Genomic DNA, 144,179 nt, shown 5'->3' on the forward strand with positions numbered 1-144,179 from the left:
ACAAGATAAGTCAGCTCATTTTGAGCACAAGGGAACGCTATCATTTGACAAAATAACTTTAGTAAATCCATCTAGCTCATTAGACACCAAGTATGGTCTCTTCCCAAAAAAGGTTTAGATAAGTGGCCTCAATCCCATGATGAAGAGCCTAGTGCCTATATATCAGTGGCTACATCTATATCTATATATCTATATCTAAATCTATGTCTATATCTACCATATAGTTCCAGTGGCATATTCACAGAATTTTTCCCACCTTCTCATCACCTTTCATTATTGCTTTCTTTTTCTTTTTGTATATTCAGTTGGTAAGGGGTTAACACAGCTAACAATGAAATCATGTGGATTTGTGCAAACAGAATAAAAGATTAAGCTGATCACCGTTCCATATATTTCTCTGTGTGTGCCCTATCAAAGATGGATTTTCTGGGGGAAGGAGAAATGTGGAGGTCACATAGAACAACCTCATAGTGCTACGCAGAGGAGGGTGACATTCAGCAGTGTGTGGGTATGTATATGTTTGCTCACTGATGTATTTTTTTCTTAAATTTAACTTATTGGAATTGAATTACAGTGACCTTTCTCTAAGTCCTTTCTGACTCTCCTCCATGTGTAATATATGTGTGTGTGTGTGTATATATACACACAGACAGATAAATATTTCAGTTCTAATAACTAGGAGAACAGAATCATAGCCACTTACACAATTCCATTCCATCCCTGTCATTTCAGAAATACAAACTGTATGTGTCTTTTTTTATTTTTCCTTTCTTTTTTTTTTTTTTTGGAATATGAAATGAGACAGAGGAAACACATTTCCACACTGCCATCCACTGATAAACTCACTAGGACTGTTATTAGCCAGATTCCATTTGCAGCCTGTGTGGCGTGCTGCTGGGAGAGCTGACAGCCAGAGGAGGAATGATGGCTTGGGGTCAAATTCTGCTCTGCTACCCAGGAGGAACCTTCCAAGTAAGTCTGGTGACTTTGAAACAACAGAGTATGTGTCTTGCCACAAAACCCCTGTGTGCATCAGGACACAATGTAATCACTGAGCAGAGCATCTCCCTTCAGTGGATATCAAATTAATGTTTTCTGAGAGTATTTTAGAAAACACTCTCATTTTCAACCATGTTAGGCCAGTTAAAGTGACTGCTAAACCCACTAGAGTTCTAAAAGAAGCCAGCCTGAACTCTCACTGGCATCAGTTATATCCTTATGTAGAAGGCTTTCAAATGTTTCTTTCCTTGTTTCACAGATGTCAGTCTGATTTTCCATTCCCAGTTTTACTATGAAAGCTGAAATAGGAACAAAATTATTGTATAGTTGAATTGAAAGAAAAAGCAACACTGCTCTTAGGTCTGATCTGTCTTGAAGTTCTTCTGTTCACTCATTTTTGGCACCATTTCAAACATAAGGAAATAAATGTGAAAGTTCTCTCTCTAGTAAAAATCTCATTTATGGCGTAACCATGTACATGTTTGTTTCTCTACATTTTCTCTTCTATAATTCTTATTTATTCAGCCTAACACTCTCTGTTTAAATACATTTGTTTCAAACAGCAGCAAAACCAGCCCACTACATTATCTTGCATTTCTAGTAGAGTTTTTTCTTTTTCATTTATAGCTTGTTTTCTTTCCATGCCAAGATTTATCTATAGTGCTGCTTCCAATCATTATTATGTGCAAACATCAACATCCCTGTGGGGCACTGTTGTAATGAGGATCAGGAAATTCCACTTAAAAATATTGGAAGGGGAGGAAATGGAAGGTATTAGCACCACATTTTACTTTTAAAGATACTCCTCTGCCAGTCAAAGGAAATCAACCAATGTTACTTTTTGTTTCCAAAAATGCATAAAAATTAACTGTTAGTAAAGCTCTTTTTTTAAAAAGGAATACCCAACAGATTTAATTATGAGAGAAGGCTGTGACACTCATGGAATAAATATGTCACTATATTCAAACCTTTAATGCATCCTTCCTACACTAGAGATTGCTGAGCTGGCCCCACCACCACAGAAGAGTCAGAAATTTTATTCTTAATGTCATAATCACAGCAATTAGCACATAGTGTCTGGATTTTGACAGTTCAAGCAGAGACAGAAGAGTCTCTTAAGTATGATCTACTGAGATAGGGGGGAAAAAAGTAAAACAAAATAATCCACACACAAAACCTCACTCAAAACAGAAGAAAACTCAATCATAATCAGAGCAATCCTATAGAGCTTATTGTACATATGCAGAGGGATTGGTTCCTCCAAGTGGCTCATCTTCATGACCTGTAGTGTAATCAGTAAACCCTGGCTGCCAAACCTAGGCTTAGTAATTTTTTTCAGAAAGAGTTGTTTAAATACTGAGTTAATTTTCATCATCAAATCGAAATACATGCTTGGGTGACAAGCTGAAAATTGCTTGTGGTGTTTCTTGTGGGAGAACAGAAATACAGCCAGGGGCCACTGAGAACTTTTCCTTTGCACCTGAGCTGGTAACAGGGAGTAAGTGTTGTGTTACTCTTTCTTTGGTTTACTCTTCATTTCACCTGACAAGGTCAAATTTTTAAGGGAAAAGGAAACTGCATTACTAAATATAAAATCTGTTATAGGTTAAAAAAAATATCCCTTATTATCTGAATGAGGTAACAATTCCTAATGTAGTATGGTATATCACGAGTGTCATCAGCCATTCCTACTCTGTGTTGATATTCTGAAGAAAAGAACCTGTACAAAAGCAAGTCTGTACTAATGCACTTTAAAGTGTTTTAGTTTATGGGAAATTGAAAGAGATGTGAATATAAAGGACCATATTGTCTGTTCTATTCCATCCATTTTATCTGCATCAGGCAGAAATATGGCTATACATCCATTTCTTACTTAACCTTTCTGTAAGTTACCTTCTTTCTGTGGACAGCTGTTGGAAGGCTGCAATGCGGATGCAAATTCTTACTGGTTAAGAAACTTTTAAGGTCTGTTATCAGCTAGTCCAGATCATTTCAGGTCCAAGGTTAAAGTATGCTATGCAAAGTCTGCTACAGAGCAGGGAGAGAACATGGAATCTTTTAGCCTTCCTTTTTTATCTCCATCTGGGTACAATGGGGAGAACGGACCAAAAGACCTGATACAAAATAATGTGTCATAAGCCAAGATTTCTTCTCAGTTTTCATCTTCTGTTGCAAAGTACTGCCACTCTTCCAGCTTCTGCTGCCCACTGGGAAAGGACTGAGTATAATTTGGCATCATTTAGGGTATATTTTAAAAGGGTTTTTTTCCTATGGTGGCAAATCTGGATAATCAAATGGGTTTTGTGGCTAAAACAAACCTATTGCCTGCTTTGAAGTTCATGGGTTTCTTTACCTGACCAGAGAAATGGGAACATGCTACCCAGCATGTTATAGTGCACAAGCTCTGCATCTCTTCATCATTCAGCAGTTTCAGTTTACGGCAGCTGCAGACTCTACTTTCTGTTTAACACAGGACAAAATTTCATTTTCAGTGGTCAATACACACATATTCATGAAATAAATTAAATTAGAGGTTGTGGTGAATAAATTTCTGGTGAACAAACATCTCAGGACAATATATTCAAACTAATTCCGGAAGCAGAGTTAAAAAAATTAAAATTTCATCCTCTCCTTTATGTGTGTTTTGTTCACCTAGAAGTAGGATTTATGTCACTTAACTGTGTGCCTAGTTTGGACTTGTCATTGTGCTTTAACCTGTGGAGAGAAATGAGCACACCCAGAGGGAATTAATCCCATTCTGTATTAGAAATCTATTTCTGGCTATAATGGCCCACACCGAAAATATCTTCACTGCCTAAAGAGCTCTCTATATAATCACCTTAGGCTGAACATGTAATTTGCACACAACTAAAGTTAGCTGAGACATAGCCTATTAAAGTGGCAATGAAGTTATGTTCATACAATTTTCTGGGCTAAAACAAAATGGCTATCCACAAAATTCATATGTAGATTTCTGTGTTATCAACAAATAACTTGTTTTTAATTAAAGGTTTCACTAGCTGTCAAGGAAGTATCAAGCCACCTATTTTCAGGCTCTCCTCCACTTTGGATGTGTGTAGCCCTCCACCAACAATACCCATTGTTCTGTGACTAGAGTAAATTTATAAAGATTACTGCTCTGGATTCTTAAAATGTAACCTATACACTGAGGAATCACAATAAACAAGATCTGGACTCTTGAAGAATGGCAGGTAACATAATTTTTTTTGTTAAAGGTGGACCTTAATTACCTTCCTGTACTTCCTTTTGTATAGTTGTTATGGACAAAGTCTATAATTCTTGCTTCTAGAAATATAAGCCAGGCAAAATTAAACTCTTAATTTCCCCTTTAGTTCATTCCAGCATCTGTAGAAGTACAAAGTAGAATACAAATCTATTGGCTGTTTATTTTTTAAAAACGTATTCTGCCACTAAATCCTCTAAATAACATGGAGTAATTTCTAGCTGTTAAGAAAATCCAGAGCTATATTTTTCAAGTGTTATGCACTTCTGTATGCAAGCAGTGTATGATGGTAGTTCAAGGTACTTTTTTCTTATTGCCAAACACAAAACAAGCTTCTTTCATTTCCTCTAATCTAGTCCTATATAGAATATCCTCTTAAATGGGACTAACACTATCTGAGATATATTTACATTTTTACCAGAAGATTAAAAATGTGATTTGTAAGTCAAAAGATTTTTTTTAAATTATCTCAGACAGTGTTTTCCAAAGCCATCCCAGAGAGATCATGATTCTATTTTTACGCCAGGTCCTCTGTCAAATCATTTACACAGTCACTGTAAGATTTTGTGCTGAAAAGGAAGGCAGCAGTCCTATTTTGTGTGTGACAGCCACACCAAAAACCTGCTATTTTTGCTAAAAAATGTGAAATGTTTGTCATGTTATTGGCATGAATGCACCAGTCACCACAGCTCTGCAGAGATAATAACCCAAGATATGAACAGTTCCTTTTTCTGTTATGTTTTTGTGTTACCCCCAGGTAATGTATGAGAGGCAATGATTCCTGTGTCTGATCTAAATGGTATTTAGAGCTGCTGCAGCAGACATTTAGGATCAAATTGTAATGATTTGTGTTCACATGGCTGGAAATACCCAGTTTGATTTTTAGTGCATGAGAGAGCCATGGATATGGCAATAAAGAGAAGGAGAGGACCAAAAACTGAGGCTTTGAGATTCCTGAAATTAAGTATGGCAGAGAAAGAGTGCTTTTTAATGTTTAAAACTGCAAAAAAAAAGCCCCAAACATGATTAGATTGTTATTGTTCCCTTCTGTGCCTACTTGCACACTATGTGTAAAAGACTTACTGCAGTGAGAGACTACACCAAGGGCTGAATATCTTCCCTTACTCTTTTAACCTGATGTATCTGCTAAAATACTTACTATGTTAATTCCAGAAGACTGAAAACTCTCAGAAGAATGCTCATGCATATTTCAAGCCTTCTTCTGTCAAGAGGTGCATCCTATCTTCTAAAATTATGTGCCCTGAGCTACAAAAATGCAATTTCCATTTACTTTGTCTGAGGTGAGACAAAGGGGTATAATACTCTACAGTGCAGAATGGGCATGCACTGTATTTCATATATTCTTGCCCTTTCATAGAAAAGAGGCACACAGTAAATGTTTTCTGTCGACTCAGGATAGTGAGAGCAAACTAGATGGCATAAAAAGAGACAACAGTGTGGATGCACGCTGCTGAAGCTTGAAGAAACTGATTCAATCAATTCTTTCCTTTTTCCTTTTTTTCCTGCTCATTATGTAAGAAGCAGACATACCACACAGATGAACACAGTGTGAATGCTTGTATTAATAGGTTTTCCTCAAAGTATGTTTCCAAAAATATTAATTTTGCTCAAATTATATAGTGAGTAGGGTAAATCACTTTAACAAACTAAAATCCTACAGAGTCTGACTCAAAATCCTATCATAGGTCATATTCACAAGTTTTAAAAGGCACACAACTGGCATGAGTAAAGCAATATCACTTACACCTGCTGAGCAATAATATGATCTCAAGGGATAAGGCATACCTTTGTGTTATCAAATATGAACAGAAAGACACCTCAGTAGAAATCCCTCAGTGGCCAGAGGAGGCTGAGCACACTTGCAAAGTGTTTTTAATGGCTAAAGAACCTTGCAGTTAGAACAATGCCACCATTTTTTAAGTGCTTAAGCAGAGGAGACTATACCAAGTATAATGTTGTGTCACTAGTGTTTTCCACAAAATTCATTGTTTATTTGTAGCCATGTGATGCAGGCATCACTGAGTTTAATTCAGATAAGAATTTAATTACTACGTTGGCGTTTACATGCTGTGTGAGTTTTAGTTCATAGACATGAGAAGCATCTGAATGTGAAAGAGTTTTGTCACTGTGTCAGATCAAGAACATTTGAAATGTGCACTCCAGTCTTTTGCACCAAATAGAGAAACTGATCATTCTATCAGAGCCTCAGGGAAAGGTAAAGCTATGATCTTTGGAAACAGGAACATTTTCATTGAGTGCCTTAATGTTAAAGCATAGAAATATATGAAAAAATAGCTTTTCTATTAGAATTTAATATATTCCAGTAAGCTTCATCTACCTTTCAGATTTTTTTCTTTATTTGAAGAATATCCTATAATATTTTAAAAGATACAAAGGCAGATGTGGATGTAAAATATTACTAATATTTCTAATTATTTCATTATTCATGTTAATTTGGACATTCCTTAAAGATATGAAATCTTAAATCAAATGACTTACAGCGAGAAAAAGAACCTGGTCTTTCTTTCCTGGGGCCATAAATAAAATCTTCTCCATTTCCAGGTGATTTTTTGGTCACAGCTGACAGTATCAATGACTTGTTTCAGTTTGAAGATTATGGATTGCAGGTAGAGACCATGACTTGAAAGCTGAGAACATGTAAGAAGCTTCTTGCATTTCACCACAGCTGATGGTCAATTCAAAAATCCTAAATGAGTGTTACAATAATCTAGAGAAAAAAAAATAAAAAGGTTTAAAAAAAAATCACTCAATAGGTACAAGAACTAAAAGGATTTAGTATCTGAGATCTGTAGATGGAAAGAAATCTGAAGAGATCAGCAAGAATGCTGACATTTGGCAGAAGCATATCTATGTGAGTGAAACTTCATAGCTAGCAATATTTTTTCAGTATATCGTTGTAATATTTCTAAAGTTACCTATTGCTCACCATGATTGGGAATATGCATTGTAGCTGGAAGGGCTGAAGAGAAAGGAAACTGCCAGAGGTGTCCTGACTGTCCTTTACCCCACAGTAGGGACTGCCAGTATCCCCCAGACAGGGTGCATGGAAGTTCACACAGACCTGCACAAAATGCTTGCAGGAGTGAAGGCCAAAGCTTTTTCTAGAGGAGTAAGGACAGGATAACGCAAATGAAAACGTGCTTCAATCATGGGAAAAGCTGGAGACATCTTACCACTGGGAGAATTTAGTTAAGGATTAATTCTCTCAACTGTCGAAATCTATGTAAGTAGCTGAGAAAATACTCAGAAAAGACAAATTCAAATTTCAATTACTAAATTGCTGAAGAAAATTGTAAAAAAGTCATGTGGTGTCCATGCATTATTTCACTACAAAAGGAAAAGAAAATCAGGCAATCAAAGACACAGGCAATAGATGGGCTGCAAGAGGAGAAACATTGTAAGATTTATAGGCTAAAAGGTGCTAGGAATACAATCTTTGATAGACTGAAATCTAATATACTTGAAAAATTTGGTGAAGTCAGTAAAAAGCTAAGAAAACTTGTGCACTCTTGCAAGGAACAAAACAGAAGAATCTGAATTACTGCCATAGAACATATCAAAATACTTTACAAGCGGCAGACAGATAAGAATAATAAATCATAGCTTCTGAAAGATATCTATTATTAAAGAGGTAGAAATAAAAGTGCTGAAATACATTAAGTAAATAATGTTGCAGAGAAAAGGGATTGAGCAGATGAAACTATGACAAGCATTGGAAAAGCACATAAAAAAAATTTGATCCAAGGTCTAAAATTAACTTTAAATACTGCTGCTGTCTCAATTCCTATGACAATTCATTTACATTATGCAGAAGATTAAAATAGTCCTGAGAACACAGGGTGGAACACAGATTTCCTGTAGTGCACTACAGCATTCAATACTTTCTTGTTCACTTTTTTGTGCGTGTGGTGTGCTCTGAAGATCTCTGACCATTGGTTAGTCCAGGCACTCTGGTTGTGGAATAGGCACAGTTTTCTCAGACACTGAACTGCTTCTGTGCATAAGAAGGTGTCATAGAAGTTCAGTCGCAGAAGTTCTGAGGAACTCTGAAGTTCAAAATGTTGATGCCATAAGTGACAAGTTTTGGGGCATAAGGTTTTTTAATTGCTGTGTTGCATGGTCCAGCAACATGTCCTCATTTTACCAAAAATTTATCCTAGATGCCAGAGAAAACTCTCTGAATGTTATCTGGACTCAGCAAGATTTTGAAAAGTTTGTGAGACTTTCAGTTTCACAAATCTCTTGATCACAACAGAGATATTTTATATGGGCTTTTATGTTTCTCATGGGTTCAGACCATCTTCTCTTACTGGTAAGTATGAGGAAAGCCAGAATACATTACACTTCTGTGTATGACTTCTGCCCTGACTGAATTAACATAGCTTGTGCAGCGGAAGAGTTAGAGAGGGACAGAAGACAAAACAAATCAAATTATTAACAGCACATCTTATTAGACAGGTTAAGGAAATGGGTCCTGCTCCTCAAATATCCTACCTTTCTACTCCTGGCCGATTGCTAATGGAACACCTTGACAATTTATTTTTTAAAATAGAGCTAAGAATGGTATATATTCATGAATGTGGTGCTCCTTTCTAAATTCATTTACAAGTGTGTATATACAAATTTGAAGATATGTAAACAACTACATGTTTACCTCAGGTGAAGCTAATAAATATTTAATGTATTTTAGAGCAAAATAACTTTTTCAAGCCAGTGCCACAGCTGAATCTAATCCTTGCTGACAGACTGTATTTTCACAATTATTTTTAAAGGTCTGTTTCTCTTCATTTTATTAGCACTAAATAAAGTCAAGCCCTAAGGCATCCAATTTCTGAGTTAAATGATGAAATATAGTAGTTTCTGAAGAGGACTAAATTAAAAAGATAGAAATTATGTTGGGAAAGGAAGCCTCCAAACAGTGATTTTTTTGGAGACTTGGGCTATTTCAAGGAGTATGTAATGACACTAAGGTGACAGTATTTTATTGACAGCCCATATGTTTTAGTTCCATTTCTATGCCTTTCAGTTGTACTAGTTATTGCAAAATGTGGGATAGAAAATGACCCCATCTGACGTGCTGTTTACAGTCAGGTAAGAGACTTGGTAGGAAACCTACTGAGAGAGGCAACAAGCTGGCAAACCAGCAGCACTCTGCCAAGGGTGAGAGGATGCACCCTATCAATCAAAACCTCTTCATGCTGGAGTTGCAACAACAGGGACAGAAATCTGAACAGAAAACTCTCCGTAATTTTGAAATATATCTTTCTGTCTAATAAAAAAAAAATGAAATAAGTAATTGTCCCAGTTATAGAGGTAGGAGTTTAGCACTATTCCACATCATCTATGTCACCTTTGATGGGCTATCTCCCCAAGCACAGGAGGAAGCAGAAGTGTGGCTGCTCTTCACTTGCCTGGAGCTCAGGGACAGGTAGCCTTTGTGCAGCACTGTCCTGTCATCACTGCAGGTTTGCTGGTCATCATTTTTCCAGCTGGGTGGAACCCAGGCCTGGAAAAGGCAGCTGCTGTGTGGGACATTGCCATGGGGGTAGCCCCAGGAGCCAGTGCAGTCACTGTCCCAGCCCAGGAGCCACCAGGAGAGACCCTGCTCCCTGCAGACCTCACCGGGCCAGCACAACAGCAGTGCAGGCTCCTGTTCCAGAGGGTGCCATTTTCCCAGGGTTCTTTTTGCTTTGTCTCTGTCTCCCCATCATTTGTCCGGTGGGGGGAGTACATTGTCTCACAGAAATTAATTTACCACACTGTCTTCTTTGTTCTCTTGATCCGTGTAGGCTAATCCAGGAGCATCCCTGCCCTCCACCATACTCTCAGTCTCCTTGGGGCTGTGTGGTGTGGGAACAGCAGCTGTCTTAGCTTTGTCCCACTGGTAAATGCCTCACTGTGGGTAGGGCACCTTTTTTGTGTACTTTTGCTATGTGTGTTGTCATTATAATGTGTGACTTTAGTAAACTGTTCCTTTTAATTTATAGTCTCTCAGTATTATCCCCTTTTCAAGGGGAGTGGTGGATTGGGGAGCCACTGAGGGTACACCACTAGTGACTTTTATCTGAATGGGCTTTATGCCACTGATCACAACCCTCTGGTCCTGGCTGTTCAGTGAGCTTTTAATCCTTTCTCACTCTGTTTATGTAACCCAGATTTTGTCATCTAATCTGTAACAATGTCATGGAAGACTCCATCAAAAACCCTACTAAAGTCAAAGTAAGCACCCATTTTTCTCCCTCCACCTACCAACCTGCTCATCTCACTGTACAAGGCTATCTGGTTTGCTAAGCAGGATTTCCCTTTCATAAACATGCTGACTATTGCTGATCATCTTCTTATGCTTTACTGTCTTGTGCTTCTACGTGACTCAGCATTTGTGGCTGCAACCACTCAGGCTGCATGGATTTCTGTATGTTCATCTGAGTTCTCCTTAAATAGTCCTCCTCTGTCAAGGGTTATTCTTCCTTGTTCCAGACTTTTCTCTGTGATTCCCAAAGGCTAGTCTTGCCAGTTAAGAGTGAAGAAAAGAAGACACTAAGTACCTTGTTTTGTTCCACGCCCTTTGTCTGCAGCTCCTTTTCCCTATGCAGCACTGGGGCCAGCTTTTCCTTAGTATCCTTCCCTTTGCTGTTTATGTACTCACATTATCCTTTCTTTTTATCCCTCTTATCCCTTTGCCAGATTCAGTTCCAGGTCAGCCTTGGCTTTCCTAACCCCATCCCTGCGTGATCAGACAACCTGTGCAGAGCAGCCCCTCCATGCCAGTCCCTGGCACAGTGCTGACTTCCAAGGCTGGAGCAGGCTGCTCAAGGGCTTGTGGGGCTCGGATTCTGCAGCCTGTCTGTGCTACCAGCTCCTGAGCTGAGCTGCTCTCACTGTGAAGACATTTCATCACCTCCAAAGAGAGTCTAGCTCCATTGTCTCTAACTCCATCTCAGGAGATAAAGACCTCCTTAAGCCTAAGCAAATTCAGCTTCACAGCCCCTCTTCCCACTCTATATTCCTCAGGCCTCCAACACCTTAATGGCCCTCCTCTATATTCTTTCCAGTTTCCTGATATTTCTCTTCTACTGAAGTACCCAAACTGGACAACTGTAACAGGTTAATAACAAAAGACTTGTCAAGGGATGACCATAATTTTATTTATGGTCACCTTCAAAATTTTCACCTTCTGAGTAATTTTCATCTTCAGAGTAATTCCTTTAATTAAGAAAAAAACCTTCTGACATTACTAAAGGAAAAACTCTGCTGACATACAAGAGTTAAAAAATATTTCATCTTTCTAGCCAGCCATCTTCATCTGAGATGACATAGCTCGTGATATTTGAGAAACAATTTAATCTGGCAACTGAAGCAGCAGTTTCAAAAAACTGAAACTTGTTAATTGAATTAGGGTAAAGGTGAAACCTTCCTGTTCAAACACCTTTTCTGCTGCCTCAGACTGTGAAATTCTTTTACATCTGTTTTGCTTATCCTTTCCAACAGCCAAGAAAAAAGGAATTGACTGCAGTGATTTGATCATTTTAGATACTGTCAGCCAACACTGCAGGTTTCAGAGTCAGAGTTTTTATTTCAGAAGAAAAAAAAATCCAATAATTTAACAAAGCTTTCTTTTAACACGATTCCTTGGAAAGTTTGGACTTAGAATTTCAGGCTGATTGCTGAAACGCAGGGGAAACAATCAAGAACAAAATAAAGGAAAAAACCCCAAACCTGTGTGATTTGCTTACATAAAAAAAGACTAATAGCATTATTGTAATGCTCTATATATAGCAAAAAATGAAATTAATTCATAAAAATATATCTTTAAATATCATTTAATGCTTTAGCTAGACCTTGTAAGCCAGATGATGCAAGCCTTAACATATTTTCTTCCTACATGTTACTACTGCATTTCTTCACAGGAGCTGCAATATTTTACAGTATAATAGGCAGAGATTATAATAAAAAAGTTAAAGAACAGAGTTTAAAATGCTAATTTCATATTCTCATGCTTTGTGGGAAGTGAGGACCTATGTATGATATGCTTATGATGAGAGCATCCTGACAGCAAGAAAGATTTGTCTATTTTTTTCAGAGGTAATTAAGAAACAGAGCAATAAATTGAACAACATTAGTACTATGCAACGTTTCCAGGCCCTGGTCTGAGGAGAGCTACTTCTTCCAAAATATAATTATTATTTATTATTATTCATTTATAATCTTTTTCCCATAGAGCATAGCTAGGATCATTGATTCACTTTAGAACTTATCAGTTAATCTCTCAAAGTAAGACATTTAAGCCAAAAGCAAATAGGAATGATGCTGAGATGGAAATGATGTAGAAGAATTTAAACTAGAACAAAACAAAACAATACAATCAAAGGAAAAAGGAGAGTGTGCAGAATTTACCTGTTTGTTCTCATCTTCCAACAAATAAAAATGTTATATAACACTGGTCTTAAGGCTGCTTGCTCTTTCCTTGAGATTGGCCTGTTTGGTTTTATCTTTTAAAAACTGGTCTATTGTCACTGTCATATTTTCTGGAAAAATCCCCTTGCCCAGGATTTCCTCCTGGGAAGCTGAGATGCCTCAGCTTCTCGTGTTTTGCTGCTTTGAAATGTGATTTGGAGATCGTTTTTCCAACATGTGAATTGCTTTGACTTAATGACCAATCACCGTCCAGCTGTGTTGGGACTGTGGAAGCAGTCACAAGATTTTATTATTCATTCTTGTTAAACCTTCTGTCTGTATCCTTCTCTTTCTTTAATATAGTTTTAGTATCGCATTCTTTTAATATAATATAGTATCATAAAATAATAAATCAGCCTTCTGAGAACACAGAGTCAGATTCCTCATCTCTCAGCTTGTCCTGGGGACCTCACGAACACAACAGTCTATTGATTCTATGCTTAGATTTTATTCTGAGGAAATTTTTTCATTTGTCATGCTACAGAACTGATTGCAAATAGTCTGGTTAAAGAATACACATTCACATTCCCCCTTGTACTCATACAAACTGAGGTTCTTCCAGTAGGATAGGGAAGAGAACTGGAAAAATGAGAACTCATGGGTTGAAATAACATTTTAACAGGGAACACAAAAGTCACAGGCACAAGCAAAGCAAAACAAGGAATGTTCAGCCATGTCCAGGAAAGCAGGGTTCCATCACACAACTGGGGAAGACAGATGTCACCACTCCAAAATTCGCACCCTTCCTTCCCCTCTCTTTACATGCTGAGCACTTTGGCACACAATCTGGAATGCTCCTTGGGTGGGTTTGGGTCAGAAATCCTGGCTGTATCTCCTCCCATCATTTTGTGCACCCCCAGGCTCCTCGCTGGTGGGGTGGTACACGTAGCAGAAAGCCCCCTGACACTGTGCAAGCACTGCTCAGCAAGAACAAAAACATCTCTGTATTGTCAACACTGTTTTTAGCACAAATACAATCCACAGCCCCATACCAGCTGCTGTGAAGAAAATTAACTCTACCCCAGTCAAAACAACCACAGGTAAATAATTTTTTAATAATGAAATGAAATGAAATGAGAGAATTGGCATTTGGGACATGTTATCCTGATCACTCAGCTGAACAGTTCTCTGGGAGTCCAGATGTTCTAAGGGTATGAGCAGATTTTTGGGGTGCTCTAGGCCACACAATGTGTTGAATTTAGCTTAGCAAAACTGGAAATAGCCACTGAACTGACAAAGGTCTCCAAAGCTAAGCCCCATCCCCTGACAAAGCTGCTGCTGAGCAGCAAGTCAGGCTGTTGCACAGGGAGGCAAAGCTCAGCTGAGGCCATGCCCAGCACAGCATCGCTGCATCCCCACCAGCAGACCCAGACCCACAGTATCTGAGCAGGGTGAGCACAGCAGGGATGCCCACACCAATGGGTTCCACCCACCATCCAGAGAAAGCTGAGGTCATGACTCAGCCTAATATCAGTCCAGGAAATCTGATCAACAGGTGGGGAATGATGGGGACAGGGCTGGAGACAGGCAGATGAGATGAGATACGTGGCCCAGGCTTGAGCTGGAATGGGACTTCTGGCCATGGCATGAGTGTAGAAGAGTAGGGGTCCTATGCTAGGCTTGACAGGGCACTAGAAATATCTCATAATGGGACTCAGGAGGCCCAGAGGAAGGGGGTTTTACTATTAGCAAGAGGAAAATGCTTTCAGCAGGGTCTCTAAGCTGTCCTCCAACGTCTGTAGCAAAACATCCCAGTGTCATTAGAGTTAGAATTACCTTGGGTAACCGACTGTGAAGGAAAAGTAAATGACTGTAGACAGACCCATAAAAACAAAGAAATAATTAAATAGGTCCTTGTGGATGAGGAGCTTTTCAGAAAACAGAGCAATGGTTGAGGCTATTTATCATTTGGTAGATGGTGCTCTGACTTTACGGGAAGAATTAAAGCTGCTTATTACCTCTCCCATTTTCAGTATTGATCCTGCTGCTGTAAAAAATAGTGCTTGGATTATGATGCCAACTGGTTCCTGGGAAAGTAGACAGTACACAAACCATAAATTTCACATTTCCTTCCCGATGCAACAGCATTGCCCATCTTGCCTATTTTACTCACTATTAGTGTTAGCTAAATTTAAAACTATTAAAACCCTGGAAATAAAGATTAAAAGAGACCATTCTGCTCTCTGATTCTAGATCCCTTGGTTTCTGTTCCATAATGTAATTAATAAATTGCTTAGTTTAGTGTTTGAAGTAATTGGTGGTTTTGCTATCACTGTTTTTTCAAAGGCTATTCCAAGGTATTTTTTTTGCATAGCCTGTAGTCAGGATGTGAAACTGTCAATACTATTAACTCCTACAATGAAATGTTCCTGATATATTTTTTAAGTAAATGGCTAATTTTATGACTGGTAATATAATGTTATTTATTTTATAAACAAAATGTGATCAATATTTGAATCTGCAACAAGGAAAGACCATTAAACAAGTGATAACAAGGTCCCATCCTGTCAGGAAGGGATGGATGATCATCACCATGTCCTCAGAAGCAGCACTAAGCTTCTTTCAAAAGTGTTTATTAAGCAAGGTGAAATAATAGTCTGATCAAAATTAACACCTTCCCTTGACATCCACATAGCATTGAAGTGCTGTAAGTAAATATGGTAGAGGGAATCTCCACCTGACAGAAATTCAAGAATAGTGAGTTTTCTGCCTATAAGCTTTGCATCATTCTCCATTCCTTTGCCCAACTTTTATCCAGTCTGTGGCAGAGATATGCTAATACTTGTCCAATAATGGAAAAATATTTGAAAGGATCCTGTTTCCTCCAGCTCTGCATTTTTCAAGTAACTGGGCCATTGCCACTCTCTACTTATTTTATATTTCATTTATCTTTATGTTATTTTGGCTACAACAGTACTCCCAACAGTGAAAGAAGGTCACTAGGACAGCTTAGTACTGGCACTAGGGCTCTTCTGTGACAGCTGGTTGTAAGACCCAGGAGTACTCTCAGTATGTGAGTGCCCTAGTGATGGAATTGCTGTGTAAATTTGGATAACCTCAAGCTACTCTTATTCATAAGAAAGATGAAAAACTAGCTCTTGGCTTGCCAGTATTATAGAAACAGAAATCTTGGACCATTGTTCACCAGAACTCAAGGGAAGCTGTTTAGTTAGTTGCTTATTGGTCTTTTATTGTCCAAGTATTAGTTAATACAACTACACTGCGTTTTTGAAAAGTAAAAATCCCACAGAGAAAGGATAGATTCATGTACTTCAACTGACAGCTTTAACTTTGGATGTTGTGAACTGGATCCATATCTCTCCGAACACCTGCAATTACTTTTCTGTCAGGAAATCTCATATAGTAAGAAAACCCAAGAAGAAATCACTAGGTTACTCAGAAGAGTTTGTAATAACTTAGCTCTGGTCCTCAATAAATTCCTGTTGTTTCCTCTGAGTGAAATCACAATTTTACATCATGAGAAGCTGTAAATTACATTTTAAAAACCTGAGGTGAAATTCTGAGGAGATAGTTTTTCTTTTCTTATATGAACTTTCACTAAAAGAGAGATGCCAAAATCAGTATCTTCATTTAAGAGATCTGACTCATTGGGTTTTGTTTTTATTTTGTGGTCATGAAAATTTCTGATTTTTTTACTAAGTCTGCCCCATCTTACTATAAAATTTGGAAAAAAATAATCTTCCTTTCCCTATATGTGGTGCTGCTGCAATTTCCAATGCTTGTCCTTTATATCAGCTATTGTGAGATTTCCTACTGATTTCACAAGGATTAGTTATGTCAGTAATATTAAATGACTGCATCTGTAACTATAGAGAATTTAAAAGGATGTGATACATTGATTACTGTATGCTTTTAAGCACTTTTGCAGTTAACTTTATGTGCTTCTTGCATTTTATGATATTTTGTTGCATATTTAATTTACAGCAAAGTCTATTGACAATATTTTTTCAAAGCTTCAGTGTATGGATTTGGCTGATTCATGAGGGGCAAAACGACTAAATTACTAGACCTAGGTGGTTACAGAGAAAAGTTGGAGCCTCTGAGATACAACACTTATGGTAACTTGAAGCAATAAAAACAACTTCAATTTATTTCCTGAATTAACCCTTCAACCAGTTTCCTAACTAGGAAAGACCCAACTTATTTTTTGGAATGCAGTCTCAGTATTGAATGCAGGCTCAGAAATTCTAGATTGCAAGAGATTAGACAGAATTTTATTGAGATCAAGTTAAAATTAAGAGAAAAACAAACTGAGACACCTGACAATTATGCTAGTAAATTAAATTTACTGAGAGTATTCCTTGGTCTTGAAACCAGGTTGTACAGACAATCTTGTTTCTAAACTAGTAACCACTGTTATCCTGGGAAATTAGAGGGTTGCATGCAATCTATTGGCAGTCCTCATTGGAACCTTTCAATTCCAGCATCATGCCCAGGAATTCTTTGAGTGAGTTACTCATGGCACATTAAAAAAATCCTGCTAAACACATTAGCTGAAAAGATAAAAGCATACTAGCATTACCAGTTGTGTTCCAACACTCAGAAGCATCATTACCTACTGCATAAAGAGCTAGAAATTTTTGTCAAGTATTAAGATTGCATGAAATATGAACATATAAAATTTTAGATGTACATAAACTAAACATATAAAATAAATGCTGTAACAGCCATATAATGTGGCAACAACTCCTGTGACTTCCTATGCACATTGCAGTCTCAAACACTATGTTTATTAATTCTGATTCAATTTTACATAACCACCTTATATTGGGTTGATCTAATGCTGTTTACATATTTGCTATTGATCTCACACCACTCTTCTGCTCCAAGTTACAGCTGAGGAGCCCCCTGGCAAGGGAACCTGCAGCATTTTCACTGGAGCAAACCTACAGAGCACACACAAAACAGAGGCAAAGCACAACAACATTCACACATTCCTTTTTCACATATGCTCTGATGGTGTTTATGGCCATTCTTCAAGAAAATCCTCTAACCATATTAGATCACAGAGTACTCTCAAGCTAGTTCATCATTCAGCAGAACAGCACCTTACCTGGACAAAACTGGAGAATGTGGAGCTGAAGACCAGTAGCTATTATCAGGTTTCAAGTTGAATCTGGAATAACACAAAACAAAGGGGAACCTCTCCTGTCTAGATAAACTCTGTTGGTGTCATGTCAGCAAATACTTGCATGCATGGAGCCCAGCTGAACTAGACAAATAAAACTGTTTCCATGCAGCTCCACAAAAATCCAAACTGTCTGGCTACTTGCAGCTCATCTGTTCTATTATGTCTACCTTTGCAAGGTATTTTGAGTGCACAGATCATGACTTAATGCAGAGGAAACTTATTGCAGGAAACTACCAAACACTTCTTGGTAATAGAAAATAGAAAGAACACTATGGCTCTTGTTGGCCAAACCCACCATGATCATCTCCTGTAGCTGCTTCCAGTTGATTAACAGACTGAACACTTTCTCAAGGAACAAGGGATTGTTGAAGACTTTGTGAACAAAGTATTGCACAAGTTATAGGCTGGGATAAATGTCATGAACCTCAAAGACTGAAAAACCATCCTCACATTTTGAAGCATTTTTCATCTTGAGGACAGAACATCATGTCTGAGGAATTTATAAACTGCCAGCTGAAACAGACAAATTGATTTCCAGAAAAGTGTTTTGAGCAAGAGCAGTTTGATTTGTCAAATTTGGTATTTCTCTATGCTGACAGAGAAAATGTCAGGTGTACTAGCACAAATCAAAGTTTCTCAAGTAATGTTTGCATGCATGTCTCAAGAACAAAAGAATTTTGTTGTTACCCTGGGCTCTCTGACATATAACTGCACAGCAGGGCCAAGCGTGGCCAAGCGTGCAGGTTACTGCTAAGAATGTGAGTCAGAAGCAATTGCATAAAAGATTGTAAGGAATTTCTTGCCTTGCTTGTGCCATAAATTGTCCAAAGACTTTTATGATTGTGTGAATATCAATTACACATCTCTGCCCACACACTCAAGTAATCTCAAGCTCATACTCCTGTCACTGCTTTGGCCAGCACTAAAAGATTATTTCTCGTCCTCTGAAGCATTGCCATATATATGTTGTTCTGCTAAGCAACAAATCTGCTTTGTCTTCATTCAGAGCCTGCTATCATTTTTCAGAAAAACCTAATGCAGTTTTCAAAAAGCTGAACTGATCCCTCCACACTGCATGCAGAGATTCAATCAGTACAGAAAACAGTCAAATAATCCCATCCCACAATATTTCTACGTCACGTCATGATGTGCTACAGTAAACAGGCTATATCATTTCATAAAGTACAGTGATGTGAACAAAACCTAATTCCAGTTTAGAATTCCACACAATCCCAATTGGTTTATATATTTGTATTCTTATTCACCTTCTTTTTCCTTATGTCATGGTTTCAATCCCAGCTGGGGATGCAGCGATGCTGTGCTGGGCATGGCCTCAGCTGAGCTTTGCCCTCCCTGTGCCACAGCCTGACTTGCTGCTCAGCAGCAGCTTTGTCAAGGGATGGGGCTTAGCTTTGGGGGCCGTTGTCAGTTCAGTGGCTATTTCCAGTTTTGCTAAGGTTGTGTGGCCTAGAGCACCCCAAAGATCTGCTCATACCCTTAGAGCATCCAAGGGCACAATTCAGCCACATCATGAGGACTCAAGGATTGGGGTGGGAACATGTCCCAAAATCCAATTATCTCTTTTCATTTTAGGAGTAAAATACAATAATAATGATAATGATGACAATAAAAAGGGAAAGAAAATAACAAAAAAAAATATTTTGCACAATACAATTGCTCCACCCACTGACTGATGCAAGACCCCATTCCTGAACCTAGATCAACCCCACTTCCAGGTAACTCCCCCAGTTTATATATTGAACATGACCTTCTATGGTATGGAGTATCTCTTCAGCCAGTATTATCCACAGCATTCTCATTCCAAGTTTGAACTACAGCACTGTATCAACTACTGAGGAGAAATTTACCCTAGCTGAAACCAGGACATTCTAGTAGTTGACACAGTTTTGCTTCTTTGAACTTGTGTCATCTAGTAAAATATGGTAAAAATCAAAGCATGGTAAGAATCATGTGTGAAAGGGAATGAGAGAAAACTGTAAATATCCATCTTTTCCTTTAACTGACATACATATTGTAACAGCCCTGCTCTTCTCTGCAGTACACAGAAAATAGAAAAAAACTTAAGTGGAAAACTTCCTTACTAACACAACTTTAAAGCATGACAATATTTCAGGAATGCAGTACTCAAGTTGTTTACCCAGACAGCAAAAGAAGTGGGAGTTTTTTTCTCAACCAAGTGCCTAAAGGTTCTACTTCATCGTTTTTATAACTCACACTCTAATAGCTTATGAATCTGCACCAAATACCTTCTCAAGGGGAGCCTTGAGTTTCTCCAGACCAGTGAGAATTTCAAACATAAATCTTTGCTGCACAGGAAACTCTCAGATGTTGTTAATTAGCTTTTAATGAAGACCTCCTGCTACCTTCCAAGCCTCATTCTCTTGTTGAGATTTAAAAGTATATTGCACTATTTCTAAATTAGTCACACTTGAAGCAATCTCCAGGGGTTTCCTTGCCAGTCTCTCAGGTTGCATCACAGAAATTTTGACTTTATGAACTGTGAATGGATTGGAGAAACTGACAAATTTGTCAAGCCTGAATTGGAATGTAAAGACAGCTTGTTTGATGCAGTAAATCATGTGAAAACTATTTCCAAGGAGCCTCTTGACAAGCTGTCAGGACATTGGTTGGACAAGCACCAGGTAGCATTACTCAGGACTGGAACAGCAACCACAGAGAGGAAACATGTCATTTCAGCTCTGTATTCCACTTCTTGAGAACTGGCTGTCATATGATAGAAAATATCCTTTCTGTCAGATTTATTTTATATACTAGGGCTCTACAAACTGGCTGCTTTAAAAGGTGCACATTCCCTGAGTGTAACTTCAGGCACAAAAGCCTAAACTAGGCAGGTCCCCTTTTCTCAGCAGTGGGGAGAGAGACAAGCTTTTCCAGAGACTCCTTCAGAGATCACAGTGAGGTTCCTTCCAGGAGTTCCCTCTAAAATGGCTCATCTCTGGGCTTCTTCTCAGCCCACTTCTCTACCCAGCTGAGGTCTTCCTCAAGAGTAGGCAGCACAGCCATCAGCTGTTCCTCCCAGGGAGCTGTCCCTCCTCCATCATATTCAGACTTGCTGAGGGTGCACTCTATCCCCTGGTCCAGGCCATTTACAAAAATGTTTTGGGCAAAAATATATCAGCTGATGGTTCATTCCACTAACAAGTGTCCTCCTGCAGGACTTTGCCCTGATGACCACAGTTGGAGCAGCCAACAGATGAATGTGTTTTCTATTCTCTCAGACCAATTTTTGGTTTTCTGGACTGTTTTCCTGTTCTTCTAGTTAAAAAAGACAATGGCGGTTACTTATTCTTATGTTCTGAGGATGTTTCTCTTCTCTGTGAAAAATTGTGAACAATTTTCAGTAGTATTTTTTAAAAGTGCAATTAATACTGCACTGGTTTAAAGGAAGAGCATTGTGTGAGATTCATGGCCCCACCTGATAAGCTCTGATGTTTCACAAAACCTACTGACATCCTTTGTTTTTCATAAGAGCCTTATAAAATTTTAAAATCTACTGTAGGAATATTCCTCTTTAGTTATCAATAAACTTAAATGGTTAATTGTTTGCCTCTATTTTGTTTCAGAGCTCCTAATCATCTTAGCTTATTCCCTAGGTGAGATTGTATAGCTTTACAGCAAGTTATAGATGTCTGGTCAGATAGTAAAATGTTAATTGCATCTTTTATTGGTTTTATAGCCTTTTTTCTTGTCCTGTTTCTTTGTTACCTTTTTTTCCATTTCAGTTCTTCACAACAACTTTCTCTGATGTAGAAATGCCTATGACAGTTAAATAATTCATATAAGGATTGTTCCTGAGTTTCCATAAATATCCATCAATTCTCAGATCACTACACGGAACATCTGTTGATACCAGAGGGAGATGTGCTCTGTTATGCATTATCATTTGAGGTGGTACTGGTACAACTTCCATTTTATCTGTACCACCCAACAAACATTTCCAGAACAATCTGATTCCTGAAATGAATATAAGAAAAGAATATTTTTAATATTCTGAGTAGTGTATTGCTTTATTTTGCAAGCACATCATGTGGGAAATCACTCTATATTTCAGTGGTTACTAAGTTTAGAGTAAGATTATGGTAACAAATAGACTACCTATTAATCAATATCTTGCTATTATCTTGCCTGAGAACTTCATGATTGCCATCTCTGAATCTTTTTATCTGTGAGATGTGCCAAACTTCACTGCCCTAAGAAAATTCTGTAGATAGTCCTTTCATAGAAGCCAGAGACCCTGGCTGATCTTTTCTTCTTCTGATCCCAAGAATTTCATGAAACTGCTATGAAGAATGATGGATGATAAAAAAGGCAGAATTTAGTAGTGATGGCATTTTCAAGAGTTTAAGAGATATACAAAGTAATCATCCTCAATCAGTACTGCAATAATTTTTGCCTTTTTTATTTCTGTTTGTGATTTCTAACATCATTTAATAAAATACACTAGTTGGGAGATATTTGAATCATCTGAAATTGCAGCTGGCTATTTTTCCAATGAAGGTAATATTGTACACTCTTTATTATAATCCTTTTTTTACACCTTGTTCATGACAACTCATGCCTTTGGACTTTTTCTCCCTCTTGACTTCTCACAAGTGGACACTGGCTTCTGTCAGGCCAACAAGAAAATGGACAGATGACTCACTAAGAAATTGGACTGCAGCTGGGGCAAAGCTTAATTTGCTGATGTCTTAAAACTACTTCTCATCCAACTGACCTTATTACATTGCTGGCCTTCTCTTGTGCCAGTTGAAAGCACTTACTGTCAGTGGCTGGTGTTCTCCTCAGGACAATGCCGCGTAAGTTCCTGATAGATCTCCTACTTGCTAGAGTAACAAAACTAATAAATAAGAATAAAATTTGCCTGTCCTGAAAGAAATTTTGAATTGGACGTCAATACAAATGAAGTTGGCATTGTCAACGCATAGCAATATCTATTGAATACTCCAAAAGTCAGACTAATAGCTAAAAAATACATCTTTATATATTATTTGTTTAAATTAAAATCTGTGAGGCAGGCTGAGAAGAAAGGAGTTATTAAAGCTGATGAGAGCAAGTAGAACTTCAGAATTCTGATGAATTTATTCAGTTCTTAAAGAGTGACAAGGGGATATGGATTTTCTATTTGAAAGTGCAATGTGGATAAAACCTTTTGTGTTGGTGGGGCAAAGTTTTGGGGATGAGTAGTTGCAGAGGTGGCCTTTGTGGAAGAAGGTCAGAGATTGTCCTGCACTGGACACAGTCATTTCCAGATAGCTCCCCACCCATCACAAGCCAAAGATGATCCCATCACTGAATTTGATGTTGCCTCCGCAAAAATCTTTTTATGAAAGAATGGAAACTCTTGAAAGAGGAGAGAGAACAGGGAGACAATGAGGGAACAGAGATTGGTGGAGGGAACCTCCAAGAGAATACCGAGGTCAGAGAGGCAGGAGTTGTTCCACAATTCCCAAAGGCACAGAGCCTGTGGAAGGCCCATGCCAAAGCAGAGCTAAAAAGCAAAGAAGGAGCCCCAAAAGGAGCCCTGATTTGCAAACAGTGCCACCACTGGATCCCTTGCCTCATTGAAAGTACAACCTGGGACTGTAACAAACTGGAACGTGAGAGGGGCCTGATGCAAAGCTTGGAAAAAGAAGTGGTGCATTTTCTTAAATGTTTTAATGGTTATTTCTTGTTTTGCTTTTGTTTCTCAATACCTGAAAGAATAATTAAGTATTTATATTAATTTGCAATAAATAATTTGCCCAGTTCGAGTCTACTCTGCCTGTCACAGCAATTGTGAGCTCCTTGTCTTTATCCTGAAACACAAGCTATCTTCTGTTCTGTTCTGCTCTTCAGCCATGCTGAAAGTGAGAAGAGTGAGAAGGAGCTGTGTGCTTGCCTACCAGCCAGGACCAGTCCACCACAGACCTTTTTTGGTAATTATCTTTTTCATCATATTGCTGACCTCCTCAGTAGTCCCCCTTCTTACACAGAAATGAACCTTGTTTACAGTAATCCATCTAAGTCACAGAGAAGCTAAAACTGCCACCCTCACTGCTGTAGATGCTTCAGAGACAGCTTCACATTCGAGATAATATATGCAGATGTGCAGTGTTTGATCAATTGCAATGTTCTGCAAACTGAATAACACAAAAGATTTGCATGAAAATAGCAAAGAAATACTCATATTCACCAAGGTTGAGACAAACGTGATCTACCTGACTCTTCCTAATCTCTCCCTGGAAGAGTGTCCTGTTTTTCTATCTTGTACATCAGTTATAAACAATAACATTAATTAATATATGCAAATCATTTGGCCACCTAATTTAAGAAAACATTACTTCTATTAGCAGAAGCTGCAAGATCCAAATTTGGTGTACTATTGTGTTCCTTCATGCTTGAATCTTTCTTAAAGATGCAGAAGTCAGTATCAGGAAGCTTTGTCTCTATTCAATGTCACAATGCAACATCCAACTGCAATTTTTCAAAATAATTAGATGCTTGGTTGAGCACCTAGTCAGAGTCAATTCAGTTGAATACAATGACTATGATATATCAGAAAACGCTGTTTACAATGCTTATAACTCTTTGCTACTAATCAAATGAAATGTTAAAATCTATTTTTGAAACTTCTTACCACTTTGTAGATTTTTATGTTATCTAAAAACAATTAAACAAACAACATTAAAACACACAAACCACAAAACTGAATGACATTGTCAATATACAAAAAAGAACAAAGAACAAATGTAGCATGAAAGTGGGGCAATGAACAATCAAGCACAATTGTTTAAAATAAAACTAAATGGCAGCTCTTAAGCTCATATTAATCACATCCAATCAAACACAATGAATATATGCTAAGTCACAAAAAAGCAACAAATTATAAATATTTCACAGTCTGCATACGAACAAATTTCCATCCTTGTCTAGTGATTACTTTGAGTTCACATAAAGAGCTGAGAATAATACAGCTTTAAGAAATGAATAAATTTAAAATAAGCAAAGGTTTCAAACCAAATCTGAAAAAATCCTAGAAGAATAGAGTTAAAATGACCTTCAGAAAGTTTCTTACCTGTCTATCCATCTACTCTGAGACAAATCATCTAGCTAAACTAAATATTTTATCAACCTGGCCCAAAAAAATCCATTCAGTAATGCAGATCTCCGAAAAATTATTCCATGCCTCAGCATTAATTTTTTTTTGGTCAGAAGGTCTGTCCTATAGTCAAATAAAAATAATTCACTACAGAATTTAAGGTTATTACTTCTCCTCCTCTGTACCATGGACACACACACACAAAAATACTCTTTTTTCAAAAACATATGTCTCTTTTTACACATACATGACTCCATGTTAGAAAAATTTTAGGCTCAATAACCCCAACTCTTTCCATCCATCTCTGGTGGTCATATTTCCTAAGCTTTTCCTCATTCACACTGATGTCCTTCAGAATGCCTCCAATGGATTGATGGTTTTATTTTCTTCAAGCTTTATGACAGAAACATGATGCATTATTTCAGCTTATCAGAACTCCTGAACAGGAAGGTTATTTTATGCACCTTACAGGTTATTTGTGCAATTTGTTAATTTTTCTTTTTTTTAGAACAGAATGACATGTTTGACTCACATGTGATTCATTCCTTTCTTCTCTAAAGATCTGCCACCCAGCCCATTGCTTATCCTTGTGTGTTTACACTGTGATAATTTTGTTTTAGTATCTTTTGCTTGTCTCTTTTGACTGCATCTTATTTTCTAATCATTTCCTTTAAGTCAACAAAGTACTTTTGTAGGACAATGATGAGTCAACATTATCAGTATCTGCTATTATTAAGAATCTTCAATTTACCATACTTCCTTGGTGTATGTATTTTACAGAGCATGACAACAAGACCATTGCCAAGGTTGTAAGAATATACCAGCATATTCTCATAACTCTGCAGGGCCTGAACATCTGCCCTGAGATTTCTGTGGAAATTGAGCTCATGTAGTACCTCTCAAGAGCTCAGCAGTCTGTTACATAAGGTCTTGACATAGCTGAACAATCCTGATTTCTACAAGATTCCATGTGGCTCTAAGTGCCATTGAAGTCCAGAAGAATACGAAACATCAAGTACAACACAGCTGCACTTTAAAAAATGTGTTGAGTAGTGGATGAAATCACAAGCACTCTTGAGTTATGCTGTTCTGGTTCTGGCCAGGACTTGGTTAATTTTTTGCAGTAGCTGAGAGGGAGCATGGCTGGGACATATGGTGGTGTATATGCTGCACCACCTCATGTCATTGCTGGGACAAGGGAAAGGGACACTCTTCTAGTTACTGCTAGTCAAAATAACGTGGCATTTTCTGTCATGGGGCTTTTTGCCATGTGAATGGTTCCTTTTGTTGTACTTTCTTTCATTAGTATCATTGCTGTTACTGTTCATTTTCTTGTTCAATTGCTGTTTCCAGTAAATTGTTCTTATCACAACTTGTGACCTTTGCCTTTTGTGTCTCCAATTCTCTTCTCCATCCCCCTGCAGAACAGGAAAAAGGGAAAATGGGGAGTGAGAGAGAGTGGAGCACGGTTTGAGAGTCTTGCTGGGGGCACTGACCTGGGGAGCACCATTACTAAGCCATGACATAAACAAATTCTAGAAGTAAAGATGAGTGCAAACTCATCACTCAACTGTTAGATACTAACACAGAGGTCAGTCCTTCTTGTGCTTCCCTCTTATTCAGCTGCTGAGGGAGACTTTCTGTCATGAAATGAAAAAACAAATGGCATATTTTGCCTGACTTTGAATAGTTTGGCTGCTTCCAGGTGTAAAAACAGGTTTATGTTTACCATGTTTTGGAAAATGCTTTTTCTGTTTTTCCCTGACAAAGAAGCTTTAAAAAGTAATCATCTAGACCAGGAAAATAGACAGACAAAAATGTCTGGAAGACTGAAGACAAGCATCTTCCAAGTTATAAACATTTTTAAATAAGGTGGTCTGTTATTCCTGGTGGAGCAACTTCTGTTCATAGAAACTTTAAGCTGAAAAGGTAAAGAGGATTGGACACCCAATGCTTTAGCTTCAGGGCACTGAAAAGCACTTAAGATCTTTTGAGTTAAAACCTGAATTAAGGATCTCTTAGAAAATATTCAGAATATCTCAGGATAGGAGGTGAACATGTGACTAGGTGAACTAGAGTGACTAGATAAAGTAATTCTGTTCAAGCCACAGGCTTTTTTCATCTTTATTTTAATTTTAATTTCAATTTCATTTTCATTCTAACTTTATTTTACTGAAAGCCAAAAGAAGTGCATAATTAAAAAGTTACTTTGATGCAAAAATGAATTCAGAATTAAATGTGAACTGGACAAAAAACAGGGGGAAAAATATTTGGAAAAATCCACCACAGTCAATAAAGACAGAATTATCAGAATTGAGCCCTAAATAGCTAAAAGACTTTCAATAAGTGAATAAATGGGATTTGTGCTTTTGGGGTATTTTATATATCCCAAAAGGTCCGTATTTTAATAAATTATAATTCATTTTATGTATAGAAGTTTTCTCCAGGCTGGAGAACTCAATGATGTCTGGAACTGGCACCATCACACACATGAAAGCTACATAACTTAATAGGAATAAGCTTCCAGCTTATATTTCTTTCCAAGTCTCTTTCAGCTTCTTGACATATTTTTTTATTTCAAAGTAGCTCACTACATATTAAATTAACTCCAATTCTAAGTTTCAAAGTAAGTAGTTCACTACATATTAAATTAACTCAAATTCTCATTTTCTCAGTGTATTTTGACTACAAACCTGGTGAGGTGAAGACAGGCTCTTTTGTTCCCCACTACATTGTTAAACACAATTATTTCAGTTCATGATGGCATCTATGGATTTTCACAGTGAAGAAAGTGATGCCTGTGATAATAACCATAGTTAGACTTTCATTCTTGAAATGGAAGAACTTGAATTTTCCAGGTAAATTGGTTCATAAAGAATTCTATTTAAAGCATATTTTCTAAAGAAAAAAAAAACTCAGGTTTTAGTACATGTCATAGAAAATAAATTGCATCAGTTATTGAAAATAACAAAAGAAGAAACACTTTAATATTTTACAAATAATACATAAATAGCTTTTATACAAATAGTTCTGTTTATCTGCCCTCACACAATTGTACCCTTTAATAAGCTCTTTCAATGAGTTTTATGAAAATGTATTCCTGAATTCCTGTCCACTGTTGTCTGCAACTGATGCACATGTAACAAAAATTCACATGCAATAAATGGATATACAAACAAATGCTCCAACATTAAAAGATTAAACACTCCAGTGATGCCACTTTTTTTTTTAATTACCTTGTAGTTATAAATGTTCTGCTTTTCTCACAAAATATCTGAATTCCTCCCTGGTTTTATTTCTGTGTTTTCAACAAAATAAAAGATCCAGTGCTTCTGAAGTGTAGGGGTTTCTTTTTGTTATCTTACTCCTGGGATATGCATCACACTGACACATCAACTCTTTGGGCAATTATATAAATCAGATTTTTTTTTCAGAAGCCTTCTTAGTGCAAGCTTATAACCATCAAGGAAAGAAACCTCTATAGCTAGTCAGACAGCTGAGGCTTTAGAATAAAGAACAGTATTTCACCATTCTTAGAGTGAGTGAGTATTTCAACTGAAATACAGAAGAACTTCTATGCAAAGAGATAATGAATTTCCATCATTGATTTCTACAGAGGGCTGTTGGGTAAAGTAAATTATTATAAAATAAAATCCCTTTGCTAAGAAAATAAGCTAAGAACACAACCACCGAGCAAACATATTTAATGAGTGTATTAGATTTAGAAAAGAAAAATATCTCATTTTAAACAAAGAAGCATACTTAATACCTGCAAACAGAAATCTAATCTGCAGTATCTGTGATGATTCAATAAATAGGAAACCTTTGGAGCCAATGAAATAACTAACAGTGAATTCAAACAACATTGTATCAGCTTCCAAAATTTACACTAACTGTAATAACTGAATATTAATATATAATTAATATATTAATATTCTCTTAGCATTTATCTTAATAATGCTCAAAGCCCCAGTAAGTTTTGAAGGCTCCAGCTGGCACAAGAATCCTTTGCAAGAGACTCCATGTATCACCCTCTTTTAGTAGCAAACTTGGAGATTCTCAGATACACTTTAGAGCTGCTGAACTACAGAATTGCTGCAAGCAGATATGTCTCCAGGATCACATTAGTGGATACTTTCTTCATTTTCTTGCCTACATTTATCCTTTCCCATTTATTTTTCCTTATCGCCTAGATACAGAAGAAAATTGTCTCCTGCTCAAAAGGAGTGTTTCTTCACCCAATAGTCCATTAGTGAGTTATTTAAAGCTGGCTTCTTCTGATCAGGGAGCCAGCCATGAATCTGCTCAGTGATTGAGAAACTGAAATATCAGTAATAGTCTCTGAAAGTATTCTGTGCTATCATATAACTTATACAAATCATAACCTATACAATTTGGTCTAATAAAAGATTTATCCTCTTCTGCAATTCTTGCTTCTTAAATTATATTATATACCCATTAAATACTTATAAACATATGCTCTATTTATTTTTACACCCACAGAAGATAAACCCATGTAAGCGAGCTTCAATCACACAGAACACTAATATAAGACAAATAGCAAAGAATTGATTATTTTAGTACTTCATATATACTTATTTCAAACTACTCTAATTCTGGTCTCTGCATTTCAGATTTCCCAGCAGTTACAAAAAGTCAAGAATCTGACTGTTCTTTACAGAAGGAAAATCCTTTAAGTGCAGTACTTTGTAATGAGAAGCACGCTATAATAATATGATTTCTTACTGAGTGACTACACATTATTTCAATACAGATGCAATTAATCAAAATGAATTCCTGGAAATCACCTACAAATTCTTAAGCATTTATACTGTAATAATAATTTCTGTGATTTTAATAAATATGGATTTTTGACTTCTCTTAGCATATCAGTTCTAGCAAGAAACACATAATTTCAGATGTATTGCAAATGACCTCTGGCTGAATTTGGCCGGTATCCATAAAAGTTAAAGTAAAAATCAAGTGCTATCATCAAAGCAAAGCAAAGTTAAAGGACTAGAAAGGGCTGCATTTAGGCTGTGAAATGTCTCATGATGAGCTTGGAAAATATTGTACCCAGGCAGCTGCTAATGAAAATAGCCTGTGTTCTTATAGAACAATTCTTTTGCAACTGTTTAACAAGATATATGAGGAAAATAAGATTGAAGAGATAGAATTTTCAATACTGCTTAAGGACCTGACTGACACTGCAATATGTGTTTGAAAAGACTTAACTGAAAAACTTGCCCAGTTTTGGGGGTTTTTTATTGGTTTTTAGGGGTTTTGGGGTTGGGTGGTTTGGTTTTTTTTTTTTTTTTTGGGGGGGGAGGGGGTTTTTTGTTTTGTTTTGTTTTGTTTTTTTGGTTTTTTTTTAACCCATTAACTCAAGTCTAGTTTCCAAAATCCTTATCTAGTTCTTGCCTTATTAAGAGAACAGTCTTCAGAAGCACCTGTGACTAGGTATTGATTTAATGTATAAGGCTCCTATTCCTGAAAGCTTTGATTTAATGTCTTATGTTACAGGCAATTTTGATGCACAGGGGACCTCTTGGTTTCCCTCAAATGAACGGAAAGCTTTTATTATTTTCAGTGAGATCAGAACTTCAGTTGCATTTGGGGATTTCCAAGGATACCTAAACTGGTTAAGAGCATGTGTAACTTCCATGTGGATCCCACTCCAAATAACGCCACCCTCTTATTTATTTTGGACATTGGTTTTGTAGAGTAAGGGGCTTATTAAAAGCCACAAAGCAAACCAACATTAGGATCAGAATCATGGCTTTGGTTTTTTTCATCTGCTGAGGTACTACTTTTTATAATGATACATATAAATTGCAGAACATTTCAAGATTACTGCAAGTAGTATGAGAATACACACACTTACTGGAACATTAAAAATCACCTTCTGATGTAATTCATAAAATTTCCTGAATTAAAACTACTAACTGAAGAAGAAGAAGGTACCACAAAAAGCAAGGTTAAAATTAAAGAAGATCAGACTTCTGGCTAAGTTTTTGGCAGACCCAATTGTTTTGTTGACTCATAAAACTAAGGTATTCTTTTATCAAACTAAAGTTTTTGCTTATATACAGCTTTTTCTCAGTTTTTCTCTTTTTATTGTATACAGAACATAAAAGAAGTTTAAGATTACTTACAGAATGAATTAAATAGTAAATTTAGAAAAAGTAACTGGAAATAGAAGTAGCAAAAGAGGAGAGAAGTAAAACCAGAAGATCAAGTAACCATTTAAATTACTCTGGAGTGTAATTTGATGTTTCCAAATGATTTTCATTCATTTCACCGATAATGTATAAGCTTTCCATGATTTCACTTCACCATAATTTTAATTGCTAAAAAGATCTTTTACAGACATGAGAAAAAGAAATCTAAAAGAAAAGCAAAATTCATCAGTGTCTTAGAGCACAATTTCCTCACCATATTCTTTCAAATTATCCAATTTTTTACTGAATGACACAAGGCTCTAAAAATGTTTAATTCCTGAATGCATCCTTTACCACTTGATCAACTTGGTTTTGGCTGTTGAATTTTTCTTATTGTTTTCTATATTGAAAACTGTTGTTTTCAAAATGTAGATTTAAAAATAGAGGTCATAAAAGAAGACAGACAATATTCCACCAGAAATGCTCGCTTGACAGAACCTAATAGCCTAAAGATAAGTTTGATCTCTCAAAATCTTTTGATGGAAACAAAGGATGTGGGCAAGCCACACTAATCTTCTCAGCCTATCTGTTGTGGTTGGCTCTTCAAATAGGAGATCATTAGTCCTCCATGCAGCCAGCTGCGCTTAAATTCCCAGCTCTGACTTAGCTCTCACTGTGGGCTGCTTTTATCATGCCCGTATAACAAGGTCTTAATAATATTTTTGTTCATAATCAAGCATGGTACATCAATACCCAATGGAAGGTACAGGATTAAAATTTATTGAGAACTGGGATGATCAAAGAAAAGAAGCCTGTTTTAGAAAAGGTTCTCAATGGTGAAAATGAGTACAAAGCATAGATGTCCCTCCAGAGGCTGCCTGAACATGGATTGATCCAAGTTCCATTTTTTGAATTGGATTTGAATTCTAAGTGTAACTACAAAACACTCCAGAGACATAACTAAAAGAGTTCCAAAAATAGGAGAAGGGTTGTGAAGGAAATGATTTGAAGGTAGAGAAAGGAGAAAATAGTTTCCAGTGGGACTTTTTAAAATCACTAAGTGATGAGAAACAAGAAAAAGAAAGCTGTCCCAGATATTCAGGACTGCAGAGATGGGAAAGAGTGAGAGCATAGACTGGCAGCAGAGGTACCTCTGAGGTACCAGAGACAGAAAGCTGAAGTCTCTAAAGGAAGAAGCGTCACTGTTGCAATGCTGAGCCACGATTGCTGTAATTTTGAATTGGCAAGCACTGCAAATGGGATCTTGGCATGTGTCACTGGGATCTTGGCATGTGTCAACTTGCAGCATCCAAACACCCGCAAACCTCAGGGAGCCGTGTCGCTGTCAGTGATGAATGCTGCTTTCCAAAGCCGTTTAAACAACAGACACCAGCAACCAGCAGGGTGTTCTTATCTCCCGGGTTTTTTTTTCTTTTTTAACATTCTGCAAGTGGCAGCTTTAAGTTCGCATGAGCACGTCCATGGCATCCAGGTTATACAGGCTAGCCCGAACCTCCCGTTCCCAGGGGCTTGGAACTGGCACTTCCCCAAGGCAGAGAATGGGGAGCGGCTGGGGGGCTGGCACAGCTCCTGCAGGAGGGGTGTGGGAATCCTTAAAATCAGAGGGTTTTGGGAAAGCTGCAAAAGGCAGGCCTCAGAGACAGCAGAACTGTGATTGGAGCTAAGCCATAGCCATGAGATAGGTCAGCAGAAAAATTATGTAAAATGTAGAAAAGTAAGGACAAATAGAACAATGGTCTGTGTATTAATGCTTGTCTAGAATAACTCTCTAAGCTGCAGAAAAGTATATTTTTATATATATAGATGTATGATATATATATTATATATATCATATATCATATGATCTATATATATCATATATCTATCATATATATACATATATCATATATATTGAGATATTAGAAAGTTTTAAGCTTAATAACGGAGCTCTGTGCACTGTGTTTTAAGGCTTACAAGCAGGTATTGTATTTGAAATAAAGAACCATTGTTTTAATTGAAGGTACGTGCGCTTATAGTGGTTGGATAGAACTACTGTCAATATGCTTTTGCCTTGTGTGATTGGGCAAAAAACTGTTAAAGTAAGTTGTAACATTAAGTTCTCGGTCTGCTGTCTGGGATGTGAGCTGATGGCATCTTCCCATTGTCATAACCATGTAATGAGACTGGTGCTGGAAAATAGAACAGCTCAAGGCAAGTTCCTAGCAGTCCTGTCCCGTTTGTGATCTGTAGACAGCCCTCGGCCAGCGACAGAGGGGCTACAGAGGCCCGGGGACACCGGGACACGGGGACAGCCCGGCCCCGGACAACCCGGCCAAGGATAGCCCGGCTCCGGACAGCCGGGACACGGGGACACCGGGACAGAGGGACAGCCCGGCTCCGGACAGCCAGGACACAGGGACACCAGGACAGAGGGACAACCCGGCTCCGGACAGCCCGGCCCCGGATAGCCCGGCCCTGGACAGCCGGGCCACAGGGAGACCGGGACAGCCCGGCCCCGGACAGCCAGGCCAAGGGTAGCCCGGCTGCGGACAGCCGGGACACGGGGACACCGGGACAGAGGGACAGCCCGGCTCCGGACAGCCCGGCCCTGGATAGCCCGGCCCTGGATAGCCCGGCCAAGGACAGCCCGGCCCCGGACAGTCGCGCTTTGCCGTCAGCGCTGTTCCCTCATCCGTGCCATCCTCCTGGATAGGGATAGGACTACCGTTCAAAAACAGTATGAAAAATTAAAGAAAAACAGGCTTCAGGCTAGATTTCTGTGATACCCAATTGTTTTGTTGACACGTAAAACTGGAGTACTCTTTTATCAAAATTCTGCACTTTTTGTTCCTCTTTTGATTACATACAGGACAGGGCATAAGAACTTCCAATTCTTCCAGGTTTAAAATTACTTTATAGAAAGAATCTAATAGTAAATTTCATTAAAAAGTAACTGGAAAAAGAAACAGCAAAAAAAGGAGAGAAGTCAAGAGGAGAAGGTCAAGTAACCATTTAAATTAATTTGCAGTGCAAATTGATGATCCCAAATTATTTTAATTTAATTCACCTATGATGTATAAGCTTTCCACGATTTCACTTCACCGGAGTGTTTTAATTGCTAAACAGATCTTTTACACACATGAAATGAAAAAACAAAACTAAAAGAGAAAACAGAAGACCATCAGTGGGTTCAAGCCCGTCCCTGTTCCCATGCCCAGCGCTGTTCCTGTCCCCCCTGTCCCCCCGTCCCCTCAGGACGGGTGTGCCCGGCGCCGCCGCTGCGCGTGCGCGCGCCGCCTGGGCATGCGCGATGCGCGGCCGGAGCGCGGGGAGGGCGGAAGTGGCGCAGGAGGCGGCGAGGCGGGATAGGGACCGGGACCGGGACAGGGACAGGAGCAAGGACCGGGACAGGGCCTGGGATAAGGGCTGGGACAAACAGGGTTGGCGGCACACGGACACCAGCGGGTTTGCGGGCCCGGCTTTGCTTCCCTCCGGCCCGCAGCTGCCCTGCACACCGGCTCTGCTCCGGGAACGCAGTCCCCGCACAGTGCTCCGCGGCTTTGGAAGTTTCTTTCCAGGCACTGAGTAAACACTGTTGATAATTGTGTTGGTGGGCTTGGTTCTGAAGGTCTCTCTGCTTGTAGCTGGTGCATTGACTTTCTGAAGCGATTGCTTCATATGGCGTGGAGTGTGGGATCTGCAGAGTAGCGCTCTCCTCCCTTTGCAGTGGATTCAGTGCTGCTTTCTAGAGCTGAAGTACTGTTGAGATAATAATGGCTGTGTAAGAATCACTTCCCGCAGGTAATGTTTGATTGTAGTCTCTTTTGCACAATGTCAGATAAGTAAATTTTAATCTGAAATAAAGGAGCTTTTGTTTGCTTAAGAAACCTAGTTGTATTCTAAGGAAACTAAGTATCACCTTGTTCTTGAGAGTAAGAACAGCCAAGGACATACTTCCCATAAAAAATAAGTGCACTTCAGTAAGAGCAAGCTGAAGCTTTGCAGCTAAGGAAATAGGATGTGTCATGCTACTGACTTGATTTCTCCTTCTTTTAGTTAATGACATGATGTTTTCACCTCTTGAGAATTCTCAAGGATCTAATATAAAATCAGAGTTTTGAAAAAATTGTAGACAGACTACACACTTTGTTCGCTGATGGTCTTGGTGATTTCATTAAGACTGCTGTATGACAAAAGCTTTGTCTGGTGATGGCACATTGGGTTTGTGGTAGTTCTGTACTGCCTATTCTGTTCAAGCCACAAATGTTCATTTTTATGACAAAGTGTTGTGTAAAATATAGTAGGAATGTATGGCTGGTCTACACAGGTGTGTGCTTTTGTAATGAAGCATGTCTTCATAATCATTTTAACTTTGGACAATTAGCCTGAATATTGCACTGACTAGTATTTGTGTTTACAGGGGCTTCAGGTATCTACCACTGTGACTGACCACATCAATAAGATGCTGATGCTCTTGGCTATTCCTTCATTCTTCATCAGACTTTGGTGAGATTTCCTTCAGAAGTCCACACAGTCATATGTTTTATTCTCTTCTGTTTCACAAAATGACATTATTCAAGTAATTTTTATGTATGACTGAAGTATTTCTTGGTAGTAGAGAAAGGACTAAACTTTCTAGTTAGTAAGCAGAATGTCAAGATAGGGCAGAGCAGCACATAAGAGTTAAGACCATAGCTGTTCTCAGTGTTACATTTCACTTGAGTGGTGCATATTGCATTCTCTCTGGGGTGTTAAATTGTGAGTTACATCCTCTATGCAGTATATAGTCTACTTTAAACAGTCTACATCCTTTCATATAATTCTTTGTTAAAGTTGTGAAGGTCTTTGCTTGCTCACTCTCCAAATTTTTGTCACTTTAATTACTGGAAGGCAAAAGGTATTTGTAGTTCACAGTCTTCTCTCTGCTCTGTGTATGTGCTGTGTCTCACTCCTCTTCAAGGAGTGTCACATGCTGCTGTCTGCCTTTCTTGCAGTCTTTGTTGGTTTTTCTGGGGGATGTTTTCAATATCCATTCTTATGTACAGCTCTGTTTACACCATTTGCAGGCTTTTTAGGCTCAAGTTGGAATTATTCCTGTCAGGCTTTTGAGAGCAGCAAAGGTATTTGACAGACTTACTTGCACTGAGTTGCTCTCCAGAAGAGCGGGGAACACCAAGGACAGCACTAACAATATCTTCATGTGGATTTTGAAAGCCAACACTCTATCAGTTTGTTTTGGAAGATTTACTTTCATAACTCTTAGAACTGGATACTCATATCTTTGCTTCTTAATTGCTGGGAACAAGAATCTGAAAGCTTCAGAGATTAGCAGTTAGAACACATGACCTTAGTTTTATGTATATAGGAGTTTAGGAGCTGTAAAAACATTCCACTTGTTTTCTACTGGAATGTTATTTACAATGCTGTGCGTTGTTAAGACATCTTCATGGCAAAAAAAAAACAACAGAAAAATCTATTTTTAATTGCTCAAGTGGTAACAGAGAGAAGCAGGATAAAAAAATGGTTAGTCTGTTATGTTGTATATCTCCCTGGCTCATTATACTGTTGCTGGGTGAAGATCAATATTGCTGATTAACTTTGAAGTTGGCTCTTTGTAGGTGGAATAGATCAGCTTCTCAGTCTGCTAGAATAAAGTGGGAAGTAGATACTTTGAACTGAAAAGCTGTGTAAATCTTCCAGTTGCTCATTTCACTTGAGACTTGAAATCCTGGTAAGCTAATGACAATGCTGTCATGGTGTGTGTTTGAAAACATACAGATAAAGGCATTGTTTTTAGCTTCATTTAGTAACATCTTACAGAAGTTCTAACTTCTAATACCTCACTAGTCAAAGCAGGAACAGCATCTGCACCATTGTAACAGGATTTTACTTCTGCTTCAGCTCAAGCAGAAATTGAAACCTGTCTGGTGCTGTGCCTCCCAGCTCTGTGCTGTCACAGGTTGACCCTGGCTGGAAGCCAGACACCTGCCAAAGCTGCTCTTATCATTCCCCTCAGGAGGACCGGGAGGAAAAAATACAACTAAAAATTTGCAGGTTGAGACAGGGAGATCACTCAAACAAAGAGACTCAAACAAAGTAATTTAACTTACCAGTCATCAAACCAAAGTAGGATAATGACAAATAAGAACAAATCTAAAGATCTTTACCCACCTCTCCCATTTTCTGAGCTTAGCTCCACTCCAATTTCTCTACCTGTTTCTACCCCTGAGCAGTGCAGGGGACAGAGAATAGGGATTGTGGTCAGTTCATAATGCTTCATTTCTGCCTCCTTGCTCCTCATGTCAATTGGAAACTAGGAAAAAACAAAAGCTAGTCACCCTATATGTGCCATTACAACTGAGACACCCTCAAACCAAAGTATTTTATTGACATGTCATGAGTGACTCTTACTTCTTGCTTATATCTGTTAGACAAGAATAACAGCAGTGGGGAGTTTGCTGTAAATGGGGAAGGAGAAAGAAGGGTCGCTCACAACAAAAGAAATAGTCAGAAGTTACTAGTGAGGGCTGATATCTTTGGGTACTGGAGTAACAATAAGGTGCGTTTTTCATTTTTCTGAAGAATAAGGTACTTTTTAAAAGAATGTATATAATTTTGCTCTCTGCACCTGTATATCTTGACTTATGTTTGTAACTTATGATACACTGGTCTTTTAATTTTGCAATGGTTTCCCAGTTCCATTTAATTATAACTGAATATTTTGTAAGAATTCAGTCTGCATAGCACTGCAAAAGCTCTTTTGAACTGTAATTGAAATGTAGTTTAAGCTTTTACTGGTTAGATTACCCAGTTTTTGTGTCCATTCAAAACTGCAGGAAATACTCTCTTTCCTGTTCTTTACTGTCGTATAAAAATTGCTAAAACTGTTGGAAATTAGGGCTGTGGCTATAATACTGCAATCTCGATTTTCAGACAACAGAAATTGTTTTTTGCTTAGTTTAATGAAACTTACTGCAAACAGAGGATTAATAAGGTTGCAGCTTTTTTTAGATACTTGAAATAAAAATTATACCGAAAAGACAAAGATACCCCCAGAAGAAATGAGATGACAATGTAATAAGAAAATACAGCAATAGCTACTTATTGCTAGATCACTTTTTGCTATTTTTCTTATGTGTAACTTCATTGCAATAAACTACTCTTCCTCTCCCCATTCTCAGCATTATAGCACTGTCACTAGTAATTTATGTCACTGACTTTTGTTACAGTGAGGGCAGACCAGAGATGACACAGTCATACATTTCTTACCTTGTTCCAAGTCCCTTCCATGCTTAGCATCTTAGATACCATTCTTATTATCTTTATTATTTTTTCTTTACTTGATTCATTGATGATTTTTTTTTAATCTGTACCTAAGCAGATCTGTTGTTCATTTTAAGTTAAAATGAAAAATGTTTTAATTTCTTGCAGTGAAACTTTCTTATAGGGGGAAAAAACTGAATATGGGCTGTTTGTCCATGACCTTGTGCTGGGGAAGGAGTCATTCAAAGTCTTTGCATGATTTTTATCTGTATTTCTGTACATAAAATATTATACCTGTACATAAAATATTAACACTGTTTACATTTCCCTTTGCATTTATATGTATTTCTATTTCTTTGTATGTAAAATAATATTTTATTGCCATTTATGGTGTTTTGGAATGTTTGAAAAATTGAGTAATTTGGATGGTTGTCTATTGCCAAGGAAATCTTACTTTCTTCTTGCTGTGTATGGTACTAAGAAATGAGGCTAATCCCTCTGAAAATTTAGTTTTACATAATTAAACTCTCTTGTTATGAATCAGGTAAATGTTCCCCTTCTGAATAAGATGCAACTTCTAGTAACTCTTAATTTGAACAAAATGAGGAGCTTCAGGACTCTTTTCATTGTTTTTGTTTAGATAAAGCAGCTATGCCTGTTCAATTGCTGAAGATCATTGAAGGACAATCTGAGACTCCACTACCAAGCCATTTGCACAAGGAGAATTTAAAACATTTGCAAGAAGGGTGTGATTATACCAACAAATACATTCAGGTAAACTCACCAGTAAAAAAAACTTTGCCTTGCTTTGAAATAGCTCCTGTTACATTAGCAAGGTGCTTTGGTATTCCCTCTCACTTGGTGACTTTCTGCAGCTGTGTGTCCTTGTGTTCATCTGGTGCATATCTTTAAGCAGTGAAAAATTATGACCTTCTGGAACTTCATTGCATGTTGCTACTACCTTCATTGATTCACAGTCCTGTCCCTTTCTCTTATGTTATCAGACTAAAATTTTGTAGGAGTTTCTCTTTTCAGAGTTTATAAGCTGTGGACCAATTTAAAAATACATTAATATGCAGAATGTTTTTGCTGCAAATGGAGGGACTGGGGGAGGTTAAGTGGTATTTTGTTTAAAAGAAATAGTAATAAGCACCCCAATCCTGTTAAAGATCAGATTTCAGAGTAACTAAAAAGCTTTCTAAAGTAGTTCTCCTTTTGTATGAAATTATGCAATATCCAGTTTTATGAAAAGTGTTGTTTGTAGCAACTACCAGCATCAAAACACAATTAGTCTTTTTTATCATTACCAAGTGTGCACTTATATTTGACAGTAATCCCAAATGTATTTCAGATTGGAAGTACAATCCTGCTATACTAATGAAATGTAGAAATAACTTTTTTTCATGCCTAAAGCAAGTATTCTCTGTAAAATGCAGCATCAATTTTTGAGTGTGGTCTTTTTCTATCCTGTTTAACTTTTTTTTTGTCTGTGGCTCTGAGAATCCTTTTAGATGCCTCTGATGTTTATGTATCAGGCATTAACCCAGGTTTTCTTTCAATCTATTAATTAAAAAAGTGGGGGGGAAATTAAGGAAATTTGGTTCTGTGGAAAACATAAGTTGTCTTGAATCCTTCAAAAAATGGCACAAACATTTTAAAAATATGAGCTGAACTGATCTGTTTTTCTGTATCCGAAAGAAACATTTTTACTACCACAGCTGTATATTCTCAGCTCCAAATCTAGTGCTTATGTGACCCTGTGATTGAGTCCGTTTATGAGAAGGAAACTGGCAGAAGACCATCCATATTGCTGGAGAGAGGATAATTTTCTGCTGCTGTCACTGTGCACTGGATCATTGTGGTGTCAGATTGATGCCAGGAGTGGTGCACTCCGGTGCACTGAAGGAGCAGAACTGCCCTGTTTGGAAGCAGGCAGCAGTTGAGTGGTGTAGGAGGTGATTTGATTGAGAATGATTCAGCCTCCCTCAGGTCCTGTAAAGGAACAAATGGAAATGTCAATAGCCACTGCTGCTAGCAAACAGGGTTTATTCCTCAGGGGGTAGTTTCCTGCCCCTGTTCACCTGCACAATACATAGACCTTCCTGCTTTGAAGAACTGTGTCTGCAAGCAGCCCTGACATGGAAGAACAGGGATTATTGTTTGGAAGAAAGTGGTGAAGGAAACAAAAATGCATTATAAATTAGAAAATGTTTCTGCCAAAATATATGTTTCCATTTGGAGAGCAGGGCAATTACTACCAGACTATGATTTAAAGCATATATGCAGTGCTGTAGTTGATTCTGAAAGGGAAAGTGTGTAGAATGTCTTTCTCAGACTTCTGCCTTATGTTAAGAGAACTTCATGCTGCTGCTGACATGGATTAGTAGGTGGCTAAAACAGCTTGGCATAAACAGCACAACTGGAGAGCTGATAAAGCTGGTGCTAATGCACCATTAAATATGAAGGAAAATCCAGTTCTGCAGGCTGAGCTTGAAGTGAACCTTAGAATGCACTGATGTTAGGTTATCTTAGTGGTGGCACACTGTCACTCCAGACCTGCCAAAATAGGGATCAGGTCCTGCTTTGACAAGGAGGGAAGGGCAGAAGAGGTTTTTTATGAACTGTGTTCTGGTAAAAGCCACAAAAAACATTTAGGATGCTTCTGTCTGACTTGCGTGCCTCAGTCCTTTAATCCTTCTGCTTTTCTGTCTTCCTGATACCTCTTTGTAAACTGCAAGTTTCAAATTTGTGGAAAAACGGCACAAGCAATGTTTGTACCTCCTCAGTCTGTTAACTAAACATGATGCCTTCTCCTGTTAGCTCATAATTCTCTGTGTTTTGCTGTGGCAAATCTGAACCCAACCTTAAAATCAGCTGCCAAATCAGCTATAGAATCAAACTGAGGGAGCGAGGCATTATAAGGAAGGAGACACATACAGCAGAAGAATTGTACGGGGTGGGTTTGAGAGTCTGTCTAGTGGCTTGTGGAATGTCAAGGGTTTTGGAAAAACCCTTTTGGAAAAAGTATGCCTCTGAGCTCAATAAGCAGTGCAGAATTTGTGAGAGAAGAGCCAATTTGGGCAAGTTTTACTAAGGTGGGTTTTTTGGAAGTTTGGAGCTCAAGAATTTCAGGCATGGGGAGAAGGAAGTGGGGCAGTATGAGGAAATGGGTCATAGCTGGGGAACAGAACTGTACTAACACCTACTAAAGGGCAGGTGTTAGGGATACAAAGGGAAGTGGAGGGGCCAAAACATTATAGCAAAGAATGTGGTCCCAGAATTTGAAAACTCTTTGGAAGATACTGGGATGTAAAAGGAAAAATAAAAAATAAAGATGGTTAAAAAGCAGCCACTATCACATTAATAAGTTTCACTTTTAAATAGTGTGCTGATGCAATGGAAATTTCTTACTAAGAAAAAGGTACGTATGTAAATGTTGAGTGTTCCTGAGATGACTGTTTCATTGCAAAGACTTTATTACAAGAAAAATTCTGTAGTCTTTTATTTACCTGTGAATATAATTCAAGACAATCTCAGCAAGAGCAATTATGTATATATGTGTGTGTGTGTACATATGCATGTGTGTATATATATAGTGATATTTTAAACAAAGCTGTAATTTTGAAAACAAGTGAGAAACCTTTTTGGTTTTAACAGGTAGGTTCCTGTTTTTCACAGAGAAGACTAATGAGTTTTGTTGAGGAGATGAAATTATCAAATTATTTTAGAAGTCAGCATTTGTAAATAATGTTGAGGTTTTGTGGAATGATGTTATTTCTTTATAAAACAGATAGTAAAATCTTGTTGAATTTGATTTGGATTACTCCTCAGGTAGCACATTGTAGGACAAATTTTACTCTGGAAGGCCTCTGGAGTAACAATTCCCTGCTGCATATTTTACCTTGATTTGGTTTAAGAAGCATTTGCTAGCATTTAAGTCAAGTTTCCCACTAAATATGTGTACTGTAAAATCACTGTGATTTACCTGACCGTCCTTTTAATGTTGCATTTATATCCATATTATCATACTTTCTTTTAACAAAAAACCTTTTAGTCTATTTTTGTGCTGTTTTTGTCATTTTTAAAGCATTTTGCAGAGTCTGTTTTCAATAATTTTATTTTTCTTTATTGAACTTCCTTTTTTTTAGGTTTTATCGTTGAGAAGGTTACAGTGCTTTATCTGCAATTTTGTGAAAGAATACGCTTGACTGACATTTTTGGTACTGTTGATGATGCCCTCTTTCTAACTAGATGTGTAGGTCCCAAAGAGGTGTTAATATCACTGAAGTTGCTGATTTTTGCTTCATTATAAGTCCAGCATTACAATAAAAAACAGTGTTTTGAATTAATTGTTAAATCATAGGATCTTTTAGAGCATTTGTATGATTGCCAAAGAATTAGGACATGACAGTTTCAAAACTTTCTAATGCTCTTCACACAGCTGTATTTTTTCCACAGAAGGTTTTTTATCTTCATATGTGTCTATTATATCTTGACTGAGATTTTGTTCTGATATTTATGTTGTAATCCTTTGCCAATATTTTTGGAGAAATTGCTGTATCTCTTAAGATTTTGATCCCTAACTCTTTAGATGCCTTTCTGTCGCTTTCAGTGTTTCTCTTTGCTGATTTATGTCCTGCTGATTTATGACCAGAGATAGCTCAGGGATGCCACTTGCTCGGTTTCTCGGCTGTTTAGGCTTGTAAGTTTTCTGTTTCTGCTGTTTAGGTGTTCTGGAAAGGCCCAGGGATGGCCTTGAAGAGCCCGGCGCTTCAAAGGACGAGGAGAGACTTCTGATCTTGTCTCGGTCTCGGTGTTTATTAATTGTTTATCTAAAAGATTTTCTTTCAGCCCGACAGAGGTCTGCACAGCAAGTCAGCCATGGGCACACTCTGCAAGCCCCCGGGGCAGTCACTTATCTTTATACCCGAAGTTACGTGTACAATATTTATCATTTTTCCCCAATACCTTCTACCCTTATTAACCGGTGCACTTTTAGTAATGACCAATCCCAAAGTGCCACCATCACCACAGAAGATGGAGGCCAAGAAGAAGAAGAAGAAGGACAGGACACGCCCCAATTCCTCCATCTTACTTCTTTAGACCCCCCTGTACCAAAATCCTGAATCCTGTGTTTTACACTCTAATTAACTTATCCCTTCACCATACACCCAGTGAATTCCTCCCAGTCCTCATACAGGCGTCGTCTCCTGTGTCGGATCAAAGTCCTGCCACCAGACACTTCTGGCAACATTCCAGGACTCCTGAGCCCCCCAAGGGTGGTCTCGGCCACTCTGCACCTCCATCCTGAGGTGCTGAGATCCCACATCTCCCCCTTCTGTTTGCACCAGGAAGACCTCTTTTGCTATCCGATTCATAGCGTGTTTCAAACATGCAAATATGCATGGGACGACAAGTATGAGGACTAGGAGAACTATTAAAACATAGAACCCTACTCTTAAAATTCCTCTCCAAATGGGAGAGATGTCAAAGAAGTCTACCCTTAAAATTCCTCTCCAAATGGGAGAGATGTCAAAGAATTTTACCATACATTTTGCTTTGGCTGACTAATAGGTAAATTACCCCCATTGCTTATTGCAATGAATGAAAGAATGATGCATATAAGCATCATAAAATTCATGACTCCGCTTCTGCGTGAAATCATTATTCTGTTTTACATTCAAGACCCTAGAGAAGATTCCCCCAAAGTCTTTAGCTTCTCTTTATTTTTCTTCTGAATCGTTCTGTGCAGTCTGAGTCTCGACTTCTGTTTGAGTGCTTGTCTCTTTGTTTTTTGGATCTTTGTTTCTGGGATCCGCGTTTTCATGTTCTCGCACTCGAAATGGTTTCACGTGTCGTGCCGACACCCACGTCTCGATCTGTGGAGATACAAGCGAAAGCCTTGCCCCCCACTAGGTGGCGCTGTCACCGGCCTCCCCAGCTCGGATGACAGCATGAGCTCGACTGCCCCTCGTCCTGTCGACTGCCGTGTTCGTGATCTCGTTTGAGACCGTGTCTGCCTGGCTTTTAATTCAGCTGAAAATGGAGCTCGAACACCAGAGCGTCTCCCTTGAAGGAGAGGGACTGGAACTCTGAGGGTTGCCAGAGACGTCACAGGGGATCGGGCCCGCCACCGCCCGCGCTCTATTCTCCGCGCACGCGTGCTTTCCGAGCCGCTCCCTGTCTTCCCGAGCTGACGTCACTCTCTCCCCCTCGTTTCACCTCCGAGGTCTCCTCCCCTCGGTCTGTCCCTGACTCTGTCTCCTCCCCGTCTGACGTTGTGTCCCTGGCTCCCGCCGGTGTGCGCGGCCCGCCCCCTGCCGGCACCCGGGCCCGCCCCGCAATTCGAGCCGACTTTGCTCCCGGGTTGTTGCGAGTTTTGCCCGCCGCGCGCGTCTCCGCTAGTCTGCCGGCCAGGGCGGCCGCCACCCCCGGTTCTGCGCTGACAAAAGCCGCACTGGAATTCGTGTCTCCCTTTATCTCCTCTCCCGCGCTCCCCGCCGGCTCCGCCGCTGTCGCGCCGTGCCCCCCGCTAGGAAGCGCCCCCCCCATCCCTTCTCTCCCCCCTTCACCCCCCCTTCCGATCCTGACTCCCCTGTAGTCTCCAGAGTTTCAGGACACTTTAGGAGCTTCCTGGGGTTTCTGGGTTTTGGGACCGGGGGCTTTAATATTATTTCCTGCTCTCTTTTCTCGAGAGCCCTTTCTTCCTGGCTTCTTGAGGCCAGAGCTAATTTTTTCCCAGAGCTTTGCTCCCCCCCTTTCCGAGGGTGCTGCAACTTTTCGTTGCTCCTCCAGTCTTTTCGACTGCTCCAATATGCCTTCCAGCATTATCCTTGCTGGCGAGAGCAGCTTTAACGCTGTCTCGTCCTTTTTTGTTGCTAAGAAATATAAGTGCCTATTGATTTCCTGACAAAACCCCACTTCGAATAGCAGGCATGTTTCGGCCAGTGGGTAATTAAGCCTTGCCCACAACAATAGCTGTTTTAATTCTTTCTTTGGGATCCCTTCTGTATATGCTTGAGCCACGCCTTGTAAGGCGGACAAAATTTCCCGTTGTTTTTGGGAGAGTGTGCAATTATGTTCTTATTTTTGACCTTCTCACCGAATCTGTCGTCAGAGCTGTCCGAAAGCTCCCTGTCTCTGTCCAGCAGGTCACAGGAGAAGGAATCCAGAGGCGCCTTCTGGTTCCGATCCGGACTGCTCTGCTACGAACTGTCTTCGGCAGAAGCTGAGAGATGTAATTCTCAGTGACTGCTGTTTTTTGCAGACTCTTCTGGCCGTTTTTTTTTTCTTCTTTCTTCTTTTCCTTTTTTCTTCAGGCTTCTCTCCTCAGGAGCTGTCAGTGCTCTCCTGGGAACTCATCCTAGATCGGAGCTGCTCTCTCGGCTCTTCAGCTCTTCAGCTCTTCAGGGCTGATCCCCCCCCCGAAAGGGTTGGTGGGGAGTAGCCCACGCAGCGAACGCCACTTGTAGATTTTCAGTGTTTCTCATTGCTGATTTATGTCCTGGTGATTTATGACCGGAGATAGCTCAGGGATGCCACTTGCTCGGTTTCTCGGCTGTTTAGGCTTGTAAGTTTTCTGTTTCTGCTGTTTAGGTGTTCTGGAAAGGCCCAGGGATGGCCTTGAAGAGCCCGGCGCTTCAAAGGACGAGGAGAGACTTCTGATCTTGTCTCGGTCTCGGTGTTTATTAATTGTTTATCTAAAAGATTTTCTTTCAGCCCGACAGAGGTCTGCACAGCAAGTCAGCCATGGGCACACTCTGCAAGCCCCCGGGGCGGTCACTTATCTTTATACCCGAAGTTACGTGTACAATATTTATCATTTTTCCCCAATACCTTCTACCCTTATTAACCGGTGCACTTTTAGTAATGACCAATCCCAAAGTGCCACCATCACCACAGAAGATGGAGGCCAAGAAGAAGAAGAAGAAGAAGGACAGGACACGCCCCAATTCCTCCATCTTACTTCTTTAGAACCCCCTGTACCAAAATCCTAAATCCTGTGTTTTACACTCTAATTAACTTATCCCTTCACCATACACCCAGTGAATTCCTCCCAGTCCTCATACAGGTGTCGTCTCCCGTGCAGGATCAAAGCCCTGCCACCAGACACTTCTGGCAACATTCCAGGACTCCCGAGCCCCCCAAGGGTGGTCTCGGCCACTCTGCACCTCCATCCTGAGGTGCTGAGATCCCACACCTTTCCACTTTTGTGCTAAAACTCTAGTCTTTTTGCTGTTTTTGTAACTAATAAAAGTTACATGTATAGTTCCACAGCTACTGTTTTATTGTTTAAGTTTATCATCTAGTCAGTGGCATCTAAATAGTATTGACATGTAATACTTGCTTTGTTGTATTTCTAGAATGTTGTTTTTGATCAGTGTTTATAGCAGTTGGTTTTTAGCTTTTTGTTAAGAATGTTAATGGCAATTTATGCTTGTTCCATAAATTCTGCCTTTTTTATCTTACAGATGTTTCAGCTGTTATCAGTATTGCAGTAACTTAGTGGCATAGGATCTTAGTTCACAACATCTTATTTTTTTTTTTTTTGCTTTGTAGGGAATAGTTACTCTTTCCTACCCATTAACAAAACTCAGAGATGGAACAGACTTTTTCAAGATTGTTGTTCAAGGTACTACATTTAAGTACACATTTTAAATTTATGGTACTACATCAGTAGTTCCTGCTTTTGTGTTCAGTAGAATGTTAGATTTAAAATAATCTCTAAAACTGTTCATTTTCTTAAGAAGAAAGTTTAAGATAAACTTAGGCCAGGTATGTTAATAGAACCAATGCAGTCTTTATATATCTTTATATATCTATATATCTTTATATTCTCTACAAGAAGTAGACTTCTTGTTGCATAACTTTTTAAAAGACTGTCCTGGGAATGTATTAGCTATATGTATAGCTTTAATGGTGTATTTTCAAACTGCTTATCATAAAAAGGACCAAGAAAATTGCACACATAATAGTTACCACATAATATAAATAGCATATACTTTGTACCTTCAATATAGGTCAGTATTTTGAACAGCAGCAAAATATTTGTGTTTCATTCCATTTTAATTTAAGCATTTAAGAAAAGGAAATTTCACCTGACTACTCAAGTATTTAAATACCAGTAACTAGATTAGCACTTTGAGAGACCTGAATTGTTCATCATGATATGAAATGATATCAAAAATTAGTATGTTCCTTTTAAGTCTTGAGTTTGTCATCCCCTCCAGTCAGGAGGGTGGAGGAGGTCATTTGTCAGGGGTCTGTTGGATTCAAGGAACTTTCCATTCCCTTTCATTTCATTCTCAGCTTATTCCTTACAGTGGCTGGGAATCATCATGTGCTCCCTCTGAGCCTCCTGACTCCTGGTGCTGCTGCCTGTGCCTGGTGTTGGCAGAGGTGAATGGAATTGTTGGGGCCTCAGTCAGTCTCCCTGCTGGCTCCAGGTTTCTCAAAGGGATGCTTAACCTCCCCGAGTCTTGCTGATTTCGGTGACTGTTCAGGAGAGGAGAGTTCATGCACATTCTCCATAGAAACATAAGTTTGCACATCTAAATCATTGAAACAGTAAAAAGTAGAAAACTCTAAAAAAAAATAACATTATTTCTGCTGCAGTCTTCCTGGAAGGCTATTAATTAATATTTCTATGACCTAGAATATCTTCAGTTTATAACAGATTCTACAGTAGGGTCTGTTGTTAATCTAAGACTATACATTGAATTATCCAAGTGGAAATCTTTTTCATTTCTGTTTAATTGTACACTGGTGTACAACAGACTCATTTTAATCCTCTTATGAAGAATATACTGAGCAATATACCTGCAGTTAGCACATTTCCTGTTTGTACATTAATTGAAAAATTTTAGACTGTAGATCAAGTTGTTTTGTAAACCTCTTTCCACTGCTGTTATGTTTTGGAGAAGGTATAGTGATTGGAATCACTTTTGCTTTTTTTCCCTCCAGATTCGGATAACTTGTGTTCCCAGATCAGCAGCATCAATGTTTTCATTTATGGAAAAATGGCAGAGGATTGTGCAAAACTTATACGCCATGGGGTAAAAAAACACCAAAACATATATAGATATAAATTCCTGGTTTAGGAATTGTTTTTCACAGATGTATGTCAACTTCTTGTCTTGTCTTGGTCTAGCTATCCCTAAAATTAGAAATAGTCTGTTCAGTCCCTTCAAATCTATGATACTTGCTTATGGAAATTCTTTCTCACGCTAATATTGAAAAAAAGAAATTATTTTTATCAGTGCTGTTTACCTAGCAAGCAAAGGATCATGAATATGGATAATAGAGAAGACACTGTTTTATATTCATATTTTGAATGTTCTTCCATTTGATAAGATATATTTTATAATTAAATTCATTTAAAAGGCAGTTACACTAAAATATTTTAAAAAATAAATTCAAAACTGTGCATACAGGGTTTTTTTTAATTGACTTGGTGCTGGTGTCTTGCTTTGTCAGAGATAATAGTTTAGTTTGATTAGCTCCAGGTAAAAGACTTAGACAGGTCAGCCTGTGAGTTTGTTTACCACTAAAGAAGGAAAAGAAGATAAAAAAAATTACCTCCGTCTTTTTATAAGACTGCCTATCAGTTTACTGACATTTCAGTATTCGACAAATGTGAAATTAAAATTAGAATGTGAAATATTACAAGCTCATGTTAGTGCTTTTTCATTTGTGGTATGAATTCACACTAAATCATAGAATAGTTTGGGCTGGAAGGCACCTTTAAAGATCAGCCAGTTAAAACCCTCCTGTCGTAGGGAGGGAGATATGGGCAGGGACATATTTCACCTGATTAGATTGCTCCAAAGCCCCATCCCAGCTTACTTTGAACACCTCCAGTGATGGGGCATCCACAACTTCTCTGGGCAAATCAGTCTTTATACAGATTTCTCAATTCCATGTAATTTTCAATTTTGATGGGGAAGCCAGGGTGTAAAGTTCCTGAACTAATTTGCTAAATATGTAAGCTGCAGAATCTTTTTAAATTCAATGAACAAATTCGTTTTGTCCTGATAAAAATACAGATGTTGAACAGGGCACTGAGCAGCAATTATAAGATAAAAAGATCATTACTAAACAGCTGAATAAGAAGCTACAACCCACAGGCAACAACCCTTAGACAGCCAAGGTGTGCTAGAACTTCAGTTTGTTCTTCCCCAGTGAACTGAACCATCATGGTGCTTCCCTCGTGTCTCAAATTAGATTTTAATTTTGGAAGAATATGAATATAAAGAAACTATGATTTCAGAAGCTAGCAGAGTTTGGAAAAAAACTCCAGTTTTTAGCCATTAAAGAATTGCTTCAGTAAGGTGCATAAGGTAGTGTTTATTTGCTGCATACCATTTCAGATTTTAGTATTTTTTAATTTCCATATCATATCTTCCTAAAGTTTAATGCTGTAAGAACTTTAGCTAAAGTAGCCAGGGGGAGCAGCTGGCGATTTCTAAAAAATGTGAGTGACCATGTTGTCTCCTGACAGTCTTCTTGATCTGTAACAGAATAACCATCAGGAAAAATACTGTATTTCCTGTATTTCACACTTTGAGGGAAATAGAATTTCTTTTTGCCATTTAAAAATGTTGTTTGAATCTCATAATTTATTTATGCAATATACTTCTGTTGACATCAAAATCCACCAATTTAAGTAAATAGCTTTGATTCCCAAGGCAATTACAAGATCTTCTTAGCTAAATATTAAATGGAAACGATCTATTTCAAAAACTAATATAGCATTAAATTTCAAAGCAGCATACAAATATTAGGATTTTTTTTTATCATGTTTAGAAACTGCAAGTCACAACCTGTCAAAGTTGACAGTGAATTTGTAAAAAAATCTGAGAAGGTGTCTGTTCTTTCTGCCTGTAGAACTAGATTTTGAGGTTAGTGCTGTCTTTTTCTCATGGAAATTGCACAGTCCTTTCACAGTGTGAGAGGAGGTTTGTTTTTGTTTTTTTCTAATGTGGTGCTTGATATGGCATATATATTACATGACAGTAATCACTAATTACCTAATACTACTCAAGAAAATTTTACTTCTTATCAGCTTGTTAAAAGGCTGAGTCTCTGTAATTCTGAAATTCATTCTGACACAGCAAGAGCAAGACAAGAGCTACCTGTACAGATCTCCAGTCCTGTCTCAGCAGCCATATCCCAGAATCTTGTGCAGTCTACATTCTAATAAAATGCTGAAATGGAAATAATGTATAAGACATAGCTTTTTACATAAAGGGCGATTTTACTGTTGAAGGGACGTTCTGAGTAGCACCACCAAACAGTGAAAGGAAAGACACATATTAACACCTGATTTTGGCAAAAGTAATGGAGTTTGCTGAAGTTTATATTTGTATATTTCTGTATTTGGAAAGAATGAGACAACTTTCATATGTGTTAGTAGGACAGCGTGTTAGAAGTGCAGAGAATACTGAGTGTTCTAATTGTTTTGACATGTTTTAATTTAGCTTTGAGTATGGCTTACTTCTAGGTTTATATATTGCTTTTTTAGTCAAAGTGTGCATTGTGACACTACCTGAAAATCATCTAAGTAGTTTCATTGTGAATTAAACTGTCTGATTAAATTTATGTTTTCTGCAGAAATTTTCCCCAATGTTTTAATAACTACATATATCACTGTCACTTAATCTAGAGGCCTTTCTTTTTCTTGCACAAAACATTAAGGTTTTGGATCTTAAATCATTTAGCATAGCATTGTCAGATTGCTGAAATAGCAAAAAAAGTGCTGTCATAGTGCAATATTTGCTCAAACTGTCAACTTCAATCAGAAAACGCTTTTATTTGTTGTAATCAAATAAATACATGAAGAAAAATTATTCAGTAAAAGTTTATAGAAGTGCATTTGGTAGAAGCTTGAATAGAAAGAGTTCCAAGTCTAACATGTTTATTGGAATGGAGCACATTGGCACAGCCCTGCTAAGCAGTTCTGATAGCAAGGGAGCTGACTATAAAGGAGCTTTACATTGTATCAGATAGCTTTTTAAATCACCTCTGGTTACCTAAAGATATTTAATGTATTCACTATCTTCTCCACCTTTTTAATTGTTACTTTTTTTTTTCTTTTTGATTTGGTGAGGTTGCTGCTAAAAACATGAGCTGCTGCTGGGACTTGAATAATGTACCCTTTAAATCCTCTTTTTCTTTTCTTTTTGTGGTGTCTGAGGAACTTTGTACCAAAGTGAAAATAGAGTTATAATTTCTTTCTGTGCCAGAATCTCAGGAGTGATGCCAGAGATGTTTTTAAGATCTCTTTTGCTACCAGAAACTTACCTGTTGATTGACCTACCTATTTAACCCTTAAGGAAGCTGTTGGTCCAGCCAAAACAGTCTATAGGAGAGTTTCTTAAATGTACAGCTGTAATTCATTGGGAAAGAAGCTCTGAGAAAAAATATTTTATCACTGCTGGTCTGACATGTGATTTCTTTTTACTTTAGTTAAGCTAAACAGAAAGCAGTCAGTCCTTATTGTATTTAAAGAAGAATGATTCTTTTGCTTTATTCAGTGTGAACCTTCCTCCCTAGGCTGTGTCAAAAATAGCACTGTGTTACAGTAACGTCATGAGTGTGAAAATTTCAGCAGAATTAAAATGAAAAGCTTCCTGGCATTTGTTGTAAATATAAATTCCATGGGGAGAAGAACTAAATTGGGAAACTCAAAGATTTTAAAATTTGTTCAGGATTTTTGTTTCTTCAATGTCTTGAGACTTTAGGGTGAAATTTCACATGATATAGTCTTAAAATAGAGCATGTGTTAGAATCTCTATAATTTTCTGTTATTGCTCTGTCCCCATAGGAAACCTTCATAGCTGCAGGATTCAAGGTGATAAAATTGCTTACAGACAGAGAGGATGATAGAAATGATTGTCACCTGGAAGTGTCTGAAGAAGCTGGATCAACCATTTATGTACGTGTTGTCCAACTTTTTTTTTTTCTTTTTTTTCAATTTCCAAAATGCATTTATTTTGCTTTATAATAGGAAAAAAACCAATAAAATCTATGTGAAACTTAAATGGTACAGATTATTTACCATGTTCATCAGGAAACAAGACATGTTTCCTCTGTGTGTGTGTGTGCACATGTAATTTTATAATAGCCCTAACCAAATTATTTTCCAGATAAATTTCTTCTTGTTGAGTGGAAGAATTTGACTATGGTTGACTTTAGATACATTCCTAGGGCTGTTTAAACTACTGTTTTGCATAACACATTTCAATAATGCTGACAAGGTAGAGGGTGCAAGAGTGATTTCAGGTCTAAAATTTTTAGTTTTCTCTGGTCTGTGAGATTGTGCTGTTTTAACTCGCATCATTAGTTGTTGCCTTTCAAACATATGGACTGCTATAATCTAAATTTTATACAGAGAATTGTACTCTTTTGTCCTGAGTAAAATATTTGTTCTTTTGTACTATTACATCAATTCTGTTTAGTTTTATCTGTACAGTTATCGTCTAATTAAATCCTAAATTTAAGAAAAAAATTTTTTTTTTAAATTTCAGAAAGGCACTTCTGTTCTGCAATTGACCTCTATAGGTAACTAAAACTTGCCACACAGCTCAGTGAGAAACAAGATTGTTTAAAATGCTAGTGCAGACTGTTTCATGACATTCATTATCTGTTGATGATGATGATATATAGGTAGAAAGAATATTTTTCATTGAAGATCATGGATAGCAAAACTGCCCTGAGTCTGAATAGGTGCATGTAAGCTAAAAGTGTCTATATTTTAGAAACTACTCCAGGCCTTCAATTGAGTATTGGCAAGACCTTATTACATACAGTCTAATCCCAAAGACACTGCAGCTCCCTGAATGCCTGGGTTGTGCTGAAATGTTTATCTCATCACTGACCACAGAATGGAGCTTGTGGCACTTGGTTTGGTGACACACATATTGGATGCTTAACATTGATACAAATGAGCAGACTTTGTGTGGGCTTCACTTCCCCAGTCATAACTTTTCACTTGGCTGTTTAAAAGTAAAATCAGCTTCAGGAGTGCAGCTGAGGTGGGGAGCAGAAGCAGATCCCTGGCAGGAGTGGGCAGTGCTGAGGCAGGACACAGCTGTGACAGGGGCTCTGTGACCAGCAGCCAGGCTGGGCTGTGGCTCTGGGGTGGTGGCTGAGCCCTGTGTTCCTCACAGAGAGTGGGGAGTGTTCGCTTTTCATCAAATCTCCACGATTAGTTCTTTAAAAGACATTACATTGAAGGTAAGTCTGGCTTATAAATAAGGCTCAAAAAGCTTAGGAACTATCTTTAAGTAAAATTTATCCCATTCTGGTGAGCTTTTTCCCCCAGAGGAAAGTAACAAGTCACTGAAAATAGATGTGCTCCAAGCATTGACATGTACATACATCTTTATGTGCAAAACCTTAAACCCATTTAAGGTCTATGTTAAGCAAGTGTAGTTCTAAATTTGTGGCCTCCAGCTTTCAAATGCTACTCTCTTAATGTGACCTAACATATTCAACTGGGTGACTTTAGAAAATGTGTGTATTTTTTTGAATTAATGAATACATGGTATTTACTGCACTCACACTCATACATACCTTTTGTATGAGTGTGAGTGCAGCAAATACTGCTTTCTTTTCTTCTGTAGCTAAAATTTTACTAGATTCAGATATGGCAAAAATGTCCGTAGGGCTGGTTTGTATTTCTGTATAGTGTTGTATTTGCTTTAAAGTTATCAAATGTTGTTATATTTTCAGTACCTTCAATTTTGTAGTCAGGAAGTTTGTTATTTTTTCTCCACAGATCTACACTAAACCAGGAACAAGTGCTGCTTCAGAAACTGCATCTGTGGTGAGTTTGTATTTGGGATAGTTTTAAATCACATGAAATTAACTACATGTTAATAGGAAGGCGTGGAATTCATTTTTGTTCCAGTTTAATTTATTTCCATATGCTTATCCCAGCAGTCATTTAGCTTTTACTTTTACGAATAGTATACCTGGAACACAAAATAAAATGTGAAAGAAGTAGTACATTTTCTATCCTTGTAGTACAGTTCCCATCTCAATCTCCAAATGGATTTCATGTTGGTTTAGGAAATTGGAATTAGAGAGGTAATTGTTGGTCTAAGCAAGATTGTATGCTTGTGTTGTAAAAAGAAAAAATGAAATACAAAACTTCCTTTGATTTAAAATCAGACTTCCAATACTGGTTTTAACATTTATTTTGATTTCTGTTTGGAACAAGCCCTTATGTGTCTGACTTAAATTCTACAAGAAATAGTATTTTAAAAGCAGAGGAACCAGTTTATGAAATTTTAGTGTTCTTTATCATGATGTTAAAGATTCAGTACCAGTGGTGCTAGAGTTTGTTTTCAAATTTATTTACAGTTTCATTTTTTCAGTATAGTACTTGAAAACCTAAGTTTTCAATCAGTTTGAGAGAACTCTTATTCTTTAAAAGAGTCTAATCAGCAACCTTAAGATGAGAGAATAGTCCTTAAACTGTAGAAATTAGCCCTTAATTTCTTTAATCCTCCAGCAGCTGTGGAATTTTAATCAGGAGATGTGCACAGTGGCTGTGAGAGGTAACCCCTGCCCCCCACCACCAGCCCAAGACACGGATTCTGTGCAGCGATACTGCCAAGCAGAAGTACAAAGCTATTTATAAATGTGCTTTAAAAAGTCCTCTGGATGGACATGTCAAAATGAAGCAGTAAAAAATTGTCTTTCATTATTCTTTATTGTAATGGCTTTTACTCACCTGGTTCATGTGTTGAAACTCACTTCAATTAACTGATTGGCTTATTGTAAGAGAGGTGCAATCACAGAAAGAGAAGTCCTTTCTGAGTCTCAAGTGAATAAGATACAAAGAAATAGATAATCTCTATTTCTTTTTTTAAGATTAAATAAATATGTCTGAGGATTAATGATGTTAAAAGACAAAATTCTGTGTGAATGTTTGACTAATTTTTTCTTCTGTTCCCTTATTGTATCATGCCTTTTCAGTCTGTTGCTCCAAAATATGTGTATACTCCCCTGAATCATCTCAAAGATGGAACTGTAGTGAACTTGTATGGAGTTGTGAAATTTTTCAAGCCTCCATATATTAGCAAAGGAACTGGTATGTACAATATTCAAGAGATTTGAAATGTCCTCCAGCCAGAACTGTTCTTACTATGTTTTTTCAAAATCAACTAGAAAAACAAATTCACATGATCCTTTGACCATAGCTTTGACCAGCTAATACAAAAAAACAAATAGATAAGAGATATCAGCCAGTTCAGGCAGACTGGTGGAGATAGCAAATGAAGAAAATTCTTAAAGGGGATTTATTATTTGTCCAGCTACTTTAACAAGACTTCAGGGAATTGAGGACTTGGAACATCTTTATTAGACAAGCACTGATTGCTGGAAATCATTAGGGCAGCCATTCTTTCCAGATATGTAAAAATGTGAAGTTAATTGCACCAACTTACGAAGCAGCGTGTCTCTGAAGCAGCTAGGAGAGATTTTTTTCAGCTGAGTTACTTGTCAAGTTAATCACTTCCATTTCATTATTAGAAATTTAATAGGGAAAATAAATATTTGTTTAGCAACTAGTCCTTTCCAAAATGTCATAAATAACTTCCTGATATGTCTTCCCTGTATATTTTCAGTTGACATTATTAAAATAAACCCAACAGTATCACTGGAGAACAGGGGCATAATCTGATATTTCTTATTTATGAAGATAGTTGTAAATTCACTTACTACTCTATAATGAAAATCTCTAATGCAGTTCTAATTAGTCTTGGCTTTTGAGTAAAAATATTCACTAACGCATCAAATATTTCAATGTTGGTTTTTAATTTTTTGCACAATCCAGAGTGATGTATGTTTGCTTGAGAGGGTACAAAATGGTCAGTGATTGTTCTGCATTGTCAGAACATGAAGCATGAAGTGGCTCTTGTCAGAAAAGTCTGTAGTTGCTTTAGATCTGAGCCAATCCTGCACCAATACGTTCTCTGTCTGACACTGTAATAACAGAATCATGTAGCTTCAAGCTGATGCCCCCTGGAAGCATGGAAAGTGGGGCCACTCTGCTTTATCCACATGGGTCTTTATTCACTAAATATGCCCTGAGGTATATGATGCTGCTCCTTCTTACACACATGAAGGCCTAGGGCTGAGATTTTCCACTGTGTTCCCACTGAAGGTGGATACCACTGGACAGGTACCTAATTTAGTCTTGTTGATTTATGTAATCTATAATTAAAGTTCATCATTTTCATTGCCATTATTGGATTAAGTGAGTGTTAAAACACTGATCAATTAAATGAGTTTTCAGTATGTTCATAAATAATTTATTACACAGAAAGTTGTTTTAGCTAAGCACGCTTTTGCTCAGGGCATATAGTTTGACACCTCAGTATATAAGAACTTCATGAGTTTTTAAAATTGTCCAAGAAAGTGCTTTGGGTCTTGCTTCATATAAGAGAAAAATGGGATTTTGTCTGATAGAAGATCTGCTGGAAGTGTTCAGAACTATATTCTAACTTTCCTTCCCCAATAGTTTAAGATATTTTAAATTTTTAACAAAGATGATATTCTCTTCTATCCCTCTCTTAATCTTAAGGATATCTCATGTACTTAACCTTGAGATTTAAAAGAGAAGTAAATAGAAGAAAAAAGACCTCTGCAGTGTCCAATTACAGAGATTATATGCTTGACCATGAAAGTTTTAGGACATTACAAAGTGACACCTACTGCTTCCCCAACCCTTCTTTTTGTGTAGATACTGGTCAGTATTTTCCATAAAGCAGGGAAGAATGAAGAATCCTTGCTGCTGGTTAACAATGTCATAGAATTAATGTCCTATTTTTCTGGGGAAACCTTCATCTAGCATTCTATCATAGATACATGCAGTGTATTTTTATGTCACATGTTCAGTTAAAATCTCATTTTATCCTACTTAGACATTTATTTAGATTGTAACTATTTTATTATTACGAAATATTTCTTAGAATCAAAATTAATAAAGGATGACAGTTTTGGAAAAGACACTTCTAAGAAGCTTGACCACTTCCAGGTCAACAGTTCTACATGCCCAAAATGCAGATTGAGAATCAAATCAGATTATTAAAGAATTTTTGAAGCATGGAGTTTTATTTTTGTTTTCAATTGTTTTTTGATCTTGAGCCAAGTTCATCAAACAACCAAGAGTTTGTTTAAATTATGTAGCTGAAAAATGAGCTCTAATTTCAATGATACCATTTGGTTGACTTGAATTGCAACAGTCAATTTTTAGCAAGTAATAGCAAACTGACTTTACAGTGCAAAGCAAACCCATCACAGAATGTTGTGGTGTCCTTTTGTGAGGAAGCAGACTCAGTTATATCTGCAGTAGTTTTTCCTTCAAAGTATTGTGTTCCATTTTGGGGTTCTTTTATGAATCAAAATGTTGAGGATTTATATAAGTTTTGCAGAACAGAATAAAAACTGTTGCAGAGGTAAAGACAGCAATTTCATTTCTAGACCCCTAGGGATTAGAATACTGTTTTCCTTTCTGTTCACTGTGGTTTATATGCATTTTTTTTTTAATAATCACTCTTTATTATCTTAAAATATAGAAGATAAATAAAAGATTAAAAAAATATCTGAAGGTATTAATAATAATAATAAATAGTTAATAGAAATCTTAAGACAATTACTTTGATCTAGAGATTTCAAATGATGGCATTGAAACATCTGTTTAGACAGATGCTTCTGGTAGTTACCAAATTGTATCTCTAAAGTGTATCACTATTATGTTAGAAATAACAAGCTCTAGTAAAACAGTATGATTCTTCAGAGATTTTATTTTAGCCTTCTGGAGCATATGTTTTTATGTGCATATATATACACACATAGGACTGTGTGCACATGTATATTATTTTTTCCTGTCTTGTTGAAATATAAATGGTAAGTTAGCTGGGTCAGCTGTTGGGTGTTAGTGCAGACACTTGTGTATTGAATGGCCTCAGTAATTCTTGAAAACAGTATTAAATGTTTCATTTAGTTTTGAAGAGAGAATAATTTGCTACAGTAATCTGTCTTTTTTGTGTGTATTGAAATAAAAGAAACAGAAGGCAATCTTTAATTAGAGTCCCTGACTGCTAACAACATTGCCCAAAACCTTTTTTATCTCTTGGAAGGGAGAAGTTATTGGTTCAGGGTAGAGGGTTTTCCACTAAATGTTATTGAAGAATAAATATGTGATTGCCCAGAGGGGGATGTGTAATTAGATAGATGCTTTCCACCTTAACAATTTATACAAGGATATTTGTCAGGAACTGCTGAAGTCCTCAGTAGAACTACAATAAATTTTTAATCAGTAAATACTAAGCAACTTGTTGGTTCTACAATATCAATAACTACTAATCTGGAAAGCTTTTTTAGCAATTTTTGTTTTCTTAGGATGACTGAGAAATGAGTTTGTATGTGAAGCTGTGGGGTGTGGGGTTTTTGTGTTTTTTTTTATCTATCTGAACACATTGTGGAGAAATGCTGGCTTTCTGCTCATGCATAGCCAGCATAACAGAGATTTCTGTGAAAAGAGTGGAAATGTTGTGGCATTATGAAGGAGAAGTTGTAACCTGAAGAAGAAACCTGGACTATCATAGTGGATTTTAGATTTTCAGTAACTTTTACAGAGCTGCAAGAGATTCCTATTTCAAACTAAAGGACCTAGATAGCTTGACATTCAGCATTCTCCATGCAGGGAGTGCAACCTTCTACTGATTACCAGATAGTTGTGGAATTTTTTATGAAATGAAATAAAGAACTTGTTATCAAGTTGTAGCCGTTGTATTTTTAAAGAACAATAAGGATTTAGCTGAAAGAGTATAAGAAGTGTATAAGATGCATGCAGATCATCACTCTCTATTTTCATTTAAATTAAACATGAGTTATGTCTCCTTGTTTTTGTAACACAAATTCTGGGGGGTTACCAGCATAGGTAGCTGTCCATGGCAGGTGCTTCCTCACATGATGTTAAGCTTAAATGCGAATACCTCGTAATAATAATTAAATATATTAAAAAAAGGTAGGTTCACTTTGAAGTTCTGTGTAGCACTATGAAGCACTGAAATTCAGTGCTTTTACTGAGACAATCTATTATGAAAGTAGAAAGCTTTCTTCTGTAGCATATAAATTTGCTGAACTGTGCATCCCTTGTGTCATATTTTTAAGACAGGTTATTGCAAGTAAAATCTACCAGTGGTAAAAATTCTCTTTTAAAGAAAATCAGTGGATTTTTTTAATAAATTGAGTTAATTTCTCTAGTAAGGAAAAATTTACTCCAATATGTAAACTTCCATTATTTATTTATTTATTTATTTATTAGCTTGGTAATGAAGGAATTTTGCTTTTTTGGGTAGTATATTGAGAAAAATCACAAGTGTGAACAGGGACGTTATATTGTTTTGTTTGTTTAACTCTAGGACATTATGTAAATTCAGCAATTTTGTGTAGAGTTTGACTCACTGTTTTTTCAGAAAAGTGAATTCATTCAATGATCTATAATGCTACTGTGGAAAACAGGAAACAGTTTCCACATTTCAACTAGAAAAGATAAGTGGCTTTTTATTTTTAACCTTCATAAAGGACTTTGAATGAAGATTTCATTTTAAAAATGAGTATTTATACTTTGTTCTCAGAGACCTCTATTGTACTTAGGTTTGTAGAAGGGATGTTTTGAGGTGATAGTAAGGCATAGAAGACTGAAGTTACAGAAGACTTAATGGAAGACTGAACCTCTGTTATGTAGAAAGTGTTCCCTGGCTATGAAAAGCAAGTGTAATATTTTATACTGCTTTGACTAGGATGATTATCTGCCTTATATGATTATGCTAATTACACAGAAAATTGAGGTAGTGTGTTTAACTTCTGCCATTAAACAGGCAGCTGCACATGTATGAAGCTGACTAGGTTGCATAATCACAGCATCAAAGAGTAACCACAATTTCAATGGGGAATGTTTTTGCTACTTCCTCTTGATTGTGATGTTGGGTTATATCAGTGCAGTGTAGCATGTTATTCTGCATCCCCAAAGGATTGTAAATCTATGAACCATATGGGCTTTTCTTCTTAATTGCTCATTTTGTTCATATTTGCAAGAGATCTTTTAAGTTAACCTCTAGAATTCATACCCAAAGAAATGCATCAGTCTTTGGATTACAATAGTAAATACTTGCAGTTTTGTCAACCAGTGACTGGAGTTTATTCTTGACATTCCTAGCATAAAATGTTAAAATAGACTGTATGGGGACCTTGTGCCTTTGGTGGGAGTGGAAAAGAGTGATCTCAGCAACTTCTGAATGCAAAATGATTTGTCATTATTGAATCTGTATAAAAACTTGGGAAGGAAGAAGAATACTAGTTTTATAGAAATACAGAAGGTTTTTGTATCTGTAGGAAAAGTTTTATTTCTTGGTAAGCCTTCACTGGATTTCTTTCATCACTGCATTCCTTTAAATCATTAAGGAATTTAAACTTTTAAGTTTAAATGATAGCAAAATTTAAGGGTATATGTGATGGAAATGGAAGAATATTTCTTTTGAAGCATGTATTTTAATCCAATCTTACATACCTGCCCTCATGTTTAGGGAGTCTATTCAGAGAGTTTGCATATAACAATCATCTTTTTATGACTCCCTTCCTGTAGCTTTTTTATACAAGGCAAATCTGTCAGTTTTACTAGCCTGACAGCATTCTCTTTCAAAGCTGTCTAGCAGCAATTTATGTGTCTGCATCTTTATAATGTGCATGATGGGGACTTCATTGACTTTGTTTTAGACCTACAACACCTTTGTTCAGTTCCCAGCTGTATATACTGGTGTAGTGTCATTATCACCAGGTACCTCATAGAATTCCAGCTAAGGGAAGTTGGGGTTTTTGATAATTAAGATTTTTTTTTTCTCTTCTGTTTGGGTTTTTCTTTTTAAGAGATGAGAAAGTGTCCGTCAGGGCAAAACAGATTTGATTTGGGGAATTGAATTCATTGCCAGTTAACATAAACATCTAATAACTTATTCACGTATTGAGAAACAAATATTTGAACGCTTAGGGGGACACTGTTCCTCCAGCTTTCCCAGGTTCAGCTTCACTCCAGGCACCCCTTTCCTCCTTCCTAGTCTCTGTTCCTCTGGCTATGGTTACAGGTGTCTCTTGTAAGGACAGTAGGGGGTTCAGGAGATCAGGGCCTTTCTTTCTACTGCTACTTGGTTTCTCAGGTAGGTTACCAGCTGCCATGTTGCAAAAGAGCAAATGTGCTTTTACTCTGTTTATAAGGTATCAGAGCACACGTGTTCTGTAAGCTGAAATGGAAAATACAGGATTCATTTATGTCATCCACAGATACTGCTCTGTTCTTGGCTGATCGGCATTGTATCTTGTGTCTTTGTATCTTGTTTTGATTTTACTTTTTAGATCATTGTTAGAAGTGAAATTCTATGAAGTTTAACTTCAGAAAGGCATATTTCATATTTTTACTCTACTTTCTGGCTACCACTGTGTGACTCTGTTCTTGTGGTATATATATCTATCTTGCATATTTTGTTGAAATCGAGGATATGTAATTTATGCTTTAATTTGCTTGTAGAACTTGTAGAACTTATTACCTTTTCAGAAAGCTGGGTAAAATAAATCTTAGAAAATTATTTTATTAAATTGTAGATATGTGCCTCATTTTGTAGAAGTAATTGAAATGTGAAAGAATAGCATGCCTGTTGTAGACAGAAGAAAAAGGTTTGTATGTTCTTGCACACAGCGCTGTGCTTAATCACACATTTCATTTTCAGTTATTTGGGCTAATTATCAAAAAGATGGGTCACATTTCAGTTATTATGGTACTGTAAAAAATTAAATTAAAAAAAGTTGCACAAATCATAGCAAAAAAAAATGGCCATAGGGATGTTCCTCCCAAATTTAGTATCTGTGTATTAATAATTCCATAATGCCTGTTACTCATCCAGACACTTTTATATTTTACAGATTTTTGCTCAATTGTAACACTTGTGGACCAATCAAATGTGAAGTTAACGTGCAGTCTTTTTAGTGGAAACCTAGATTTTCTACCAAAAATTTACAAAGTTGGAGATATTGTTCGATTTCATAGAATAAAGGTATGTACTAGGATGTGGGGGGTTTATATGCTTGCTTTTCTGCACTGAGAGGACCATAGGAATAATTTAGTTCTATATGTACAGAAATTAATTCTTGGAGACATTGGATAAAGCAGCTGGTTGTTAAAACAGCTGTGGTTATGGTATGCACCAAAACTGAAAGTAAACTATTACATTTTTCAACAACAACAACAACAATATTTATTAAACTACTTGACAAAAGATCATGTGGTACTTCTAGATGGATAGAATTTAACTGACATAAATCAGCACAATTTATTCCTCTTCAGACTAAGACTGAGGAGTTTCTTTAGGTCTTCTGTTTCAGTAGGGCATCTGGAGCAGTTTAGGTCAGCTGGAGAATGACTCCAGTAGAGGGAATCTCTCTGGGCTTGTTAGTGTGCAGTGTGCTCCTGCTGCCGCTCCAGTGTTACCCTGCATTACTCCCTATTTATCTGTATCAAAGGGCTGCAGGAAACTGTTTATAGCTTTGATACTGCTTCTTGGATGTTTTTCTTATGCCTGCTGCAACTGTATAGGGAAGAGGAACCACCCTTCAGGGAATGAATAGAAATCTTGTAATGCTGGACCATGGTTAAAGAGGTGTATAATAGGACCAAAGATGTGATTTATTAGTTTGCAACATACCCATACATATTTATTTTTTACATGAAATAATTATCGGAGAAATTGAATGTAATGAAAGAGACCAGTAAAAAAAAACAAACAACAAAACACCAAGAATAAAACAACAACAAAAAAAACCCAGTTTGCATGTCTGAACACGCTCAAGAGTGTCCTAGGAAACTTAAGAGATCTAAGAAAGTTAGAATTTTACAAAAGGATGATAAAAGGGATAAATATCTGTAGTACTAAGTATGTACATTTTGATATCTCCTGTAGCAGGACAACAAAGAAGAAAACCCCATGACAATAAATGTAAAAAGTGGTAAGATTTATCCCGTATTTGAGTTTCATACTACTGAGATTGTTAAGAAAGGACTTGTTAACATTCAGAAACAGAAATTAGCTAACCTCTTCTGGGTTAGTATAAGGTTAGTCTAAGGTAATCTATATATGTAATAAGAGTGGAATTAAATTGTGTTTACATTTTGAAGCTTGTGTGCTGATCAGTACTTGAGGTGTGTTATCAGTCTTGGAAATTCATGGATTTGACTTCAGATAGGAAAGTCTTATGCTAAATTTTAATATTTTCTCTGAATCCATCAGGGTAGACGTTGTACAGATACATTAATTTCAGAAATTCAGTGGAGATAACTTGTTTATTCTTCTGAAAATGGAGTACATATTTTATATATGTGAAGAAGGAGAAAGCAGAAAAGAACTGGTCAAAATAATAGAATTGAAAAGTGAAAAGTTGTATGGTTGTGGTAGGTCAGTATTGGATTTCTGAGTACACATTAAGAAAATAAACAAGACCATTGTCAGGAAATTTATGTGTGCACCCTCTTTTATGCAAACATAGTATTGTCTAATTTCTACTATTTATTATTATCACAAACTTACTAAGGAAACCTACTGATATACCACAGGTGAGGGACCTCACTGTTCTGATTTGGCATCACTTTTTTGAGGAGATCTAGATTTCTAGAATCCTTGTCAGTTGGTACTTTATCATTCTCCAAGATGATGTTCTAGTATTTAAAGAGAGGGTCTATCAATTCACTTCTCATATATCCCTTTTTTTCATCACAGTTGAGCTGTTCTAAGTGGTTTCCAGTCGTAACAGACCTTGAGCTGCTCACAGTCTCTGTCTCTTCAGATGCCTGAGCTGAGAGCTTGTTTAATTACTTCCTAAGGGAAAATGATCTAGAGTGACTAAGATGTCTTTTTTCTGGATGGTAATATTCTGAGTACCCCAGACTAAGTAACAGGTACCTCAGAAGTTTTCATATCTGATCTGAGCAGGTAGAAGTCTGACACAAAAGCCTGGTGCCAGCTTCTGGGAATGAACTGGGAAGACTTCTTTTTCTTTCAGCCACAAGCAGCATAGTAGGTATGACTTCTAATTACACTTTGTGCAATTCCTCCTTCACTCTTTCCTGCTTTTGTCTTCAAGCTTTAGTCACCTTTTCTTAGCTTGCTGAATGGAAAGCAAGCCAGGGTGGCAGAGGCCACAGTCTGTCAAAGCTGTGCTTACCAGTGAGGAGAGATAGATATACACAGCCCTTACGGTGTATCCTCGTGTTCTGTCTGCCCCAGATATGCTTTCAAGGGACTTCTAGGAAGTTGACATTGATAGCAAACACATTTTAGAAATCACTGCTCCCACTTACACTTTTGGGTTCTAATGGATAAATCCTCCTCATAGTAACAGAGGTGTTGGGAAGATCCGATGGTCAGAGCTAATAAGAATTTAATGAAGAGGACTCTTTTGGAATTACTTTGGATAGAGAGTAATTTGATTTGCTTAATATTTGTTGCAGAGAAGGAAAATTGTGTCTTAGTAATAGAACTGGAAAATTACCTCGTTTTATTACATTTCTGTTAATATTTCTTAAAGTGCATCTTTATGCATGTCATCTTATGATGATTTCTCATGAATTACAGAATTTAGTGATTTACTGTACTGTACCTGGGCTTTCAGCTATAATCAGTGCTCTGCAGAGATTGTGGAAGGTGAGCCCCCCATCTCCCAATATGAAAGCCAGGCCTGTGATCTATTTGTCTGGTCTTCTCCTACTATCTTTGTGGCAAATAAAGAGTTTTCGTAGGTGGATTTTTCTTGAACCTTCTTTTTATTGTTCACTCTGAATGCTCTTAATATCTTAGAAATAATGCCTCATTGCACACTGTTAAAGAGTGGGAAGGGGCAATCCGCTGGTACTGGCTAAGCCTGCAATATTTTATAGTCCCTTGACTTAGGAGTTTTGGCTGGTATTCTGCCTTTCTTAAAATGCCTCAAACCCTGCCATGGTGATAGAATGGTTAATTTCCTCATTGGCTTTTCTCTGGTATTCTTTATTACCTCTGAGTGATTCACAAACAATAACTTATTTCCTCACTTCCAGTGAAGAGAATTGGTATTTGATTTCCATTTTAATGTTTGAGGATTGGAAAAAGTGAAGCACATTCTTATTTTGGTGTTCATCTTGTTCAGTGTACTCTAATTGTTTAATGCAGTCAGGATGTCCAGGATGTGTTCTGGTGGATCTTTTTGGTCTTTTTCCTGCGTGCACAGCACTGCAGAGCAATGCATTGCATTGCAGAGCTATGTGATTCATGTGCAACACTTGGACAATGAAGACCAAGACACTGACCTCTGATTATAAACTTCACTTGTATGGCTTCCTTGGCATGATGCAAACTCTGTAGCAATTACAAAGCCTTAATTCTCTATCTTTTTGTCATAGTAATCCTGATGCTGTTCTCTTTTCTTACTGTCATTAACCTTAACTTCTGTACATAGGGGCCAGTTGCTGTAACAAATGAAATAGGAATTGTAAAGTGGTCACCCTTTTTCTTAGACAGTATTATTGCATCACCACTGCACTTCTGAAGTCATGCACCGTGTCAGAAAATATTCTTTAGAAAAATAGAGTCCTGGGGGTTATGGAACATGGCATCATAACATAAATGCATCATGAGCTGAACTGAGTTTGCACAGACATCAGTAACTGTCATCTACTAACCTTGGGATAACCATGGATTGTAATCCTCTTGTTTTCATTTTGTGGTCAGATCACAGAATCAGAGAATCATTAAGATTGGAAGTTACCTTCACGATCATCAAATCCAACCCTTGACCAAATACCACCACGCCCAATGCAGCATCCTAGATCTCTAGAATAAAAAAAATAGATAAAAACACCAGGAAAATCAGATTCCTTGAATGCTACTAGTTGCACATTCATCTGATTCAGACTCTTTAGATTTACAATGTAAACACATCGTCTCTTTGAGCAAAAGGATTTAATAGCCACAATAGCAACAGTTATTCCTTTCATAGATCACTAGATTGACCAGTGTAAGATGTAGGTTTTGCTAGTGAATTTCTAAGGTATTTGTCCACAGAGGAGGGGGAATCTGAATGTCAAATATATGGAGCATGGCTTCATAACAAGAAAGAAGTATCACACTCCCTTTTTTGTTATCCTTACTAGTTCTGTTCTGTCTCTCTTCTTGTGCATCACTCTCCTAAATCTAGTAATATTTAAAATAGCATTCGTTCCACTGTGTTGCTTACTTTGATCTTTAAACAATCTGCTGTTATTTCCAGGAGCAATCTTACTTTTGCCTTTAGCTAACCGTTTCCTTGTCTCTTTATGCTCTCCTTTAGTTTAATCCAGTTTGTCCAATGAAAGTTGATTTCTTTCCTTCTTTCTACTTGATGCAATATGGAAGGTACTGGGAGAAAGACACAGCAGAAATATCTGCTTACTTCTTATTCCTGGGCCGCTCTAGCTATAGCTGTCAGGTTGATAAGGATGAGGGGGAAAGTCTGGAGCTTGGATATCTAGCATGCTGCCTGAACATTAAACTTTGGCAGAATAGAGCTCCCGGACTCCTAGTGTATTCTGACAAAATGTGGTCCAAATATATAAACTTGGCCAAAATTGCGTTTGAGACTTTACTAAAAAAGATGTTGAAGAGCGTGTTTTCTGTTGCACTGCTACCCAGTTTTCAAATTGTTTTTCTGAAGAGTGGAAGGAATTAATTTTTTTTAGTAAGCAGTTAGGAGTTTTTTTTTTTAAGACAGAAAAAAACAACTCTTCCCTGCCCCCCCCCCCCATAAATGTCAGTATTAATATTGCTTGCGGTTCCCCTTCAAAAATTCTGTAAGGCATACAACTCATTTTGAATGGAATTTAAATTAAAAACAAGTGTTTATCCTATAGTAAATAATGCCAAGAAATAATGACTGTAGGCAGTGATAGAGTATCTATGTAATTTCAAGTCTTATCAATTTGCAAATATGATTTTCATATCAGTATTTTTGGTCAAGTTACTGATCAGGTTTTTAATATGTAGAAAATACTCCAAAATAGTAATTTACTCTATTAGAATTTCTAAAGCAGTATCACAGTGCCTGCTGGCTTTTTAAATTACTAAACCAGAAATTATTTCAACTGGCTTAAGTGTATAAACTTCTTGCATACAAATTTTTCCACAAAATACTTACATATTCAGGTGAATTGAATTGGTAAATAAAGTACATTGTTTTACTCATTTTCTTCTTTAATTTGTGTTTCTTTTGCTACAGATGTTTCAAACAATTTTATTTTGCAGGCAGCAATTCAGGAATGCTGGAGAATAAGCTATCAATTATGGTCCTAATGTCTAAACGTGTTTATCATGTCTTCAAAAAAAAAAAATCATTTTACTTCCATGTGACTATCTTGGTTAGTTTTCTTTTAGGAGGTGCCTCCACGTAGTTTGTATAGTTCAGTTTTCTTCTTGTGATATTTGAACATATTCAAAATAGTTTCATTTATACTTCAAATGACTTCTCTGTTTCATTAGTAGCTCTCTGTTCATACAGCTGGCAGTACAAGTGAACCAGAGTTACATTATTAAAATATAAGAAAATGTAATCAGCACCCTGTATTATCCAAATTTGTTTAGACTATTTACTTAAGATGAGAAAACATTTACAAAATATAATGAAATATACCAGATGCATTCTAGTGGGTTTTTTTCTGACAGGATACTTTCCTTCATACAAATATCATCAGCGACAATCATAAAAAAATGAGATCTTCTTTCTTAGTATAAAAACATACATTAGTTTGGTATATGTTGTTTCCCTAGGCATTTTTTTATATTCTAAGATGATCTGTGCCTGCAGTGGTTTCATAATAGTCCTTTGCTTCTACAATTTAACAAGCAGTTTTGATGGAAAGCTACCGTGGAGATGCTATTATTCCAGCTTTATACACTACTTACTATCACACTTTTCCATTTAGTGAAATGAATAACACCATATTCAGAAAAAAAAAATATGTATTTTACTTTGCTGTAAATCTATTTATAAATATTTCAAGATTAGCTTCTTTTCAATAACCATATTCAGTATAGGGTTGTACCCCATAGAAATCACTAGAGTTTATTGTCCATGTAGTTTATTAAGGTGACATTTCACCTATTGTTCTTTAGTTTACAGAAACTATGCCAAAGATTCCTGCAATATGTATTGGAATTTACTTGCTTAGAACAAGCTAAATGCATTTTATATGCTCCATTTTTTGTCCCAGAGGATATTTTTATTTAGCAACCATTATTTATTGAAATTATTTAAAATTCTCAGGGAGTTTTTAAAGAGATAGCAGTCTGCCTTGTTTCCCTGTTAACCCCCTGCTTCACCCTCCCCCACCATTTTTTTTTAAATAGGTCCACATCCTCTAGAAATTATACAAAATCTACTGAAGGGGAAATCATTGTCATATGCAAAAGTCCCAGAATGGCTCTTCTATAAATTTAATTCAAATTCAAAATCATTTGGAAAATACAACATGTTTACTTTATCAGTGCTTAACTTGATCTGAGATCTGCATGAGTGCCATAGAGAAACAACATTGTCCCATAGATTTTGTTCATTTTACCCTCCAGTGATCGCTCTTGACTTTAGCAATTTTTTTTTTTACAGGACAAGCCCAGAGAATTTCTGTTGGCCATCATCTTTTTTGTGGGTCCAACACAAGTAATTTTCCATCTGTGAAATACTTTGTTCTGTAACCCATTCTATGTTTTCTTCTCCTGTTTCTTCTGTTCACTAAATAATATTGTTGAATTCTGTTTACATTTGAGAGGAGCCAGTGGCTTCTCCACCTGCCTATGCCTGAGGACATCTGGTTTTGCTAAAGATCATTGCCAATTTTCTCATCATGACAGTTGAGATTTGCCTTCTTACATATTTTATTTCTATTTTTAGTTATTATTTTATAATTGCCTCTTCCAACATTAAGGCTGATTTCAAATTCACTAAATGAGGGTACTGGGAGATGTCAAAAGTACAGTATGTCAGCCTCCTGAATTCTCAAAGCATGACATAAAGGATTTGGGAAAAGAGGAAAATAAGTGATGGTGGAAGCCCAGGGAGACAAAGTACTTTCCTTCTGGTTTTGTGAAAAGCTTAGAGCCTTCACAGAGGACTAGGACAGAATTTTTTACTAAGAAAAAAATCAAGATATTTTTATGATGATTTTAAAGAACTTATGACAACATAAATGAATAGATAAATTAGAAATTAAAACACTTCAAGAAACATTTGACATGTCAGACAAGATATGAAAAATAGTCTTGAAGTATATTTTGATACAGGATGAATAGGTAAAAGTGATGAGAGTTTTCATCCCCTCTGGATGTTACCTGTTTAGAGAAGCTATGGAATATAATGCCAGTGATAGCAACTAAAGTAAATCTGTGTGTTTATATTACATCTTACAGGGGAACATGTTTTTCCAGATTGTAGATAATTGGGGAAATTGGTTATGAAACCATGTATTTTCCTTATTTGTCCTTTGGCTTTTCTTGTATTTTCGATATTTAAATGTGAGGTTAAAAGAGCAAAGCTTTTCAGTGTTTCACTGAAAAAAAACTTCATCCTGAATTGATGTGTTCCATTGTTCAGTTTTGAAGAATGCTTAAGTAAATTAAGGTTTATCTTAGAGATGACCCTTCATGCATTTATGCATTATGTCAGAGTAGTAGGGATTAAAGGAGTTCCTGTCACCAAATTGAACTGCTTTGCATATGAATTTCCAAGGTCAATGAATGCCTGATTTGTTTGCTTTCTAAATTTCACCATGTTTATAAAATATAGGCCTAAATCATTGGCAGTGTTTTTGCTGTTTAGAACTTCTGACACACATTGCATGTTCTGCACTTGCAGATCAGTGGGATTTTTGACCATTTGGAAGTTGAGCACTGGGAATCCCATACTAGACTGTCTCACAAATGCCATGTTCATGCGTGTTACTGCTTACTTGGTGACCCCACATTAATTAGAAGAGGATGGAGCAAAAACACACTGTTTCAGATTTCTGGACAATGAGTCATGCAGTGCTTTGATATAGATAAATCTATAATTGCAGGGTGTGGTAAGACTAGACTAGGCCCTTGAAGGAATCCTTCAGACTTTAAATACTGTGTTTCATATGGCAGCAGATGCACAGCAAAATCAGCAGGATTCAGGAGACCTGCCTGAGCAGGGCAATAGACATTGGATAGTTGTGATAGCTGTACTCATAATTCAAGGAATGAGAGCTCATCACTGCTTGCTTTATGGAAAACAAATATCTCCTTGAACTGATATATTTTTTTCAGTTTAATAATATTGGGTAATCGCTGTTGGGAGGGGCCAAAACCAGGAATCCATAACTTTGCCATTACTCTGCTGTGTAAACCCTAAAAATTAATTTCTCTTGTGCTTTAGTTTCCCCATTTAGAAGAGCAATCCTGATACTTTCCCCACGCAAATATTTTGATGTGTGCAAATAAAACACTCTGTAAAGATGCTGTAGGTGGAACTGTTACAGGTAACTATTAGTCTGCCTCTTCAGACATTTTTGTACAAGATGATATTTCTGCTTATACATTTTGTTTTCTTATTAATATTAATTTTACCTTTTTGCTTTCTTTTTGATTTGACTCTGTTGTCCCAATAGAACCAGGGACAGTAATGATCCGTGGTACATTTTCCATGCAGATGATAAAGCAGAAATATATTTGTTTATCCATGCAGTACAAACTGTTTTTTTTTTTCTCATTTATGTTTCATTACAGATCAGAGAATACAATGGACAGATGCAGGGAATTACTAGTGGGGGATTTGCATCCTTAACATTTGATGGAACTGTAGGAGCTCCAGTAGTTCCTCGAACTTCTAGCAGAGTGTACACGTTCATGGACGAAGAACACAAAACAGTAGAAGAATTACGTATTTGGGCAGCCAGTAACATTTCCATCTCTGGACCAGCAACCAAATTGTCTGGTGTTCAGCCAATGCTGTTCTTTGATCTCACTTGCCAGCTGGTTGGAAAAGCAAAAGTGGATGGATCTTCTTTTCTTCTAAAGGTAGACTTCCTTTTTAAAAATAATTATTTTAGGTTTATTAAGACATTGTGATACATTTTTCAATAAAACAGACATACTAATTTAAATAATACTGTGTAGATAAATGTTTTAGTGTAAACAAATCTGTGATCCTTAGCTGTTTTGTTTTCATGAAAACAAAATAAAAAGCCTGGTTGTCTTTGAAGTTGATCACCTGAATTGTTTTTTTACAGGGGTTTGTTAAGATGGCATTATACAGATCATAATTTCACAAAGATTTGTAGATAAATATCACAAGATTTTTTAACCTTGAAAAATGTTGTTAGTTTTAAACTGTATCCTTGTTTTTTATGAGCAGCATTTACTGTTTGTTTTTCTAGATTTGATGGATATGATTAGTGCAGTAAGTAGCACTGCCTAAAAAGAATGAATGGATTATGGTGTCGTGATGGATTTCAGGTAGCTTCTTTTAGTTACACATAAGCACTCTGGGCATCAGTGCTTACTGAAAATACAGAATGCAAAATGCCACAGAACAGGAGAGCAGATTCTCTAAAGGGGATCCTTAACATTAACTAAATGAAAAGGAGATCTCCACGACATTCCCAGTTTTAGTTCAGATGTATCGGTCTGGTGTTATTCCAAGACCCTTCTGTATTTATTTTTGTACTTGATTGTTAAAACATAAGTAATGATCAAGCTTTTATTTTCCATTTTGTGACTTCATAAAATTATTTATTGGTTCTACTGTGTTAAACTGCATTGTTACAATATTTTTAGAATTAGCACTTGGTATTACTCCTTCATTGAAGAGATTTTTCTCATACAGAACAATGCATTACTACAGAAAAACAAACCTTAAGTGCATGCTATAACATATTCTGCAACTGCTACAAACATTTCCATTTAATTATGCCTTGTGAAATAGATGGCAAATGAGACCCAGTAAATTTTCATGACTTTGTAGACTGTAATTAAGTTGTTCATTAATAAGTGTATATTCAGCATTGGAGGACCTTTTGCGAGGACAGAGACAATTGCTTTCTTAAATTGCTATTTCTTTACACACTTTTCTGTGTTGTAAGACCTGAAGTTGATTTTGTCACTTTTGTATAGTAAAGGTGATGACTTGGGGAAATTTTAGGGTAGACTTAGGAAGGTAAAAGTCTGAGGTCAAATAATGGTTGATTAATTATTTAGTATAGAATATTAAATACTTAAATATGTATTACAATACATTGGACAAGCTTAAAAATGCTACATTAATATTCTGTTGCTAAATTCCTCCATTTTTCAACAATAGCAAAATCCATTTCTGATGTTAAATACTGGTTGTGATAGAAAAGAAACCTTTCTAAAAACTTATCAACGGATTTCTGATTTTTTTCTTGATTTGCTAAATAAAAAAACCCAAACAAAACAGCCAATTCAGTACCAGCTCAAATTGAGTGATCATTAAATATTATTTTATTGTATTATTTTGATTATCCATTTTATAATAATGTTTTACATTTATTTTTTCCAAGTATAACTGTTAAATTAATTGATTGTACTATGAAAAATTATTATTATTATTATAAGCATTGATCTCATGTACCTAGTGGAGACTGCTTCAAAGACAACTAAAATGAATTTCAGCAATTTTGTACATCACCTGTAGCATAGCTTTTGAATAACACTTGATAAATTAATACCTGTTTGCACAGCAGCAGAGTTGGGCATGGCATAAAGATGGTATCTCTCAGCTGTTAGTGTTTTCCATTTTCAGAGAATTTTGTTAGTCATATTGGAGGAGACTATTGATGGAGATGTATTCATCTCCATATTGATGGAGATGTATTTCTAGAATACACACTAGAAATTATTCTGTCATTTATGCCTTTCATAAGAGTTTTATTATTAATCTTTTCATCCTTTCTGTCTGTCAGTTAAATTATGTATATTAAGGTAAGTCATACAAGGAGCATATTCTGCTGAAGATAGAAACAGGTGTTTTGTCTCTCCCGTTTCAGTGTTTTCCAGACGTGGTGATCAAATGTTATCACTAACTTTTCTTTAGCTCATATCTATTCATGACTAGTAATAGAACAATTTGTTGTTTCTTACTCAGAATTAAATTAACCAGTTTTGGGTTTTATTCCAGTATTTGTTTTTGAAAGCAGGAAAGTTTGAAACCAGGATGTTTTCATGTTTAGTGTAAAGTAGATCTTCCAAGCTCCTGAGGTAGAGAGCTTTATCTGTTTTTGTATTTGTGCAAGAAAAAACCCAATCCCAACTACTTTTGAAAGATTTTTTTTTTGAGAAGTTTCACTAGCTTTAGAAGTTGCTCTAAAAGGTGCCCTGGTGCCAGCCCAGTTAGTTCCTCTGGCAAAGGACATTTTAGAACTGAGTTACCATCCTTTTTATCTGAGCAGGGAGCATGCTGGTTATTTTAATCCATTTGTCAGATCTTCTCTCCAGTGTAGAATTACCAAAGTGTACCAAGTAAAGCCAGTTGAAAAATAATGACAAATTTGACAAATTCAAGATTCTTTACTCTGTCAGTGACTAAATTTGTAGTATACATTCACTAAATCTGTTTTCAAGCTGAGTTCTGGAAAAGATGTGATAATTCAAGCAATAGACAACCTCTCTTTCAAAGGTGGTTTTAAGTATTTCATGGTGCAGGATCAGAAGATAACAGGCTTTTTTTTTAATCTGTGGCAGCATATACCACCTCATTATCTGAGTCCTTCAGAATATACTCTTATTTGGCAACATAATTTGATGTCATGGGTCATTTTCGCTGTGAACAGTTTTCCCTTTTATCTCTTGATTCTGGATGCATATTCCATCAGTTATTCCTGGTGCATTTATACATGGCTCTGCTGATTCTTAGATCTTTTCCTGTGGGTCTGTTGATCCAAAGCAGTTAAGTATAAGAGGCAGCAATCCTTTAAAAATTAGGCTTTAGTGTCCTTTTCTTCTTGCCCTCTGCAGTGCCTAATTCATGGGACAAAGCACCTTGGAATCACAAACTGAAATTGGAAAATAGGTTCTCCTGCTGAACCTATATGTATGAAATTCTACGAAAAGCAGCATTTCAGAATTGCAAATGCTTCTAGATTTTTGTTTTACTGTGCCAGTAAATCAAACCATTATTTTTGAGTCTTTGAGAAGAGTGTATCTTCAGAAACTCAGGAGACCATAGTTTACAGAATAACGTTTGGGTTAAGAAGTAAGATTTTGAGTTCAGGGTGTTAAGCCTGTAAACTTACCTTTTCACAACACTTTGATAGCTGAAAAATAACTATTGATATTTCAGTACTTGGAGTGTATCAAGGATTTAGCTTTAGGCAAACAAGTTTTAAAGTCCTTGTTAATAAATATAGGTTAACTATTGATGCTTTTTTAATATGTTCTGGGTAACTAGCAGTGTATACTGCTATAGGAGATCATCAGTAATTAAGTCTATGTGCTCTATATGCATATGCAGTATATGTATATGCACTCAGTATTCACATACTGTAGCTGGAGTGGTTAAAAAACCCTTATAGCAGGATTAAAATATTAAGTACAGACAGTTCTGCATATGATGAATTCTGATAGTTGTGACAGCTGACCCTGAGATTGTCTCAGCTGGTCACAGCATGGTGCTGAGAGCACCAAGGTTCAGGGTTCAGTCCCCATTGGACCATTCACTTAAGAGTTAGACTTGATGATCTTTGTGGGTCCCTTTCAGCTCAGAATATTGTGCCATTCTGTGCTGGATAAGCAGCTGAGCTTTTGCTAGAGCTGTTCTTTTTCTTTTTAATTTAAATATTAACAAATTCTAGGTCTTAGCCCTTGATTATGCTCTCTGTAGAGGTTATTTTATGCTCTGTAAGGAGTAATAATTTACAAAATCCTGTAAGGTCTAATTCAAGTATTTTAAGGACTTTTAGATTGAGACTACAACTAAGATCTCTTACTGTTAATAATTTTTAATTTAAAGAAATGTAAAAATTTATTTAAAGTCTGAATCTAAAGTATTCTGAGCACATTGAAATAGTTCATTTGCATTGCAGGTTTGGGACGGCACTGAATGTCCCTATCCCACATGGAAGGTGCCTGTGGAAGCAAAAGACCTGGAAGGAGAAAAAGTTCTTCTTCATCAGCTGAAAAATCTAGCAGTGGACATTCTGGTCTATGATAATCATGTACAACTGGCAGAATCACTTAAGGTAATGCACAGTTTGGTATTTCACACTCTTTTTGTGGCCTGTTTTCTGATTAGAAATCACTTCAGAGAATGCATCAATTCAGTTCTGCTGTAATTAGTTTCATGTGCCTCTTTATCTTTCACTGTGTTTCCCATACCTTTTATTTGAATGCAAAACTTCTTCAACATGTGTTAAACAGGCTCATTACCCAAAAATTGCCATGAAAAATTCTTCAAATTAAGCACTTTCCAGACACTGCAGTATAATAGATAATACAGTGAAAATAATGCTCTCAGAAAATGTATTCTGTGCTTTAGAATTATTTTTAAATTACACAATCCAGTGTTAAACCTGTAGTCCTGTTAAGGACCTGTAATTCTTAAATCAATAGAAGATTTTCTGTTCTATAAGTTGCAGTTTGCAGTGCAATCTTCATTTAGTAGGTCAGTAATGTTGATTATGCTTCGGTAGAGAAAACAACAACATAATTAAACATCAGATCTTCAGCAATACTGCCATCTTGCTTCTGAATACTGGAAGTTGGCAAAGAATGCATCTTTCATTTCATGCCTTGCCTGCTATACTCAAGATCATTTTTAAGAAAACATTTTACCAGAAAATAAAGTGATAACCCTTTTTTATGCTGGGTCTATCAGCAGACATAAAATCATTTTGATAAATTAACACCCATTCGTAAGCAAATTACAGATAGCAAAATAAGTGTAAGAATTTGTGTAAGAATTCATAACAAAATCGACAGAAGTATTTCATTACTTTCAAGTTCTCTTCCAGAATTTTTCTCTTGCTAACTGGTGTAAAAAAAACTATGTTCTAGGGAAATGATATGTTTTGAATCTGAAGAAAAAAGTATTTTATTATTAATAAAACATATTTTCTTGATTAGCTGATAATACTCCCTTTATTATTCTCCCCCATTTACATTCAGGAATTGAATCACAATATATATTGAGTATGTGATACATGGGATGTCTTCATACTCGCTCTCAGTTTTTTACTTCCTACCCACTTGCTCTTTCACATTTCTGGAGCATTTTTATCTTTGCTGGATACTGCACTGTGTAGTAGAAGGTTTAATAATTTCAAAGGAAATTGTTAGGAAACCCCCCTTGACCTCTTGTGGGTGTTTTTCTCCCTCTGGCTATATCCAAAGTTGCAGTAGTTTCAGTCATAGAAGTTGTACAAGTTTCAAATGAGGTAATTTTTGTACATCACTTTCTAGTTGCTTGTCTTAGTGGAGTTATCAATGAAAAAGGGCTGATATGCTGACAAATACATTTCGGAAATATTTACTAATTTCAGATTGCAACATGTGGAATTAATTGTATTTCAGAGAATAATTTTTATCTCCATATATATACACACATATATATTATAAAACTTGGCAGGAACTTTCCCTAAAATAGAGGGGTTTCTTTAAAGGCTATTAAATACTAGTGGAAGTTATGTCATATCATGAAAAAGTATAATCCAAACATGTATGATATTTTATTGAGTTCAGGATCTTGTTATGCAAAGTTTTTTTTAAATTCATTTTTGTAGTAGTGTAGAACTTGCAGATGATTAGTGTATTCACATGCACCTTCCAAAGTGTGATTAGATATTTTGCCAGTTTGTGGTTTCAGAGACAATAAAAAGTGCACTATTTTTCAATCTTCTTTTTTATACTTTGCACTAGCTTAGAGTGGCCTTTTTTAATGTAAGTTGTTACAGAATTGTTAGGTTACAGTCTTGCCTGTTGTGTACCATTTGCAATGACAGTTACAGCTTGGAAATTATTTTTTATGTAGGAGCAATCTGTTTTATGCAACCTTGATAACAAGAAGGGCAGATTTATAAAACCTTGAAATGCATGTTCTTATTTTAAAATCTTATCTGTAGGCACATGTTCAGACAAGTAATTAAGTACTACACACCAGAGAAAGTGGGTAATATATTACAGGGATTTTTTGTCAGATCCTGGAGCACATTGTCAAGGAAATTGCTGGAAGAGTTTTTTAAAAGCTTTAGATCATCTGTACAGAGAATACTGAAGATATGAGCACTTTATCTCATTTTTTAAGATAAACAATACTTAAAATGTTCAATGGAGAGAACTTTAGTTAAAGGAATGTTGAAGGTATGCTGCAGTTAATACTGTAAGTAGACTCTTCCCTCTACATTTACTGGCCTTCCTTTCCTGCTGGGCAAGACTATGGCTTTTCAGCAGCACAAAAAGAATTTTCAGAAATCTCATCTCTGAAGCAGATTGTTATTGCCTGGTGCATAAGGACATGGCAAGACCTACAGCTAAGCAAAGAAAATGGTGTTCACCTCTTTTTCTTGAATTTCCCTCTTCCTCTGGCAATGTACCTGGAGTAGATGAGGCTTTCTCATAACTATAGGAGCCCCAGCCTACAACTGACTGGAATACAGTTGCTCCACATTCCTTAGCCTTATGCCAATTTTCCAGAACATCTCAGGGCTCAGTGTCTTTGCCATGCAGTTTGGGAGTAGGTCTGTGACATGAGCTTTTCCATTTGGGGCATTTTGCTCAGGTGGTAAGCATCAAGGTGAGTGAGTGGTCAGCACAGCAGGGATCCAGCTGCCCACAGTTGGTCAGAGATTTCCTTATTTCTGTCTTTCACTGAATATGTGATCCAGTGCATTCCTCTTCTGGCTTGATGCCGCCAATTCTGTGTTGCCATCCCTTTTATGGATAGTGCAATTGAAACAATTCACCTTGAGCATACATACGAGTCCATAGTTCCACAGTATTTGCTCTGTGTTACATATCTTCAGATGTAGAATTTGTATATTTTCACCTGTTTCTCCCACCATATCATGCCATGTCTTTCATGATGGTAGTTTGGACTAAGAAATTTGCTTTCCTAGTGCCAGAGTCACATTTTCAAAATACAACTCAAATGAGTTAACTGCATGACCACAATATCTAGCTTCATATTTTTCAGACCTAGTTAACATTTCTGACATGTGAGTTGTATTCTCCCCACTTCTGTCTTTTTACTCATTGAAAAGGAAAAAAAAAAAACAAAAGAAAAAACCCAAGACCCACTCTTGAGTCCTTAAAACTCTTAGATGGATTTAAGATGGTATTTCTTACTGCCCAAGATGGTGCCCAAATGCCATGTATATGCTTTGTCTCATTTGCAGAAAGATGAGCACTATTTACTCAGTAAAATTAGACAGTTGATGCAATAAAAAGGATGACAAAGAAATACCATTGAATATAATCAACCACAAATATAGGCCAAAAAAAAGTACAGGTGAATTTGTTAGGTGATTCCTGCAGATACAGACAGCCTCTTGTGTGCCTTTTTGTACAAACATGAATATTTATCTGCAATGACACGTGCTGTTATGAATTCAGTGAATTCCAGAGTGATTGTGAACACACTATATGTTTTGAAATAATCATGAGAATTTCCTGTGCTAGAAGTTGTTCTAGTTAACTGGTTACAGGGAACTGCATATATAACTTCTGCATTTCAATTCTCTCTAACCTTAATATTCTTTATTTATTTATTATTATTCTTTAAATAGTAATATTTCAATTAGACTGAAAATAGGGTACTAGTGTATTTTATATTACTACAAGAAATGTTTTTGTTCACTTTAATTTCACTTTTAAATGAACTTCCTCTAAACGAGGTAGGTCATAAACAGAACTGCTGCAAAGTCAAGTAAGGAGCTGGGTTTGTAGATTTTAGTGATGGCTCTGTGAATCATGGTGTTTACTTTAATGTAGATCATAATTTCTTCTGAGTCAGAATACAAAGAGGTGTGTATGTGTAAAAAGAGCTCAGTCTGCAGGCGTTCTGTAAACATAAATGCAGTAACATTTTTATCCACAGCAGCCACATTTGCTCTGTGCTTTTAACAGTAAGCAAGGCTGCCTCCCAAAGGAATCCAGGGAAACAGCATGCTGTCCACCCAGGCGTCTCTGCACTGATATTCAGAACCTTACAGACCTTTTCAGTATTTGGCAATGCTGATTATTATGCATCTCTTTTTTTGTAGTTCAAAGTGATATTAGAAATAAAATTTAACATGTTATATAAAATATAAAATTTTCAGAAAATGATCCAATAAATATTTAGAAGATTATTTTTTAGTGATAAATCTTGCAAAGTGAATGTTGTACTAAAACTTGTAGTTCAGTTGACTTTTGTGTGAATTTCAGCACACAAGTTTAGGAAGCAGACACAGCTTTTTATATTCTTGGCTTCTAAACTTTCCTCTCCCACATTTAATTTTTTGTGTTTATACATAAAGAAAATACTATTTTTTTATGTACTATCTTTGAAAAAAAAATTTGTCAATTAAAATAAACTTTTTCCTGCTTATATGCAAATTATAAGCAAATTTCTTGGCAGTAGGGAAGTAGTTTGTCACTGTTACATAAGGTTACATAAGCAGAACTTTGGTAAGAACTTTTTAAGAAACTTTCTCCAAAAGTATTTGTCATAGTCATTAGGCTATTCTTATGATGTGAGTGTCCTTTGCTATTTTGGATATTCATAATTAAGTGAAATCAGCATCTGCAAAGGAAAAATAGAATGTCTTTGGATAAGCCTCTTAACTGCCATCTAAATGCACAAACTGTCCTGGTGGTGCTTTGAATGAACAAAATGAGCAGCTTACTAACAGGGCAGATGAATTAAAAGTCTGATAAGAGCTCCATGCCAGAAGGAAAATAGGTGCAGGCTGAAGTGCACTTTTTATGTCCCTGCTGCCTTAATTGGAAAATATGCTGCCTTTTTCATGTGTGATTATTGTTCAAAAGAGCAGTTTGATACCAGCATTATGTAGTCATAGTTTGTTCCTTGATAAAGAGGAGGATTCTAGACACAGGTTGCTGCTCCATCTGCTTTTATGCATATATACATGTGTTTAAAAGTGCTGTAGTATGGCATGACCAATCCAATCAAATAGGAATACTTTTTCAGTTTCCACTGGTTAAAGTTGGATTTCAAGCTGAAATATGACTTAATAAATTGACTGCTGTAATATTAATTTTAACTGAAGTAAATTTAAAATAATTTGTCATTTCTATCAGGCTGTTTAAACGATGTTTAGGATTAATATAAAACCAGGTTGTTGAGCATGTGTAGCTTTCCAGCTATTATCTGGATCTCAGATTATATTAAAAAATATTTGGTAACTGTGTAATTGAGTTTCCATTTTATCTGCCTTTAGAATACTGGGCTTGGTTTTGGTTGTTTAGTTGAGTGTTTGAGTTTTCTTTGGGGGATAATGGGAGTGGTATTTTGAGATAAAACCAAACTTATAAAGATGTGTTCAGTGTTCACCACTCCATAACTTTCTTTTTAATAGGTGCTTGTATAAGTTAGCCTAAGTCCATTTGTGTAATTTGACAAAGCTCTTTCAGAAAACACAAAATCATTGTAAGCAAAACAAGAAGCATATTCTCCATGAGCCTGAGGAGATCTAACAGAGATAGGAAAAATTCCAAGATCTTTCATTTTCTAACACATATTGTCTTTTTTCCTGGTGCTATATTATCTGTAATGTAAGATATGATGGAGAAATCTGATAAGCAGATATGTTTGTATGTACATGTAAACATAGTAAGCCATGCACAATGATGAGCAGGAGGTCAATTGCTAAATGTCATCATTCCCAGCACAAATCACAGGATGTCAGTCTCTGCCAAGCTGTGTTGGGAATATAGAAGGCAAATTGTGCCCTTGGGAAAGAAATGTATTCACTCGTTTGGTCTGTCTTCTGAAGTGTGTTTGAGAATTAGATTTATTAGGAAGGCTTATTCTGGTTCTGAATCACTCTTTGCTGCCAGTAATGTTTCCTGATAAAGCAAAACAAACAGATCTGCTTTGTGCACAAGAGTTGAACAAGGTAATCACCAGAGGTCGCTGCCAGCTTCAGCTCTTCTGTGGTTCAGTTAAAACAAGGAAGAAGCTTCATGAGCACTAGAATTTTCCATGTAAATAACTAACTTTGTGTTATCAAAGTGGGTTTTTCTTTTCCTTTCAGATTGGAAGTTTTCTGAGAATTTACAGTATTCATGCAAAAGAAGCAAGCTCTGACAATGAAGATGTCTCACGTATGGAATTTCATCTTCATGGTGGCACCTGTTATGGTCGAGGAATAGGGGTCTTGCCAGAAAGTAACCCAGATGTTAAGGAACTAAAAGAGTAAGTAGTATGTGTAGATGTTTGGTTTTCTCTAGATCATTCTTGAAAACTCTAGGCTAATGTAACAGCTGTACAGTTTAGAATTGTAAATGTTTCTAAGAATCAGAAACTCAAAACTCAGAATATGTCTTTAGCACCATTAAGATGAGAAGTATTTGGAGGGATAGAAAATAAACACAGTTTTTTCAAATTAAAATATAGTCAAGATCAAGATTTCAGTTTTAATTAGTCTAATTCTAATTATGCACATTTTAACCTGTGCATATGTGCTACTTGAAAATGGTGAGACTTAAAGAGATGTTCACAATGAAGCAGATAGTTTACATTCTTTACTAAACTGTCTTATAAGGAATCAGAATCATTTAGGCTGAAAAACATCTTTAAGATCATCAAGTCCAAATGTAAGCCTTGTCCAAGTGCCCCACTTGTACATGTCTCTTAACCATGTCTCTTAACCATGTCTCTTACGTGCCACATCTGCATGACTTTAAAACACCTTCAGGGATGATGACTCTTGCCTGAGCTGCTTTTTCCAGTGCTTAACAGCACTTTCTGTGAAGAAATTTTTCTTGATATTTAATGTAAGCCTCCCCAGGCACAACTTGAAGCCATTTGCTCTCCTTCTGTCACCTGGGATAAGAGGCTGACCCTACCTCAACACAACTTCCTGTCCCCTTGTTGTAGAGATCAGTGTTAAGGTCCCCCCTGAGCTTCCTCTCCTCCAAGCTAAACCATCCCAGCTCCCTCAGCTGCTCCTCACAGGACTTTTACTCCAACCCCTTCACCATGTCCTTTTTGGCTGAGCCTCTTTGCAGCCACTCTGTCCCAGCCTGTAGCTCTGCCTGGGGTTGTTGTGACCCAAGTGTATTTCACTTTGTTCAACCTCATACACTTGGCTTTGGCCATCAGTCCAGCCTGTCCAGAGTGCTCTGCAGAGCTTACCCACAGTCCAACAGATCTACTTCTGCTCGACTTGGGGTCACCTGCAAACTCACTGACAGTGCTGTGCCCTCAGTCACCTTGTCCTCATCATTGCTATAGATACTAATCAGAGCTTGCACTGGTACTGAGGCCTGGGGAACACCATTTGTGAGTTGCCACCAGCTGGAGGTAACTCCATTCTCCACCACTCTCTGGGCCTAGCCATCCAGCCAGTTTTTTACCCAGCAAATGTGCACCTGTCCCAGCCATGACAGCCAGTTTCTGCAGGAGAATACTGTGGGAAACAGTGTCAAAGGCTTTACTAAGGTCCAGGTAAACTACATGCAGAGCTGTGTCCTCATCCACTAAGCATAAAAGGAGATGAAGTCGGTCAAGCAGGACGTGTCTCATAAACCCTTGCTGGCTGTGTCTGATCCCCTGGGTGTCCTTCATGTGCTGCATGATGGCACACAGGGTCATCTGCTCCTTGACCTCCAGCACTGAGCTCAGGCTGACAGGCCTGTAGTTCCCTGGATAGCCCCTCTTACCCTTCTTGTAGATAACCATCTGCATTCTACTGGGACCTCCTCACTTACCCAGGAGTGCTGATAAATAATAGAAAGTGGCTTTTTGAGCACTTGAGCCAGCTCCCTCAGTATCCATGGGTGGATCCCAGCCCCCTAAACCTGTGTAAGTGGTGTAGCAGATCAGTGACCATTTCCTCTTAGATTATGGAGACTTCATTCTGCTCTCCTTCCCTGTCTCCCAGCTCAGGAATCTGGATACTTAGAGAATAATTGGTCTTATTATTAAGATGAAGGTAAGGAAGGCATGAAGTACATTGGCCTTTTCCTTTGTCACTGTTTCCCCCCACATCCAATATAGGATGGAGATTCTCCTTAGCCCTTCTTTTGTTGATGATATATTTGGAGAAGCTATTTTTGTTGGCTCATACAGCAGTAGCCATATTAAGTTCTAGTCAGATTTTGGCACTTCTAATTTTCTGCCTGCATAAAATCCTTGTAGTCGTACTGAGTGATCTGCCCCAGCTTCTAAACATTACAAACTTTTTTTCTTCCTTAGGAAAGGCTAAGTAACCAAGTCCATATTCCATTACCAGGAATTCTGTTTCTAGTAGTACATATTTCTTTTGGCACAATTTTGTGTTTAGTGTTCCAGAAGTGATTTGGAAAGTGTTTTGTCTGCATCATTAATATCATCTTCTGAAAATTCTGGTTCAGTTGAGTTTTATGTCTCTGCTGGAACATTTATGTCTGAGCATTATACCTGTGTATATAAATAGGTTTCATATAAGTGTCTATGTAATCCCATATATATATGTGTGCGTTGATATATAAAAATTCCTCTAGATTGTAAAATGTTTTGCCATTTATCGTTAGATTCCTAGAATCTGTTACTCTGACAGACAGTCAGAATATGGAAAGCTGTTCAATGGACATAGACAGCACTTTTGGCAATGTTACAGGTAAGAGCAACTGAAAGCTGATTTGCTCTTTCTTCTGATATATATCTATGGTCAAGATAAGGTCACAGTTGCTGCTTCTCTATGTGTGTAATGCTACTTTCACATTCAAAGCCCTAGAGAATTCCTTCAGTTTATTAGACTGGAAATTAACGTTACTCTTTCTTGTCTTCCAGCACAAGCATTTCATATTACATGGAAAGATACTTTTGTAGGAGTTAGTGAATAAATTCTTAAACACGGTGTTCTTAATCATACTATATTAGATCACAAAGTAGAGTTATGTAAGTGCTTCCCTCTAAAGGGAAATTCTGCAGAGACAGGCACTGAAAATGCTACTAAAGAGCTGCCTGTTGAGGAGCCCTTCTTAAGCTGTTGGATGGAAAGTTGTGTCAGTGGCAGAAGTGTAAGGTGTGCTTCCATGGAACAGTGATATCTTTAGACGGTTCTACAGACCCCATATTATTTTCTGAATGGTATTTTAGCCCAGGAAAAGAATAACTAAAAATTGAATTGAACTCTAAAGCTGGTTTGACATAGGCTGTATCTTTGCTTTGAGCTTTTAAAAATCTGTGTTTCTCAGCTATTATTAACATAAAAACATAAGACATTTCTAAAAGGATACAAAAGTTAATAAATAAATGCCTCATGTCCAGTCCATAAATGAAAATTTAGAAAAAATTGTATGCCTTTTTACTGCACTCACTGTGTGTAATAGAGGTTGTTCAGAGGAGGGACCAGGCAGTCTGTAATGGTCTTAGAATAATGTATTTATGTTCTTGTCCAGAAGGATCACAGGAGATTAATACAATTTATGTCAGCAGATCATTCACAGTATACTTCTGAAAAGTGTTCACTTTGATAAGCATTGCTATTTAATGTATATGCTAACTTCCCCTCTAATACATTAACTCTTGATATGCAGTGTATGTGTCCTGCTTACTTTTGCTGCCTTTTTTTTGTTTGTTTGTGGTTGTATTGTTTTCATACATTATTGGGATTTTCATTTGTTCAGCTTTTGGTTTTGTGTGTATCTACCTGTCTATCTATGTACCTACCTGTTTGTATGTGTCCATATGTCCATTTTTGTATGACAAAAAAGGAAAGAAGGAAGGAAAATAATTAGGCAATTCTTCTTTATTTTAGATCTTGAATTGCACTTACAAAGATGTCAGCAGTTATCTGTTACAGGTAGGTAGCGTTTTGAATATAAGGTGAATTTTAATTTTGCTGAAGAACAAAAGTAGTTTTGAAACATTATCTTAAAGGTTATTATAGGAAGAGCTGTTCTAAGAGTAAAAATTCCAAGAGCATAAATGCTTGTATGTTATACTGGGTTTATTTGTGTTTAAAGGAATAGAGCATATTTGAATATTCTACTTAAATTTGGTTTTTGTACCTGTTGTGTTTCTGTACCCTGAAGTACACCATGTTCTCACAGCCTGATGGGGTTTATTCTACTGACTGTAATAACAAGTTCTGTTGATAAAACTGAGCCTGCAGCTGGGAAGGAAAGAAAAGTTGGAAATAAAGAGAAGTGCATATCTGCAATTGCCATTTCCAGTATTACAGATATTATGGTGATTAACACTATGTGTGGTGTTTTTTCATCTCTCTGTGTATTGTTTTGCAGTATTAACAGATCATCAGGATTTGAGTAACACAGAACTGAAAACCATAACAAGCAGCACAGCTCCTCAGCAGTATCGCATTAGAGCAAAGCTGAGAACTTACAAACCCCAAAAGCTCCATCAGTCTGTTAAACTTCATTGTTCCAAATGCAACTCTTTGTAAGTGTTTTGCACAGTATTAGTAACTAGGAATTGCTCTATGTGTTGTGGGATGCCTAGATTTCCAATGTGTTTTCAACTTTTGTGTAAGATAAGCTGAATGTAAATTTATATCATTTTGTGCAAAGATTTGAAACTCACTGATAATAAGTAGGAAATTTTTAAATCATCAGATGAGTTCCATTTACAGAATCCTTTGAGTGCTTTCAAAACAACAATTTTTCTTTATTTGCAAATGCAGCAGTACAGTTTTTTCCATACCACAGTTGTATAGAAGTATCTTAAGTGTTTCATTATTACAGTTTTAAAATAGGATATGCAAAGAGGTAGAATAGTTTCCAAATGAATTAATGAAATACCTTTGACTAAAGCGTGTCTTCCAGACAAGGCATCTTTTCTGGATCCAAAAATATCAGGAAAATCACACAACTTGTGTAATTTGGATGGCTTGCATTATTGCTTCTCTGTGTATGACAGGTGGAAATGCACGAATGGTGCACTCCAGCAGGACAGAATAGAAACTGTGTGGTGCAGAGCTGCAGATTTTCCCTTGATAGTACTTAGGTGAAGCTATTCTGGTCCTGTCCTGTTTTTTTTCTCCCTTAGTTTATGCAAAGTCAAACAGACTAAAACATAAAACTTGAAATTATATAAGTTTATATAGTCTTTACACTCTAATGGTGTGGTATGTTGTTTGTGGCCCTTTTAAGGCCCAACTGAAATCACATAAAGCTGATAGATTTGGTTTTCCATGGATTTTCATTTGTGTGGGATGTAGCCACTAGGCTGCCTCTGCTCCTGGGTAAGTTAGCATATTACTTAGCATATTTATTAACATGGAAAGTCATAATATACTATACAGCTCTTAATGTTTAAACTGGTAAAACAATGAGGAAATTTTTCCTGTGTGTCCTTTGACTCTCGTGACTATATTTTAAAATTTATTTGGAGTACTGTCATCCCTGTTAGTAGATTGGCTAAGGAGAAGCTGTTAGGACATACTTACTCAATTTGGAAATGGTTTTAGGCAAGAAGTTCCAGATAGAGATGACTTTGACTTCATTTTACACGGCTCTGCTGGTACTGCCCCAAACCCAGAATTGCACAATACATCCTGGTATGAATCTGTAACGTGGACTACACAAGAGCAGAAACAGAGGGAAATAGCCATCCATTTTGTGAAGCATGATGAAATGCTTCAACATCCTGAAGACACCTTGATAATGGTAGAAGGTAAGGTAAATTGCAAATACACCAATTCTTACAGTGCTGTGTCTACTCTGTGTATGTATAAAATAAAGATGTGTTGAAGTTGTATTCAGTGTAAGTAAAGATGATCCTAAAGGTATCTTCAAAGAAAAGAAAAACTGAGCTGGAACTATAAGTTACTGTTGTGCAAGCAGGAGATTGCAGTTGGTAAAGGTCTTATAAGCTGCTTCTGTCTGTTTTAAAACTGTGCCAACACTGTTTATTGTTGATTATGCTAAAATTAACATCTGAATATGGGGTGGTTTTTTTTGGCTATCTGTGCTTGTTTTTCAGTTCTGATTTAAAAACTTGCCAAGTCTTCTAAACAAGCCTATTTTTAGTATTGATGTAGAAAGTTTTGAAAGGCTTCTGGTAATACAAGCCTCCAATTAAATTTGTCAGCCTCTGGATGTCAGTGTTGTTTCAGATTAATCGAGCTTCTCTGAGAGTTTTTTTTTTGTTTGGTGTGGTTTTTATCAGATTTCCTCAGGAAAGAGAAATAGCCACTGACTTTTAAACAAAGCAATTTAACAAGAATGCTATTGAGGAATTTTTATATAATAAAAATAATAAATTGCATATAGCACCATTCAGAGTTCAAAACAAAGCCTGCAATTGTGCTCAAGTAGTGATGTGAATAAGCAAATGTAAGTCAGGTCCTTTGTGTGAGGGTCAATGATAAAACCCCTTCTGTTTTCTGCTTTTTTCTTTAATAAATTAGTTCTGGTAGCTGCTTTATTTCTGACATGTTCCCAACTAACTTCAATATAACCTTTTCTTTCTGAGAAAAAAAAAAATCTATTTCTTCTCTATTTTCCTAGAACAGCTGAGCAATACAACTTCGTAAATCTATTTTCAGATATTAAAGTGTCAGCAACTAAGTAAGTCTGTGTATGGATATGTGCATATAAAAGGTCAGTGTGGTTGCTTTGATTTTTTTCTGAGGAAATGGCTAGTAAAATCATAGGAGTAATTATATGAAAGTTATATTAACTAAGTACAACCTTTTGGTTACAGTGTTAGCTATGAGGAAGATATTAAGACATCTGCTTTGATAAATGTCTTTGTTTCTTAATTGAGTCTGCTGTTGAGTAAAAGTGAGAAGGTATTGGACTCTTTTTTTGAGTTTTTGGTAGTGGATATCAATTATTATTGAAGGCCCTGAAATCAGCTGAGTAAGTTGTTCAATTTATTTCTGACTACTGTTTAAGAAACCATGTTTTTTTTGGTTTTTAATAGGTGGAACACTAAAAGAAATCTGGAAGCTTACAAAAAGATTCAAATGTGTTATTCCTGTGAGATCTACAGAAGATGATCTTGAATTACTAGATCTTTCAGCTCCTTTTCTCCTAAAAGGGAATGTAAAATATTATGGGTAGGTTAAAAGTATTTGTTGATATTTCACTAGTTCAAGTAATAGATAGCATTTTGTTCAGTAATTCAGACTGCAGTGCTTGAAGAGATAATTCACCCAAAGATTCTCTGTAAAATACATAGCATGATCCACAGTACTGACATCAGGGATGAAATGCCTTATCTGATACCTGGTATCAAAGGACTGACAGCAGTTGAGCTCTTGATCTATAAATCTTGCACAGCACTCCAGTTTCAGTCTTGTCTGTGGTGCGTGGGCAGGGCAGTGTGCTGTAGAAATGGAAACACACATGGAGTGCAAAGTACCTAAATACCTTTCTAGTCCAGATCTTCCATTTTCTGGTCTCTCTTAGACTGAAGTCAAAAGATATGTTGTTTTTAAAACTGTATGCTGAGGGGTTATGTATATGTGTATATATACATATATATACATATATATATGCAATATAACAGATAATATTTAAATAGCCTGTCCATCTACAACCCATTCTCTCTCTTAATGTTGGGAAAGCTTGAGGTTTGGAAGCAATAAGGAATTTTGGACAGCATTTCCTTACCATTTGTAACTTGCTGTGATCCACAGCACTGCAAAGTGCCTTACCTGTTGGTGGCTGTCATTTACTGTAGAGATGACTTGAACAGGTTTCTGAATTCCACAGTTCCAAAGCTGTGGAGTACAGTACCCACACCTAGGTCTGGTCTGTGTGATCTGCCATGCAATGCCATGTTCCTGCTCAGTGAGAGCTGTCAGCAGTGTGTTCCCCCAGTGCCCAGCAGCAGGCAGCTACTGAGCTCAGAAATACCAGTCTCCCTGTGTAAACTACAGAGTCCTCTCTCTCAGCAGTTCAGGCAGTGGGGCACTATGCTAGGTCTGCAGGCAGTAAAAACATTTCTGTGCAGAAATATTCCATGTTTCCTGTGAACCTTAAAGTTTCCCATAAGGGGCTATCCATAAAATAAATACAGATAATTGTTTCTCTCTGTCATATATAGTTTTGACCTTTACAGATATTGCTTTTTTTAAAATAAAGGCAGTATATGGATACTCCTACTGGGACAAGATCCTCACTAATACAAAGTATTTCTGCTTGTACTTTCATAATCTATATTCATATAATTCCCCAGCTATACACAACTCACCTTCAGACCTTGTTCTCTTTGCAAATGGTTGGACTATAAAAGTAAATGGTTTATAAGATATTTACGAAGGTACCTCACAAATATGCTGACATTTCAGAACTATGTTTCATGCATGTTTGTATCAGTGGCATATACTTAGCAAAGTCTAGAAAAGATTTTGTATGGTGGAATGAATTATATGTGTGTGCATTTGCATGTATATTCATTTATATATAAAAATAAGCCCAGACACACTGAACATAAAAAGCAAAATTCACAGTTAAGTTAGTTTATTGGAGTTTGAGTGGATTTTTTAAAGAAAAAGGTGACTTGACTTTATATCACTTAAGCAGAAGTAGTTTTATTGATTTTTATGACATGCTTTGCATATAATTCTAAAATACAATAAATGTATATTTCAAGCTCTAACTGTAATATACTAATACGGAAGCTTAATTTGGGACAAATAGTTTTGTTCTGTGATTTCATTCCTTGAGGTAAATGGGAGCATCTTTGAAAACAGTTCTTCAGTATTTCCACCCACTTGCAGCATTAGCTTTCTATGTCACGTGTAATTTTATAATAATTGATGTAAATACACCAGGAATAAAATAGATTGTTTTAGCAACTCTTAGTTAATATTCTCAACATAGGCAAAGCCAAATTTTTCCTGTAACTCTGTAATGGGTTTAGAGTGTGCTAAAGTTCAGATTCATTACTATTTTTACAAAGTGAGAAGTAGTGGCACATGAGCATATGTTTAGCAGTGTTGTGATCTTAGAATCATAGAATGGTTTGGGTTGAAAGGAACCTCTCATCAATCCAACCCCCTGCCTTGGGCACGGACACCTTGCACTACGCCAGGTTGCTCAGCTCCATCCAGTCTCATCTTGGACATTTCTAGATATAGGGAATCCACAGATTTTCTGGACTGTCGCAGACATTTTTTATAAAAAATCCTTTCCTTAGGATTTTTCCTCCTGAGAAGCTGAGAGACCTCAGGAACAACACGTAAGCATTGATTATCTGCTGCTGTGGAATGCAACAGGTGGATCTGTGATTGGCCCATGTTGTTGTTTTTGATTAATGGCCAATCACAGTCAGCTGGCTTGGACTCTATGTCTGAGACAGAAGCTTTTGTTATCATTCTTTCCTATTCTATTCTTAGCTAGTCTTCTGATGAAATCCTTTCTTCTATTCTTCTAGTATAGTTTTAATGTAATATATATCATAAAATAATAAATCAAGCCTTCTGAAACATGGAAGTCAGATCCTCGTCTCTTCCCTCATCCTCAGACCCCTGTGAACACCGTCACACTGGACAGCCTGTTCCAGTGCCTCAGCTCCTTCTTTGTGAAGTGGTTCTTCTTTCTGCACAATCTACATCTACCCTCTTTCAGTTTAAAAATGTTGCTCCTTGTTCTTCACTACAGCCCAGGTTAAAAGTCTCTGTCTTTCTCATAAACTCCTTTTATATATGGAGAGGCTGCAGTAGGGTCTGCCCAGAGTCCTCTGTTTTCCAGGCTGAACAACCCCAGCTCTCTCAGCCTTGATGTACAGTTCAATTCCTGTCTAATCACTGAAGTAGTCTTCCAGATCTATTTCTCCTCATGGATAGTTCAAAAACAGCATTGAGAGTTTTGTTGTGCTCTAAAGCTGAGGTGTCTGGTAAAATAGTTACTTCAAGCAGCAATAGAAATACTTCTGTACTTCCACAGTGTAAGAAAATCAGTGTTTTGGCTTTTTTGTGCAGAGTTTTGGGTGTTTTCTATTACAAATACATCAGTGTTTGGTTAGTCTCAATATCTTGTTTTAAATGCTAGGTGCAAGCAGTGTTCAACTCCAAAGCCTATGAAGAATCTAAGTTCCATTTCATCAGAACAGCAGCCATCATGGGAGCCAACTGAAATAGCACAAGGTTAGCTGACATGATACTGCCCTGAAATACTTTTGTGCCTTGATTCTGAAGTGTTGATGTCAAATGGTTTGATTTGCAGTTCTGGGTTGCAGTTTTGTACAGAAAGTATGCAATTATGTTCATGTTGAATATTGAGCTGTAAAATTCATTCCCCTTATACCAGTTGAAATAACATAGTTACTTTTGGAACTATTGCAGTATGAATTAAAAGATTTTAATGTTGACTAGTTTCTTCTGCCATTGGTAACAGTAGTAACACTTAGGTTAGTGCAGAAGTCAGGAATTTTTGATTGTAGATGTTACCTTTAAACTCTACCTTCTTGTAGTCTTTGAAGTTAATCTTGCTTTTCCTTTTGTAGATACTGTTTTTCTGACCTGAACTAAACACAGTCTTACTTAATGACTCATGCAAGTTAGACTGTGTAAACGTCATGTTCCAAAGAGTCTGCAAGAAATAATACTCAAATGAAAGGAATTATTCCACAACAATTATGTGTATTCTGTGCTTCATGTGTTCCTTGTGTTGCTATATGCAGTCAGCGTGTTAAAATGATGGAAATGGAGTTTAGAACTTCACAACGCATTAAGAAAAAGAAATATTTGCATATTTATAAATTCATGTTCTAACATATTAAGTTGGAATATCTAGCAGTATATAAGTTGATAAACACTTTCTAAAAGAATAAAACTATTTGAGCAATACAGTGATTTTCTTAAATAAACTTTCATAATTATATCCTGTTAAATAATTGTGAAGTAATATTTAAGTAATATCTCTGAGACAGAGCTTGAGATTTAATTCTCAAAATGAAAACAATATTAATTAATGCTTCCTGACAGTTACACTATTTTATGTACGTTTTTCTTCTATCAGCTGTGTTTTGAGGCTAAATTATTAACCTGCAAGTCAGTCAGATCAGTTGAACATAAAATGACCACCAGTTCAAGTAGGTGTACCCAGAAAAAACTGATGCAGAGCAAGAATACTTTCAGAACTGCCAGCAAAGTTTTTTTTGAACAAGCCTGGTAGCTCTTTTTTTTTTTACATCATATCAAATAAACTGGTTTCCTCAGAAGATCATTTTCAGGTGAAATTCTTATTACCACCAAATTAGGAACACCTCTCCTTTAATCTTCCTTGGATAAAAGAACACAGGAAAGGAGGATCCTACTAAGGTTGGATCTAAGATCTAAGCAAATATTAGCTTTTTTATTCACTAGCATGGGAATAAGGACTTAAAAATCTTTGTGTTTTTATAGGCTCATCTATTAAAGTGTTTCTAGGAAAATTACAGTGTGGCCCCAAGAGACAAATGACATTTTGCTGTCAGACAGCAGAGCCTCTATGTTTTGGTCTGTTAATTTATACTTCTAATGACAGTATTTAAAGTCAGGTACTATTAAAAAAGGGATATTGTCAGCTCGAGCTATTACAGTTTGCCTTGCATATCCTCTAAGAGAAATAACAATTTTTTTTCTTCAGTTTTAGGTATTGAACTGCTCCAGTATGTTTTTATTATGAAGTTTACACTGGTTGATGAAACAGGATCACTAAATGCATACCTTTTTGATGATGTAAGTAAATCTAGGTAAAGGTAGACTACAGATGATGAGAGTTTGGATTTTATTTTTTTTTTAAATGGCAAATGTATATGCACAGATACTCATTCTATGTTACCTGCAGTGTTTTGTGGGAATAATTACAATATTACAAGCTAATACTGTACAGAGTATAGAATGTTAAAGCATAAAGACAAAACTGAAGCTTGAAGATAGATTATTTTGTATTTCCATAAACTTTTGTATATTCCTGTGGCTGGATTCCTCTTTTACTGGCAATGTTAACTTATGCAGCCTGAATGCTGTGTGAATGGTAGGAATGTTTCAGGATTTATGTAGCTAACTTCTGCGTCAGTTTAAAATCTCATTGCCTCTTTTTTAACTCTCAATAGAATCTCTCCATTAAGTAATCCTTGATTTTTTTGTTTCACATGATCATGAGGTAAGGATGCTCTCTTTCCCTAGGCAGCTATATCTGTACAGATATTTGTCTTGGATTTCAGAAGTAGTTTATTCAATTATTTTACTAATCTTAGAATTAACCTATCTTAAGTTTTCTCTGAAGCAACTTAGGCCCATTCCTGCTACCTGAGACACTGAAGACTGGATGGTTTTCCTGTCATGGCAATGTGGGGGTGACGAAATGGGACAGAAAAAGAATTTAGTGGGACTTTTTTCTGCACAGTGGTGTTGTTTAATGTGTATATATCTGCACATGTTCCACCATTATATTAAATTACTTTGACTGGAACTTTAAAGAGCATACTCCCCCTTGCTTAATTTTAATACTATAAATAAAAATAATATCAGGAAAAAATGTGTTCTTTTTTAAAATGCATGGTGTTTTAACAGAAGGAGATCAAAGACTACAATCCCCATTTCAGCCAGTCATCTTTTCCTTCTACTGTCCTTTTTCCTTTTTATTTCCTTCAATTCTTGCAAATTGAAGTTGGGGGAAAAGATTTAAACCATCTCTTGATGCAGAATTCCAAAATTTTTTATTTCAGGGTGGCTCACTTTCTTAGCAGATAGTGCTCAGTACTACAGTTTAGCTGCAGGAAAATACCTACAGTTTCTGAAGTGCCAGCTGCTCGCATTCCTGCTGGTGATACTTCAAAGACAAGGCAAGAGTTTCCAAGCCTAAACTCCAGTGCTTCAGCACCACTTGAGAGGGGGCTGGGCTGCTTTGAAGTGCAGCTTTACATTAGCTTCCAGTTGTGCTTCCATAGGAACACAGTGCTTTTCTTTCCTCCCCTCCTTACAGGAAAAGTCAGTGAAGGAAAAAAATGAAAAAGTTCTATAGTCAGAAGAAGACTGAAGAGAGAGAAGAGAAGATAAAGTTATCTGTGTCATCTTTGCTGCTAGATTATCCACTAGCTTCTGATCATCGCCATTAAACATGTCACACAAAAATTATACAGAGGCAGATTATTCTGTATTTGTATCTTTTAACAATAGTGAGAAATTACTACTAAAAACCTTAGCTCACTATGAGAAGTTATGAGAGTATGAACCTTTAGAGATCCCAAATCAGGTAACAAACTTGAAAAGAATAAACTTAGAGTTTTTTCAGTCATGCTTAATGTATGTAGTTTAAACATACACAGAAAATGTTTATTTAACATTTTTAAGTTCTATTTATTATTTTCTGTCTCCATTTAGAAGTTTACCCCACAGTATAAGCCTTTTTTCCATAGTTCCTAAAACTGCCAGCAAATGAAACTCACACTAAGAGAATTCCACAAATATAAAGCCAGGTTGCAGTGCCCCTTTTTTTCAAGTGATTTTGTTCCACTCAGGATATGAGGGACTGTTGAGGGGAACTGGCCATCCTCTCTGGCCCTAACATTGTCTGATACTGTCTGGTTGTGGAGGATCATGAGGAATATCTGCCAGTTACATATAGAGACTGACATATGTGCTTTCCGGGTGGCTGTAGTCCCTAAATACTCAGGGGTACTGAAAAAAAGAACATTAATTTTTTTCAGACAGCTTGGGTTTTTTCTGATCTAAACAGATTTTTGAAATAATACTATTCTTCTGTTGTGTTACCTGATTTTAAATTCCTTAAAGAACATGCAATCAAGGTTCTAGCTAATGATTTTTTACAGGTCTTTCAATACCTCATATTCTTCTGTTCTCTTTCAGGAGAAGTTTTTCCAAATTCCTGCCTCTGAAATCTTAACTAGTAATTTTCTTCAGCAAAAGATGCAGATGACCATGAATGCGCTCTGTCCTCCAGGAAGAAAATTAGGTAAGTTTGCTGTTATTTTAAAAGGGGGGTGGGAAGGAAAGCAGTCTTTCAATCTGCTATTGCATATGAAAATTCACAGAATTCAATTTAGGCACAGGCAAAACTCAATACAGGAAAATGCTGGAGCCTGAAAGCAGGGTTCATGTTAATTTGTTCTGAAGCACGTCTTTCATATTAACTCTACCTTTGAGAAAGAAAATAAATGGGTCATTAAATTCTCATGTAGCATGCAGTGGTGTGTGAATACAGCCATGCCTGTGCAGCCACTAACATGCCATCTGTATTCATATGGAAGTTAACCAGAACACCCTCGTACTGAATGTCGCAGCATGTTAGGGAAAATGGAAATTCCATTTTCCCAAAGCACATTCTTTGGGTGATATCCTGCTTTTGATGCTGACTTAAAGCATCCCTTGCAATGGGAAATATCCATGGAAATTGAGCAATGCTTAATCCAAATCCATTTACAGAGATTTTTGTGCAGTGCATGTGTTGTGGCAGAAAGTAGCTCTGCCTAAATTACACATGTCCAAGGTAAATGGGTGTGTGATGCAGCTCCATCCTCCAGAGCATGCTCCAAGTACATGGCTGTCAGTGACCGCTACAATCACCCTGGAGTCTTTGCCATACTTAAAATAGTTGTTCTGTAATAAAGATTGTGAGGGATTTTCTCATTGAGACACATGGAGGTGAAATTTAATTGTTGGAAAGTCTTTACATATATGTATTCTATACTGTGGCATGACTACTGGGTCCAAGTGTTTTGTGGAGTGCTGGTGCAGGGAGGACAAGTCTTGGAAGACTGTCACTGAACACCATTTCAGGTCTTTTGGGAAACTTAAAATATACCAATTGGAATTTCAAAGTTAACAATTTTTCTTTATATTAACTATTGTATACATTTGGATATCTTAGTTAGTATTTCACTCAAGTTATACTTGCCTTCTATAAAAATAAGAAGTGAATATTGAACAGTAATTTGGATTTTGTTGGTAGGTGACTTGCCGTGGCTGGAATGCTTCATCAAATCCTATAATGTCAGAGACGCAATGAAAAATCAAGTTTGTTACCAAATTTTTGACACCACAGTTGCTGAAGATGTTGTATAGTCATACGTTGCAGATTGGAAATAATCCAGTAAGACTCAGTTTCTGTGGGGGGCTGGGATCAGAGACTGTATTAAAAAAAATTATCTTTGTTCCATTCTTAGGAATTCAACTTGTTTTTGTGAATTTTTTGTTTATATATGAATGGGAATGGGAATTATACTTTGATATGTTTGCCATTTTCCTGGCACACGACTTTGTGATCTAAGGGCAAGTGGAGGTGTTAAGCTTTTCACTGGACACTGCTTGCTGAGGTTGATGGAAGCAATCTATTTTCCATCTATCCTTCAAAAAGGCAATGATGAGATTACTCTAAATTTGTGAGTTTTACTCCAAAAAATGTAGTCAGGATGATGCTGTGTGTTCATTTTTGTATTAAATTGCATCACCAGAGGCAGAGATACAGAGCTCTTCAGTAAACTCAGGACTACTTTGTGCAAGCCAGTATTACTGTTCTCAGTTTGACAGGGAGGTTGGTTTTTAGAGAATCCTTTGATTTTGTACTGATGTGTACATTTGGACAAACTCCTCCTGTTAGTAACACTCAGGTAACTGCTGCATGTACCAGTTACTGTAGATTCTGATGGGGTTGTGAACATGGCCATGGAGTGATTATCACTAAAATTAAAGTCAATCACGAAGGTAAGGTAGTGTAAAATTGCAAAATGAGTATTGATATTTGGTAGATGGTAATGATTCTGGGGTGGCCTTGTTGGGTATCAAAGTTGTCAGCATGTTTGTTAGCTGGATCTGTGTTTTCAAAGGCTTGATCTGCCTTTCCATCTTACATAATCAGATTGTGTGCCTAAATTTGGAGATACAGAACTGATCTGGTGCTATCATGGATTGAAAATTCTGCTGGAATAGAAAACTATGTGGTGGTTTTACTTTGCATTCAGAAGTCTCTAGGACAAGTTCAGGACATGATTCTCTAAGGATAATTAATGTAGAAATCCCTGTCAAATCAAATGCTTTCCATCAGAGCAAAATTACTTAGTATTTACAGCAGCTGTTTTTAAAGAATTTCAGAAGCAAGATGCAACATTTGTAAGTAGATCATTATTTTGATAGTAGATGACATTTTATTTTTTTCATTTTTGAGGGCTGTTTAATAGATTATGCAATTTGTCTTAAAATTCCATCATATATCCTCTGGTAATTTTCTTGTTCTGTAAAAATTACACTGGGTTTATATGTCATAAGCCAGTATATTGGTCTTTATTGATCTGTATATAGGGAAAACCAATACTAAAAGTGGTGAGTGCATATTTCCTTTAAAAATTTCTAAAAAATAAAAATATTTTGGAATTGATATGGCAGTTTATCAGTCTGCTGACTTAGGAATGTTTTCTTGAATTTTTGCATAATTGCATAAACAGAAAATAATTACAACAAATGAATATTATAAAACTTTGGACACTGGCCATACCCAAATGTTTTCACAAGTTAGGAGTTAAATTGAAGGGAATCTTCTTTGCCTTTATTTATATGGGGTGTGAAAACATGAATCTCTGTTTTTAGATTTTTGTTAACAACTGTGAAAGATATTGATATTGTACATTTTTTCTAAACATGTCTTCATAAAGGAATAAATAAAAAGATGTTTTGAACTTTAGTGTAAAATAAATCAATTTCACCACATGCCTTGTCTGAGATCCCTGCCTAAAAACTCTACAAATTCATTACAGTATTTTTTTACTATTGAATATTGTATTAAAATGTTTAATAAAGATTTTTCCAAATAATGACGTTTTTCTTGTATTTGACTTTTATTTCAATTTCATAACTATGAAAACTTTGTCATCAGTAGCCTTCATCCAACATGAATGGTTTGTTGGATTAAAATGTACATGTTTCTGTTTCTAAATATAATGTGTAGAAATAAAGTAATAACTACATTTGTTCACATTAAGGATCACTGTATAGAAAGGAATTACTGGACAGACATTTAAAAATGGCTCTCATTGGTGGCCTTTGTATGGAGCAATGGAAGTCACTGAAAAGATTTGGAGATTTGGACCTTAGTTACCTGTGCTGGTCAGTGCTGAGAGCTGTGAGTGTGTGACTGGTGGGTGAAATCCTGAGATTGTTGTGTCCTGGACGTGCAGCACCTGCAGGCTCTGATTTCTGGAAGGTGAGCATATCGGGCAGCAATGAGTTTTAGCCATTATTTACAATTTTCTTATTTACTAGTAAAAGTCTTATTTCCGTCGGTGAGTTTCTTGACCAGGTGTGTGATTTCAGTTTTTAAAATATTAATAAAATTTCAAATGTCTACTCTAATAGTTTTTATATTACTGAAATATATATTTTAATACACTCAAAATCTGAACCAACAGTAGATTGAGTTAATACTGGTATACTGAGAACCAGTGAAAACTCCAGGCATGTCTTGCTGGTTTCACATCTTTCTTCCTCCACATACATTCCAGCATATAGGAAAACTGAATCAAAATATCTCCTTCCTACTAGAAAGGGAAAATAGGCATGGAATGTGAAGTACATCACACACAGCCAACATCATCAAGGGGGAAGAATATCTGAATGTAAAAGGAGTAGCTGTGAGGGAAAATAATAGAACTAGACCAATAAAGGAACATGAACCTATTAATTGTTCCAATTATGGATGAGTGCAAAAAAAGTGATAAAATTGTAATTAAAAAGAAAAAATGTCAGGGAAAAAAAGAAAACAAAATAGACTTGTAATAGTGTTTTTAGGGGTGCCTGTGTAATTTGGCTCCTTGAATTCTGTGTTTTAAGGGAATTTAAAACTTACGGACTTTGGAAGTCTTTCCAAATTGAGTTAAGCTCTTGGACATGTCATACTCTGGAAACTCCAGCTGTAAAGACAGAATGTAAATAAGTAACATATTGCAGAAGCAAGGAGGGATTTCTGGTAGGTGACCTGCTGTTCAGCAGTGATTGAACTTTCTCATCAGCTTTTGCAGTTACCCAGAGATTGACAGACCAGGCTTTGAAATGCTTAGCTTGATGCTAATCCTTCCCCTGCTGAGCTGCAGGAAGTGGGACTGTAAGAAGGGCAGTGGAGCCCAGAGGATACAAGCTGAGGTTTGCAACAGAAGGAAGAGAGTTTATTGTCTTAACAGGGATGAGTGCTTAGCTTTTCAATACCAGTATGTTAGATCACAAGAATTTATACAGATTAGGTCACTTTTTGGCCAAGCCATTGCATTAAGATGTAAAACTGGCAGGAACTGGGGTACTACCATATAGGGCAAGGCCAAATATTTAAATGGCGTTGTGAAAAAAACTAAGTAAATTTATGTTCAGGTTCTTGAGGTGAAATGGGACCACTGCAAAAAATGTTACTCAGTGGAGGAGAGAAAAAGAATCCAAATAAGAATTTACTTCAAACATTATTTTAAGTATGCAGTGAATGTTAGGAATTAGAAACAAAAAGTCAGAGGATTCTGATTTTTTTTTGGAGGAAACAGACAAATTTCCAGAGGATAGTAGTAAAACCAAGAAGTGATAGAGAATCTTGATGAGACAGTTTGCTGCAGCTCCTGTTCACAGCATTTCCTATACATGAAATTCCCAGTTAAGAACTATGGTTTGGGAAAACATGCATGTGATGATGGAATACCAGCTCCAAAGTGCTTAAAAATGTAGAGCAGCATTGTACTACAATTAATGAATTCATATTTGTGGTAAAGCTATGGGTGGACTTCACCCCAGAACAATGTGCTGCAATGTGTTTTTCCTTGTTTTCTGGTGCAACTCTGATACATGCCTACAGAGGTATCTCCATGAAACTGTTGTTTGGGACTGTTTGTCTACAAAGCAGAGCAGAGTGAAGGTCTGGGAATCAATTTACATTTTGTAGATACTTGTTTTAATTTGAATTTTTTACAAGGATATATGCTGAATGGGGAAAGACCTGCCATCAAAGAAAAAGTTTTTGGTTTTGGGTTTTTATATCAACTGTTCTGTTGCACAAAGCTTTAAGCATAACTTTGTTCTGTACCTTCTACTCTGTGTGTGTGCACAGCCTGTGGACTGACACTGCTAAACTGACACAAAAAAATACGGTTTTGTACAAGCTACACCTTTAGAATTGAGTCCGCATTCAGCTGTAATCTCAAAGGCCAGCTATCAGATAGTTTTCAATTATGGAGGTGTTACTTCACTGAAAGGAATTCTCTGGGTAATGGCAGTTTATAAATGCTGCCTGAATTTTTTGGTTAAAAGAGCAGCAAAACTGAAACTGAAATCTGCTGCTGGAACAGATTTAATTACAGATTTTATTTCTTTTCTTCTTCTGTCTACAAATGATGCCTTAAGCAACTCCAAGCCCCTCTGAGCAGTGTTTGAAGTGACAAATATGATCAGTCACTGACAGGGTGTGTATTGGCCAAAGGGGCTCTTTATTTTTAACAGGGGATGGGTAGGGGGCTTTCACCACCCAGCTGTCTTAAATGCTGTCACTGACATACATTCATTTGCTACTCCATCCTGGAGGATGCGCTTTTCCTGACATACTTACTATGCTAAAGGAGTAAAATCCCATTAGTAAGAATGGAAACATGGGAGTGATTGTGTTTGACATAAGCCAGGGATGCAGAGCTGTCACAGGCCACCTAGGCATGCTGCCCTGTGCTGCCCTGTCACACAGAGGTGCCCTGGTACCTGCAGTGTCATGGTGCCCTGGCTCTGGTCAGACAGGGGTAATTTTTTGCTGTAGCCAGGAGTGGGTGTGGCTGGGATGCAGAGTTTATTCTGTACCACTTCACATCACTGCCAGGGGTGGGGGAAAGGGACTCTCTTCTGAGGAGAAGAGATTCCTTGCAGTGGAGTAAGCATGGCAGTGCAGGCCCTCTGGTCTACTATCAGGGATTTCTTTCCATGTGCATAATTTCTTTTCTTGTACCCTCTGTCATTAGTATTGTTGCTGTTACTGTTCATTTTCTTGTTCAATTGCTGTTTCCAGTGAATTGTTCTTATCTCAAATTGTGACCTTTGCCTTTTGTGTCTCCAGTTCTCTTCCCCATTCTGCTACAGGGGACGGAGAGGAGAAAATGAGGGAGTGAGAGAGAGCAGGACATGGTTTGGAGAGTCTTGGAGGAGGCACTGAACTGGGAACTGCCATTCCTAAAGTATGACAAATGTGTAAGGTCTCACTGCCCAGAAAACTGCATTTGACTTAAAGGAAAACAGCTGCTTCCATTACTTGCTGTTTTGTTGAGAATAAACCAAAGTGGTTTACTTTAAAAGTAAGGGTGAAGAATTGCTTTTTCCCTACAGATCAGTCAATGCATTTGTTTAGCAACGTGCTGTGGCTTGGGTCCTTCTTGCAGGAAATAGAAGCAGAAAAGAAAACTTAAAAAGCTTTGTTTGAAAGGTTAGGAAAGGTCAGAAGTTACACATGAAGGAACAATGAGGAATGAGGAGTGAACCTTAAATATCTAAAGTGGCAGTTCTATAGATCAGATATTGTACCTTGCAAATCCTAATCTGTTGACTGCTCTGCTCTATATGATTTGATAATAAATATCATTTTGAATATTATTCCAGTCTGTTGGAAGTGATTAACTAGACTAATTCACAATTATATTTCTAAATGAGTTTTATTCCTCTGGGTCCAGTTTCTGGAAATTGGTTCTATCCTTTAAAAACTGTATGGAAAAAGAATTGGCAAAATTACAGTATTTGTCATTCACCAAGTGCCAGACCTACTCAGATCACTCTTTCTGGCAAAGATGGTATTCCACAATGATACCTTCTAAGTGTACCTTTTCACAGCAAGCTTTTCAAGGCAGTTTAAAAATAGCAGTAATTTTCAAAGCTCATTTAGCTCTGCTGTAAGGTCTAGAAAGATGTGAATGTCTGGCCTACTTTTCAATCTGGGTGAAGAGATAGCTGATGTGATGTGATGGGGCAGGGAATCCTGAACTCTTTTCTTAGAGGCTATGGCAAAGGTACTCAAGCCTCATCTCAAATATCGAGGTCATTGGCTAATATGTGTCAGGAAAGCACAGAGCTGTACCAAATTCTCCTGTCAAGAGCACGTGCAACACAGCAAATCAGAACTGGAAATCAATTATAATTGAACTGACACATGGAAAAATGGGACAGTGATATATTCTGCTTTTGGTAATTCAGCTTTGGTAAAGAATTTTCATCTGAAACTTAAACCAAATACCAAATAAAAACTTAAGCTCATGAAAAGCATAACAAATTGCTTAAATAGAGGAGAGGCCCCAGAGGAGGCGCTGTATTGAAAAGAGATTTTTTTTTTTATAGATACCATACAGCTATTTTATACTGTAGCATAACTGATTAAAGTATACATACAAAATTCACAGGTAACCAATTTTCATGTGTTCAATATGTATTCAACCATAGTTATTTGTATGCACCTCTTTGGGAACTATACCTTTATTGAGCTAGGAGTATTGGAGTGTGTGGGAAATGCAGGCACAGAGAGCTCCCAAGGCCTTGAATGTACAAGCTCAGAGATAGAGGTGGATACAGTGTTTGACCTAAGGCCTTGGAGGAGGCTTGATGCTTTAGAACAGAAAAGTGAAACAGGGACAAAGAGTAAAGATTTGTAGTTTAAGCAGAAATAAGTTCCAAGCAAGTAGAAACATGCCTCACATAAGTGAACAAATATGTTAAGCAAGATAGTAGAAAACAAAGTGTAACAATAGAACTTGTTATAGAATTGGTAAAAAGTAGAAGATAGAGCAATAAGTTTCTGTAGAGTTACATGATTGCATAAAAAGAGACACATTGCAGCAGAATCGTGTAAAATGTAGCAATTAACAATTGGTTTATGAAGATGCTAGTGAGCTCTGTGGAAGTAGCTGATTGGATAAGAAATTTATAAAATGCATTGTAAATAGAATTAAAATGGCTTCTGATGTATAGCTTCTGATGTGATGGTTTTGGATGTAACAACCTTACGGTCTCACCTTTCCATGAGACTGATTTTGTAATAAAGCATCTTTTAATCACCTTATCAGTTGACCCCATTTATTCTGTATCCCAAACAGGAGTGCCCTGTCCCTGGGACTCTTCCAAGCTGAGTTTAGGTTCCAGCCCTGCCAGCTGTCAGTGATGGATGAGTCTGTACCTGGGAGTGCCAGTGAACCTGAGCTGGCAAACCCAGCCCCAGCAATGCCGTGTGGGGCTGTGACCCAAAAGGATGGGCTCCTCTGACTCTGAAACAGCTGCACTTCTCAGCTTCAAATGGGACTCAGATTGCTGTCACCCCTCTACAGTTTCCATACTTAATAAATCATCTGGTCAGCTCTGAGTGTCAGTGCCTTTCTTACTGGGATCCCAAAAGAACTGGCACCTCCTTGGTGTAAAACACCGTCAATTTTCAAAGAATACATCAGTACTCTTCTGTTGGTCCTGAAATTAATTTTTAAAGGTTAGATATTAAAAAATGAAACAGTCGGTCTAGATCTAAAAGAAAGCACTGACAAGTTCAAAATAGAAGCAGCAGATTAAATCAAAGTTTACAATAATTGTGTCTGAACAGTTTCAAAACACGTATGGACAGCTGTGCATCTGTGCCCAGTACAGCCTCCAGCTTTGCAGGCTCAGGAGCAGATGCTTGCACTAAGACATTGATGTCTGGCCATTGCTGCCTGAGATGTCCTGGTCTTAAAGACAAGAGTGTGAGAATTGAAAACATAACAAATCACTTGGAAAGTTTTTAATCCAACATAACAAATCACTTGGAAAGTTTTTAATCCAAAAATTCTGGCATGTTCACTGGTGGAGCAGAGTCAGGCCCTTGATGAGATGTGGGATTTTGATAAAAATAAATTTGGTTATGACCCATAAATGGTTTGATTTCCCAAATTAAGAGCAAGAATAACATGGGGCAGAAATGTGCAGTGTGCTGGCTACCCTTCTGTCCCAGCTGTGTGACAAAGACACTGTTTAACACTCAGGGTTAAATCCTTCCCTGTACTGGACGCACACAACTGATAGTTGGTAATAGAGGTCTTGGGCATTTTAATCAAGGAGAGAACTTAACACTTAAGGCCTAATTGTACAAACAACCCATCTGTTTTGTATAGTGCAGAACCACAGCCATATTTTTAAGGTTAAATCAACCCCTTAGAAATTAGACAATCTGTTGCAACTTCTACCCAGCTGTTCTTCAGGCAGTGGCACTATTATCTATTCATTCATCTAGTACATGCAAGTAGATGGAAAGGGCTTCAAAAAATTGAGCAAATGATATCACATCTCCTCTTCTAATTGTACTAGAAATCCTGTAGCCAAAGATGTATGTGCTCATTGAAAGAAATGTTGTTTTGTTTATCAATGTGTAAAAGAAGGAACTGAGAGATACTTCACAGATTTCTCTTATTCTGGGTATTATTATTATCTGCAGATACTGGAAAATAAGTGCTTTCCTTGTAAATAAGATCTTCATGACAGGCCCTCTAGCCTGAGCATTTTACTCATCCTCTGTTTTGTAATTCTAATCTCTTTGGCATATATCTGGAGGATGTTTAAGCTTTTCATGTTTACCCTTATTGTTCTGGCAGCATCAGGATGCTTTTAAAGGGGAATCCACTTAAATATACACAAATTGAGGATGATGACCCAAAATTTGCTCTAGAGAAGAGACAAGCATAGATCAAGCACAGTAAGTCTTTCCTGAATCCTGGACTGCTGTCCAATAAAATGATGACATTTATGTTTTTGCATGTTTGCCACAGGCTCATTAATTTGGCTAGCCATGTGTCCACTTCTGCAAAATCCAAAGCTCAGCCTGAGCAAACATATTATCCTATTAGAAGTACATCTAAGTGTTTCCTTTTTTGTCTCAATGGACACAAAATATCTGACTAATACATAATTTTTAAGCCAATCCAGGCAGGAACCACTGCCAAACTTGGGAATCAAATGTGTTGTGTCCCTCCCAGACAGGCCCATGGAGACAGTCTCTGTTGTAAGCTGAGTGTGCTCATGGTGAGATGCAGTTCATAAATGAAACAGATGAATGGAGGGCATCTGAATGGAAAAACTTGACTTTTTTTCCCCTTACCTACTCTTATTTAAGCAGGGTTGGCCTGAGAACATTCAGAGAAAGAGGTTTTATCTTTAATAAACCTGTGTTCATTCCTCACCAAAATATATTGGCTTGTTTCATGCTTCCAGAGTCATTGAAGGCCTGGCAGCTGTTCCTGACTCTCCTGTTCTGGAAATCCTTTCTGAATTTTGAGAATTTCACCATCAAAAAATGCTTAAAGAGCTGAACTGAGAATTTTCAATTTTTAAATTATAGCGAGTTGAAGGGAAGCAGCTTTCTCTCCACACAAGCTGCTGTTGTACTGGCAGCAAATCCACTTCCAGATTTACATTTGTACCCAGCTGTGTTCTCCTACACCCCCTCTCCAAAAGTTTATCATCTCCTCTGGATTTGAGCATGGCAGCTCTCCATATGTATTTTAAATATCCTGGTCTAAAATAAATGAAATCCTTAAAAAGAAATGCTATAAAGTGATCACTTAATCTGAATTATTCCACAAGTGCAGCTGTGAGAAGAGTCACATGAAAAGTTGGGTTATCAGAGCTAAGAAGGAGTGGCAATAAGTGACAGAAATGGTGAATGTGACTTTTTAAACTGGATTTGCTGATGAGCATTTAGTGACATGTAGCCACAGCTAAAAGGACCAAGTAGACAAGGCAGTCCTTGGGTAGTGTATCACAAAGTATTTGTACTTAATTTTTTTTAAAGCTGTTGTATTGGAGGGCATCTGAAGATCTGTTCAAGTTTCAGAATTGTCTCTGGTAATTTCAGACTACCTTTTTAATACAACATCCTTAGATAATATCAGCCCTTCTTTTCAGACTGAAAAAAGAGAGTATTGTACAGAGGGCCACAAGCTCTACACCACCCTTACTCTGAGCCACAGGAAATGAAGATCAGACCTTGCTTAGGACTGTTCCAACAGTCCTAAGCTAACCGTTCCAACCTGGATTTCAGTCAGCTCTGAGCACCAGCAGGACAAGTTCACATTTTCCTATGAAATACCCCAAGTGAAAGACTCAGTCCTCTGCTGAATAATCATAGCACTTGGTGCAGAGATCATCATTTTTATGAGCTGTGGCTAGCCCTGCCTTAGGAAAAAGCCCATGATACATTTAATTCTGAAGGAGACAGATAAGATTTTGCCCAGATGAGTCCCCATAAGTGAGACTTCACCCAGACAAGTACCTATGAGGAGAACTTAACCAAGGAAAGGAAAGGAACTTTCTTAAGGAAGATGTGTGTCCTAGCTTAATTCAGTAAATTTTACTGGCTAAACATCCTAGAAGTTTAAACTATGCAGAACAGAGAAAGCACAAGAGTTGGAGGAAAAGAGATAGCACATTTTACATGCTTGCAATTCACCTTCCAACAGAACTTGTAATTGCAGATGATGACCATAGCCACAGAAATGAGGAGAATGACACATATTTTTGAAATCCCTGGTTTTGTTGCTCTTTATTGTGTTGCATTTTTTAACTATTCAAAAGTTTCTAGCAAATCTCTGGTACTTGGTTGTCAAATTGGATTTGTTTTCATGTTTCCAAATTAAAATTTAAAAAATCTCTTTTTTTCCAAAACAACTTAAAACTTTTTCTATGTCACAAGTTTTAGCTGTGTCTGAACTATAAAGTCCTTACTTTCCAATATTGCTATTAGTACATTGATAGGTAAATAAACACATCTACTTCCTAACACAGATCAAGGACTTCTGCATGTGGAGAAGCACAAATGGAGTGGGTTCCAATCCAAAATGTTAACAGCCAATTAAAAAGACACAACTGTCGCAGACATTTCTCCACAGAAATCCTTTTTTTCAGATTTCTGTGTCTTCTGGAAGGCAGAGGCCTCAGAAGGGAAGGTAAACAATTGTTATCAGCTGCTGTGGAACGCAATAGGATTCACCTTGATTGGCTCATTTTCTATGTTTATAATTAAGGGCCAATCATCAGTGCAAGCCAGGGGACTGAGTCCCTGGACACAACTTTGTTGTAGATTCTTTTCTATCTATTCTTAGCTTAGCTAGCAGCTCTGCAAAACCTCTATATTCTATTTAGTATAGTCTTAATGTATTATATATAATATCTTAATAAATATGCCTTCTGATCAAGATACAAGATTCACTGTCTCTCTCTCACCAGCTGCGACCCACTCAGGCGCGGTAATGCACAACAGTTGCAGTGACCTCAAAATACACGTGGCAAAACTCTTACTCAAATAGTACCTTTGGCTGTTTTCTGAAACACAGGGACACATTTAAGAATTAGAGGGTGGAGCAGTGCTTTGCAGGCAGCACCATATTCCTACAGGAAGAGAAGAAATGGGCATAAGTTCTACTGCAGGTTGTTGAAACAGCAAAAATCTAGGCTGGGATGTGGTAAAAGCAGTTTTAAAATTGTTTTATAAAATGAAAAAAAGTCCAAATGCAAGCATTTTGCAGAAATGCATCCTGTCCAAAGCCTTCTGCTGGAACATAGACTATATTGAGCTGGAGGCTTGCCAGCTGCCTAGCAGAGCAAATGCTGAAGAGCCTTGTTTTTCAGGCTCCTTTGCTCCAGGGCTGTGACCATGTGGATGGCTCTGGGCCCCCAGGGCTCCCAGGTCATCTGCTTCCCATCATGGAGTCTGGACATCAGATCCTGGATCTGAGATCAGTGTGTGAAGGACAGGCTTCTCTTCCACTCCTTTGCAGGAAGCTCCAGTCCATCCAGAGCATCTGCATTAAGATTCACTTCAGGATTCCTTCTTGGGTTTAAGTCATTGTTTCGGAATTACCAACATATCTGAAAAACTCAATTTGCTTTTAATAAATAGACACTTGCACAAGATCTAGTCCAAAAACCAGATGTTTAAAAGGCCATTCTGGCCCTTCTCCCAGTCCCATGCAGCACTGAACATTTCCTGTTTGCTTTGGGCAGGTGCAGCTGACCCTGCTGCCCACGGCAAAGCCAAGGAAAGGACTTGGGCAGTGACTCCTGTGGGGAGAAGCTTTGCAGCACAGCAGCAGCTGGCATGAACACATGGCTGTGGGAAGCACCTCTGGAACTTCTTCAAGTCTATCCCTCCACTGCAGAGCCAGGATGAGCCACACCTCATGCACACAACTCCATGATTCTGTCAGGAATACTGAAATTGCCACCTCATAATGCCATGAAAGCTGTGTGGCAGGAGGTCTGTAATAAGGATTGAAGTTTGCAATAAAGATCATCCATACTTAATTTTTTAAGTAATAAGAACCAAGCAATAATTAGCTGATTTTAAAAGTCACAAGGATGAGGGAAACAAGAAAGAGAGAAAAGCACATTATAAAATATGAAGTGCTGAATAATATTTTAATAATCAGTGAATATAGCATGTCTGTTTCTTAATAAACAAGGATGAACTTATATATGGATTTCATTAATGTGCTGTAAAGCTTGGCATATTATAAGACATTGTTTACAGAGAAAAAGCAGCCTTAATATCTCTTCCAATCTGTCATTACCAAAAGAGGCTAAATCACTAAACTAAGATGTTTTCTGGCTATCTAACCAACAACATTCACAACTGCCTCACATTTGAATAATTTGAGATATTTTTTGTGAGAAAAATACTACACATTCTGAGAATAAGTGAGAATAAGAAAAATGTCTGTTAACAATTTTCGTAAGTTCTTATTTCAGACCACACAATGCACACTTATCTTATATTATAAGGAAAAAAAAAAACAGATTGACATGGATATTTTGGGAAAGTAGCAAAATGCAGAAACATGACAAGATAAAGTCATACCAGCCATTTGTATTTACTTTAACTGTGTCAAACCTTCCATCAAGTTAGTAATAAGCATGCAGGTCATTAAACAGCTTAATTGAATTTGAGTGACATCTGCTTTTGAACAATTAGATGGCACAGCATATTTTCATAATGAAAGAATTTCCTTAATTTTCATCTTCTTTCACTGAAGGGTTATTAAGTAGTTCAGCCACTAAAGTGCTTATTTATTAGTGAAGCCCAGATGGCCAACAACTATAAGTGTAAATAATAGCTGAGCCATGTCAGACCTTAATTAAGAGATTGCAAATTAGAGGAACATCATTCAGATCACAGGGGTTAACATTACACTTGGCTGCTATTAAAATTCCATAATGGTTTGTGCAGAGAAAAATACCCCACACTCTATCTATGACTCATCCAGGATGCAATCTGAGGTGAGGAAAGGTAAGGAAAATGTGTGATATCCCTGGTGTGAGCCCTGCACCAGAGCTGTCATTGATTCTGTTGAACTTGCAGCCCCTGAACAGCCTTTCCTTCATGTACTTGCAAGGTGCTGCCGCTCCTGTATTGCACATGACCTCCATGGAGGCTGAGGGCATTCAGAAGCTGAAGGATTAGCTGAGGAGTCTGTCATACACATTTGGTTATAAATCTGTCTGGTTTTCTCACTCTGAAAAGAAATGAGAATGTAATAGCCACACAGTTTTTTTTGTCTAAATGTAACAAGTAGCTCAGGATTGCAACACAGTGTGAGGCAGGTATCTTTCTTCTCTGAGTAAATTTAACATGTCCCTGCTACTGTGGGACTGTTTTCTTGGGTGAACATGAAAGTAGAGACCCAGAACCCTCCCAGGACCCATTTTAGCAGTTGTGCTGCCCCAAATTACCTTCTTTAGAATACACAAGATGCTTTATATTTATCACAAGCTAAAGAAAGGAGTTCTGATTTAAACTATAATGGATTTGAATATTCTGATGATCCACAGGTACCACTCTGGCCAGTTTTGTGCCTGCTTTGCACAAAGCTGGTGGAAAAGGCCTCAAAAGACCAAATGTATTGACAAAGGATCATGGCAAATTTAAGCTCTTTATAAATAGAGATTTATGGTTCCCACGAGATGTGCTTTACAGCAGCTGGGTTTTTCTGTGGCTTGGCTTCTGTTTTCATTGTTTATTTCTAAGCTGAGTACTCAGACAAAACTATCACAGCTTAAATAGCAAAGGCAAGTTTTATTTGATGTTTACAGTTCCCAATTAAATTCACCTCAGAACCACAAGAAGAGTTTCCTTAACAAAACATAATTCTAAACCAAGAAGAGAGCTGTTGCAACCCAGGCATTCAATTCTGCTATTTAAATAACTGTAGATACTAATTAGATCCATTGTCCAGGCCAGTGCTCAAACACTGAAAATCAATTTAAGCTTAATGTTGCACATAACTCTTCCCTGTGTAAAGACTGTGAAAAATCCATAACATACTTCATTTCTCCTTTAAACATTTAGGAATTCTCTGGATGCTGCCATCAACAAAGCAACCAGAAGACACCAAACTTTAGCTGAATGCAGTCATGGCACAAGCTCACCATTCCTTTTACTCCCCACACTGGGTCCTTAGTGGCACAGGGAATTATTTATTTGGCAATGCACAAGGAGTGACATCATTCCAAAGTTCACCCCATTCCTTCTGGCTTTAACTCTTTTCAGTCCCAAAGGCCACAAGCAATGAAGATTGCTTTGCTGACAAGGTTGGTGCTGCCCACTGGAGCCCTGCCACCCCACTGGGAGTCACTAATCCATTGTGCCATGATTTTAGGGCATCAGTTGAGACTCTCAGTGTTTGCTCTTGTGGATTGAAAAAGCTGCTGGTTACACAGCCTTTCTAGCATGAAATAGGAGGTGATAGCCACACTGGATGCATCAGGGATGAGAAAAGCAAACAGATCAAGGACAAACTGGCTGCTGGACTGGTCAGTGGTGCAGTCACTACATTGCCGATGCTGCTGAAATCCATAGGTGCATTTTGCTTTCAGTTTCAGGAGTGGGATTTCACCAAAAGGTTCCCTGTGCTTAATTCCTGATGAGTTCTACACCCACAGTTAATTGCTTAGCAGTTCCTACTTCCAGGCTATTCCTGACTAATTAGAAATATGAACTCTCTGGCACAGCATACCCCCAAACCACTAACCCAGATCAAAGGACATTATTCATCAGTGCTGTTTCTTATGCTCTTCCTCAGCTTTTGTCAGATGAGAGACATTTTCCTAACGTTAAATCTGAACTTCTTCCTTTATTTCCTCACATCTTGTTGCTGGTCCCCAAAGAGAGGAGATCTACAGCTCTGCCCCCCTGAGGGAGCTGTAGACTGTGATTAGGCACCCTCAGCCTTCTCTTCTCCAAACTGAACCAATTAAGTGACCACAGCTGCTCCTTGTAAGTCTCAGCATATTTCAATAGATTTTAAAATTGAGTCTTATAATGAAAAAGAAGATAACAATCTTTATGAGATTTTACTCTCTTTTTTTCTTCAGACTATGGTGTATTAATTCTATATCTAAATGAAATGGATATCCATCTATTCAATCTGACTTTAAAAGTCTTGCTTTGTATTATAATATGAGTCTGGCTTCTTATACCAATAACCATTCTCAATATTTTGTCTTTGCTAATGGGTTTTTTTTGAAAGACCAGCACTGCAAGCTATGTGTATATTTATATGTTTGCACACTGATTTCAACTGTGGGCTAGGGTGTAATTTGAAAGAAGCTAGGGCATCATAATCAGTCTCAGTAAGGTTATTCCTTTTATAGTGGCTGAAAAATTAGACTCCAGAGCATGAAGTGAAGCCGAACTAAAAAGTGCCAACAACAACCAGAATGCAATTGCAGGTTTTAAAATATTTGCTGGATGAAAAAAGGAAAAGGAAACACAGGACAGTGCATCCAGAATCCCATGTTGCTAATTCTGCCAGGTTTATTTCTCAAATTCCAGGAATAGTTTGGTAATGAGTGTGATCTGAATTCCTATTCCATCTTTACAAAGGAAAGACTGAGAATGGTAGATGCCAGCAGTGACAGGTGGAGATCTGAAGTGCTCTGTACCCTGTACCCTGCCTGGTAGTTCTCATGGAAGTGAGAGTGGACATGTAACCTGTGAGTGGCTCTGGCTGGGATGGAGGGAATTTCGCTCCCAGAGCCCCCAGGGTGCTGTGCTTTATACTGGGACCCAGAAAGGTATCAATAGCACCCCAGTTTCTGGCTGCTGCTGAGCAGGGCTGGCACAGCACCCGTGCTCTCACCCCAGCATTGCACCACTCCACTGGGAGGCTGGGGTGGGCAAGGTCCTCAGAGGGGAAAATATCAGAGCTGCTGACCCAGACTGACTGAAGGGGTGTTTCAAACCTTATCATAAATACACAAGCTAAGAGAAAGGAGGAGAAAAGAAGGGCATTTGTTATTTACAGTGTTTGTCTTCTGGAGTAACTAATATGGATGCTAAAACCTTTCTTCCCAGGAAGAGGCCAGTCACTGCCAGCTGATGGGAAGCAGAGAAGAAAATCTTTTGTTTTCCCTTTTGCTTACATATGTGCATTCTTCACTTTTTCTTTAGTAAATTACCTTTTCTTCAAACCACAATTTTTTTTCCATCTCATTTCTCCCTCTGTCCTGCTGAAGAGGGGATTGATAGAGCAGCTTTGTGGGCACCTGCTAAGATCTATCATGACTTGTTAGCGCAGCACCATCTTTTAGTTGTCCTTACCATTGTCAGTTTCCTCCTGACAACTTTACTTACATGTATATATTTTACCAATGGATAAAGTGAGTATTGCTAAAGGAAAAGACATGCTTCTTAATAATCACACTTCCAGAACCAGAAGAAACATATTAGTGGAAGTAAAAATTCTGGACTCTTCAGTAGGTTCTATAGAGCAAGGTTAATTATAGCTTGTTCTACAACTGTGTGCCTGTAAAATACATAGGAGGTGAAAAACTTATAATATATTGATTTCTAACCAAGGTCAAACATAAACTTCTTAATCCAATTTTGAAATACAAGTGTCTTACTCCTTCTGCTCACCCTGCACCAGAAGGGGATGGTTTTGATTCTGAAATGAGCAGGATTTCATGCCACCACAGCTGGGCCTGCCCATTGAAAAACTTTTACAAATTTACTGGATAACAGCAGAGAAGTTTATGATTGCAAATATTATTTCTATTTTTTAAAAAATCTATTCTAATGTTTCTTATAATTTCATACTTCTAATCCTAAGACAAAGGAAGAAGGGGACTTTGATCTATGTTCACAATACATTTATTATTTCTATTACTGTTGTACCCAGGGGTCTCAATTAGTATGGATATTGCTAAATACTCGTTAAGCAAATGCAAGCAGAAAACATTATCTAAATCACTGTTCATCTTTGCAAAACCCACTAATTTTCTTCTTAGGCCATGCCTCTTCTGGAGGATGCACATTCTGTTACAGTACTTCACACATTTTCTTGCAAACACCTGACATATTTCAATTCATAAAAATGAACTGGAAAGCTTTAACCCTCAGGAAAGTGGTGGCTTGAGGACTTTGGGGTGTTTTTTTGTAATGAAAAGATTGCTCTCTGTGTATGCTAATCTTACACTGTTCTCAAAGCCTGGGATATCAAATACTTTTTGAGGACTGACCCAGCATCTGCAGTTCTTGAAGTGTTTGCATTCTGACACTATTATGCTGTCTAAATTATGATTATGAAACAGATACTTCTTTTATCTTCTTTACATTGAAAGACTGTATAAGCCTTTCAATCAGAAAGAAAAGTCTTTAGAAGTTTGTTTGGTTTTTTCCTAGGGAAAAATTTCCTTAATGAGCTTTTTCTATTGTGTTTCTTAAAGACTCTTATTATATTTACAAATTAATTTACAACCTAGAGATCTGAGTTGAGTTCACAAATTACACACTAAACATAGTAAATACTGTACAAAGGTATCAGCAAAGGCAATTTACCACTGCAATCCAACTGAATGGGCTGGTTTTCCCTTTAACACTTAAGGAATCGGTGCAAAATTGCTTCTCTGTGACTTGCAGCAATACCTTATCTTTTGCAGGGGAGGGAGCTATTCCCTACAAATTTTAGGATGAAGACCTGTAAAATCAGTGTGCTAAGGAGAAATATGCAGCAAGTGCAGCTGTGCTGGGTAGGTTAGGGGTGCCGAGGAAATATTTTGTGCTGTCTTCAAGATTAAAACAGATAAGTAAGATGATAGTAATGGAGGGAATTGTCTTTCCTGCAGACCTTCCCCTTAACAACATGTTCCAACCACTTGCTTTACCCTGTATCCCCACCTCATCTAGGGAGGAAGGAATATCTAGCTGAGGAGTCAGATTTGTTTATAGGTAAGGATATTTGCACAAATTTGATTACATTAACACCAAACTCTTTTTCTGTCTATATAAACAAAATCTAACATTAAAAAACAATATAATTATTCTACCAAATCTTGGCTATTTGTTGGCATCTGGCAGATTTCCAGCCCAGCTTTATGTCCTCTCAGCTGGTGTGGCCCCAAAGGGAAACTGCACTAAGGGGCCCTTAAGCTGTGAGTTGTAAGGTCACAAAGGGCTGAGGGAGGATCTGTTTGTGCATTGCTAGTGTCTCCATCTGCAGTGCCAGCAGCACACAGCCCTGGGCACACCCCAGGTGTTTCCTGCACGGCAGGCAGCAGTGATCTCTGTGCAAGTGAGAACGTGGCACTCCTGGTTGTGCTCTGTGGGTACCCAGCTTATTGGTGCCTGGGTGAACAATATCTGAGTAAAAATGGATTCTTGTTTCATCCATACATAGCCCCAAACTTGCATTTAAAATTGGAGAAGTATGCCTTTAAAAAAATGGAAATATTAATAGTGACAGCTGGAATTATCTCTGCATCTGCTCATTTGGTTCCCAATTCAAATTTCCATGCAGGCTCTATTTATGCTGCATAACAGTTAACACTGTAAATTGATGCAATTTCAACACAGCCTAAAACACGCAGATAAACATATCACTACATATTCACTCCATTAATAAGAAACATCAGTCAATCACTTGCACTGTAAATTGAAAATCACAATAGGATAGATTGTATCAGCTAAGCGCTTTCTGAAAAGCCCTGATCACCCTTTGGATGGGAGGCAGAGAAAGGGAAAATAACTTGTTGGTGTTTATAACATCTCCCCAACCTTGCCTTGCCTTCCTAAGGTTGTGGTCATTAGTATAACATGTACACAGGGAACTGACTATTCCCTCACACCTGCTTCTTTCTACAAAAGGGCAAGAAAAAACTCAAATATGACTCAAGCTCACAGAACCACTGCAATTTCAAAGTAGGGAAAAACTGGCAGGCCTGAAAATAACTTCTGTGTTCTCATTTTTGCTTTGTAATGTTAAAGCAATTTCACATAAATTTTTGTTGGTTTGGTTTTTGGTTTTTCGGTTTGTTTGTTTTGGGTTTTTTGGGGTTTTGGGTTGGTTTTTTTTTAGGGTTTTTGTATGTTTTTGGTTGGTTGGTTGGTTGGCCTTGTGGTTTTTTAAAATTAATCTTTTTTATATTAATCTTTTTTTATTTTCTCTTTAGGTTCCAAAGGGAAATGAGTGCCAGAAGCCCACCCGTTTATCTAAACAAGCCAACTTGGACACAAATTGGAGGAAAATAATTGTGGTAAAGAACAGATTCACTTTCACACCGACTGATGGTTGTTACGGAACACATAGAAAGAACAAATTCTACAGTAATAGTCATAATTTGAATGGCATCCTCCTCCTCTCTGTTGCTTTTCTCTCTTGGGCAATTGTACTTACAGATGTTAAAAGGCTGTTTATTTCTGTGCAAACTCTCCACCTGCAAAAAACAGCTACAAACACCTGCATAAATTGCCTGCAGAATCATCTTTAAAGCTCTATTTGTATCAATATAGAACAACATTGTTGAAAAGAAACATGAGAAGTATACTTGTTATTACACAGGGTACAGAAATAGCCAGCTCTTGCTTCTGTATTGGATTCTAATATTTTTCACCACCTAATAATACTCATTGCCTATATACAATTAATTTTTATGTAACCTTACATTTTAAGGCCATTACTAAGAGAAAAAAAAGTGTTATACTATTGTAAGACAGATTAATGATCAATATTTTCATTTTAAAACTTATATTTATGTAGCATTTTTTGTACAGTATTTTTTCTGCAAGTATTGTTGTAATTTGCTCTGTTTCATGATTAATATACTTCAACAAATTCTTCTGCATTTCATTTTTGTGTTGGAGTTTCTCTTGGGTCAAAAAAAGGAACTTCAGAGCTTTGCAGACATGGATCCTTTTTACTTGATATTCATATGAAGCTCTATTTGTTCCCTTCTGTCAATTGAAACAATAACAGCAATAGAATGAATAATCATTGTGCATGTCAGGTTCAGGGTTCCACAAGATTGATTAATAATGAACTATCATTGCAAAAATAATGTCCTTTTGGCTAAACTTGAACATCTTGGCTCAGATTTCATTCATGGTTATTCGCTTCAGTACAGAAACGGGAAAATAGCCTGGAGGCAGTGGAACAAACAAGTGTCAGATCAAGCATCTGATCAGTCAAATCCTTTTCTTTTCCGTATGGTTTTTCTGGGTCTGGGAAACGCCTATTTAGAGTGACAGGGTGAGTCCTGAGTTCAAGCTAGAAACAAATACCCGAATCTTTGAATTCCCTCAGGAGACCCTCAGGAGAACAGCAGGAGCTCAGCAGACCTCCATCAATCCCAGAGTTCCAGGACTGCCAGGATTGCTGTTCCCCATTTCAGAGCACAGCTGAAAAGGTTTCTCATATGCTCCATCCCAAATAATTTCTCTTTCCTGTCCACATTAAGATTTATATTGTCAGTACTGCTCAGAAAGAAATTCCTCCTCCCAGTGGATGGGAGGCAGTGAACTGCTCAGCCACTGCTCAGTCACCAGCAGGGTCAGCTTTTGCCCTTGGTGCTGGAGATCACTTCTCAGTGAGTAAGGAATGGAACGTGCAGGAATGCCCTGGGGGGCAGAGATGGGGGCTCTGTTCACTTGCTTCCCAGGAAAGTCCTAGCCCTAGGAGGCCAGGCAGGCAGGAGTCAGGAGGCTGAATGACTCCAAGCAGGGAGCTGAAGGTAGGTTGTTATTTCCCCATGGAAGCTACTAGTCTCTAACCTGTAATTCAAAAGATGAGTGCCTAAGCCCTCATTTATGGAGCCACTCTTTCTTCCTTCGTATTCCTGAAATTCCCACATTCCTGACTACACAAAGGAAGAAAAAAATCATCACTGGTCTGGAAATGGTCATATTCTGGCCAAAAACCTTAACCATTAGAATACAATTGAAAAATTGTCTGCTACTATTGCAGTATCATCAACTTCCATCACTTTGGATGAGTCATTTAATGCACTGCTACCTGTAAACTTCAGAGCTACTAAACTCACTTGTCCTTTCAATAATTATTTCTTTTTGCTGCTTCATTTCTTCAGCCATCCATTATAGCCACCTCAGCATTCACACTGCATACTTCTCACTCATTTCTCCCTCATTTCTCACCTATTGTTGCCTTCTGTTAGTTACAATTAGGAATTGCAATGCTGCAGCAAATTTGAATAGTTCACTTGATATCTCATTGTTAAACACTTAAGTTGCAGCTCATCAGTTTAATTTTTATGCTGCTACAGCAGGATTGCTGAGTTTTCAATGGCAGTAACAGTAGCATCCTTAGAAGATTTTCAGAGATAGTTATTGCTAATGGTACTCAAACTTCATCAGTCTTGCAATGAAGTGAGTATATTTCTTTTGAACTGAGAAAGCACATTAAGCATTTCTTTTGGTAAAACACATGTCAGCAGACATGGTTAAAACCTCTCACTCTAATTCTGACTAAGGTGCCATGGTATTCAATTTGTCTGGTCGCAGGGAAAGAGAAGAACACATTACCCCTCCCTTCACATTTTACTAGTATTTTTATGTCAGATTTCTTTTCCTTAGTTCTTTTATCAACCAAAACATTTCAGGCAAAAAAATTCAACAGCATAATCACTGCAAGTAGGAGCATCTTCCAGTAGCCCTGGAACATCCTTGATTGTGTGTTGAGAGAGAGGTTCTGTCTTTTCAACTTATGGTAGCCTCAGAAAATAAAAACACAGGTAGGACTGCAGAATACTGCAGGTGTATTCTGTTCTCTCACAATTGTTCTCTGTTATGATCTGAGAAGTCAATCATATGGAATTTATTTAACAATAAAATTGTGATGGGGAGAGAAAAAGAAATAGAAAGGGGCGGGGGTGGAGGAATGGGGAAAGAGAGATATCAAGCAAAGGATAGGCAGGACCTGTGTCTCATTGATCCTCCTCCACCCTGGGCTTCTTGGTGGTGGGGTTCTTGAGGTCATTCAACACTTTTTGCTGTTTATAGATTTTAGCAAATAAAGAATTAATGCTTGTTGGTTACACACTTCTCTTACTATATTGGCTAAATTATTCCCTCACTTCTAATGCTAAACAATCCCATGTTCAGTGTTTCTCCTCTTTTGAGTTGGTGGGTTGTGAGTCAGTGGGTTTCTGGAGTCAGTGGGCTGTGAGTCGGTGGTCACAATCTCTCCCCACCAGAATTACCTTTTACCTTGTCTGGGGTAATTTCAGCACAGTTGCTGAGCTGGGTTTCCTGGTGTCCCATGAATTCTGCCATTATCAGTGAAATATTCCTCTCCCACAGCTTTGTCCCTGTGGTCTGAGATAACTCCTGGGCAGCAGCACCACCTTTACCTTCCCTCAAGCTCCTGTCATGATAGCTTAACTCACACTCCACCTTTCAGGTATGCATGGAGGCACACTCAGGGGGGCTTCAGTAGTCTTTGTTATTCACAGGTGCCATCTATCCCATGAATTGGGGTGATCTTGGTTTAACCAGTGATGTGTGCACCAGCAGCTGCTTCTTTACATGGTTTGCCACAGTGGGAATTTTTATCTGGATGTGTTATCCAGGATGTGCTAGGCAGATCCCACCAGACCAGAGTCAGCACCATCCTGCCACAGTGCTTATCCCATGGCAAAGCCCTTCTGCATCCTAAACAGTGCACAGGTGACTCTGGTCTTTAGGTGCTTACTCTCTCCTGTCTCAGTCATTACCTTTAAGCAAACTAGAACAGGCTCCCTTAACATCTCAATCTAAAGTAAAAAAACCTGTTTTCTGAGGCTGTTCCCATAGAGGCTGGGAGATCTTTGCTGGAGAATTTTATAAACATGCCTCACATGTATCTGCTGGAGACAATTGTTACTTAACCCAGAAAACTGCTGGAGAATGAGGTTTGTTTGAAGATCTTTCTCCAGTCCCCAGATCTAGAGAAGAGGATCACTACAGTGATTTCCCATCACAGCAGTTTAAGACAAGAGTGCTGTGTCTAGTCTTCCCTTACACTGTCTAGATATTAAGATGTCAGCTATAGCAATATTCTGGTAACAGGAGACAACAAAAGAGCTGCTCCTTCACTTGTTATGACTATATGTGGCAGGGGAAATCAGCAAGGAAAACTAGGAATTTGGGTGTCTCAGTTATACAGAACCATACACCACCACTCATGAGTGACATAACATCTAACAGCAGAAATATGATAGACATACTGCTGCAGAGGCAATGCAGCATTCATAATTTTGTGTGTGTTTGTGTGGGTTAAGCAGCTTCCTTAAAAAAAGAAAGCAATAGGGAACATGCTAATGAAATTACATTACCATTCCTAAAAGTCCTGCCTCTCTGGACTGGGTTGTCTGACTTGACAGTGACTCTCTAGGATAACAAATTACTGCAGACCCTGCACAGCTGGTACCAAGATTTTTCAACAAATGTAATTTTAGAAATTTGCTGTGAAACACATAAGTAAAAAAGCACAAGTTTTCTGAAAAATATGAATTCAAATATAATCAGTAATAGCTTCTGCTGAAGCTGTTACACGAAGGTACAATATATTTGCCCTCTGGCTCTTCTGTGAATACATAATTAACATAATAGAATTCTTGTATTAAGAGGCATAGATAATTTTCTCAATTGTTATCTACTTGCCCTGATAATCTACCAAGCTATTAGTCCATGTCAGTCTGATATGATAGGCATTCCAGAACAAGTGGATAGAAATACATCAAAAAAGCGGTAATCAGAAACAGTAACATGCTGGATTGAAAGTATAGTCACTTATTTAACAGGCTGGTCCATAAAATATTAGCAAGGCTTCCCTAATTTTATCCAGGATGTTGTTCCAAGGAAGTGCTGTAGGAGTTGTTAGCATTCAAACACCTCTCGCTGCAGCCAAGGTCCTGCTGCTTCTCCTGCCTGCCCCTCCCCTCTCCTTCACTTGGTGAATACCAATCGTTCAGATCCAAGAAAAAGATCTTTAGCAGCATACAGGGGTGAGATCAAGAGGCATTTTGCTCAGAAGGGGCAAGACCTTATATCTGACTGCTCACAAGCCATTTCAGTGTGTTTTCAGTGTAGGAAGCAGGTAGAGGCTTAGGGTATGTCAGGGGCAGGATACCCAAGACAACACACGTGTGTGAGTGTGTGTGTGTGTGTGTGTGTGTGTGTGTGTGTGTGTGTGTGTGTGTGTGAGTGTGTGTGTGCGATATCCAAATACAGCCCTGTCACGAGCCCACAGTGCCTCGAGGTCCTGCCCCTTACACCATCAAATAGAAGGGCACAGCTTGTTGCTTGCAGAGAGAAAAAACAGCTTCAGTGGAATAAGATTTCAGGGAAACAATAAGAGGGAACCTCCTCTTTCTTTGCCCTGTTGCAATACATTTCAAGCTTCTGCTTGAGAGCTTCCAAGGGAAACAGGTGTCAACATTTCATAGTGATCAAAATAATAGATCATTTCCTCAATGCTCTACCCAGAATCATTTCAAGAAAATTATCTAAAATTTCAGCAAATAATCCTACTCTATTTTGTGAGTTTCTAGAAAATGGAAAAACTCTGGAATTAAATTTGAGGAAAATGTCAATTACAATTGTGATTACCTGTTCAGTCCCCAGAAGTTCAGCGCTGTTTAGTTTTTCCCAGGATCCCTAAATAAATACTGTATCTAATCCATATAATTTTCTTTTAGCAGACAGAGGAAATGGCTGGTGTTTCTGAAGTGATTCTCCAGCAGTCTTGGTCACTGTTCATCTGAAACAACTGCATGCAGTGTAAGAACTGTGTGCTTGGAAGGGCATGCAGGTCCAAACAGCACTGGAACACTGTGTGTCTGATACTTTGTAGATGTTTTTTGCCAACCCAGAGGCCTAGAAATATCAAGAAAATTAGCAGACCAGAAACAGTGATCCTCTTGTAAATAAAGAGAAAATAGTAGCCAGTTGGAGAACTTACTCAAGGACACACTAAACAAGCTTAGTGCCAGCTACTGAGCTTGTATTTCCTAAGGGCTTACATGTAAGAGCATCCTTCCTCTTCCAGCTGTTGGAAAAATGGGAGGTAACTGGCTCTGCTGGGTAATTGTGTGTCAGAGTAAAGGAATTTGAAATGTGACACCCTTCAAGGCTCTTTGCCTTTCCCATTTCCCATGCTGTAAATACAAAATCCTGAGGTGAGATCATTACTGAACACAGGACAGAGTATTACCATTATGCTGATGATGCAAGACCTTTTCCTGGCCTTGGAGCTGCAGGGCCTGGTCCATGGGAAATTCTGAAAGACAGGTAACTGAATGCATCAGGAGTCGTTAGTGCCCAGATCTGAGAAGATAGATCTGTGTTCTTGGTGGAGGTCACACACCTCAGGAGGGTACTCAGCAGTCTCCATCCTGTTGACACACTGCACACACTGACAGAGCCTTTGTTATTATTTTATTCAGTTGCATCATTCCAAGACCCCATCATAGGGCTCTCAACAGGGCAGCTGACATCATTGCAGCTGTACATTATCTCAATGTGATGGGCTATTGTGACACATTATGTCCGCCAGCAATTTTTTTTTTTTTTTTGCATCAGCTGCTGTTTAATATTCCTAAATCTTTTATCAAGCTGTACTTCAGCTATATTTGAAAGATATTCACTGAGCTCTAAACTGGTGTGACTCTGTGCTCATACACCACCCACTGCTGAAAGTTTCTACCACTGAAATGAAGTCAGCTGGATAGCTTAATTCTGTTATGACAGCCCTCCAGAATAAAATTCCTTCTACACCACATCTGTTCCCATTACCCATTCCTAGTGTTATGAATTTAGACTGAAAGTATGCCTCTACTTTCTTGGTTTTAACATTAACATACATCACAAAACAGAAAGTGTGACATGTACCTTAATAAGTGTATGACAGAGCACGTGTTTCTGTGAAACAGTGCATCTGCATATGTGCACTTACAACATACAGGTTATAAAAATGTAATTAATGTTAAATTTGAATGCACAATATGTAAAGAAGTCTATTTCAGGATATCAGTGTTTTGCATTTTTATATTCCCATGATAATTCCAGAAGCACACTATGAAATACTGTGTAACTTTTCTATTTGCCTCTTCTGTGTGCACAATTGCATTCCAAATGCCTCTTGAACTCTACAGATGTCACAGAACATGCAAATATTTTACTATTGATTATTTTATTGTACAATGCACATACTGTAACTTGTTCTCTACAGGGTATTCCCTCATTTATAAGGGCTTGATGAAGATGTTTAGATTTCATTTTATTTCATTTATTTTTGATGGCATAGCAGAAAGACTAGTGTGCAGGGGATAATCTTGATGGATTTGCTGTGACAGATTTGGTGCTTATAAAATCTTCTACCCCACAGAAATCGGTTTTCCTGCAATGATGGCTCATGGGAAACTCGGATCACTTCCATTAGCAATGATGCATTGGTAATATTACTGTATTCAGATATGGAGAACTCAGCTTAAGATTTTTACAGCAAACACAGAGAAAGGAAGGTGTTTTCTTGGATGGACTCAGGGCAGCTGCTGTGCATTACTTTCCAGCACAAAGATACCTGCAATATTTATATTTTTCCTTACACTTTGCCAGCCTTCCTTCAGAGCTGCTCAGCCAACACCCTGTATTTTTCAGGGAATAAAGCTTCTCTCATCACCAAGAACACTCCAGGGCCCTCTGACAAGAAACCCCTTCCCCCACACGTGGCCTCTGAGTCTCACATCTGTCTGTCTGAAGTCATTAATCCAAAGACTTCTATGGAGGCGGGATTCTCACGCTAACAAGCTGGCAGCTTGGGTCGTGCTCTGTTTTCTGGCTCTGGCTAAAGCCTTCCTTGCAAGAGGTTAGAAAGAGCAGCCCTTCAATTTCAGCAGTGTTCCAGCGAGTGACTTGAGCTGAACGATGAGTGCTTTTCAGGCAGCCTCAGCCTGAAAACAGAAGGATCTTCACAAACAGCCCAGCCCTTTCCTATTGAAAATATTGTTTAAATACATTTTGAAAATTCCTCACATAAATCACTGCTGCTCTTCCTTACCTTTGTAACATGGGAGGGGATGTGGCAGAAGCCTTAGCTCACAGCAACATGCAATTCAACCTGGCTCATCTATGATACATGTGTTCCATGTGAAAAGCATGTGTGTTTCACTCTACAGGAAGCTAACAGTTTGCCAGCACACAAATACAGTTTCACAGTGGATGCTAAGAAAAAAAAAAAAAAAAAAAAGAGATGATATTCACTTCACAATTAGACTTTAATAACCCTTAACTTTCAGAGTCAAAGGTAGAGAGGAAAATAACTGCCATTATCTGTCTTTCAAACCATAGTAATTTAAAAGCGGATTCAAGATTTTCTTATCTGGAAATTTGAATTACTGTTTTTTAAAACAATTGCAATAACCTCTTCCAGCCAATAAAATCTTTTTCTTCCAGAAAACATATGGCTTTCTCTGCTGTTCAGGCTTCCATGGAATTAAGTTCTTTGAGAGGTCAATAACATATTTCTAAAGCTCTTTACAGTGATCAGACTGGATCCTTGACCTTTCTTTTCTGGTCTCCTTGTGCTATGAACTGCACATATTAAAAGGCAGCTAAAACTAGGCAAGTGAGTTTTCCCTGGTTAGAGAAAGTTGCTGATTGCCAAAAATCATCTAGCATGGCTCTGTGACACCCCTCAGGAGGAAAGAGAGCTGCAGATGACAGTCCAGAGCACTATTTTTGTGATCATCCCTGAATCTCAAAGCAGTTTTTAGAGTCAAAGTACCTAAAAGGAAATTTACTTTAACTCTGTATTTTTGCTGGCTTGTTTAGCAAAGAACAGCCACAGCCGAAAATGTGTCCCCACTGTACTAGTAATTTCCTTACCACTCAAGTGAAGAGATTTCTGCTACGGGAAATGACCATGCTCTCAGTGTCAAGATATTTTCAGTCTTGTAAGAAGTATCCTAGAATTTATTTACTGGGCACAGATAGCAAGTGCCTCCTAATGACATTTTATTTGACAGACATGTTCTGGTACCAAAGGTAATTGTTTAAATCAGGGAATTCACTGATGATTTTAAGAGAAGGATATACTAACTCCTGCAGCAAACTGAGGTTTACACCTGTACAGAGATAAGTGCTGATGCTATTTATGTAGAAAAACACAGCCTAATTTAACATCAGCACAGGCAGCTTTTACCAACACACTCAGATGCATTCTGTGGTCCTGGACATCTGTGATTCATAAGACCAGTGACAGAAGAGCTGGCATCCCTGACTGCTTCTCCTCCTTAATGACCTGCTGACACTACCTGTGACTTTATACTATGATCTCATTAATAAATGCTGGCAAATTTGAACAATGCTATAGAAGGCAAGGATTTCAGCCTTTGAAACAAATACAGAAATTTTTCTAATACAGATTATCTACATAACATAAAGATGCACAAAAAGTAACCCACCAGCTGCTGAGATGCAGTTAGCTGATTTCCTTATTCTCTGTCATTCTTCAGAAGCTATCAATTCATCATGCAATACCAAAGTGGGAGAGAGGAAAAAGAAAAAAAATAGGAAAAAAAGGCAAACCCAAAGCATACCAAAAGAGAAAAGAGAACCCTAAGCCAATATATGACATTTGACAAGTAAGGGTGTGATAAAAATTGTCTTCAACTTTAACAAACTCTGGATCTGTCCTTAAGAGAGAACAATGAAGTCATGAAAGAGAGAAGGTGTAGGACATTTATCACAGTTTTAAATAACCCTTCTCCCTAAGGTGTTGTGTTTACTTGTGAAGACAATACATACAGTGGGCTGCTCTTCAGGGAAAAGATGAACTGTAGATTGGAACTTGTATGAGCAACAGCAAAGCATAAAATCTTGTGTTTAACCTGAATGTATGAATATTCCCAACACCAGGGAATATCCAAATTCCTGCAGGACAACTTGAGCAATGAAAGGGAGATTTACAATTTCAATAGACTTCTGTCAAAGTGTTCAATGGCTCTCAGGATAAAGCCAAGAACAAGTTACTGACCCCAAAGAGAATTGTTAAAATATATAAAATAAATGCAAACAGGGTACAAATGTAACACTACTTTGGTGGGAGAGAAGTGGGCAAAACTCAGGTTTCCCACATACATGTATTTATTATTTGTTCCCATTGAAAGCAGGTTTGACTGAAAACAAAGTATCATGGTTTAACCACAGCTGGCAACTTAGTACCACACAGCCCCACACTCACACCCCCATCCAATGGGATGGGAAAGAGAATCACTAAAAGGTACAGCCCGTGGGTTGAGATAAAAACATTTTATTAACTAAAGTAAAATATAATAGTAACAACAGTAATAATAATGATTTAAAATCAAGAGAGGAATAAAACCCAAGAGAAACAAGTGATGCACAAAACAACTGCTCACCATCCACTGACCAATGCCCTGCCCATCCTCAAGCAGGTCCCAGGGAACTTCTCCCAGTTTCTATACAGGGATGTCCCATGGTATGGAACACCCTTTTCCCCAGTTCAGGTCACCTGTCCTGGCCGTGTTCCCTCCCAGCTTCCTGGGCAGCTCCTCACCAGCAGAGCACCAGCCAGCTGAAAAGTCCTTGACTTAGTGTAAGCAGTAATATGCAACAATTAAAACATCAATGTGTTAAAACATTCTTTCTGTACTGAATCCAAAACACAGAATTCCAGGAATTGCTAGGAAGAAAATTAACTCTATCCTAGCCAAAATCAGGACAAGAAAATTAGCTCTATCCTAGCCAAAATCAGGACAAGGAAGAAAAAATTGCTATGGATAGCACAAAAGAAAAACAGTTGTATCCAGTCAATTAGCTCACAATAAGACATCCCTGAGTGCACACTGAAAAGTGTAGGTTCTCAAAAAATATTTCTGAAAAGTCATATAGCATAGGAAATATAGCCTCAAACATCAATAAAGGGAAGAAGTGTGGTTTATTAAAGAAGGAGTTTAATTTCAAGCATATTCTGTAATGAGAAAGAACAGAACATTTGTTGAGGGGAAACAGAAAATAAACAGTAAAAAGAGCTTATGACTCCAAAACACTCCTCTAAACATTCAAAGGATAATGGTACAATGAGCAATAAGCAGCATGGGTTCTTAAAGAACATGTCGTGCCAAGGAAACATGATTGCTTTTTTGATAGAACTGCAAAAATCCTCGATGAGAGATACACAGCATGATTTTAATAAAGGATTTAATACAGTGTCTTACTAAATCTCCCAAAATGAATCCAAATTGCTTTGGACATAAGCACTGTCATGTAAATTGAAAACAGGTTGAAGGATCACAAACACTGGCTGATGAGAAATGGCAGCAGATTGCACTAAGTTGTGGGGAAGTAGGCAGAAGGTCTACTGCGAATATGAAGTTGTTTTTTATTTTAATATCTTCATTAATAAGCTGAAAGAAAAGGTAAACAATATGTAAATTACCTTGGCAGATGAAACTACAGAGAATAATGTTAAAGTGGCAGAAAATAAAAACTAAGGCTAATTAAAAAGAAAAAATGTGAAGTACCAAGCTACTGCATTGGAGAAGGGAGACCCCAAAGCAGAAAAAACCAAGCAATTTCTACAGGCGAAGTAATGGCCTACACTTAGCCTAGCAATGAAAGGGTAATTAATATATGTTACTTATGATACATATGACTGTTTGGAGTGCACTTCATGGGACACAAAAGTTAATGCATGCCCAAGTCACATATTTAGTAGTTTAATGTGGAACGGGAAAGGAGAAAATCACCTGCCTGTAAAAAACATAAGGGTTTTTAACTATTAAATACATTTTAGCATACCAAAGTACAGAAAAATCTTGAAATGCACACGTAAGGGAGAGACAGGGACCATAACACCAGAAGACAACAGGGGCTAGGGACAAATAATCTAAAGATGTCTGCTTCATGATTTCAAGGGATGAGGCAGTGTCTATACTATAGTCTCTCCCTTACCTATTCTATTCTTTAAGCTCTTCTTCTTTTCCTCATATTCTCTCAAGAGAATCCCTTCTTCCTCACCCATGTCCTTTTTTTTCTGACAGCCTTCGTGACTTCTTTCCCTCTTTGTCGTTCAGAGTATTTCTCAGCTCCCTTCCCCTCATTTGCTTAATTTATATTTAAAGCTGCACAAGGTTGCTAAAATCAGCTACTGAGATGCCACTCAACCTCCTCTGCCACCCCGACATACAGGTGATCACTCACTCTTGGCTGGACTGCAGGCTGGATGAGAGGAGGTGCTGCTGTGCTGGGCAATCTTGGCCATCCCAAGGACAGCAGTGCTGCCAACACCTTTTGAAATTCTTTGAAATTTCTCAGTATTGCTGCAACTGGAAATGGGGGAACTCCCATTCTTCCATCAGTTTCTCCACAAAAGCTGTGAAACCTTTGTGATGGCCTTAATGATCTTCCACAGTTCATGGAGCATAACTAAGAAGTCACCACAGTTCAGATCTTAATTTCTCTTGAACTTCAGGATTGCATTAGATAACAAACTAGGGCAAGTAGTGACTCACAGGAGCAATGTTCATGCTGAGTATCTATATCACAGTGGCAATCTGACTTGAAACTTTGAATATCAGTTTCTGCTTTTTAGGGTTTATAGGTCCAATTGAAATGAATTGAAATAGTCAAACTAGTAAATATAGAAAAAAACCATTTTGTATAAAGCAGCTAGCAAAATCAAACAAAACCCCACACAAACAAACTAACAAACAACCAAATTAACAAATATCTAAAAAATCTCTGAAATGCAATGGTCAAAAGAATTTCACCATGGTGGATGCTTAAAGAAAAATCTCTCAGGCTGAACTTGACCTATCACTTTTAAAATTTGTAAAGGTTTAAACTGTGTCCATATGACTCTTATTGCCTTTCAACACTTCTTAGGAATACAGAGTGAAAAACTCAGAACAGGTTTTAAGAAGGAAAGGTTTTATTATTTTTGCACTCATCTGAATTTCGTAGCCAGGCAAAGAAAAAAAAAAAGAAGTCTTTGCATCTCACCTTTAATATTGAGACTTAACTGTTCGAGCACTTTCTGTGCAGAAGCTTGTGAAGATGATTATAAGGGTAAAAGGGTTGATGCTAACAGAAGAGACTGAAATAAAATGAATTTCTGTGGATGGACGTCACACATTGGCTTTACCCTCATTGTCTTAAACTATATTCTGTCAAGGATACCCACTAATAATAGATACTCTTTCCCACAGCTCCATATAAATATAACTTATTCCTCAAGTCATTCACCATAAAAAAAAAGAATTCATGACTTTCTCAATCCAGTGATCACTGTTCATAAATAGTCAATACATCATCATCATCAAAAGGCAGAAGCCTTTTGGATAAAAAAGGGCAGAAAAGCAGCAATGCAAGTATCAACCACATCACAGTTTTCCATGTAACATATATACTTGGTTTCTTTATTACTAATTGTTATTGAAAAGTTGATGGAACTTCTCTTTTAAAACAAGGATAACTTATCAAACAAATTTATTTGGACAGTGTGACATGAGCATTGACATTTATCCTTTAAAATAGAATTCAAACTTCAGCAAATGAGAAAGGTTAAAGGGAAAAGCATTATAATTTAAAATGTGAAACTAGCCAGGAAGAGCAAGCTATACTTAGGAGCCATCAGAAGACTTCTTAATGGACATCAATAAATGAACAATCAAAATACTAATTACAATAAACTTACAATATTATCATTAAACTTCAAATTAGTTTTTAATTTAAATTTCAAAATTTTCAGCATTTTTTTATTGTTATAGAGCCGGGCTCAACCATGTAAGAAACTGAATTCAAAACAAAAATTCCTCCTGTTGATTACAGCGTGTTCATCTGTCTGAAATAAAAAGCCCAGTGATACCACATCACAGTAATTATCTCTCTCCAAACTCAGATTTTTATGACAGAATACACAACAAAATCCAGTGAGATGTAAGAAGACAGCATAAACAAATCTACCTTTTTTATAGACAAAAGGTTTTTCTATTAAATCTGCCTAAACGAGGAAGAAGAATAAAGTGTAATAAAGCATAAAAACAAGCATAAAGTACCTGAGCACACCATAGTTCAAAACCAAAAGACAGAAGTTTTTTTGGGAAATATAATCTTTCTTCTTCAGTGATGAACTGTTGACCATTGCTAGCCGGATTCTGGGCTGCAGCCAAAGTGTGGCCAGCAGGTTGAGGGAGGGGATCCTGCCCCTCTGCTCTGCTGTGGCGAGAGCCCAGCTGGAGTGCTGTGCTCAGCTCTGGGGACACCAACATAACACAAACAGGGGGCTGTTGGGCTGGTCCAGAAGAGGGACACAAAGATAATTAGAGGGCTGGAAGACCTCTCCTACCTAGACAGGCTGGAGAAGAAAACGCTCCAAGGAGAACTTAAAGCATCTTCCAGTACCTAAAGAGAGCTGGAGAGAGACAATTCACAGAGACAAGGGGGAATGGGTTCAAAATGGAATTAAGTAGTTTTAGATTAGATATTAGGAAGAAATTCTTTACTCTGAAAGTGGTGAGGAACAAGTTCCCTAGGAGGTTGTGGATGCCCTGTCCCTGGAAATGTTCAAGGCCGAGGCTGCATGGGGCTCTGAGGATCCTGGTCTATGGAAGGTACATGGCAGGAGGGCTGGAACCGGATGATCTCGAAGGCCCCTTCCCACACAAACCATTCTGTGATTCTATGAACCCTGAGGAGAGGTAAAAAGAACAGCAGCTTCTTGCTGTTTCAGTTTCTTGCTGAAACACAATAACATGTTCAGTAGTACTTATTCAGGTAATGAATACTGGAGATGTCAAAAAACCAGCAGTGCAGGCATTGAAAGCCTATTGATTTTTTTATCATAGATGAAATATCATAGAACACCAACAGAACGAAATGAATGTATTTGGAATCCTTTCAATTTTATGTTTTTTCATGTAGGAACATGCTTATTGGTGTTCCTTTTATAGATTTTGGCTGCAAAAACATCTATGAATTTTAGTTCCCCAATCTAACAGAGAAAAATGTTTTGGGTGTTTCTGGGCTGTTTTTTTTTTTTCTTTAAACATGTTATAAATATAAAAGTCTGCTTGTGGTTTTTGATATTGTTTCTAGGCTGATGCATGAATTGTTAGAAAGACTGTCAAAACATATACAACTTCTTTAGCAGAGTTGTGAAAGCCTGAATGAACTGTAGGCTGTATCAGAAAATAATGGAGTAGGAGTTTTATTCTACAGGAATATCTTATCATAAGAAGTAACAGAATTATTTGAAAGACATGGAATGAATGCACCATCGGCCCTAAAATAACCCACAATGAACTTGTTCCCTAAAAAACCCAAACAAACAAAACCTCAGAAATTGTATGGACTGCAGCAATTATTTTTTTTTAATGAGGCAAAAGATATTTGAAAAATGCAATTTTCAGGCACAGAAAAGCAGAAGTAAAGAGGAGACTATCTTAATGGCAAATGAACTGTTTCTAAAGCCAGCAAAAGACCTTTTTAGCTTGGCTAAATACAATCAACAAAATCCAAATTTTCCGTATGTGCTGCTCTTTGTAACAAAGAAAGTACTTAATGAACCAAAAGAAATGTGACAAAGATAATAGTTTATAAGACTTTTCTTTGTGTTCAGAAATAATTTTCTCCATTATAAGCAGGCGAAATGCCAACACTGGAGAACCTATGCACAACTCAGTTCTTATCTCACCATTACAGGATCGGTGATGTCAACCAAACACTGCTTAACCTTCTTCTTGATGATCCATATTTCTTGCAGAAGTATACAGAAAGACAGTATGTCTGCTAGCTGCTGTCTGCTCCTTTCATATAAAAGCCAGCAGCAATAATCCCCAGTACCCTTTAAGAACAAGCAGGGAATTTATCATATCTGGTTGTAATGCCCTTTGGGACTCTTCAGGAAGAAAGGCACTGTAAATGTAAGCTCATTATCATCATTAACTCCTTTTATACACCAGCTGAGCTCAGAAGGAACAAATGAGAGAAAAATGTACGGGGAAAAAAGGTTAAATACATTTGCCATTCTTTTCCTGATAGGTTTTAGCACTTCCTAGTTAGTTTTTAACACTCATAGATACCTTTATTAGATTAAACTTACTATTTATTAAGAATTCTTAAAATTAATTTGGTCATTTTTATCCAGGAGATTTTATTTACATTGCTAAGAAAGAAGAAAATGGCTTGACTCGTATTTAGGGATATGCAACACAGCAGCGCCTCACTGGTTACACACTCCCATAAGTCCAGAAACACCTTATGATTTCCACAGTTACACCTCGCCTACATGGGTGAGAATGGTTTGAGAAAAGGAAAAACTCTCTGTTTGTCTTGTTTGTGTTTTCTGGGTGATTATCACAGACATTTTTCAAAGAAAAAATAGCACAACACCTTCTGAAACTGCTTTATGGGAAAAATATTAAACTTTTAAACTAGTTGGGCATACTTTACACAAAAGCTCTACAAAATGGCAAGTTGCAAGGGCGATGGAGAATCCTTAAGGATACTGATAGACTTACTGCATCCAAATTTGGCAAGCTGTCACCTGAGTGAAATAAAAATCAGAGAAACAAGAAAAAAGAACTATGAAGTTTATCTGACTGTACAAATGAAAGAAAACCATACACAAATGTCCATAGCAGGAAAGAAATTTTTTGGAGACGCTTCTGATGCTATTCCAGTGCGGGATGCTGTGTGAACACCACCTCCTTCGCCCAGCCTGCTGCTCCGTTTGCGCTCTCCCAGGGGAACCCGCGTCCCTTTCTCCCCGTCCGTGGCCTCTGCCCCTGCAGCAAGGTGCCCTCGCTGCTCCGGTGCCGTCCCGGTGCCGTCGGCTTCCCGCACCGCCTCCCAGCCACGCCCGCTCTCACCGGGCGAGACCCCCGGTACCACGGCAGGGCGCTCGGCTCGCCTGTCGCTCCGCTCGGTCCCGCTGGCACCCGCGGCCCGGGGAGGGCAGCCACACGCTGAGACCGGAGCGCGCCGGTGAGCTGCGGACGGACAGCCAGCGGCGGGGATGCATCCGGGCCAGGAGAGCTCGGTGGCCGGCGGGGAGCGGCATGCCCGGCCCGGCCCCACACCCGCCTCAGCCCGGCCCCAGAGCCGCCCCTCAGCCCGGCCCCAGAGCCGCCCCTCAGCCCGGCCGCCCCGGCGGGCGGTGCCTCGGCCCCGCGGCGCCGCCGGGCGGCGCTTGCGCACTGCGGCCGCCGCGGCTCGCCCGCCTCTCCGGCGCGCCCCGAGAGCCGCGGCGGAGCCGCTCCGAGCCCGGCGAGCCGCACCGGGCTGAGCGGGGCCGGAGCCGCGGGGAGCCGGCAGCGGGAGCAGAGCCCGCCGTACACCAGCCCCTGCCTGCGCCGGGGCCGTGGCTGCCGCCCCGCTTCACCTGGTGCCCGCAAGACTCGGGAGGCGAGAGCAGCCCCGAGGGGTCCGTCCCGGGGCTTGCCCGCCCGGCGCCGGCAGCATCTTTGGTGCCCTGGCCGTGCTCGCCGTCCCCGGCCCACGTGCGAGTGTTTGGGGGTGCAATGATCGATCCCGGCAAGAGTTTTGCAAAGCTCTGAAACACCTTAAGCTGCGCGCAACAACCTGTGTTCTCCGAGGTGCCGGAGATGAGGAGTTAGTGTTCGCGACCGCCCGGCGAGGGGAGGTGTCTTCCCAAAGGGACCTTTCCTGACCCGTGGAGCCGCCGGGTGCCCGCGGCGGCGAGAGGACGCAAATGGGCAGCATGAGAACGGTGCGGCTGCTGGCGAGGAGGCAGCGGTCCCGGGAAAGGGCGGAGCGCCGAGGGGGGGTTCTCCCGGCGCTGCACTTGCTGCATTAACTCTGCGCGTCGGAGACGGCGACACAACTTTCCGGGTCTGCCCCGGGCGTCGGTGACAAGAGGCTGCTCGCCGCTCCGCTCGTCGCGCCCCCAGCGCCGGCCGCTGCCCGCGGCGGACCCCGGCGGCAGCGGGAGCAGCGCTCCGGCCGCAGCGGCGTGGTGGCTGCTCCTGACCCGGCTATTCCCGGGAGCCGGGTGGGCATGTCTCCCGCTCCCAGCCCCGCCGAGCGAGGCGGCCGCCGGGTCTGAAGGAGAGCGGGCGAGCCCCGCCGCCTCCCGGCCATGCGGCCCCTGGGCGCTCCGCTCGCCCTGCTCTGCCAGGTGCTGGGTGCGTGGGCTGCCTGCGCCCTGGCCCCGGACCCCGTGGCAGCCTCTGGGCCGCCGGCGCCCCCGCAGCGCTCCCGCTCGCCGCCGGCCCCGCCGCCCCTCGCCCCCGGCCGGCGGGCGGCCGCGACGCTGCCCGGGCGCGGAGCCCTCGCTGGCGGCGGAGCGGCGGGGCCGGGCGGCAGCTGCGCGCCACGCGGGGCTCCGGGCACCGGGCGACGGCGGGCGCGGAGCAGCGAGCCCGGGGCGGCGGCTGGGAGGGGCGGGCCCCGCTGGCTGCCCCTGAACGGCTCGGCCGGCGGCGAGGGCAGAGCCGGGGGCCGCGGGAATGCCACGGGGCGCCGCGCCCGGCTCCGCAACCCCTTCTACCCGCTGACCGAGGAGTCGTACGGCGCCTACGCCGTCATGTGCCTCTCCGTGGTGATCTTCGGCATCGGCATCATGGGCAACATGGCAGTGATGTGCATCGTCTGCCACAACTACTACATGCGGAGCATCTCCAACTCCCTGCTGGCCAACCTGGCCTTCTGGGACTTCCTCATCGTCTTCTTCTGCCTGCCGCTGGTTATCTTCCAGGAGCTCACCAAGAAGTGGCTTCTAGAAGACTTCTCTTGCAAAATCGTCCCGTACATTGAGGTAACGTCCCTGCGTGGGGATACGCGGCCCCCGAGCTGCTCTCCCCGCCGCAAGCCTGAGCCGTGTGCGGGGCCGGCGCTCTCGCTGCCGTCGCTGCCGGCCCGGGGGCGTCCCGGTGCCTTTGGTTCGTGTTTCCTGAGTGCTCTTGAGACGGAGCGGGGCCCGTCCCGGCCCGCAGGGAGCGGAGTCGGCGGTGGCCGCGCCGGGTCCAGCGGCACCGGGATTTCTGCGGCTCCCGCTGGGTGCGTCCGGCGCTCCCTGCCACTCGCACGACTTCTGCCAAACTTTCCTTATTCCCTGTGACCCTGGAAAACAAGTGATCCTCTCAGAATTAGATCTCAAGTTTTTCACTTTGTTTGTTTTAGTAAAGTGAAGATGAGTCGGGAAAGCGGATGAGGGGCTTGAAGGGATGGCTTGTAAGGAGGTGATTGTAAAAATGGGATCATCCCATCGATGGAATAATGGAATGTCTGGGCTCTTAACTTATATTTCAGCGTTCAAAACGTTCAAATCTCACGTTTATATAGCTGCAGGTTTGTTGGGTTTTGGTTTTTTTATGGTTGTTTTGTTTTTGTTTTTTTTTTGGAAGACACCAGCTCCGTTTAAACTGCAGCTTCTTGGCAGCTGTTCAGCGGCTCTGTCAAAGAAGCTCTCAGACAGCTGGCCGCAGTCCTGCCGGCAGTGCTCAGGTTGTCTGCTTTATTTATTTACTGGAACCGAACACTGAGGCTTGCTGCTACGGTGCTAGCCTGGAGTTCTGGCTGGCTCTCCTGTATTCTCAAAACCTTATGTCCAACATTATTCTGTAACTGAGAGCTGAGGGAACAACTGGTGGTTCTCTTGTCCTAAGAATGAGCTATTAGAAAAAAACCCCAAACAAACATAAAAGCAGCCTCCCAGAAAACCCTCAAATACCCAACTTGGTATCCATATAGAGAGTGTCAATTTCAGCATTAGTACACAGTAACAAAGAATTAACTGTCAAATGATACTACAATATTTTGAAGTGTTAAGAAAGATGTGTGACCTATGTAGCCATAAAATTGCCACAGCTTCTTTCATCTGTTTAGTTTATTACTGGTGGTATTGGACAAAGGGTGGAGCTGTGTTACGCTTAGTTGAATTCTAGGCCAGTACTATACCACCTGCATTTAAAAAACTCAGAGTACACTGAAGTCATTTGCATTTAAAAAGACATGATGCAGTAAATATGTATTTATGGAGAAACTTAGTGCTTGAATCCTTTAAAATTCCTGAAATGGATTCTGGGGCTGCTTGCCTTAACCAGTAAAAATAAGCAGCCAGTAAGTAGCAGTGTTTTAAAAGTAACCATTTCATTTAAAATAGCTACTGTAGTTTGTGTTTCAAGGACTTTCATGTGACATTTCATGCTTCCTAACCCTTTTTTGGCGCATCCACATGCAAAGCTGAAATAGATCAGTAGTTCAGATGATTTGTGTGGCCATGCTGTTCCTCAAAATTAGTTGCTTATGCTTTGCGGCTTTGGGCACTAAAGAGTTTTTCAAACTGAAAGTAGTTTAGCTGAAATGTAGTTGCTGAAATTCAAAGCTGTAATCCTGAAAAATATTCAGCTGCTGCTATTATAATTTAATGTTATCTTATTTTTTCACTTTAAAGTTCTGTGGATGTCTAGAGCTGGTCTTATTCAAGAACTGGCACCACTCCAGTCAGGTGAACCGGTGGCTGTGTTAGGCTTAATTATCACTGGTGTCTAAAAGTAAAGCATTTCCCTTGTCCTTGAGGAAGTATAATAACTTAGTTCTAAAGTAAACTTTTTAAGAATTTTAGTTCTTAGTTATAAATATGAAGAGGTATAGCCTTATGGTTCTGTGTTGCTCCCAGAATTGTATAGTTTTTGTTCAGTGTCATTAAATACAGTACTCATTTATGTAAATTATCTCATCACCTTGAGAGGAGTAAGTAAAAGGTGGGATTTCCCTCTCTGTAAACTGTGGCAATGAGTGGCAGATACTGAACATTAGTGGATCAGTTCACCTGGCACCTGGAATGGAGGACACTGTCCTATAAATCAGGATTTGACCCTGCTGAGGCAGAGAAGGCAGCTAGAGCAAAAGTTCACTGCTTTCCAAGTGTTGATCTAACCTCAGAGGCATTACACAGTGACACTGACACCACCAGGAGCCATGCAGACGTGTAGCATGTCAGGAAACCCATCCCATGTGCAGCTGCTGCTCCTTGCTCTGTCAGGGATTGTTTACAGCATTATATTATCTGACAGCTGAACAACCCTCTCTTTTCCTTTGTAACTCACCTGGGCAGGCCCATCTTCTTCTCACACACAGGGGAAGGGTGAAGTCTTCTTATCTCCTTGAGAGGAAAGCTTTGACAGATATCTTCAGGAGAAGTTTCCAGACCTTTGTGGAATACAAATATGGAATCATCTTCCTGAAGATGGACACATTTTAACCTCCTGTCTGTATTTTCTATAAGTTTGCACAGTGTTTGGTTCTTTTCAGGGTCTCTTGGTTCCATCTTTTAATGTCTTTATTTTTGGGGTTTTTTTGCATATGCTGTTTAGAGGGAGAGCTGTGTGTCTCACCTGGGTTTGTAGATCCAGAAGTATCTCAAGCATCAAAACCCCTTATTGGCCTGAGTCTTCTGTCATACCAGCTTCTACTGTCAGAACTAGAGAGCAGGGGATGGCTGATTATCCACAGCAAGTGATGCAGTGATCACAGCATTTTGACATGATTCTGGCATGCTTTGTGCTGTTTGAAGGTTTCAGGTGATCCCAGGGAAATACCTTAAGTTTTCTTAGTTCAGCCTCTTGTGACCAATTGGTTTGTATTTGTGCTGTTTCCAACAAAGCATCTGCAGCTGGTGATAACACATATGCACACACAGTCTGGGAAAAATGCTTTATGATATCTTCCTGCACATTTGTATAGGTAAAGACTGAGCTTCCAGCAGTGGATTGTCTTCACAAATTTAATTTAAAGGCCAGTTTTTCCATACCTAGTGAAGATCTTCTATGACAAGTACATTAAGTAGTAATTTCAGCTGTATATTGTATAACAGTATGGCCACTTGTAACTACTAGTTTTGAGTGTACTGGAAAGGAGTTGAGAAGGGAGTTTGAACAACTGATGCAGCTACTCTGCCTGTAAGGATGTGTGGAGATGTGCTTCTCCTTTGCCTTTTAATACTCTGCCACTTTTCTGCATGGCTCAGAATTCTAGGTTTTGGCATGCAAGTGTGAAGTGTTTACCTGCACACTGCTTGTTTTGTCTTTCATATACTTTTGTCAGTATTACTCAGAATCAGGAGACGTGAAGTAAATTACAATAGAAAGACAATGAATTTGGGTAATTCCTGCTATGTGGAATCCTTTTGGTTTTGTTCAAAGCATTCAGTCATTTGAACTTTTAAATATAGTTCCAGTTTCCCTACTTACAGATTTATTCTAGGCCTTAATAGAAAGAAATATAAATGTAGACAAAATCTGTACTGTTACTGTGCTTTTAAATATTTTACAACTGTTGGTCATGTGAAATTGAGTTTTTTCTTTATTTTATTTTAATGCTGAAAGCCAGTAGTGAAAACATAAAATAAGTTGTTTAAGGCCCAGAGCAACTTGCACAAGATGACAAATGGATTCTGTCAGGTAGGACTGGAAACCTTCTTTCAGGCTTAAGATGGAACTTTGCTTGAGTTGTGTGCATTTTGCCATTGGAGGTTACATGAGAAGCTTTGTTTGAGGGGGTTGCATTCTATGTCAACAGATTGAATCAAGCCACTTATGGCCAAGCAGGGGTTTAGAACTGAGGAGTGGTCTAGCATGAGGGTTTGCAGAGGCTGATTTACCATCCTATGCAGTCCAGCACAGAGCAAGAAGCTGCTGAGGCCAGTGTATGGTACACAGCCCTGAATTCAGTGCTAGTGAACATGAGGCCTTCTGCTTTTCCCAGACACCTCACAAAGAACAGGACAGAATTTGTGATGTCCTCATCTGGACCATAACATGCATACAAGACTGGTGTGATTCTGGAGCAGGCTGACAGTAAAAGCCTTTGAAATCTGATGCCCAAACTCTGCATGTGCTTTTGACAATGAATTTGTGGCATCACTCCTATTTCTCGTGGGAAAGTTCCAGCTCAGGAAAGCTATCACAATTAGTATTCTTAGTGGAAAGCATAAGGATTGATTTGGACTGAAACACGAATTGCTCTCTTTCCCTGGAGCTGATCCTCCAGGGCAATTTGAGGTGAGGCTTTTTCCCATTTCTCTTTACTTGACAGAGGTAAGCAAGAAGCACAGAGAAAGCTGCTGTTCTCTGCCTGTTCCAAAGCTGTGAGAAGAGATCCCCATTTTAAGTTTCACTTTAGGGAAGCAAATACATTTTTAATGGGAGTTTATAAAAGCTGTGTATTATCTGTCTTTTCTGTGTCTTTTGATGTGCGGCATTTTCTTTATGTCTCTTCTTTGACTCCAGTCAGAGCTGTGCTCCTGAACCTCCAGTGAGTCCTCTGGGTCACAGACAAAGACACTCAGAGATGTTTGCAGTTTCAAGGCTTCATCATGAGAGTTTTCTAGGGCAATGACTTGATGTATCTTTAACTGAGCAGAATATCTTCAGTGCTTATCACACAATAATTATTTTAAACTGAAGTGTTAATATGTCTCTGCCCTTTAGGTATTAATGGCACAATGATGATAGCTGCCATGTTGGTTGTTGTGTCAGTCTTTCTTTCCTCTGCAAATCCTGTCCTTAGGATCCTCTAAGTTTTTGCTTTTGGCTAAACTTTGCCTGTGGCATTTCAGCATGGAAATGAATTTGTGTCAGAGTAGGTTTAAAATTGGGTCAGTAATACTTAAGTTACATATGTGGGGAGAGGAAAAGGCAGCATCTGTGATCCCAACTCTATTGACTCTGCTCTGAACACTAGCATATAATTTCTCCATATGACAGGATTATTCCTGCAGAAAGAGGAAGAGGTAGATTCCTATCTGTAGGTCCATATTGCTGCTATTAAGAACTAGTACAGGAGTCCCTTGTGTAGTGTGATGAGAACTTGATCCTCAGTGGAAAGTGACACAGAAAAAAAACATGTACCTATTTGGTAGCCTGGTAGATAGCAAACAGGGAAATGAACAGAAATGAAATCCTTTTGTGTTTTGTGATATTTCCAAGCCCTGGATAAGCATGTGGTGTACTAGTCAGTATTTCCAGTGCCCTGATAGTCTGTTGGCTTTTGCTTCCTACAGAACTCAAGAGTGGCACATGGAAATGGATTGTGATTCTATGCAGTATATCTTTTGATATACAGAAGTGTAAGATATTAAGAGTAAATATCACATTAAGCATGTGTGCTTTATGACTCCTTGGTGTGAATGTTGATAGTATTTCAAAAGAAACAACAGTGTTGTACCTGTTATTCCATGTGTGTGGGATTGTCTCCCTGATAGTAGATTTCAGAATTATCATCTCATCTTTCAGATAGGTGATATAGATTTTTATTTGGGATACATTAGATAATTGCTGATGTCAGAGCTGTACACTGGCTCCAGATCTTCTTGGCTACTGAACTATTCTTGCCACACCACAGTAGTGTTTTCACTGTGAGACTCTTCCCTATTTTAATGCATAAAGCCATTAATGGCAATTCTTGTGAGAAATACAGATACATTCTTTTTTAATAATGACTGTGTTTCTTGGTTTTGTTTTGGGGGTTGTTGGGGTTTTTTGGGGAGTGGAGTGGGTCTTCTTTATTAAAAGAGCAGAAATCTAGGTAAATATTACATTATTGTTTGCAATGAATTGATCTTTTATTTTGCAGTAGTCTGTTCTTATTACTGGAGTCTGTACTGTAAGTGTAGAGTAGCACAAAAACAAAGTATTGCAGTCTGTGCTTAATTTATTTTCATTAACATGTTCAAAAGCTATGAAGTTTAATGTGGATGTGGAATAGCCATCAGAAAATTATAACCTATAATGGCTTGAGGAATAAAAAGTCATTTATATGATATAACAGGAATGGATATACAGCATCTATGGGGTGTCACTGATAGCTCAGAGGTGGCTTGGATACTAGTCCCCAACCTCTGCTGTAGTTCAGCTTTCCCATTACAATGTAAAAATGTTGTGTATACCCATCTCATTTTGTAACTAAGGAAGAGTGCCATGCAGTTTTAAGAAATTCTTTGCTATCAACATAAAATATATTCTGTCTTACAAACTTCAGCTTCAGCTGCTGAAGTCTACTTCTTATAACATCTTTATTTTAACTTGTTCAATATAAACTTAGTTTACATTGTTTCCACTCACTTTTCCATCAGAATGGTCACTGCCATTTCTAGCCTGGAGCTGCTCAGAGCTGGTTGATTTCCATTCTGTTACATTCACTGTCTTTTGGCTTAAGTGACTTTTGTATCTCATAATACGTTTTTCTGTAGATAGCAGCAATATCACTTATTGCTCTTTGTCTTACTGGGTGGAATCACCCAACCTCTCTTTTGTATTCACTTACAGAATTTGGTCTTTGTTGGACTTTTCACCCAAGTCACCTCTTCTGATCTTGCTTCTGGTTTTCATTACTTTTGACTAGAAATTAGTGGGACAAGATTGAGTTTTATTCCCCCAGCCATAACTCACTGTAATACATCTACACTGCTCTGCTGGTTAGCCAGTCTCTGCTCCTGGAAGCCAGGGCCAAGAGCTGTGGGACCACAGCCAGGAGAAGAAGTAGGCCAGGCCAGGAAAGGCCTGGGAACATTCTGGTAATTGTTAGTTTGTGAAAGGGGAACCAGTATGCTGGAAGAGTGGACAGGAGAACAGCAATTATGCTGAGCATTTCATGAGTTTGCTATTGTTCTCTGTGGCCTCAGTTCCCCAAATCAGTTTTGACACTGTTGACTAACAGCTGGTGAGCTAATGACCAAAGGTTAATGCAGTGTCTTGAAGGGGCATCATAGTGCCCACTAACTCTCAAGGCTTTTTAAAGAGCAACAGTGTTTAAAGAGATTCTTTTGTAACAATAATTCTGTGTATGCTGTAGCTAGCAATCCTTTCAGCAGCAGTTCTCTGCCCAAATGGTGTGGGTATCTCCTCAAAGCAGGGATTCTTTCACCACTTCCTCAGAGCAGATTGATGGTCATTCAGTTGGAAATTTGGGGACTTTGCTGATTTCATGTAGTAAGAGAAAGTTGTAAAATTATGTCATCCTGAATGTCTGGAGGCTGCAGGAGAATCTTCAGTGGACAATAGAGAAATAAACCAGAGAACTAAGTAATGATCAAAAACTACTGAACCTGAGTTGCCCTTACCTTGCCTCATTTCCAGCCAGGTTGTTGGAATTAAGACTGGAACAGCACATCAGACACTCAGCTGTTACAAGAAGAGTGCCATTAAACTCCATGCAGCCTTGCACCACTTTAAAATTTGTTAATTTGTGCTTTACCTTCTCCCTGTCAAATTAATGATCTTAATTCTCTAGTTATTTCAAGACAGTATAATACCTGAAAAGAAAACTTCTCTGAATTTTTTTCACACTTTCAGCTTAGCTCTAATTATTAGTATGACTGGTATGAAGAAACACGCCTAGACTGAAATTGTGTGAACGTGCAGAATACATGTCCCAGTTCTCACCCATAGGTTTTAAACAGCACCCATTGATTTTGCTGGCTATTACTCATAGTCTGCTGTGTGGAGTAAATAATCCAACCCTTGAATTGCTCTACTGCATTTAAGCAAGTCAGCTGGAGTGAATCCATGATCATCTGCTTGTGTGTTTTTGGTTGGTTTTTGCAAGCTTTTCCATGGCATCACTAACTCTGCTAATCTACAGAAAATAGGAAACTGTTGCTTGAAACACTGGCTTTGTTTAGCTTGTTTCATCAGTAAGTCCATGGGAGGGTTTTCAAAGCCGCCTTCCAGTATTCCTAGTTGTTTGCTCTTGCTCTGTTTCCCTGTTTGAAGCCTCCAAGTTGTTGGTCAGTCAATGTGACAGAAGCCCCCTAGGTTATGTTTCCTCATGGCAGACGTGTCTTCTTTCATTAGCCCAGCCCCAGCAGCTGCAGAGTTTAATGTCTGGGCCGCTGTGGAACAGTCTGTTTGCAACGAAATGCTGAATGTCTGCCTTGGGGTGGGGGGAGGCTCACGCCACAGCTGAAAGGAAACATCTTAATGTACAGACACTCGGGTTTTCTTCTGTTTTGCTGATTTTTATTTCAATCCCCAGTCATTTCCAGATCTCAATTATTTCCCTGTCCCTTATAATTGTAGCAAGCTGAGTCCTGACCCTTTTGTTATTTATGTTGCATGTTAAGGCTAGAGATTTGAAGACTGCACACACATTTAAATATTTTGGAAACAAAGTTGCTAATCTTGAATTAAAAAATCTGACTCTGAGCTGTGATACATGACAATCATATTTCATTAGCAAAGTTTATCACTGTTCATTAAGATTTCCCTGTATTTTTCTTTAAATGTTTTTTATTTTTTTGCTGTATTTACCAAGCTTTCTTTGAATCTTGTCAGACAATTAAACTTCCAAATCAATGGTTGCCTATTAAAAATATTTACAGTAGTGCTTTTTCATTATTAAATATTTCTGCAAGTTAATTAGTAAGAGATTGGATCTTACTTATTCCGTCTTTTAGGAAGCAGCTTCAAAGAATTCTCCAAGCAGGCCAACATCTTGCAGTTGGAATTACAAGTGCCTTATATTTTCAGTGATAGTCAATTTTAGCAATCTGATATGGCTGTTAAATATTGAAGGTCAAAATTAATGATACATTTATATAATTTTGCATAATTGTGCTATCTATCTTTGAAGAACTTTTTTCAGAGATGCATAAACAGTATTATTTCAATATTATGGCAGAAATCAGAAAGTGTTTCCCAAAGTCTATATGAAATTTGAATATAGCATTACCCATCAAATTTGGATAAGCAAAATCATAGTGAACTGCCTAATATTACTTTATTACAGAGATATGGTTCATTCATTATAAAAGTAAGCATTCTTTACATTTATTAGCAATATTATTTTACTTTCTTTTTCCTTCACAACACATCAACACATTTTCAGCATAACATGTGTATGCAAACCCAAGAAAATAAGTGAATTAAAAATCAACAGGGCACTTAGTCTTTGTCCAATTGAAGTTAATGGGAGTTCTGCTTTAAATTTGAACTGAAGTTGAGTTTATTACTAATAGAATTAGGCCAAAATGTATATAGTCTTCTTGCAAATTTATTTTAGGAAATTAAATTATAAACAGGATAAAATGATAGGAAATGATGTTTCATGGCAGCACAAGATTTCTGTTCATGCATAGAATAATGATTATTATGGCTAGAGAACATAAGCACTGCTCTGTTCTTGTTCCTCACAGTATGTAATTGACAGCTCTCTCCAATCCATCTTTAAATCATTTAAAGAATGAAACAACTTCTGTTTCTCCTGGCCT

The 144,179-nt window shown here is 38.1% G+C and overlaps 2 protein-coding genes across 4 annotated transcripts in view; both read left to right on the forward strand.

Annotated features, from left to right (window-relative positions):
* Nucleotides 1-34,570: 34,570 nt before the first annotated feature.
* Nucleotides 34,571-98,465, forward strand: POT1 (protection of telomeres 1). Of its 3 annotated transcripts, none has more exons than XM_059473097.1 (21): nucleotides 34,571-34,973; nucleotides 35,593-35,678; nucleotides 39,076-39,209; nucleotides 46,995-47,067; nucleotides 48,399-48,490; nucleotides 52,261-52,371; nucleotides 54,217-54,264; nucleotides 55,422-55,536; nucleotides 62,427-62,557; nucleotides 71,303-71,593; nucleotides 75,619-75,774; nucleotides 81,787-81,947; nucleotides 84,269-84,354; nucleotides 85,498-85,542; nucleotides 85,985-86,141; nucleotides 87,169-87,374; nucleotides 88,629-88,764; nucleotides 91,706-91,800; nucleotides 93,284-93,375; nucleotides 95,509-95,614; nucleotides 96,611-98,465. In XM_059473097.1, the coding sequence occupies exons 3-21, from the start codon at nucleotides 39,087-39,089 to the stop codon at nucleotides 96,721-96,723; spliced, it is 2,337 nt and encodes a 778-aa protein (XP_059329080.1). In that variant the 5' UTR covers nucleotides 34,571-34,973; nucleotides 35,593-35,678; nucleotides 39,076-39,086; the 3' UTR covers nucleotides 96,724-98,465. The 3 variants fall into 3 exon arrangements, with proteins under 3 accessions (XP_059329080.1, XP_059329081.1, XP_059329082.1); XM_059473098.1 differs by having other exon boundaries at nucleotides 34,575-34,757; XM_059473099.1 differs by lacking the exons at nucleotides 34,571-34,973; nucleotides 35,593-35,678; nucleotides 39,076-39,209; ... (3 more) ...; nucleotides 54,217-54,264; nucleotides 55,422-55,536 and adding an exon at nucleotides 64,487-64,574 and having other exon boundaries at nucleotides 62,445-62,557.
* A 35,583-nt stretch (nucleotides 98,466-134,048) lies between these two features.
* GPR37 (G protein-coupled receptor 37) overlaps nucleotides 134,049-144,179 on the forward strand; it is a 12,801-nt gene continuing 2,670 nt past the window's right edge. The window contains exon 1 of the mRNA XM_059473335.1: nucleotides 134,049-134,726. Within this exon, the coding sequence (XP_059329318.1) occupies nucleotides 134,049-134,726 (678 nt within the window). The remainder of the gene's footprint in view (nucleotides 134,727-144,179) is intronic.

This window comes from Ammospiza nelsoni, chromosome 5, assembly GCF_027579445.1.
Source record: "Ammospiza nelsoni isolate bAmmNel1 chromosome 5, bAmmNel1.pri, whole genome shotgun sequence".
Taxonomy (NCBI): Eukaryota; Metazoa; Chordata; class Aves; order Passeriformes; family Passerellidae; genus Ammospiza; species Ammospiza nelsoni.

Excerpts from the sequence above, each read along its gene's own strand:
- POT1 (XM_059473097.1), top strand. The coding sequence starts at position 39,087 with ATGCCTGTTCAATTGCTGAAGATCATTGAAGGACAATCTGAGACTCCA. Across the intron at positions 55,537-62,426 it reads ATATATTAGCAAAGGAACTG|ATTTTTGCTCAATTGTAACA; the intron begins GTATGTACAATA and ends TATATTTTACAG. Across the intron at positions 95,615-96,610 it reads TCCTCCAGGAAGAAAATTAG|GTGACTTGCCGTGGCTGGAA; the intron begins GTAAGTTTGCTG and ends TTTTGTTGGTAG.